The sequence below is a fragment of the Hyperolius riggenbachi genome, chromosome 6 (genome assembly GCF_040937935.1).
Source record: "Hyperolius riggenbachi isolate aHypRig1 chromosome 6, aHypRig1.pri, whole genome shotgun sequence".
NCBI classification, from domain to species: domain Eukaryota; kingdom Metazoa; phylum Chordata; class Amphibia; order Anura; family Hyperoliidae; genus Hyperolius; species Hyperolius riggenbachi.
In genome coordinates this window covers 209,056,108-209,200,286 of record NC_090651.1, presented here as the reverse complement: position 1 = coordinate 209,200,286, position 144,179 = coordinate 209,056,108, and the positions used below count along the sequence as shown (strand labels likewise).

At 46.6% G+C, this 144,179-nt stretch overlaps 1 long non-coding RNA gene across 1 annotated transcript; it reads left to right on the top strand.

Annotated features, from left to right (window-relative positions):
* Nucleotides 1-28,513: 28,513 nt before the first annotated feature.
* Nucleotides 28,514-90,324, top strand: LOC137522640 (uncharacterized). The gene is made up of 3 exons (XR_011022371.1): nucleotides 28,514-28,549; nucleotides 61,663-61,738; nucleotides 90,109-90,324. It is a non-coding gene; the product is annotated as an uncharacterized lncRNA (long non-coding RNA).
* Nucleotides 90,325-144,179: the final 53,855 nt, after the last annotated feature.

The following is a 144,179-nucleotide window of genomic DNA, read 5'->3' as shown; positions in this document are numbered from 1 at the left end:
CCAGACTACTCCTCACGGTTTAGGGCCCCTAAAATGCCAGTTCAGTATAGGAACCCCACAAATGACCCCATTTTAGAAAGAAGACACCCCAAGGTATTCCGTTAGGAGTATGGTGAGTTCATAGAAGATTTTATTTTTTGTCAAAAGTTAGTGGAAAATGACACTTTGTGAAAAAAACAATAAAAATCAATTTTCCGCTAACTTTTGACAAAAAATAAAATCTTCTATGAACTCACCATACTCCTAACGGAATACTTTTGGGTGTCTTCTTTCTAGAATGGGGTCATTTGTGGGGTTACTATACTGCCCTGGCATTTTAGGGGCCCTAAACCGTGAGGAGTAGTCTTCAAACCAAATGTCGCAAAATGACCTGTGAAATCCTAAAGGTACTCATTGGACTTTGGGCCCCTTAGCGTACTTAGGGTGTAAAAAAGTGCCACACATGTGGTACCGCCGTACTCAGGAGAAGTAGTATAATGTGTTTTGGGGTGTATTTTTACACATACCCATGCTAAGTGGGAGAAATATCTCTGTAAATGACAATTGTTTGATTTGTTTTACACACAATTGACCATTTACATAGAAATTTCTCCCACCCAGCATGGGTATGTGTAAAAATACACCCCAAAACACATTATACTACTTTTCCTGAGTACGGCGGTACCACATGTGTGACACTTTTTTGCAGCCTAGGTGCGCTAAGGGGCCCAACGTCCTATTCACGGGTCATTTTGAGGCATTTGTTTTCTAGACTACTCCTCGCGGTTTAGGGCCCCTAAAATGCCAGGGCAGTATAGGAACCCCACAAGTGACCCCATTTTAGATAGAAGACACCCCAAGGTATTCCGTTAGGTGTATGGCGAGTTCATAGAAGATTTTATTTTTTGTCACAAGTTAGTGAAAAATGACACTTTGTGAAAAAAACCCAATAAAAATCAATTTCCGCTAACTTTTGACAAAAAATAAAATCTTCTATGAACTCGTCATACACCTAACAGAATACCTTGGGGTGTCTTTTTTTCTAAAATGGTGTCACTTGTGGGGTTCCTATACCGCCCTGGCATTTTACGGGCCCAAAACCGTGAGTAGTCTGGAAACCAAATGTCTCAAAATGACTGTTCAAGGGTATAAGCATCTGCAAATTTTGATGACAGGTGGTCTATGAGGGGGCGAATTTTGTGGAACCGGTCATAAGCAGGGTGGCCTTTTAGATGACAGGTTGTATTGGGCCTTATCTGATGGATAGGAGTGCTAGGGGGGTGACAGGAGGTGATTGATGGGTGTCTCAGGGGGTGGTTAGAGGGGAAAATAGATGCAATCAATGCACTGGGGAGGTGATCGGAAGGGGGTCTGAGGGGGATCTGAGGGTTTGGCCGAGTGATCAGGAGCCCACACGGGGCAAATTAGGGCCTGATCTGATGGGTAGGTGTGCTAGGGGGTGACAGGAGGTGATTGATGGGTGTCTCAAGGTGTGATTAGAGGGGGGAATAGATGCAAGCAATGCACTGGCGAGGTGATCAGGGCTGGGGTCTGAGGGCATTCTGAGGGTGTGGGCGGGTGATTGAGTGCCCTAGGGGCAGATAGGGGTCTAATCTGATAGGTAGCAGTGACAGGGGGTGATTGATGGGTAATTAGTGGGTGTTTAGGGTAGAGAACAGATGTGAACACTGCACTTGGGAGGTGATCGGACGTCGGATCTGCGGGCGATCTATTGGTGTGGGTGGGTGATCAGATTGCGCGCAAGGGGCAGGTTAGGGGCTGATTGATGGGTGGCAGTGACAGCGGGTGATTGATGGGTGGCAGTGACAGGGGGTGATTGATGGGTGATTGACAGGTGATCAGTGGGTTATTACAGGGAAGGACAGATGTAAATAATGCCCTGGCGAATTGATAAGGGGGGGTCTGAGGGCAATCTGAGCGTGTAGGCGGGTGATTGGGTGCCCGCAAGGGGCAGATTAGGGTCTGATCTGATGGGTAACAGTGACAGGTGGTGATAGGGGGTGATTGATGGGTAATTAGTGGGTGTTTAGAGGAGAGAATAGATGGAAACACTGCGCTTGGGTGGTGATCTGATGTCGGATCTGCGGGCGATCTATTGGTGTGGGTGGGTGATCAGTTTGCCCGCAAGGGGCAGGTTAGGGGCTGATTGATGGGTGGCAGTGACAGGGGTGATTGATGGTTGGCAGTGACAGGGGGTGATTGACAGGTGATCAGTGGGTTATTACAGGGAAGGACAGATGTAAATAATGCCCTGGCGAATTGATAAGGGGGGGTCTGAGGGCAATCTGAGCGTGTAGGCGGCTGATTGGGTGCCCGCAAGGGGCAGATTAGGGTCTGATCTGATGGGTAACAGTGACAGGTGGTGATAGGGGGTGATTGATGGGTAATTAGTGGGTGTTTAGAGGAGAGAATAGATGGAAACACTGCGCTTGGGTAGTGATCTGATGTCGGATCTGCGGGCGATCTATTGGTGTGGGTGGGTGATCAGTTTGCCTGCAAGGGCGGGTTAGGGGCTGATTGTTGGGTGGTAGTGACAGGGGGTGATTGATGGGTGATAGGTGATTGGCAGGTGATTGACAGGTGATCAGTGGGTTATTACAGGGAAGGACAGATGTAATTAATGCACTGGTGAATTGATAAGGTGGGGGGGGGGTCTGAGGGCAATCTGAGCGTGTGGGCGGGTGATTGGGTGCCCGCAAGGGGCAGCTTAGGGTCTGATCTGATAGGTAACAGTGACAGGTGGTGATAGGGGGTGATTGATGGGTGATTGATGGGTAATTAGTGGGTGTTTAGAGAAGATAACAGATGTAAACAATACATTTGGGAGGTAATCTGACGGCGGGTTTGCGGGCGATCTAATGGTGTGGGTGGGTGATCAGATTGCCCGCAAGGGGCAGGTTAGGGGCTGATTGATGGGTGGCAGTGACAGGGGGTGATTGATGGGTGATAGGTGATTGGCAGGTGATTGACAGGTGATCAGTGGGTTATTACAGGGAAGAACAGATGTAATTAATGCACTGGCGAATTGATAAGGGGGGGTCAGAGGGCAATCTGAGCGTGTTGGCGGGTGATTGGGTGCCCGCAAGGGGCAGATTAGGGTCTGATCTGATAGGTAAAAGTGACAGGTGGTGATAGGGGGTGATTGATGGGTGATTGATGGGTAATTAGTGGGTGTTTAGAGGAGAGAATAGATGTAAACAATGGATTTGGGAGGTGATCTGATGTCGGATCTGCGGGCGATCTAATGGTGTGGGTGGGTGATCAGATTGCCCGCAAGGGGCAGGTTAGGGGCTGATTGTTGGGTGGCAGTGACAGGGGGTAATTGATGGGTGATTGATGGGTGATTGACGGGTGATTGACGGGTGATTGACAGGTTATCAGGGAAGATAGATGCATACAGTACACAGGGGGGGGGGTCTGGGGGGGGGGGTCTGGGGAGAATCTGAGGGGTGGGGGGGTGATCAGGAGGGGGCAGGGGGCAGGGGGGGGGATAAAAAAAAAATAGCGTTGACAGATAGTGACAGGGAGTGATTGATGGGTTATTAGGGGGGTGATTGGGTGCAAACAGGGGTCTGGGGGGTGGGCAGGGGGGGGTCTGAGGGGTGCTGTGGGCGATCAGTGGGCGGGGGGGGGGCAGATCAGTGTGTTTGGGTGCAGACTAGGGTGGCTGCAGCCTGCCCTGGTGGTCCCTCGGACACTGGGATCACCAGGGCAGGAGGCAGCCTGTATAATACACTTTGTATACATTACAAAGTGTATTATACACTTTGTAGCGGCGATCGCGGGGTTAACATCCCGCCGGCGCTTCCGTATGGCCGGCGGGATGTTACGGCGGGTGGGCGGAGCCAGTTGCCGGGGGAAGCGCGCGTCATCAATGACGCGATCGCTCCCCCGGCATGCCTAAAGGACGCGCCGCCTGAAGGCGTATTGCGGTCCTTTAGGCGTCCACTTTGCCGCCGCCCATGGGCTGTGGGCGGTCGGCAAGTGGTTAAAGGGAGTCTGAAGCGGTTGCAAAAATGAAAAAAAAAAAAAAAACAGGGTCGGAGACTGCTCTCTTCCACTGCTGGAGGGTTCGGCAGTCTTTGGGAGCCCGATTGCTCCTGAAGACAGGCTGCTCCTTACTGTGCAGGTTTGAGGCCTCTGCCATTAACAGTGTAAGAATGGCAGCAATTTAAACACTTGAGGACCACAGTCTTTTCGCCCCTTAAGGACCAGAGCCTTTTTTTCCATTCAGACCACTGCAGATTTCACGGTTTATTGCTCGGTCATACAACCTACCACCTAAATGAATTTTACCTCCTTTTCTTGTCACTAATACAGCTTTCTTTTGGTGCTATTTGATTGCTGCTGCGAGTTTTACTTTTTATTATATTCATCAAAAAAGACATGAATTTTGTCAAAAAAATGACTTTTTTAACTTTCTGTGCTGACATTTTTTAAATAAAGTAAAATTTCCTATACATTTGAGCGCGAAAGTTATTCTGCTACATGTCTTTGATAAAAAAAAAAACATTCAGTGTATATTTATTGGATTGGGTAAAAGTTATAGCGTTTACAAACTATGGTGCCAAAAGTGAATTTTCCCATTTTGAAGCATCTCTGACTTTTCTGACCACCTGTCATGTTTCATGAAGTGCTAAAATTCCAGGATAGTATAAATACCCCCCAAATGACCCCATTTTGGAAAGAAGACATCCCAAAGTATTCAGTTAGAGGCATGGTGAGTTCATAGAAGATTGTATTATTTGTCACAAGTTAGCGGAAAATGACACTTTGTGACAAAAAAAAAAGTTTCCATTTCTTCTAACTTGCGACAAAAAAAAATGAAATCTGCCACGGACTCACTATGCTCCTCTCTGAATACCTTGAAGTGTCTACTTTCCAAAATGGGGTCATTTGTGGGGTGTGTTCACTGTCCTGGCATTTTGGGGGGTGCCTAGTTGTAAGCACCCCTGTAAAGCCTAAAGATACTCATTGGACTTTGGGCCCCTTAGCGCAGTTAGGCTGCAAAAAAGTGCCACACATGTGGTACTGCCGTACTCAGGAGAAGTAGTATAATGTGTTTTGGGGTGTATTTTTACACATACCCATGCTGGGTGGGAGAAATATCTCCGTAAATGACAATTTTTTGATTTTTTTTTACACACAATTGTCTATTTACAGAGATATTTCTCCCACTCAGCATGGGTATGTGTAGAAATACACCCCAAAACACATTATACTACTTCTCCTGAGTACGAAGATACCACATGTGTTGCACTTTTTTGCACCCTAACTGCGCTAAGGGGCCCAAAGTCCAATGAGTACCTATAGGAACCCCACAAGTGACCCCATTTTTGAAAGAAGACACCCCAAGGTATTCCGTTAGGTGTATGGTGAGTTCATAGAAGATTTTATTTTTGTCACAAGTTAGTGAAAAATGACACTTTGTGAAAAAAAAAATAAAAATCAATTTCCGCTAACTTTTGACAAAAAATAAAATCTTCTATGAACTCGTCATACACCTAACAGAATACCTTGGGGTGTCTTTTTTCTAAAATGGGGTCACTTGTGGGGTTCCTATACTGCCCTGGCATTTTACGGGCCCAAAACCGTGAGTAGTCTTGAAACCAAATTTCTCAAAATTACTGTTCAGGGGTATAAGCATCTGCAAATTTTGATGACAGGTGGTCTATGAGGGGGCAAATTTTGTGGAACATAAGCATAACATAAGCAGAGTGGCCTCTTAGATGACAGGTTGTATTGGGCCTGATCTGATGGATAGGAGTGCTAGGTGGGTGACAGGAGGTGATTGATGGGTGTCTTAGGGGGTGGTTAGAGGGGAAAATAGATGCAATCAATGCACTGGGGAGGTGATCGGAAGGGGGTCTGAGGAGGATCTGAGGGTTTGGCCGAGTGATCAGGAGCCCACACGGGCAAATTAGGGCCTGATCTGATGGGTAGGTGTGCTAGGGGTGACAGGTGGTGACAGGAGGTGATTGATGGGTGTCTCAAGGTGTGATTAGAGGGGGGAAATAGATGCAAGCAATGCACTGGTGAGGGGATCAGGGCTGGGGTCTGAGGGCGTTCTGAGGGTGTGGGCGGGTGATTGGGTGCCCTAGGGGCAGATAGGGGTCTAATCTGATGGGTATCAGTGACAGGGGCTGATTGATGGGTGATTGATGGGTGATTAGATGGCAGAACAGATGTAAACAATGCACTTTGGAGGTGATCTGAGGGTAGGTCTGGGGCAATCTCATGGTGTGGGAGGGTGATCAGATGCCCGTAAGAGGCAGGTTAGGGTCTGATCTGATAAGTGGCAGTGACAGGTGGTGATTGACGGGTGATTGACGGGTGATTGACGGGTGAATGACGGGTGATTGACAGGTGATTACAGGGGAGAATAGATGTATACAGTACACAGGGGGGGGAGGTCTGGGGGGTCTGAGGTCGTTCTGAGGGTGTGGGTGGGTGATTGGGTGCCCTAGGGGCAGATAGGGGTCTAATCTGATGGGTAGCAGTGACAGGGGGTGATTGATGGGTGATTGATGGGTAATTAGTGGGTGTTTAGAGGAGAGAACAGATGTAAACACTGCACTTGGGAGGTGATCTGATGTCGGATCTTCGGGCGATCTGATGGTGTGGGTGGGTGATCAGATTGCCCGCAAGGGGCAGGTTAGGGGCTGATTGATGGGTGGCAGTGACAGGAGGTGATTGATGGGTGGCAGTGACAGGGGGTGATTGATGGGTGATTGATAGCTGATTGACAGGTGATTGACAAGTGATCAGTGGGTTATTACAGGGAAGAACAGATGTAAATATTGCACTGGCGAATTGATAAGGGGGGGTCTGAGGGCAATTTGAGCGTGTGGGCGGGTGATTGGGTGCCCGCAAGGGGCAGATTAGGGTCTAATCTGATGGGTAACAGGGACAGGTGGTGATAGGGGGTGATTGATGGGTGATTGATGGGTAATTAGTGGGTGTTTAGGGTAGAGAACAGATGCAAACACTGCACTTGGGAGGTGAAGTGACGTCGGATCTGCGGGCGATCTATTGGTGTGGGTGGGTGATCAGATTGCCCGCAAGGGGCAGGTAAGGGGCTGATTGATGGGTGGCAGTGACAGGGGGTGATTGATGGGTGATTGACAGGTGATCAGTGGGTTATTACAGGGAAGAACAGATGTAAATAATGCACTGGCAAATTGATAAGGGGGGTCTGAGGGCAATCTGAGCGTGTGGGTGGGTGGTTGGGTGCCCGCAAGGGGCAGATTAGGGTCTAATCTGATGGGTAACAGTGACAGGTGGTGATAGGGGGTGATTGATGGGTAATTAGTGGGTGTTTAGAGGAGAGAACAGATGTAAACACTGCACTTGGGAGGTGATCTGATGTCGGATCTGCGGGCGATCTATTGGTGTGGGTGGGTGATCAGATTGCCCGCAAGGGGCAGGTTAGGGGCTGATTGATGGGTGGCAGTGACAGGAGGTGATTGATGGGTGGCAGTGACAGGGGGTGATTGATGGGTGATTGATAGGTGATTGACAGGTTATCAGTGGGTTATTACAGGGAAGAACAGATGTAAATAATGCACTGGCGAATTGATAAGGGGGGGGGTCTGAGAGCAATCTGAGCGTGTGGGCGGGTAATTGGGTGCCCGCAAGAGGCAGATTAGGGTCTAATCTGATGGGTAACAGTGACAGGTGGTGATAGGGGGTGATTGATGGGTGATTGATGGGTAATTAGTCAGTGTTTAGAGGAGAGAACAGATGTAAACACTGCACTTGGGAGGTGATCTGATGTCGGATCTGCGGGCGATCTATTGGTGTGGGTGGGTGATCAGATTGTCCGCAAGGGGCAGGTTAGGGGCTGATTGATGGGTGGCAGTGACAGGGGGTGATTGATGGGTGATTGACAGGTGATTGACAGGTGATCAGTGGATTATTACAGTGGGGATAGAGGCATACAGTACACAGGGGGGGGGGGTGATCAGGAGGGAGCAGGGGGCAGTTTAGGGTTAAAAAAAATAGCGTTGACAGATAGTGACAGGGAGTGATTGATGGGTGATTAGAGGAGTGACTGGGTGCAAACAGTGGTCTGGGGGGTGGGCAGGGGGGGTCTGAGGGGTGCTGTGGGCGATCATGGGGCAGGGGGGGGGAATCAGTGTGCTTGGGTGCAGACTAGGGTGGCTGCAGCCTGCCCTGGTGGTCCCTCGGACACTGGGACCACCAGGGCAGGAGGCAGCCTGTATAATAGGCTTTGTATACATTACAAAGCCTATTATACATATTGCGTGTGGCGATCTGGGTGCTAGTAACCCGCTGGCGCTTCCGAACGGCCGCGGGTTACAGTGCGAGGGGGGCGGGGGGTGTCACGAATGACGCGATCGCCGCATAACCACGCCCGCCGCCGCCACCGCCGATGGGCGTATTGCGGTCGTTTGGGCCCAGCCCTTGCCGCCGCCCATCGGCTTAAGGCGGTCGGAAAGTGGTTAATATTCCCCTTAAAAATCAATAGGTGAATGCTGTTGTAGGCTCCACCGATTTTCCTGAATATTAATCCCAGTCACTCAGTGAGCACTTGTACCAAGTTTGAGTATCCTGCGATTAACAGTCTAAGAATGGCTGCAGTTTACATTTTCCAATTTGGTTACATACATAGTTACATAGTTATTTTGGTTGAAAAAAGACATACGTCCATCGAGTTCAACCAGTACAAGTACAACTCCAGCCCGTCCCCCACATACCCCTGTTGATCCAGAGGAAGGCGAAAAAAAACCCACCAGGCATGGTCCAATTAGCCCCAAATGGGAAAAATTCCTTCCTGACTCCAGATGGCAATCAGATAAAATCCCTGGATCAACATCATTAGGCATAACCTAGTAATTGTAGCCATGGATGTCTTTCAACGCAAGGAAAGCATCTAAGCCCCCTTTAAATGCAGGTATAGAGTTTGCCATAACGACTTCCTGTGGCAATGCATTCCACATCTTAACCACTCTTACTGTAAAGAACCCTTTCCTAAATAAATGGCTAAAACGTTTTTCCTCCATGCGCAGCTCATGTCCTCTAGTCCTTTGAGAAGGCCTAGGGACAAAAAGCTCATCCGCCAAGCTATTATATTGCCCTCTAATGTATTTATACATGTTAATTAGATCTCCTCTAAGGCGTCTTTTCTCTAGACTAAATAAACCCAGTTTATCTAACCTTTCTTGGTAAGCGAGACCTTCCATCCCACGTATCAATTTTGTAGCTCGTCTCTGCACCTGCTCTAAAACTGCAATATCTTTTTTGTAATGTGGTGCCCAGAACTGAATTCCATATTCCAGATGTGGCCTTACTAGAGAGTTAAACAGGGGCAATATTATGCTAGCATCTCGAGTTTTTATTTCCCTTTTAATGCATCCCAAAATTTTGTTCGCTTTAGCTGCAGCGGCTTGGCATTGAGTATGATTATTTAACTTGTTGTCGATGAGTACTCCTAAGTCCTTCTCCAAGTTTGATGTTCCCAACTGTATCCCATTTATTTTGTATGGTGCTAGACCATTGGTACGACCAAAATGCATGACTTTACATTTGTCAACATTGAATTTCATCTGCCATGTATGTGCCCATATAGCCATCCTATCCAGATCCTGTTGCAATATGACACTATCTTCCTGAGAGTTGATGATTCTGCACAATTTTGTATCATCTGCAAAAATAGCAACATTGCTCACTACTGCATCTACTAGGTCATTAATAAATAAATTGAAGAGCACTGGACCCAGTACAGACCCCTGTGGGACCCCACTGCTAACAGTCTCCCATTTTGAGTACGATCCATTGACCACAACTCTTTGTTTTCTGTCCATTAGCCAGTTCCCTATCCATGCACACAAACTCTTCCCCAGTCCTTGCATCCTCAACTTTTGCACCAGACTTCTGTGGGGAACAGTGTCGAAGGCCTTTGCAAAGTCCAAGTATATCACATCTACAGCATTCCCAATATCCATATTAGCATTCACTACCTCATAAAAGCTGAGCATGTTAGTCAAACAGGACCTGTCTTTAGTAAACCCATGTTGATGCTGAGAAATAAGATTATTTTCTACTATGAAGTCATGTATAGTATCTCTTAGTAACCCCTCAAATAGTTTGCATACAACTGATGTTAAGCTTACAGGTCTATAATTTCCTGGATCAGATTTTTTGCCCTTCTTAAATAATGGGAAAACGTGGGCTGTACGCCAATCCACTGGGACTCTGCTAGTTGCAAGAGAGTCACAAAAGATAAGATAAAGGGGCTTAGCTATAACTGAACTTAATTCTCTTAGGACCCGAGGATGCATGCCATCCGGGCCAGGTGCCTTGTCTATTTTTAATTTATTTAGTCTTGCCTTTACTTCTTCCTGCGTTAAGTATTTAATATTACAGTTAGAAGATTGAGACTCTTCTGCCTCTGTAATTTGCAACAGTGCTGTTTCCTTTGTGAAGACAGAAGCAAAGAAAGCATTTAATAACTCTGCCTTACCTTGGTCATCCACCATTGAGTTCCCACCCTCATCCTTTAGGATTCCTATACAGTCAACCTTTCTTTTTTTAGAGTTGATGTACTTGTAAAACTTTTTTGGGTTAGATTTGATATCCCTAGCGATTTGATTTTCAGCTTCGATCTTTGCCAGCCTAATTTCTTTTTTACAATTTTTATTGCACTCCTTATAATTGCTTAGTGCAGCCTCAGTCCCCTCCTGTTTTAGGACCTTATAGGCATTCTTTTTCCTCTTCATTTTATCCCTAACCTTTCTATTCATCCATAGAGGCCTTTTTTTATTCCTAGACATTTTGTTTCCATATGGGATATACATACTACAATATTGATTGATAATACGTTTAAAAGCTTGCCATTTCCCTTCAGTGTCGTCCCCTTGTAGTACATTATCCCAGTTCACCAAACTTAGTGCCTGCCTTATTTGATTGAACTTTGCTTTTCTAAAATTCATAGTTTTAGTGGTCCCGCTGCCCCGTGGCCTATCAGTCACCAGATCAAACGTTATCATGTTGTGATCACTATTTCCCAAATGTTCTTGAACCTGCACATTTGATACATTATCTGGTCTATTAGAAATGATCAGATCCAGTAACGCATTCCCCCTAGTTGGTTCCGTTACCATTTGAGTCAAGTAATTGTCCTGTAGTGCTGCCAGAAATCTGCTGCTTTTACCAGAATGGGTAGCCTCAATACCCCAGTCAATGTCTGGAAAGTTGAAGTCGCCCATAATTATGACCTCGTTTTTACTTGCAGCTTTTTCAATCTGCTGTAGTAATCGCAGTTCTGCAGCTTCATTAATAAGAGGTGGTCTGTAGCATACCCCAATAAGCAATTGGCAACTTTTATTTCCACCATGAATATTTACCCAAACGGACTCCACATCTTCGCAATCTTCCTCCATCTCATCGTTAAGGACAGCTGTAAAAGAATTCTTAACAAAGAGACAAACCCCTCCACCTTTTTTCCCTGTTCTATCCCTCCTAAACACATTGTATCCTTTTAAATTAGCTATCCAGTCATGGCTTTCATCCATCCATGTCTCGGTTATTCCCACAATGTCATAGCCTTTGTCATTCAGAATGAACTCTAGTTCGTCTATTTTATTTGCAAGGCTCCGAGCATTGGTTACCATGCACTTTATATTTTTACCAACACATTTACCAATTTTGTTTACACGAAATGGGCTACTTGAAGTTTTACCAACCTCCTTAATCTTTACACTGTCCCCACCCCCCTCTCCACCCCCCATAATGTTAGGCTCCCACTGTCTTTTTACCTTATCTTGTCTACATATTGAGACTTTATCCTCCCGCCTCCCCCCAGATCCTAGTTTAAAATCTCCTCCAACCGTTTAGCCATCTTCTCCCCCAATGCAGCTGCACCCTCCCCATTAAGGTGGTTGTTGTTGACTCTGCCCACTTTTCATAACCTTGACACACAGTCACTCAGTGATCAAGTTTGTGAGCTTTGGGGTCCTTGGCATCAATAATGTGAGAATGGAAGCAATTTATCACTCAACGATTGACTGTTTGTGGCTCCAACCTCTTTTCTGAAGTCACCCAATGACCAGTTGTACCAAGTTTAAGGCCTATGTCATTAACAGTGGATTCAAAACTTCTTGCATTAACAGTGTATGAATGGCAGCAATTTAAATTTTCCCCTTGAGAACCAATAGGTGAATTTTGATTAGCTAATGTAGGCTCCACACACTTTCCTGAATATTAATCCCTGTCACCCAGTGACCAACTGAGCCAAGTTTAAGAACACTACCACCAGGGATGTGCTCTGGTTGAAGTCCGAATGGGTTTCAACCCAGAATGGAAGAAGCGTGGTAGGCACGAAATTGCAAATTGGAACACAGCGTGAGACACGACGTGGAACGCATTAAAGAAGACGACCGCTGGGTATATTAACTCTCCCTTACCCACCTGCTCAGGTGCATTAATAACCTGGATGAAATCCAAATGAAACCCATTCGGATTTCATCCGGAGCTCATCCCTGCCTACCACTAACAGAATGGCTGAAATCAATCAAACAAATCAGATTGGCTGTTTGTGGCTCCACCCCCTTTAGTGAATTTGAATCCTAGTAACCCAAATACTGACAGTATCAGGTTTGAGGCCTCTGCCATTAACAGTGTAAGAATGGCAGCAATTTAAGTATTCCCCTTCAAAACCAATAGGTGCATTTTGATTGGCTGTTGTAGGCTCCACCAACTTTCCTGAATATTAATCCCAGTCACCCAGTGAGCAAGTATGCCAAGTTTGACAACCCTGACATTAGTAGTGTAAAGCTGGCCATACACTAGGCCGATTCCCCGCCGATCAACAGCAGATTTGATCACTGGGATCGAATCTGCTGTCACATCGTTCACGCCACACGCTAAATTTCGATCTATTTCGCCCTGAAATACATTGATCCCGTCGATCGCTCCATGCGGGAAATTATCGTCGATCGCTCGCGGGTAGGGAGCGCGTCGCTAGCGGCGTTCGAGTGCCCGACGACCGACGCAGTAGAGTGGCAATACATTACCTGCTCCGCCGGCGCGACTCACCCCGGTCACTGCTGCTCTGTCTCCGCTCTGGTCTGGTCTCCGGGTCCGGCATGCTTCACTTCTTCTAGCCCGGCAGGAAGTTTAAACAGGAGAGGGCGCTCTACTGTTCAAACTTCCTGCCGGGCAGGAAGAAGTGAACCAGACCAGAGCGGAGAAGACAGCGGAGACCTGGGGACTGGAGTCGCGCCGGCCGGAGCAGGTAATGTATGCGGGCGGGAGGAGCGGCGGCAGCACCACCACCACCACAGATTGTGAATGGTTTCAGGCTGAAATCGGTTCACAATCTGTTTGCAGTAAAGGCAGCCATACGATCCCTCTCTGATCAGATTTGATCAGAAAGGGATCTATCTGTTGGTCGAATCTGATGGCAAATCGACCAGTGTATGGCTACCTTAAGAATGGCTACAGCTTACATTTTGCTATGTAAAATGAATGGCTGTAATTTGATGTTTTATGCTCTGCCCACTTTCCCTAAGTTTTTAATCTCGATCTCCAAGTGACTAGCTGTGTCAAATTTGGGGACTCTGACAGTTGGAGTGACTTGAGCTGCATCTTATCAGTTGTTTAAACAATAGCAAACAACTTTTGTGGTTGTTTGAACTTGTTTCAACAACAGAAGTTGTTTGATATTTGTGCATTTAAAAGACATTTGTTGACCATGTGTATGAGCCCTAAGGTACATAAACACGTCTGATTTTTCCAAACGACCAGTCGTTCGGACCGGTCGTTTGGACGTCAAATCGGGCGTGTGTACAAACAAACCTTATCATATTATTTGTACACACGCCCAATTCGATGTACAAACGACCGGTTTCAATTTAATTAAAAAAAACTGTCTCTTGTAGCCATGATATAGTAATTCATATTCAATAGTCAATGTAGTAGTTCAAATTCAATGAATTATTTACAGTCGCATAACCTGTTGTAGACAGCCTGTGTAGCCACAATTTACTACGTATATATATATATATATATATATATATATATATATATATATATATATATATATATATATATATAACTTATTGTAGCCACAAACCTTATTTAGTGCAATGTAGGAGCAAAGATATTTCATAGGTCTAAGCGTTGTTTAGTTATTTATATTCAATGTTGATATTTTAGTGGCTCATAATCAACAATAATGGATAGCTCGGGTAGCTGCAATATATTTATTTAGAATGACTATAAATAATATCTTTAAATTTTGCAGCCAACATGTAGAAGCATATATATGGACATTATTTGTAAAATATGATATGACATGGCCGTAATAATGATATAGCTGTAAAAGAAAATAAGATCCTATAGTGTAGCCACAAATTAAATCAGGTCCTATAGTGTAGCCACAAAAATTTACATGATATAGCATAATAAAATTAAGGCAATATCGCTGCACCCTTTTTACTGTTATTAGCCGCTAATAGCGGCAAATAATAAATGTAAGTGTATGGCGGTGTCCTTTTTAACTAAGTGGAGGGTGTCTTTTTCTAATTATGGTTTTGTTAACTCTATATACATCTAGCAGACAATACTATCACTGTTATGTTTACTTATTCCTGGGGCGGTGCACAACAATTCCTACATATTATGCAGTGACATGTTTATTGTAGTAAAATACGAGGGGCTCGGGTCTTTCTTCCTCAGACATTTTCTTCCATCTGCTGTACATGTGCAGCTAACAGATAATAACTATGGATATTGTGAAAATTCAAGATGAAAGCAAAGCACAGAATCCTGCTGGGAATCACACCTGGAAATGGTGGTGCTGATGGCCAACAACTCCAAGAGACATCACTTAAAGTAAAATCCAAACTTTACAGTCCAATTCCACAATCCATTTTAAATATGTTATCACATTTTTGTCCACTCCACAGTTATGCATTTTTATGTGAACTGATCCTTTTCCTGTTTTGAAAATTTGTCACATAACTTGAAGCTGTCCAGGACCAGCAGAATGAAGGTATATGCACATGGTTAAGGACTGTCTTGAGCAATGGTCTAGCATGAACAGGAGCCCTCTTACATTGTTGAAAGATCTGACATGCCAGATCCTTAGTGATGCCCAACCAACACCCCCAAGGTGGTGAGCTGGGAAAGAGCCCCTTGTCCATGGATTGGACAAGGGCTCTGGGGGAGAGGGGGAGATTTGGCCATTTTTTCTTGTAGGAAGGCGTTGTTATACCATGTTTCTCAGAATCAAACAGTGGCATTCCCATTAGTAGTGGGCTAGTTTTCCTCCTCAGGTGCCCATCAGGTTCTCCTTGATGTGTGGTGGGCATGCCTGTCTCATTCATTGGCTTCTTCTGCTTGAAAATGAAGGTAGAAAAAAAATGAGAGTGCAATATATTGTAGTATTTAAAACAATACAGTAAATCCAAATAAAAACAGCAAGGGTTATAGGGTTACCGCACAGGTAGCCACTATCAGAGCAGGTGGGGAGAATTAGAACCTGACCACACTCAGGTTTAAGAAGTCGCTCGGACTGTGACCTGCGAAACTCATCGCACGTTGGAATATCTAATAAATGTTATTTTGTTTAAAATAACGGCTATCAGTCTGTTAATCTGCAAAGGAGGTAAGTCCACCTTAACTCCCCCTTTTAAACGTTTTTTAGACATTTTTATTCTTGTTGGCACCTCTGTTCAAAATTCTGCATTGGCCACTTCTGGGATTTGTATATGTATCTAAACACATAAATACCCTATAGGAGGAAAAAACACACTAAAATTTAACTTTTATTAGATACCATTAAAAAGGATCAAAGTTGCCAACCAAATATTAAAAGGTGATACAATGGGCTGGGGATTAGTTTTGTTGGACTAGGACAATCCTCCGAACTCACATTGAATGATGTTATAGCTCTACACAAAACTCAACATGTTTAATTTCCTCAATTGGAAACTTCGTCAGGAGTGATTAGTGCCCAGTGTCAGAGTGCCACAGTGCTCAAAATAACAAATACAGTACATTAAACACATCACATATCTAATACATTAGGTTACCCAATCGGCTGCCGCTTCTCCCCATGAGACGTTTTGTAAGCCGTCTGAGTAGGAGGGCTTCTTGAATAAAGGGACCAATTGGCAGCCATATGTGGCAATTCCTCCCACTGATGACACACCATCCGCCCTCTCAGTGTACACGTCTCCTAGGCAACCTTAGCCTGGCCAGAGCGCGTCACTCATTGTGGATGATGTGATTTAATTTATTCACTGCCTCGGAGCGGAAACGTCTCATGGGGAGAAGCGGCAGCCGATTGGCTGCAAAGGCAAAATGTCAGGCTCCCCTAGTGACGGTTAATCCCCCTCCCCCCCTCACGCTCACCCATCCACCAATCAGAAGGGGGGAAATATGAGTACATCGTTTTTTACCTTTTATACCCTGAAATTGATTAATCTGATTTTAGGAATGGGCAGTATGATTACTGGTGTTCACTGTCAGCAGAGATGGATCCAATATAGGTAATCCTTTATTCTTTTTGAGACATTATTTATTCCTATGGGTCTCACTTTTGATTGGTCATATTTCTGATGGAATATTACTTGGGCCAATCAGGTGAGATGAATACACCCCCTAAGGGGGCGCATCCAGCATTCTCCCTACCCATCAACCTCTGGGTATATCACTACACTATAAAAGGGAAGGCTGAATGGTCATACTCCAGCTGGCTGCTGGTAGTGGCCGCCCGTTACTCTGTTATTTTGCTAACCTAATGTATTAGATATGTGATGTTTATAATGTATTTGTTTTTTTGAGCAATGTGGCACTCTGACACTGGGCACTAATCACTCCTGATGAAATTTCCAATTGAGGAAATGAAACATGTTGAGTTTTGTGTAGAGCTATAATATCATTCAATGTGAGCTTGGAGGATGGTCCTAGACCAAAGATACTAATCCCCAGCCCATTGTATCACCTTTTAATATTTGGTTGGCAACTTTGATCCTTTTCAATGGTATCTAATAAAAGTTAAATATTTGTGTGTTTTTTCCTCCTATAGGGTATTTATGTGTTTAGCTCCGAAAATCAGGTGTGTTTTTTGTATGTGTATATGTATATAAGGAGATGTTATTGTTGGATTCATTTAGCGACTGCTAGACCTAAAGAAAGGTTGTTATTACCTGAAACAGTAGGGTTGTTGTCGTACAGCAGCCCTACCTGTCCTTTTAACCTTATTTTTAAGGAACAAGATATGTTTTACTTTAGAGCTTTAATACATTTCTACCTCAAAAGGTGCTGACCCATTTTTTACACTAAGCACAGTAGTGGTGAATAGCAAAAGAACATAACATCACACAAAGTCAGCTTTAGACTGAGTGCAGTTGCACTTACTGTAGCACTTTTTTAAACCCCCTAATGTTCCCCCCTCGTGTTGGATGAAACATGCCAGGATGAGGGTGGTAATGCTTTTGTTTATGGAGAGGTTACTAATGGGTTGAATGATTAAAGGATACCAGAGCCGAATGAAGTAGGAGAAACGGGGGAACGAGGGGGGGGGGGGGAGGGGGGGAGAGCAGGTATGTACTGGCAGCTGTCCTGATGCCCACCGCTTTCCCCATTCTCCTCTCTGCCCCTCTGATCCTACCTAATTGCCCCACGGCACCCCCTTCCACTTCCATATCTCCGGAGTTGGGCACAGGCACATCCTACAGCGCGGAGTGCTCAGTACAAGCGCATGACATAGTTGTGACATTATACACAGTGCACTCCTCTAATACTTGAGTCAGTTCCAGCTCAGGATCCATAGCACCTAGTGCGGACTTGCATGCACTATTTTTTGTTTTTGCTTTTTTCCTCATTATGTTCCCCTTTTTCTTTCCCCTTCTTCTATATGATTGTATGTTTGGGGGAGTAATCATAGGGGGTTAGCTCTAGTTTTAATTGTTTAATCTAGTTTAATCTGTGTACTCTAGTTTATTGCTTTTTCATGTAATTTTATATTTGTATGACTGCAGATTATTCCACTCCTCTCCCACCTGGGGTATTTTCAGCAATATCTCCAGTTTAGGTGTGGTGGCTAGGGAGAGTGGCCTCTAGGTATTCAAAGGGGCCCATACACTGGTCGATTTCAGCCATCGATCTATCGATCGATCCTATAGAATCGATTGATCGATCAGAAATCGATTCTATCAGATTTCCCATTCGATCAATTTGCAGACGATTTCGATCAATTTGATTTCTCTGACAGGATGGAAAATCTAGGTCGATCTGCTGCTGGCAGCAGATCGATGGCCCATAGAGTTGCATTGGATCTAATGGTCAAATAAGGCATTTAGATCGATTTCCAATAGATTTCATTCTGAAATCTATTGGCAATCTGTTCCTAGTGTGTGGCACACATCAGATAGATTCCTGTCAGATTCGATTTGACAGGCATCTGGCAGAAATCAAACTGATGGTTGAATCTGCTGCAAATCTATAAGTGTATGGCCACCTTAAACTGGCCCATACACCTAACGATTTTCCCGCCGATATACAGTGGGTTGCAAAAGTATTTGGCCCCTTTGAAGTTTTCCACATTTTGTCACAGAATTGCCACAAACATGCATCAATTTTATTGGAATTCACGTGAAAGACCAATACAAAGTGGTGTACATGTGAGAAGTGGATTGAAAATCATACATGATTCCAAACATTTTTTACAAATAAATAACTGCAAAGTGGGGGTGTGCGTAATTATTCGGCCCCCTGAGTCAATACTTTGTAGAACCACCTTTTGCTGCAATTACAGCTGCCAGTCTTTTAGGGTATGTCTTTACCAGCTTTGCACATCTAGAGACTGAAATCCTTGCCCATTCTTCTTTGCAAAACAGCTCCAGCTCAATCAGATTAAATGGATAGCGTTTGTGAACAGCAGTTTTCAGATCTTGTCACAGATTTTCGATTGGATTTAGATCTGGACTTTGGCTGGGCCATTCTAACACATGGATATGTTTTGTTTTAAACCATTCCATTGTTGCCCTGGCTTTATGTTTATGGTCATTGTCCTGCTGGAAGGTGAACCTCTGCCCCAGTCTCAAGTCTTTTGCAGTCTCCAAGAAGTTTTCTTTCAAGTTTGCCCTGTCTTTGGCTCCATCCATCTTCCCATCAACTCTGACCAGCTTCCCTGTCCCTGCTGAAGAGATGCAACCCCCGAGCATGATGCTGCCACCACCATATTTGACAGTGGGGATGGTGTGTTCAGAGTGATGTGCAGTGTTAGTTTTTCGCCACACATAGCGTTTTGCATTTTGGCCAAAAAGTTCCATTTTGGTCTCATCTGACCAGAGCACCATCTTCCAAATGGTTGCTGTGTCCCCCACATGGCTTGTGGCAAACTGCAAACTGGACTTCTTATGCTTTCTGTTAACAATGCCTTTCTTCTTGCCACTCTTTCATAAAGGCCAACTTTGTACAGTGCATGACTTATAGTTGTCCTATGGACAGAGTCTCCCACCTGAGCTGTAGATCTCTGCAGCTCGTCCAGAGTCACCATGGGCCTCTTGACTGCATTCCTCATCAGCGCTCTCCTTGTTCGGTCTGTGAGTTTAGGTGGATGGCCTTGTCTTGGTAGGTTTACAGTTGTGCCATACTCCTTCCATTTCTGAATGATCGCTTGAACAGTGCTCGGTGGGATGTTCAAGGCTTTGGAAATCTTTTTGTAGCCTAAGCCTGCTTTAAATTTCTCAATAACTTGATCCCTGACCTGTCTTGTGTGTTCTTTGGACTTCATGGTGTTGTTGCTCCCAATATTCTCTTAGGGGATCAGTTAAAAATGGCGCCAGAGCCTACAGTGTAAAAATGGCGCCGCATTAATTTGCAATATAAAAGAATATTTAGCGTTTTATGAGTTAAAAAATGGCACCGCACTAAAAACGATGTTTATCGTTTTATGATTTCCATAAAACTATAAATATTGTTTTGAAATGTAAGTCATAAAATGATAAATATCGTTTTGAAATATGTTGAATATGGGGTTTGCTCCCAGTGTGTGTGTGTGTATATATATATGTGTGTGTGTGTGTGTGTGTGTGTGTGTGTGTGTGTGTGTGTGTGTGTGTGTGTGTGTGTGTGTGTGTGTGTGTGTGTGTGTGTGTGTGTGTGTATATATATATATGTGTGTGTGTGTGTATATTTATTTATTGTATTTATAAAGCGCCAACATATTACGCAGCGCTGGACAATAAATAGGGAATATGTGTGTGTGTGTATGTATGTACAGTATGTGTGTGTGTGTGTATATATATATATATATATATATATATATATATATATATATATATATATATGAGTGTGTGTGTATATGTGTGTATATATATATGTGTGTGTATATATATTATTATTATTATTATTATTATTTAGTATTTATATAGCGCCGACATATTACGCAGCGCTGTACAGTGTATATATATATATCTTGTCACTAACTGTCCCTCAAAGGAGCTCACAATCTAATCCCTACCATTGCCATATGTCTATATTATGTATTGTAAGTACTGTAGTCTAGGGTCAATTTTTTATGGGGAGCCAATTAACTTATCCGTATGTTTTTGGAATGTGGGAGGAAACCGGAGTGCCCGGAGGAAACCCACGCAGACACGGAGAGAACATACAAACTCTTTGCAGATAGTGCCCTGGCTGGGATTCGAACCAGGGACCCAGCGCTGCAAGGCGAGAGAGCTAACCACTACGCCACCGTGCTGCCCATATATGTGTGTGTGTGTATATGTGTGTGTGTGTGTGTGTGTGTGTGTGTATATGTGTGTGTGTGTACAGTGGTGTGAAAAACTATTTGCCCCCTTCCTGATTTCTTATTCTTTTGCATGTTTGTCACACTTAAATGTTTCTGCTCATCAAAAACCGTTAACTATTAGTCAAAGATATCATAATTGAACACAAAATGCAGTTTTAAATAATGGTTTTTATTATTAAGTGAGAAAAAAACCTCAAAACCTACATGGCCCTGTGTGAAAAAGAAATTGCCCCCTGAACCTAATAACTGGTTGGGCCACCCTTAGCAGCAATAACTGCAATCAAGCGTTTGCGATAACTTGCAACGAGTCCTTTACAGCTCTCTGGAGGAATTGTGGCCCACGCATCTTTGCAGAATTGTTGTAATTCAGCTTTATTTGAGGGTTTTCTAGCATGAACCGCCGGTCATGCCACAACATCTCAATAGGATTCAGGTCAGGACTTTGACTAGGCCACTCCAAAGTCTTCATTTTGTTTTTCTTCAGCCATTCAGAGGTGGATTTGCTGGTGTGTTTTGGGTCATTGTCCTGCTGCAGCACCCAAGATCGCTTCAGCTTGAGTTGACGAACAGATGGCCGGACATTCTCCTTCAGGATTTTTTGGTAGACAGTAGAATTCATGGTTCCATCTATCACAGCAAGCCATCCAGGTCCTGAAGCAGCAAAACAACCCCAGACCATCACACTACCACCACCATATTTTTCTGTTGGTATGATGTTCTTTTGCTGAAGTGCTGTGTTACTTCTACGTCAGATGTAACAGGACCCGCACCTTCCAAAAAGTTCAACTTTTGTCTCGTCGGCCCACAAGGTATTTTCCCAAAAGTCTTGGCAATCATTGAGATTTTTTTTGCAAAATTGAGACGAGCCTTAATGTTCTTTTTGCTTAAAAGTGGTTTGCGCCTTGGATATCTGCCATGCAGGCCGTTTTTGCCCAGTCTCTTTCTTATGGTGGAGTCGTGAACACTGACCTTAATTGAGGCAAGTGAGGCCTGCAGTTCTTTAGATGTTGTCCTGGGGTCTTTTGTGGCCTCTCGGATGAGTTTTCTCGGCGCTCTTGAGGTAATTTTGGTCGGCCGGTCACTCCTGGGAAGGTTCATCACTGTTCCATGTTTTTGCCATTTGTGGATAATGGCTCTCACTGTGGTGCGCTGGAGTCCCAAAGCTTTAAAAATGGCTTTATAACCTTTACCAGACTGATAGATCTCAATTACAGTACTTTGTTCTCATTTATTCCTGAATTTCTTTGGATCTTGGCATGATGTCTAGCTTTTGAGGTGCTTTTGGTCTACTTCTCTGTGTCAGATAGCTCCTATTTAAGTGATTTCTTGATTGAAACAGGTGTGGCAGTAATCAGGCCTGGGGGTGACTACAGAAATTGAACTCAGGTGTGATAAACCACAGTTAAGTTATTTTTTAACAAGGGGGGGAATCACTTTTTCACACAGGGCCATGTAGGTTTTGAGTTTTTTTTCTCACTAAATAATAAAAACCATCATTTAAATCTGCATTTTGTGTTCAATTATGTTATCTCTGACTAATAGTTAACGGTTTTGGATGAGCAGAAACATTTAAGTGTGACACACATGCAAAAGAATAAGAAATCAGGAAGGGGGCAAATAGTTTTTCACACAACTGTATATATAAGGAATACTAAAGGTGGCCATAGACCTGACAATTATCGACAGATTCCACATAGGCTCAAATTTATCTCTAATTTAATCTGATTAGAGATATATTTGTCTATTCATCGAAGCTGCCCATGCACTACAGGCCGATTCCACGTCTGCACCACTGCTGCCCCCAATGTATAAATGTAACCACCCTTTTCACTCCCAGAATACTGTAGTTATAAATATGCCTTTTTCTTGTGAAGCAGAAAAAATGCAAGCAAAAGTGTATGCACTTTTATGTGCACATTTTACAGCAGTTTGATATATCTTTATTGTAAAAATGCATGAGCATAGACAGGCCCTTACTGTAATTTTTTAAATTTATTTTATTTCCTTTTTTCATCATTTTACACTGTAGATCCAAGTTTCTTTGCAGATTGCCCCCCCCCCCTTCTCCTTCTACTGCTGACCCAAACATGTATATTACAGTAGAGAGAAGCCAGAGGACTTACGCTAGATACACACATCAGATAAAAGTCTTTGGAAAATGAAAGATCACAGACCAATCTTCCCACCCTTTATGTAGTATGAGAGCCATACCTACACAGTCTTTTCTATGGAGCTGAACTCCCCATCAGATAAAAATCTTAGCAACATGCTGTACACAAAGATGCTGTACACATGCAACAGATCAGTATCGACAAAAGATCAGTTCCTGCAAATTGCATTCATCATCTATGATATCTGCAGATCTCATACACATCTTGTTTACTGTAACGGACATTCATCTGCAGATCAAATCCACCAGAATGGATTTTCAGATCTGCAGATGATTGTCTGATCTGCAGAAGAATGTCTGTGTGTATGGGATCTGCAGATATCTTAGACTATGAATACAATTTGCAGGAACAGATCATTTGCAGGAACTGATCTTTTGCATGTGTACCGCATCTTTGTGTACAGTAACTTGCACAGATTTTTATCTGATGGGGAGTTCAGCTCAATAGAATAGACTGTGTAGGTTTGGCTATCATACTACATGGTAGGGGGTAAAATTGGTCTGTGATCTTTCATTTCCCACAGACTTTTATCTTATGTGTGTACCCACCTTTACAGTAAAGACCTGGGTGGTGATGGGTTTCTTCAAAATCTAAAAATCCAGTTGCAATTGGACAACCACCCAGTGTAAGTAGTATCGATTTATGTGAAGTATTCACAAAAGGTTCCTACACACACTACTACACTGCTGACAGAAGATAGGTTCCCCCCTGTTCTCTTGACGAAGTGCGCAAACTACTGATGCCACTGTGTACCTGCTTAGGTTAGGCTGAACTCTTAGGGCCCATTCAGACTTTGCACGTTCCTAGTCGTTTTTACAGAACGCGTACGGGCAGACTTTGCACATAGAAACGGCTACTAATGTTTTGTAATGGTCTCGCTCACATGTATGTGTATGCTGCACGCAGTTCTGTGCGTCACGCACAGAAACGGACGCAATGAAAGTCTATGGACGTGTATCAAAAACGCATACTATTGCGTTTTTTGCGTACGTTTCACTCTGCGTTTCCCATAATTCTTTCCTGTTTCCTGTGTGAAAAACGCAATACAAAACGCATTTGAACGCAAGAAAAACAAATGCAAACGCATGCGTTTTCAACTTGCGTTTTCTTTGCATTTCTATGCATTCTGCAAACGCGCATAGTCTAAACAGGGCCTTAACCCAGCCTCCCTCATTGTAAGTCCATGGTTTATTACATGGTCCACAAGCGTAGTACGAATTTCATTCGAAAGATTTTGTTGCCTTCTTTGTCCACGTCTTATGCCTCCTCCGGGTCTTCCTCTCCCTCTTCCTCTCCATCTACCTGCACCTTGTTCTGTATGGATGCTTCCTCCCATCCACACTCTCCCTCTTGCTCTGACACCATCCATTTTTGTTGAAGATAGGCATCTTGTTGCCTTTTTATAGTGTTTAAAAACCTGATTGGTGTGTGTATAATTATGCACTTGTGTGTTTGCACACCTGGTGACTGTGTTTAACCAATTGGCTCATTTGAGTGTTCATTTGAGAGCCTTTGCTTTGATATTGCAAGGAAGTGTCTATATGAATGATTTTTGAGTCAAATGTACACAAATTGTGTTTAGTGTTTTGAAAATCACTGTGTGTAGAGTTTTGCAAAAAGTGTGAAGCTGACAATGTGCTTATAGTTGTGCCTATTTGGGAATGTATTTTGCTCTTTGAGTGTTAGGTTCTGTAAATTGTGGGAAAGTTGTAATTTTAGTGTGTAAGCATTCAAAAAAAACTGTAAACAGTAGAGCGCCCTCTACTGTTTAAACTTCCCCCGGGAGGAAGTACAGTAAAGCTACAGCCCTGGAGCCCAGAGCGGAGAAGAAGACAGCGGAGACCAGGGGACTCGCGCCGGCCGGATCAGGTAATGTATGCGGGGGGGGGGGGGGGGGGGGGGGTGAAGGCGGCAGCAGCAGCAGCTCCACAGATGGGATTTCATGCTGACATCGATTCACAATCTGTTTGGAGTAAGGCACCATATGATCCCTCTCTGATCAGATTCGATCAGAGAGGGATCTATCTGTTGGTCGATCTGATGGCAAATCGACCAGTGTATGGCCACATTAAGACAGACTTGTACATGCCATTGTAGCTACTACTAAGGACCCAGTTGGTCAGAAACATGTCAGCTTGCATGCTGCCATATTTTTGCTATTTTTCTAAGATGATTTAAATACATGGATCTATGCTTTTAATCTGTAGAATGAGTGCGGAGGACTTTTTTGAATACAGTGCACTCCCGGCCACGGGCGCTTGCTGTAGGACGCATGCAGCTGGGCCAGCGCCTGCGCACTAATGCCTGACTACGGCAACGTAGAAGAGGCTGCCGACGGGCATTTAGGGTGGATATTTATTTAAACAAGCAAAAGGCGAGCAAGCATGTTAATGCACAAAATATGCAAATAAATACACAAGTGTGTTTAATGGGGAGGGAAGGCAAGGTCCTCGACCTATTACATGACTATATTAGATAAAAAGGAGAAAAGGGCACCTCCCTGAATACAACAAAGTAATGAGGCCTGAGCAAGGAGACTAATGCATGAAACCAAGAGTAAATGCAAAACTTTACTTTATTAATGCCGATATCAAAAAAATATATAAAAACAATTAAAAACAGGGCAACACCATACCCAGTCCAAAAAGCCCCTTATATGTTTAAAATAATCATAATCGTAAGCCCACCTGAGTGAATATCTAGACTGCACAATATTATATTACATATGAGAGATTATCAAAACTTGCGTGTGTCTGATGTGGGTCAACAGAACGGTATGAGAAATCGTTGAATTTAAATTTTGAATATGTTAGAACTGTGACACCACATAGAAAGACGCTGTTGTAAAAGACAATGCAGTTATAACAATAAGTCTCCTATCTTATGCATACATGGTAAGTGCAATGCAAAACTGCTTGTGAGAACAATAAGACCTCATGGAGGATAGATAATGGTGTTTGATACAAACAATGTATTATGGAGAAACAAGTGCTGTAAAGGATCAAGTATAACATAAGTGATGGGTCCCCCAGCAGCTTCGGCGGAACTAGTCGGACGGGCGCAGGAGCGCCCATGCAGCCGTCCCCAGTCCAGTCACATCTTTTTACTTGGTAAGCCTTGCCGCTTTTCTCCTGGTCTTCCGCTTTTTTCACCATGTCTCACCTTTTCACCCATCACTTATGTTATACTTGATCCTTTACAGCACTTGTTTCTCCATAATACATTGTTTGTATCAAACACCATTATCTATCCTCCATGAGGTCTTATTGTTCTCACAAGCAGTTTTGCATTGCACTTACCATGTATGCATAAGATAGGAGACTTATTGTTATAACTGCATTGTCTTTTACAACAGCGTCTTTCTATGTGGTGTCACAGTTCTAACATATTCAAAATTTAAATTCAACGATTTCTCATACCGTTCTGTTGACCCACATCAGACACACGCAAGTTTTGATAATCTCTCATATGTAATATAATATTGTGCAGTCTAGATATTCACTCAGGTGGGCTTACGATTATGATTATTTTAAACATATAAGGGGCTTTTTGGACTGGGTATGGTGTTGCCCTGTTTTTAATTGTTTTTATATATTTTTTTGATATCGGCATTAATAAAGTAAAGTTTTGCATTTACTCTTGGTTTCATGCATTAGTCTCCTTGCTCAGGCCTCATTACTTTGTTGTATTCAGGGAGGTGCCCTTTTCTCCTTTTTATCTAATATGGGCATTTAGGGTGGATCGGAGGGGCAGAGAGGAGAACGGGGGAGCGGTGGGTATCAGGACAGCTGCCAGTATATGCCTGCTCCCCTCATTTCTCCTTCTTCATTCGGCTCTGGTACCCTCACCCTGTAAACATTGGTAATATTACTGTACACGCACAGCACACAGCAATATTACCATGACCCCCGGTACTCCAGTAGTGTGACCATTACTACAGTATGACTTCAGTGTGACTACTTAGATATTTATCTAGACCCTGCTCTTATGTTTTTTCACATTTTCACAGTTAGTCCTTGTGCTGTTTTTATTAGCCCTAATAAAAGTTACGTTTTATCGGTTGCTCCCAGGGATCAGTGGATCCAGTGTTTGTGCTCTATAAAGCAACTATTCAGATTATTTTTTGTGTTTTGGCATTAGAAACAAACCAAAGATTCACATTTGTGTGTGGACTTATACATCTTTTTAGTCAGTGTTATATATGTAAATGGTCTAGTAGCAATAGGTATACTTGTGGTGTCCTTCGCTTCCTTCTCTTTGAAATTCTATCAATTAAGTCATTTCTTCTTATGTAACTCTCTGAATAATATTCTTCTACTGTTTGTGAATGGAGTCATTGACCCTAGGTACAGTCTAGCTCGCTCTGTTTGTCATTGCTGGACATGGCTCGGTTTACAGGCTACATACCCCTGTGGTGACTGTGTTGTGCTGAGAGATCTGCAGCTATTCTTGAGCTTTGCGTGCTTGGGGTTTGTTTTCCTATATAAGAAGTTTCATATATACAGTATATATATCGTAGGACTGTGTATGCTTGATATTATCAGAGTTTCGTTTTCCACCCTGGAGTCCTCTTTGTGCATTCTTGATGTATAAGAGCACCTTGTGTCTGCACAACCAGGGAGAAAAAGGACCGTAACTGCTTCTTCCATCATGTAAATAACAAATCCCAGCAAGAGATGGAATACCACTCCCTGGAATGTGCATTAGTATGCTAATGTATTCCCTTGAAGAAAGGAAGCAGAATTTTTTTAGATTTTTTTTTATTACACGTAGGGATCAGGAAAGACCCAAAAAGAACACCAGTGAAGCACTTCAGTAAAAAAAATAAAAATGCAAGGCTGTATTCACATAGCATACCTCCCAACTTTTTAAGATGAGAAAGAGGGACATTTAAGCCACTCCCCTGCCACCCCCATGATCACTCCCCATTACACCCCTAGTCACGCATACCATAAAGACTTCATAAGAAAAATATGTTGTTTTATATTTCAAACCACACTGGTCCTTTCTATCCTGGTTCATTTTCCTTCATATCAATCTATGAAAGTAAGAAATAGATCCATTTAAAGGATCGGAATAAAGTTTAGTGTCAAACAAACACATTTTTTTAGTAGAGAAATATATATATTTACACAGAAAAAGGGACAAAGTCCTGAAAGAGGGACAAATGAGGAGGAAAGAAGGACAGAGGGACACTGCTCCCAAAGAGGGGCTGTCCCTCCAAAAAAGGGACAGTTGGGAGCTATGACATACGATTAGCTTGGCATCCCCTTCCCAAGGTATGTCTCTGCCATTTGAAAGGCATTCTAGGGAAGTGATGGGCAGCATATTCCCATAGTGAATGGCACTTTAGGTATGCAGCATTTTGTGGCGGTCCATATCTGCTGCCCAGCGCAGTAAATTGACATCCTATATAATAAAACCCCTGTGTCCCTGAGTCCTCCAGTGTCCCTGTGTCCAGGGCTTCCAGGCCTGACAGTTTGCTGTCTGTGAACCTCATTGCATGTGGGATGTAACAGCTTTTTCCAACTGCCAAGCAAGCAACACCTTCCTGTGTACATATACTTCAGACAGCAGTGGGGGACAGGTGAGTGGGATGCACCTCTGTGCACATCACCAGAGAACTAGCCGCCGTGGCCCAGCACCTGTTTAACTGGCTCGCCTTTTTACTAGTTTTGTATATTCGCTTAGTGTCCCTTTTAACTGCCAGCTAAACTAGCCCATTGGATAAGCATGGTATGTAAACCATTTGGGCTCCATACCAAAATGAGATGAAGATGAAGTCATTCAGTTCATTCCGGGCCAGTGCCTTTTCCGAGGATATTGGCGTGGGAACTTTTTCTTAAAGTTACAGGTACACTGTTAATTAAGATTCATAAAGGACATTTTTCGTGGTTGTGTTTTTATTTCATTTAACTCTTTGTGGAAGAGTTAAATGGGAGGGGGATGGGCATCTGGGGCCCCCTTCTTAAAGGGGACTCCCAGATGCCACCATGAAACCCCCCCAGGGAGTTATCGCCCCCACCTCCTCCTGGGGCACCGGAGGTGGGGAAGAGCCCCTTGTCCATGGATTGGACAAGGGCTCCAGGGGGAGGGGAAGGCTTGGCCACCCCTCCTCCTGGAGCCCCCTCATACCATGGACCATGCGGGCTGGTATAGCTCAGGGTGGGAAGCCCCACTCGGCCAGGGCTCCGCATTCTGGCTATCCCAGCCTGCATGGGCGACGAGGAGTTAAAGAGGCCCGGGAGGGGGGACACCACGTCGTTTTTTTTTTTAATTTCCCACCAAAAAAAAAAGATGTGGTGCCCCCCTCCTGAGCCTCTTAAGCCCCTCGTCACCCATGCAGGCTGGGATAGCCAGAATGCAGAGCCCCGTCCGAGTGGGGCTTCGCACCCTGAGCTATACAAGCCTGCATGGTCCATGGTATGCTGGGGCTCCGGGGGGAGGGGAGGCCAAGCCTTCGCACCCCCCCCCCCCCCCCCAGAGCCCCTGTCCAATCCATGGACCCTTGCTCTTTTACATCAAGAATGCACAAAGAGACAAGGGGCTCTTCCCCACCGGTGCCCCAGGAGGAGGTGGGCGCGACAACTCCCTGGGGGGGTTCATAGCGGCATCTGGCAGTCCCCTTTAAGAAGGGGACCCCCAGATGCCCACCCCCCCTCCCAGGAGAAATGAGTATAGGGGTACAAATTACCCCTTACACATTTCCACAAAGGGTTAAATGAAATAAAAATACAACCACAAGAAAAATAATTTAATAATCTTAATTAAATACTTACCTGTACCTTTAAGAAAATGTTCCCACTCCAATATCCTCGGAAAAGGTCCCACGCCAATATCCTCTATCTTGTGATCTTCTGAAGTTGATTGAAGATCTCTGCCGCCCGCCGCCACACACAGCTCTCAGCTATACAAAGTATAGCTGAGAGCGTGCCCTATGTGGACGCTATACCGCCGTCTCCCGCTGTCCTCCGTGCCTCCCACACCTATTACCCTCCCCAGTACAGCGCTGCTGCCGATCGCAGCGCTGTAGATGTAAATAGATGCCGATTATGCCATCTAACAGTCTACCGAGCGGCGATCGCCGCTCGGAGACTGAAGGCGGGGCGGAGCTCCGACCCCAAGCAGGAGATGCGCGCGCAAACTGCAGCCCCAGGACTTGACGCCAATCGGCATTAGGCAGTCCTGGGGCTTCCGCCGCGGCCACACCCATGGGCGTGAGCGGTCCTAAGGTAGTTAACATCTCCTGCAAATTTGGTATTGCTAGGATGTAAGGGGCCTTTGCTATTAACTACTAAAGTCAGCGGGAATTGTTTTCCTAAGAACTGTCATTTACGCATTTAAAAATTCTTTTTTTCCTCTTGTTACCACTGTTCTTCTTAACATAACCTGAAAATTTGGTGTTTCTAGCTTTTAAGGGGGCTTTGCTATTAAACGTTAAATTCGGCGGGAAGACATATTTTCAAATGGCAGCAAAGCAAGACTTAAAATGATAAATGATGTTCAGGCAGGACAAAAAAAAGCAGGATTTAAAATTTTATTTAAAAATGTATTTACCTACTAGTGTTTGGACACCAGATGGTGGCAATAAAATAAGTAGCACATACGTAGGCTTTATTAAATTTAACAAGTGACAGTGCAGACCTTTCTTTATTTTGGTGACTGGTTTACTTTCAGTGACAATTTTTGGTATTTTTGTAGTAGCAAAAAAGTTTCTGTACCATGTTTCTGTACCATGTTATGTGGAATTTTTGTAGAAACAAAACACTGTAACTCGTTAAAAAAATAAGTGATTATCATCAGCAGATCAATAAGAATTACCAGGAGGCTCAGGAACACATCCCTGGAGTTGTCACTCGGCAAGAAGTATTATAGTTACCATGACATACAACTGAGCCAAGGGATTGCACATATTACAGCTAGAGTTGGGCCGAACGGTTCGCCTGCGAACGGTTCCATGCGAACTTCAGTGGTTCGCGTTCGCGTCCCGCAGGCGAAGTTTTGCGGAAGTTCGGTTCGCCCCATAATGCACCATGAGGGTCAACTTTGACCCTCTACATCACAGTCAGCAGGCCCAATGTAGCCAATTAGGCTACACTAGCCCCTGGAGCCACTCCCCCCCTAATAAAAGGCAGGCAGCGGCGGCCATTAAGCTCACTCGTGTGCCTGCGTTAGTGAGAGTAGGGCGAGCTGCTGCAGACTGTCTCTCATAGGGAAAGATTAGTTAGGCTTAGCTTGTTCCTGGCTGCATACCTGTTCTGTGAACCCACCACTGCATACCTGTACTGTGAACCCACCACTGCATACCTGTTCAGTGAACCCACCACTGCATACCTGTTCTGTGAACCCACCACTGCATACCTGTACTGTGAACCCACCACTGCATACTTGTTCAGTGAACCCACCACTGCATACCTGTTCAGTGAACCCACCACTGCATACCTGTTCAGTGAACCCGCCACTGCATACCTGTTCTGTGAACCCACCACTGCATACCTGTTCAGTGAACCCACCACTGCATACCTGTTCAGTGAACCTGCCACTGCATACCTGTACTGTTCAGTGAACCCGCCACTGCATACCTGTTCTGTTCAGTGAACCCGCCACTGTATACCTGTTCTGTTCAGTGAACCTGCCACTGTATACCTGTTCTGTTCAGTGAACCCGCCACTGTATACCTGTTCAGTGAACCTGCCACTGCATACCTGTTCTGTTCAGTGAACCCGCCACTGTATACCTGTTCTGTTCAGTGAACCTGCCACTGTATACCTGTTCTGTTCAGTGAACCCGCCACTGTATACCTGTTCAGTGAACCTGCCACTGCATACCTGTTCTGTTCAGTGAACCCACCACTGTATACCTGTTCAGTGAACTTGCCACTGTATACCTGTTCTGTTCAGTGAACCCGCCACTGCATACCTGTTCTGTTCAGTGAACCCGCCACTGTATACCTGTTCAGTGAACCTGCCACTGCATACCTGTTCTGTTCAGTGAACCCACCACTGTATACCTGTTCAGTGAACTTGCCACTGTATACCTGTTCTGTTCAGTGAACCCGCCACTGCATACCTGTTCTGTTCAGTGAACCCGCCACTGTATACCTGTTCAGTTAACCCGCCACTGCATACCTCTTGCGTTCAGTGAACTCGCCACTGTATACCTGTTCTGTTCAGTGAACCTACCACTGTATACCTGTTCTGTTCAGTGAACCCGCCACTGCATACCTGTTCTGTTCAGAGAACCTGCCACTGTATACCTGTTCTGTTCAGTGAACCCGCCACTGTATACCTGTTCAGTTAACCTGCCACTGCATACCTGTTGTGTTCAGTGAACCCACCACTGCATACCTGTTCTGTTCAGTGAACCCGCCACTGCATACCTGTTCTGTTCAGTGAACCCGCCACTGCATACCTGTTCTGTTCAGTGAACCCGCCACTGTATACCTGTTCAGTTAACCCGCCACTGCATACCTGTTGTGTTCAGTGAACCCGCCACTGTATACCTGTTCTGTTCAGTGAACCCGCCACTGCATACCTGTACTGTTCAGTGAACCTGCCACTGTATACCTGTTCTGTTCAGTTAACCCGCCACTGCATACCTGTTGTGTTCAGTGAACCCACCACTGTATACCTGTTCTGTTCAGTGAACCTGCCACTGTATACCTGTTCTGTTCAGTGAACCCGCCACTGCATACCTGTTCTGTTCAGTGAACCTGCCACTGTATACCTGTTCTGTTCAGTGAACCCGCCACTGTATACCTGTTCAGTTAACCCGCCACTGCATACCTGTTGTGTTCAGTGAACCCACCACTGCATACCTGTTCTGTTCAGTGAACCCACCACTGCATACCTGTTCTGTTCAGTGAACCCGCCACTGCATACCTGTTCTGTTCAGTGAACCCGCCACTGTATACCTGTTCAGTTAACCCGCCACTGCATACCTGTTGTGTTCAGTGAACCCGCCACTGTATACCTGTTCTGTTCAGTGAACCCGACACTGCATACCTGTACTGTTCAGTGAACCCGCCACTGCATACCTGTTCTGTTCAGTTAACCCGCCACTGCATACCTGTTGTGTTCAGTGAACCCGCCACTGTATACCTGTTCTGTTCAGTGAACCCGCCACTGCATACCTGTTCTGTTCAGTGAACCCGCCACTGCATACCTGTACTGTTCAGTGAACCCGCCACTGCATACCTGTTCTGTGAACCCGCCACTGCATACCTGTTGTGTTCAGTGAACCCGCCACTGTATACCTGTTCAGTGAACCTGCCACTGCATACCTGTTCTGTGAACCCGCCACTGCATACCTGTTGTGTTCAGTGAACCCGCCACTGCATAGCTGTTCAGTGAACCCACCACTGCATACCTGTTCTGTTCAGTGAACCCGCCACTGCATACCTGTTCTGTTCAGTGAACCCACCGCATCAGTGCGCATACCTGTGCAGTTAAGTGAACCCACCTACCTACGTGAGTGCACGCAGTGTGATATACTACTCCGTGCATACCCCATATGGACAAAACAGGTAGAGGAAGAGGTAGTGCCAGAGCCAGAGGAAGGCCACCCGGCAGGTCTGTGCGAGGTCGTGTAAATGTAATTTCGTGTGGACCTGGCCCACAGTACAGTGCTCGGAAGAAGGCACGTCCCATCACCTCCCAAGATTGTCAGGATGTGGTTGAGTATTTAGCGACACAGAACACCTCATCTTGCTCAGCCACCAGCGCTACTACTAGCACCACTTACGCTGCATTTGACACTTCGCAAGAATTATTTAGTGGTGAAATCACTGATGCACAGCCATTGTTGTTACAGCCAGATGAATTTTCACCAGCTCATATGTCTGAGTTACGCAGCAACACTATGGATGTAACGTGTAAGGAGGATGAAGGACCTACTGATGGTGCATGTTTGGATTTTTCTGAGGCAAGCGAAGCTGGGCAGGATGATTACGATGATGACGATGATACGGATCCTCTGTATGTTCCCAATAGAGGAGATGAAGAGGGGGACAGTTCAGAGGGGGAGTCAGAGAGTAGTAGTAGGAGAGAAGTTTCTGAAAGAAGCTGGGGCAGCTCTTCGTCAGAAACAGCTGGTGGCAGTGTCCGGCACCATGTATCGCCACCTATGTACAGCCAGCCAAATTGCCCTTCAGCATCAGCAGCTGAGGCCCCCATAGTGCCCACATCCCAGGGCGGCTCAGCGGTGTGGAAATTTTTTAATGTGTGTGCCTCAGATCGGACCAAAGCCATCTGTTCGCTCTGCCAACAAAAATTGAGCCGTGGAAAGGCCAACACTCACGTAGGGACAAGTGCCTTACGAAGGCACCTGGAGAAAAGGCACAAACAGCAATGGGATGGCCACCTGAGCAAAAGCAGCAGCAGCACACAAAAGAAAAGTCACCCTCCTTCTCCTCTTCCTCATTCAGGTGCATCATCTGCTTCTGCCGTTTTCTCCCTTGCACCTTCACAGGCACCCTCCTCCACTCCGCCTCTGCCCTTGAGCGCTTCCTGCTCCTCTGCCCACAGCAGCAGTCAGGTGTCCGTGAAGGAAATGTTTGAGCGGAAGAAGCCAATTTCGGCCAGTCACCCCCTTGCCCGGTGTCTGACAGCTGGCGTGGCGGAACTGTTAGCTCGCCAGCTGTTACCATACCGGCTTGTGGACTCTAAGGCCTTCCGTAAATTTGTGGCCATCGGGACACCGCAGTGGAAGATTCCAGGCCGCACTTATTTTTCTAGAAAGGCCATACCCCAACTGCACCGTGAAGTTGAGAGGCAAGTGGTGTCATCTCTTGCGAAGAGCGTTGGGTCAAGGGTACACCTGACCACGGATGCCTGGTCTGCCAAGCACGGGCAGAGCCGCTACATTACATACACAGCCCATTGGGTCAACCTGGTGAACGATGGCAAGCAGGGCGCAGCGGACCAAATTGTGACACCTCCACGGCTTGCAGGCAGGCCTCCTGCCACCTCCTCTCCCCCTGCTACATGCTCTTCGCTGTCCTCCTCCTCCTTGGCTGAGTGGCAGTTCTCCTCTCCAGCTACACAGCCCCAGCTCCGCAGGGCCTATGCTGCATGCCAGGTACGACGGTGTCACGCCATCTTAGACATGTCTTGCCTCAAAGCGGAGAGTCACACTGGAGCAGCTCTCTTGGCTGCTCTTAAGAAACAGGTGGATGAGTGGCTGACCCCGCACCACCTGGAGATAGGCAACGGGGTGTGCGACAACGGCAGCAATCTGCTTGCCGCTTTGCATATGGGGAAGCTGACACACATACCCTGCATGGCACATGTCATGAATCTAGTTGTTCAAAGATTTGTGTCAAAGTACCCTGACTTAGCGGATGTCCTGAAGCAGGCCAGGAAGTTCTGTGGGCATTTGAGGCGGTCTTACACAGCCATGGCACGCTTTGCGGAAATTCAGCGGAAAAACAACTTGCTGGTGAGACGCCTGATTTGCGATAGCCCGACTCGCTGGAATTCGACCCTGCTCATGTTCTCCCGCCTGCTAGAACAGAAGAAAGCCGTCACCCAGTACCTCTACAACTACAGTAGAATGAAACAGTCTGGGAAGATGGGGATGTTCTGGCCCGACAACTGGACACTGATGAGAAATGCATGCAGGCTCATGCGGCCGTTTGAGGAGGTGACCAACCTGGTGAGCCGCAGTGAAGGCACCATCAGCGACTTGATTCCCTACGCTTACTTCTTGGAGCGTGCTGTGCGTAGAGTGGCGGATGAAGCTGCGAATGAGCGTGACCAGCAACAGTTACGGCAGGAACAGGCATGGGACCAATTTTCATCAGACCCAGCTGTTTCCTCAACACCTGCGGCAGCACAGAGGGGGGAGGAGGAGGAAGAAGAGAAGTCGTGTGCAGAAGATGAGTCAGACTCAGAGGATGATGAGCAAGGTGTTTCTTTGGGGGAGGAGGAGGAGGGGACGGCGGCAGGAGAACAACCGCAGCAGGCGTCGCAGGGGGCTTGTGCTGCTCAACCTTCCCGTGGTATTGTTCGCAGCTGGGGGGAGGAGGTTGACTTACGTGACGTCACTGAGGAAGAGCAAGAGGAGATGCATGGTACATCTGGATCCGACTTTGTGCAGATGTCGTCTTTTATGCTGTCATGCCTGTTGAGGGACCCCCGTATGAAAAACCTCAAGGGGAATGAGCTGTACTGGGTGGCCACACTACTAGACCCTCGGTACAGGCACAAAGTGACGGACCTGTTACCAACTCACCTGAAGGTGGAAAGGATGCAGCACATGCAGAACAAGCTGGCAACTATGCTTTACAATGCCTTTAAGGGTGATGTGACAGCACAACGCCAGCAAGGTACCACTGCCACTAATCCTCCTCCCGTGTCCACGCAGTCAAAGACAGGACGCTCCAGCGATCTCATGGTGATGTCGGACATGCAGAAGTTCTTTCGTCCAACGCCTCGCCGTAGCCCTTCCGGATCCACCCTCCACCAACGCCTGGAACGGCAGGTAGCTGACTACCTGGCCTTAAGTGTGGATGTAGACACTGCTGTGAACAGCGATGAGGAACCCTTGAACTACTGGGTGCGCAGGCTTGACCTGTGTCCAGAGCTGTCCCAATTTGCCATCCAACTTCTCTCCTGCCCTGCCGCAAGCGTCCTGTCAGAAAGGACCTTCAGCGCAGCTGGAGGCATTGTCACTGAGAAGAGAAGTCGCCTAAGTCACAAAACTGTTAAGTACCTCACCTTTATCAAAATAAATGAGGCATGGATCCCGGAGGGCTGCTGCCCGCCCCAAGACTAAGTCAGTCCCCGCACACACAGCATCTCTGCCTGCACGCCGTGTGACTGGCTGCCTGGCCTGCCCCAAGAAGACTAAGTCGCTCCCAGTCCCTCCACACAGCATGTCTGCCTGCAGGCCGCTTGACTACCTTCTCCGCCACCACCAACAGGGTCCGGGACTCCAGGCGGATTGCTGAATTTTTTAGGCCGCTGCTAGCAGCGGCCGCTGTAATAATTTTTCTGGTGCGTGTACATGACTGCCTAATTTTTCTGGCTGCACTGCGGGCAGCTGCAACAAGAAAAGAAAAGGCATGTACATGCGCCCATTCCCCTTCGTGATCATTACCTTGCCGTGGTGAAGGGGCTTGCGTATCACAATGAAGCAATGACCGGCGCCTAGATGAGTGTCTCGGGGGGCACACCCACGATAATAAGGTCGTTGCCTCATTGTGGTCAGACCAAATTTGATCAGCTGGACAGTCACTGTTCTGTCATTCACCTACATCAGCCAGGCGACCATATGGGCTGTAAAGCCACCAAAACCTGCACTCTCGCCATGGTGCGCACCAGTCCAGCACGGCCGTCACTACACAAACAGCTGTTTGCGGTGCGTTACCCGGTGAGTTTGGTGTGTCAGTGTGAAGCAGTACCTTAATTACACTCCCTGATTGATGTATACACATGCAAGATGTTTTAAAGCACTTTAGGCCTTTGACGCTGCTTTGCGTCAAATCCAGATTTTTCCCGGGGATTTTTGGCATGTATCCCACTCCTCCACCTGGGGGTCCAGGTGTTAGACCCCTTGAAACATCTTTTCCATCACTTTTGTGGCCAGCATAATTTTTTTTTTTTCAAAGTTCGCATCCCCATTGAAGTCTATTGCGGTTCGCGAACTTTTACGCGAACCGAACCTTCCGCGGAAATTCGCGAACCCGGTTCGCGAACCGAAAATCGGAGGTTCGGCCCCACTCTAATTACAGCTTCTCGGCTCAGTGCTGTCATGATTACCATGAAGTGGTAATGTAAGCTCAAATTCTGCAGGCTATAACACCTTTAGAGCTGCAGTCAGCTGCTACTGCAGCTACACATAGCTCCATTAAAGGGAAACAGCATTACTGGCCATCCAAAGGTCCCAATGAAAGCTTCTTCATACATACTGTATCCTACTAATATAATAAATGGGAAAGTTCGGATGTTTGGATGTTTGTTACTCGATCACGCAAAAACGGCTGAACGGATTTGAATGAAATTTGGCACACACATAGTACACTACCTGGAATAAAGTATAGGATACTTTTTATTCCCATAACCAAAAAGAGACAAATACAAATTTCACTGGAAAATGTAAACTGCAGCCATTCTTACACTATTACACTGGAGGTGTGTTTAGCTTCTAAGGGTAGAAAGGTTAATTTGCATATATTCAGCAGTGTTGCACTGGGAGACATCTCAAGCTCACTCCAACCTGAATTATCGCAAATTCTTTCTGTTTGAAGAAAGCAAACTTTTGTTTTTCTTAACATCTTAGTAAGGGGGCTTTTAGGACCATTGTAGTCCCTCACACACTCCAATGAGTTCTGGGTCACCATTAGTGATGGGCGAACAGTGTTCGCCACTGTTCGGGTTCGCCCGGATTTTGGCCTGTTCGGGTTCGGTTCGGCACCCCCCGAACACCTCATGGTGTTCGGGAACAGGCCTACTTTGTTCGGCCGAACACAGCCGTGTCCGGCCGAACATAGCCCCCTATAGGGTCCCAGCATAAAGGGAGAGCATGCCCCGAGCGCGGGGGGGGGGGGGGGGGGGGGTCGGAAATGCCCCCCCTCCCCTCCCCGCTAAGCTCTCCCTTTTGCCGGTTCCCTATACTGTTAAATTTAAGCCCCCCAAAAGTACCTGAGGAGGAGGGCAGGAAGCGGGCAGCCGGAGATGCTAGGCGCTAGTATCATCTGGTACTTCCGCCCTCTCTTGACGCACTTCCTGTTTACATTTGAAGTCGCGTCAAGAGAGCGCAGAAGTACCGCGATGACGCGTACGAGGGTACGTGTCATCATGTAGATGACGCGTACCCTCGTTCGCGTCATCGCGGTACTTCTGCGCTCTCTTGATGCGACTTCAAATGTAAACAGGAAGTGCGTCAAGAGAGGACGGAAGTACCAGATGGTACTAGCGCCTAGCATCTCTGGCTGCCCACTTCCTGCCCTCCTCCTCAGGTACTTTTGGGGGGCTTAAATTTAACATTATAGGGAAACGGCAAAAGGGAGAGCTTAGCGGGGAGGGGTGGGGGGCATTTCCGACCCCCCCCCCCCGCGCTCGGGGCATGCTCTCCCTTTATGCTGGGACCCTATAGGGGCCCCAAAGGGACATGTTCGGGTTGGGTTCGGGGTTCGGCTCGAACATGCCGAACATCAGGGGCATGTTCGGCCGAACCACCCCGAATCCGAACATCCAGATGTTCGCCCAACACTAGTCACCATGAGCTTGCTGGTTAGTATGTACCTCTCGGTGTTACAAGCCCTACTGCATAGAGCCAAATTAATCCATGTCGTGCACTGATGAGGATCAAACAATCCAAAACAGTCTGTATGCATGTTGGATTATTATGGCTCTGTACAAATTAACAAGCTGACACATCATTGCATTCCAGCGGTTCTGGAGGTGTGTTTAGCTTCTAAGGGGTAACGATGGTTAATTAGCATACATTCAGCAGTGATGCACTGGGAGACATCTCAAGCTCACTCCAACCTGAATTATTGCAAATTCTTTCTGTTTTAAGAAAGCAAACTTTTGTTTTTCTTACACTGTTAATGGTAGGGTTCTCAAACTTTGCACAGTTGGTCGTTGGGTGACTATGATTATTATTCAGAAAGGTGGGAGGAGCCTATAAAAGCCAATCAAAATTCACCAATTGATTTTCAAGGGGAATATTTACATTTCTGCCATTCTTGCACTGTTAATGGCACAAGCCTCAAACCTGGTATAGTTGATCATTGGGTGACTTGGGTTCAATTTCAGAAAGGGGGTGGAGCCACAAATAGCCAATCAGATTTGTTTCATTCCAATGCAAATTATTGTTGCCAAACACCGCAAAGCTCACAAACTTGGTAATTGAGTAATTGATTAATTGTGTGTTAGGGTTAGGAAAGTGGGCACAGCCAGCACCAGCCAAATACATAAGCGGGCAACGCAGGGTCATAAGTGGGCGGAGACAAATACAAATTTTACTGGGAAAATGTAAACAGCAGCCATTCTTACACTGTTAATGGTAGGGTTCTCAAACTTTGCACAGTTGGGTACTGGGTGACTGGCGTTAATATTCAGAAAAGTGGGTGGAGCCTACAAAAAAACAATCAAAAATTACCTATTGATTTTTCAGGGGAATATTTCTTTGCTGCCATTCTTGCACTGTTAATGGCACAAGCCTCAAACCTGGTACAGTTGATCATTGCGTGACTGGGGTTTAAATTTATATAAGGGGGTGGAGCCCCAAACAGCCAATCTGATTTGTTTCATTTTAATGCAGGTTATTGATGCCAAAGACCGCAAAGCTCACAAACTTGGTCATTGAGTAATTGAGTATTTGTGTGTTAGGGCAGTGGCGTCCCTACCATGGGGCGGCCAGGAGCGCTCCGCTCCGGGTGTCAGCTCCAGGGGGGGTGTCATCAAGGCCTCCCCAGAAGCCTTGATGACACAGGAGGGGAAGCAGCGCTGAAGGAGGGGTGGCAGCGTCGGCGGGGAGGGGGGAAATACCCCCCCCACATCTCCCTCACCTGGGTCCCCTCCTTCGGCGCTTCCCCTCCACGATTGCTGGCAACGGACACTGACAGGGCGGCTGATAGCCGCCCTCAGTTTACCCGAGCAGGGCTACGGGAAGATGGCCGCCGACGCCCGCACTGGAGACAAAAATAGACGGCAAGATGGCCGCAGACGCCATCCTGCCGTCTATTTTTGTCTCCAGTGCGGGCTTCGGCGGCCATCTTCCCATAGCCCTGCACTGATGACGCAGCAGGAGACGGCGCGGGACATTCAAGAGGAGCTGCGGAGAGAGAGGCTGCCTGGGATTCGGAAGAGAGGTTTCATCTGCAGGTAAGTGAATGTTTTTTTTTTCTTTTACAGGTGCACCGGCCACCCACCGCTGCTGCCCACCTACCCACCGCTGCTGCCCACCTACCCACCACTGCTGCCCACCTACCCAGCAGGCTACCCAGCAGGCTACCCATCACTGCTGCCCACCTACCCACCGCTGCTGCCCACCTACCCACCACTGCTGCCCACCTACCCACCAGGCTACCCAGCAGGCTATCCACCACTGCTGCCCACCTACCCACCGCTGCTGCCCACCTACCCACCGCTGCTGCCCACCCACCCACCACTGCTGCCCACCTACCCACCAGGCTACCTAGCAGGCTACCCACCACTGCTGCCCACCTACCCACCGCTGCTGCCCACCTACCCACCACTGCTGCCCACCTACCCAGCAGGCTACCCAGCAGGCTACCCACCACTGCTGCCCACCTACCCACCGCTGCTGCCCACCTACCCACCACTGCTGCCCACCTACCCACCAGGCTACCCAGCAGGCTACCCACCTCTGCTGCCCACCTACCCACCGCTGCTGCCCACCTACCCACCACTGCTGCCCACCTACCCACCACTGCTGCCCACCTACCCACCAGGCTACCCAGCAGGCTACCCACCGCTGCTGCCCACCTACCCACCGCTGCTGCCCACCTACCCACCACTGCTGCCCACCTACCCACCAGGCTACCCAGCAGGCTACCCACCACTGCTGCCCACCTACCCACCGCTGCTGCCCACCTACCCACCGCTGCTGCCCACCTACCCACCACTGCTGCCCAGATACCCAGCAGGCTACCCAGCAGGCTACCCACCACTGCTGCCCACCTACCCACCGCTGCTGCCCACCTACCCACCACTGCTGCCCACCTACCCACCAGGCTACCCAGCAGGCTAACCACCACTGCTGCCCACCTACCCACCGCTGCTGCCCACCTACCCACCACTGCTGCCCACCTACCCACCACTGCTGCCCACCTACCCACCAGGCTACCCAGCAGGCTACCCACCACTGCTGCCCACCTACCCACCGCTGCTGCCCACCTACCCACCGCTGCTGCCCACCTACCCACCACTGCTGCCCACCTACCCAGCAGGCTACCCAGCAGGCTACCCACCACTGCTGCCCACCTACCCACCACTGCTGCCCACCTACCCACCAGGCTACCCAGCAGGCTACCCACCACTGTTGCCCACCTACCCACCGCTGCTGCCCACCTACCCACCGCCGCTGCCCACCTACCCACCACTGCTGCCCACCTACCCAGCAGGCTACCCAGCAGGCTACCCACCACTGCTGCCCACCTACCCACCACTGCTACCCAGCAGGCTGCCACCTACCCACCAGGCTACCCACCACTGCTGCCCACCTACCCACCACTGCTGCCCACCTATGCACCACTGCTGCCCACCTACCCACCAGGCTACCCAGCAGACTGCCCACCTACCCACCAGGCTACCCAGCAGGCTGCCCACCTACCCACCACTGCTGCCCACCTACCCACCACTGCTACCCAGCAGGCTGCCCACCTACCCACCAGGCTACCCAGCAGGCTGGCCACCTACCCACCACTGCTGCCCCCCTACCCACCAGGCTACCCACCTACCCACCATGCTACCCACCTACCCACCACTGCTGCCCACCTACCCACCAGGCTGCCCACCTACCCACCAGGCTACCCAGCAGGCTGCCCACCTACCCACCACTGCTGCCCCCTACCCACCACTGCTACCCAGCAGGCTGCCCACCTACCCACTAGGCAATCAGGCTGCTCACCCTTCACCACCTACCCACCAGATTTCTGGTCAAATCTGCCGACATGATTGAATGTATTTTCTTGTGAAATCTGCTCACATAACGTGTAATGTCTGGTGAAATGTTCTCACATTACGTGTATTTTATGTTGAAAGCTTCTGACATTTTGTGTATTTTCTGGAGAAAAGCTGCGCAATGATGTGAATTTTCTGGAGAAAGGTTGACTAAAACTTGGGTGCACTTTTAAATTAGCTCCGCCCCATCCGGTCATAGCCACGCCCATTTTTTCGCCACGGCGCCCTTTGCGCGCCGCAGGTGGTGTACCGTTAGGGGGGTGTCTTTCAATAGCTAGCACCGGGTGTCAAATGCCCTAGGTACGCCACTGTGTTAGGGTTAGGAAAGTGGGCGCAGCCAACACCAGCCAAATACCTAATCGGAGACAAATACAAATTTCACTGAGAAAATGTAAACTGCAGCAATTCTTACACTATTAATGGTAGGGTTCTCAAACTGAGATTAATATTCAGAAAAGTGGGTGGAGCCTACAAAAGCCAATCAAAATCCACCTATTAATCTTTAAGGGGAATATTTAATTGATGCCATTCTTGCACTGTTAATCACCTGTACCTGGTACAGTTGGCCATTGGGTGATTGGGGTTCAAATTCAGAAAAGGGGTGGAGCCACAGCCAATCAGATTTATTTTATTTCAATGCAAATTATTGATGCCAAAGACCGCAAAGCTCACAAACTTGGTCATTAAGTAATTTTGTGTTAGGGTTAGAAAAAGTGGGCGGAGCCAGCACCAGCCAAATACATACCTGGGCAATATCGAGTCTTCAGTGGGCAGAGACAAACACAAATTTCACTGGGAAAATGTAAACTGCAGCCATTATTACACTATTAATTGTAGGGTTCTAAAACGTTGCACAGTTGGTCACTGGGTGACTGGGATTAATATTCATAAAAGTGGGTGGAGCCTACAAAAACCAATCACAATTCACCTATTGATTTTCTAGGCAAATATTTAATTGCTTCCATTTTTGCACTGTTAATGGCACAAGCCTCAAACCTGGTACAGTTGATCTTTGGGTGACTGGGGTTAAATATTTAGAAAAGGGGTGGGGCCACAAACAGCGAATCAGATGTGTTTCATTTCAAAGAAAATTATTCATGCCAAAGACCACAAATCTCACAAACTTGGTCATTGACTATTGACAATTGTGTGTTAGGGTTAGAAAAAGTGGCCACAGCCATCAGCAGCCAAATACATACCCAGGAAACATTAGGACATCAGTGGATGGAGAAAAATACAAATTTTACTGCCAGAATGTAAACTGCAGCCATTCTTACACTGTCTGTCAATGGCAGGGTTCTTAAACTTTGCACAGCTGGTCACTGGGTGACTGGGATTAATATTCAGAAAAATGGGTGGAGCCTACAAAAGCTAATCAAAATTCACCTATTGATTTTCAAAGGAGTGGAGCCACAGCCAATTAGATTTATTTCATTTCAATGCCAATTATTGATGCCAAAGACCGCAAAGCTCACAAACTAGGTCATCATTGAGTAATTGTGTGTTAGGATTAGTGTTGGGCGAACATCTAGATGTTCGGGTTCGGGCCGAACAGGCCGAACATGGCCGCGATGTTCGGGTGTTCGACCCGAACTCCGAACATAATGGAAGTCAATGGGGACCCGAACTTTTGTGGTTTGTAAAGCCTCCTTACATGCTACATACCCCAAATTTACAGGGTATGTGCACCTTGGGAGTGGGTACAAGAGGAAAAAAAAATTAGCAAAAAGAGCTTATAGTTTTTGAGAAAATCGATTTTAAAGTTTCAAAGGGAAAACTGTCTTTTAAATGCGGGAAATGTCTGTTTTCTTTGCACAGGTAACATGTTTTTTGCCGGCATGCAGTCATAAATGTAATACATATAAGAGGTTCCAGGAAAAGGGACCGGTAACGCTAACCCAGCAGCAGCACACGTGATGGAACAGGAGGAGGCGCAGGAGGAGAAGGCCACGCTTTGTGAGATACAACAACCCCGGCCTTGCATGAGGGCAAGAAGCGTGCGGATAGCATGCTTTGTACCGCCATGCAGTCATAAATGTAATAAAGATAAGAGGTTCCATAAACAGGGACCGGCAACGCTAACCCAGCAGCAGCAGCAGCAGCAGACGTGATGGAACAGGAGGAGGCGCAGGAGGAGAAGGCCACGCTTTGTGAGACACAACAACCCAGGCCTTGCATGAGGACAAAAAGCGTGCGGATAGCATGCTTTTTACCGCCATGCAGTCATAAATGTGATAAAGATAAGTGGTTCAATAAACAGGGACCACGCGGCAACGCTAACCCAGCAGCAGCAGACGTGATGGAACAGGAGGAGGCGCAGGAGGAGAAGGCCACGCTTTGTGAGACACAACAACCCAGGCCTTGCATGAGGGCAAGAAGCGTGCGGATAGCATGCTTTGTACCGCCATGCAGTCATAAATGTAATAAAGATAAGTGGTTCAATAAACAGGGACCACGCGGCAACGCTAACCCAGCAGCAGCAGACGTGATGGAACAGGAGGAGGCGCAGGAGGAGAAGGCCACGCTTTGTGAGACACAACAACCCAGGCCTTGCATGAGGGCAAGAAGCGTGCGGATAGCATGCTTTGTACCGCCATGCAGTCATAAATGTAATAAAGATAAGTGGTTCAATAAACAGGGACCACGCGGCAACGCTAACCCAGCAGCAGCAGACGTGATGGAGCAGGAGGAGGCGCAGGAGGAGAAGGCCACGCTTTGTGAGACACAACAACCCAGGCCTTGCATGAGGGCAAGAAGCGTGCGGATAGCATGCTTTGTACCGCCATGCAGTCATAAATGTAATAAAGATAAGTGGTTCAATAAACAGGGACCACGCGGCAACGCTAACCCAGCAGCAGCAGACGTGATGGAACAGGAGCAGGCGCAGGAGGAGAAGGCCACGGTTTTTGAGACACAACAACCCAGGCCTTGCATGAGGACAAAAAGCGTGCGGATAAAGCAGCAATGCTTTTTGACGCCATGCAGTCATAAATGTAATACAGATGAGAGGTTCAATAAACAGGGACCGGAAACGCTACACCATCCCAGATGTTCATTGGTCATGTTACTTGGTTGGGGTCCTGGAGTGTTGCGTAGTCATTTCCAATCCAGGATTGATTCATTTTAATTTGAGTCAGACGGTCTGCATTTTCTGTAGAGAGGCGGATACGCCGATCTGTGACGATGCCTCCGGCAGCACTGAAACAGCGTTCCGACATAACGCTGGCTGCCGGGCAAGCCAGCACCTCTATTGCGTACATTGCCAGTTCGTGCCAGGTGTCTAGCTTCGATACCCAATAGTTGAAGGGTGCAGATGGATTGTTCGACACAGCTACGTCATCTGACATGTAGTCCTTGACCATCTTCTCCAGGCGATCGGTGTTGGAGGTGGATCTGCACGCTTGCTGTTCAGTGGGCTGCTGCTGCATGGGTGTCAGAAAATTTTCCCACTCCAAGGACACTGCCGATACCGTTCCCTTTTGGGTACTAGCTGCGGCTTGCGTTGTTTGCTGCCCTCCTGGTCGTCCTGGGTTTGCGGAAGTCAGTCTGTCTGCGTACAACTGGCTAGAGGAGGGGGAGGATGTCAATCTCCTCTCTAAAGTCTCCACAAGGGCCTGCTGGTATTCTTCCATTTTGACCTGTCTGACTCTTTCTTCAAGCAGTTTTGGAACATTGTGTTTGTACCGTGGATCCAGAAGGGTATAAACCCAGTAATTGGTGTTGTCCAGAATGCGCACAATGCGTGGGTCACGTTCAATGCAGTCTAGCATGAATTGAGCCATGTGTGCCAGAGTCCTACCAGAATCCTCATCATCCTCTTGTGAGCGTTGTGATAGTTGTTGTGATGCATCATAGTCGTCACCTTCCTCCTGGTCTGCTTCTGCTGACCATTCGCGTTGAATTGTGGAAGTCCAACGTGCACCGCTCTGGCCCTCGTCAGTGGTGGCATGAAATTCCTGCTCCAACTCCAGCTGTTCCTCCTCCTCTTCTTCGTCATAGCTGCTGGGGCCAGCGTTCCCTGAGGCGGATGGCCTGATGTTGGTACCATCACGCTGATCGTTTTCTCCTTCAGATTCCCCCAGTTGCATCATGACAGCTGTTTCCTTGATTTTTAACATCGACCTCTTCAGTAAACACAGCAGTGGTATGGTAATGCTGACTGAAGAGTTGTCACTGCTCACAAGCAACGTGGATTGCTCAAAATTTTGGAGGACTTGGCAGAGGTCCAACATGTTGGCCCAATCGGATCCACAGAAGCTTGGCAGCTGGCCGGATGCGCCTCGGTACTGCGCCGTCATGTACTGGACCACTGCACTCTTCTGCTCGCAAAAGCGGGCTAGCATGTGCAGCGTAGAATTCCAGCGCGTAGGGACATCACACAGCAAGCGATGGTGGGGGAGATTGAAGCGCTCCTGCATCTTGGCGAATGCCCCCGAAGCAGTACTGGAATTTCTACAATGTTTGGCCACTCGACGCACCTTCAACAGAAGATCGGCCACGCCTGGGTATGTCCTCAGGAACCGCTGAACTACTAGGTTCATCACGTGCGCCAGGCAAGGGATGTGTGTCAGCTTAGCCAACCTTAAAGCGCGAATGAGATTACTCCCATTATCACACACAACCATGCCCGGTTTCAGGTCCAGCGGTGCCAGCCACAAATCCGTCTGTTCCTTTATTCCCCTCCAAATTTCCTCCCCTGTGTGCTGCTTATCCCCAAGGCAGATTAGCTTCAGCAACGCTTGCTGACGCATGCCAACAGCTGTGCTGCACTGCTTCCACGATCCTACTGCTGCTGGGTTAGCGTTTCCGGATGAGGTACAGCTTTGAGATGCGTTGGAGGAGAAGGAGTCAGAGAGGTAGGTGCTGCTGTTGTTATCCAGTGGGAGGGACGGCGGTGCAGCTGTTTGCGGCGTGGGCAACACCCGCGCCGTAGCAGGTGAGGAATCGCTGCCAGGCTCCACAAGGTTCACCCAGTGCGCGGTAAGGGAGATGTATCGACCCTGGCCGAACGCACTCGTCCAGGTGTCAGTGGTGAGGTGAACCTTGCAGGCAACGGCATTCTTCAAGCTTCGGGTTATTTTGCTGACCACGTGCTCATGCAACTCAGGCACTGCAGAGCGCGCAAAGTGGTAGCGGCTGGGAACCACGTAACGTGGGATGGCCACTGACATCATGCCCTTGAAGCTGTTTGTCTCCACCACTCGATATGGCAGCATTTCGCAGGCCAGAAGCTTGGCTATGCTGGCTGTTACTGCCACGGCCCGGGGGTCATTTGCTGGCAATTTCCTCTTGCGCTCAAACATCTCCGACACAGACAACTGAACCGTAGCGCTGCACACGGAAGGGCTGTTGGTTGTTGTGTTTGATGAACACTGGGAGACCTCAAGAGCACTACTCCGGAAAGTGACAGTGTCAGCGTCGTCTGATGTTTGTGAATGTTGTGAACCACGCAATGGCTGGGCTACTGCTGCTGCTGAGGCGGGTCTGGTGGTGAGTCTGGTGAACCCAAGGGAGGCAGTGTTGTTGCTGGTACCCTGTCCTGACGCGTTTGCCCACAGAGTGGGATGTTTGGATAGCATGTGACGGCTCATGCTGGTGGTGGAGAGGTTGTTAATACTTTTCCCCCTGCTCAGGCGGGTCTTGCACACCTTGCAAATCGCCATGGTAACATCCTAAGTGCAGTCTTCAAAGAAAGCCCAGACTTTGGAGCACCTGCCTCCTTGCTGGCGATTTCTGTTTGCTCCTCTTTTGCCTCTCACTTGAACTTCCACGCTTGTGGTGCCTGAAATAGCGCGCCGCCTACCTTGTGGCACAAGGCGAACTCGTGCAGCAGTGGGTTCTTCAACAGACTCATCTGTGCTGCTGCTACGACGGTGATGTTCTCGTTCACAAACAAAATCTGGGTCTCTGTCCACATTGTCCATACCCTCCTCTTCCATCTCCTCAAACTCGTCATATGTCATTGTGGGCCGCCGCCGTGGAGTAGAGCTCCCCACAACAACCTCTGCGCAGCACACTCCAACGTCGTCTTCCAGATCTTGTCGGCCGACCTCCTGCAATTGCAACCCCTCCTGCCCAAATTGCTCTGGGATTTGGGTTTCCGAGTCCTCCTCGGACTCGCCTTGTATTTCAGTGCGCGGTGCATTTCCCACAGTTAACGGTTGTGAATCCAGGCACAACATTTCTGGCTGTTCCTCCATTGACCTTTGAAAGGTGGAAGTTTGTTGGGCTGGGAATAGCTCCTGCGAATACCCCATTGTGTCCTGAGGTAATTCATCGGACTGGTTATCTGGCAGTTGTGTGCGTGGTGTCGCTGCCGGTTGTGTCAGCTTTGTGCCCACTGGCTCCTTGTAACTGGCTGAGGACTCGGACCTCGTGCGTGATGTGCTGGTGCTGCTTAACCCACTGCTGGACGCTTGAGAGGTCATCCAAGTAATTATCTGGTCCTGTTCTTTTGGATTTGTGAGGGTTGTTGTCCTGGACAACATGGGCGGTATTGAGTGGGTTTTCTTGGGTGCTCCCCTGTGGCCTGTACGTGAACCGTCAGGGGAAACACCTCTTCCCTTGCCCCTCCCTCTTTCACCGGATTTCTTCCTCATTTCACTTATCCTTACAGTACACGCTGACTGGCAGCAGTACAGTGGCAGTACAGAAATGCTATACAGTACCACTATTCCCAGCAGCGACACAGAGCACAATGCTATACAGTGACGGGTGAGCGGTGTACCACTATTCCCAGCAGCGACACAGAGCACAATGCTATACAGTGGCGGGTGAGCGGTGTACTACTATTACCAGCAGACACAGAACAGTAAACAGAATGCTATATAGTGTGGCTGAGCGAGCGGTGTACCACTATTCCCAGCAGACACAGAACAGTAAACAGAATGCTATATAGTGTGGCTGAGCGAGCGGTGTACCACTATTCCCAGCAGACACAGAACAGTAAACAGAATGCTATATAGTGTGGCTGAGCGAGCGGTGTACCACTATTCCCAGCAGACACAGAACAGTGAACAGAATGCTATATAATGTGGCTGAGCGAGGTACACAGAGTGGCAGTAAACAGAATGCTATATAGTGTGGCTGAGCGAGCGGTGTACTACTATTCCCAGCAGACACAGAACAGTAAACAGAATGCTATATAGTGTGGCTGAGCGAGCGGTGTACCACTATTCCCAGCAGACACAGAACAGTAAACAGAATGCTATATAGTGTGGCTGAGCGAGCGGTGTACCACTATTCCCAGCAGACACAGAACAGTGAACAGAATGCTATATAGTGTGGCTGAGCGAGCGGTGTACCACTATTCCCAGCAGACACAGAACAGTAAACAGAATGCTATATAGTGTGGCTGAGCGAGCGGTGTACCACTATTCCCAGCAGACACAGAACAGTGAACAGAATGCTATATAATGTGGCTGAGCGAGGTACACAGAGTGGCAGTAAACAGAATGCTATATAGTGTGGCTGAGCGAGCGGTGTACTACTGTTCCCAGCAGCGACACAATGACAGGGGGGACCCTGGCTAGCGTGGCTGGAGCGCGAACTACCCTGCCTGCCTACCCAAAGCTAAACCCACAGACAAATGGCGGAGATATGACGTGGTTCGGGTATTTATTTACCCGAACCACGTGACAGTTCGGCCAATCAGAGCGTGTTCGGGTCCGAACCACGTGACCCGTTCGGCCAATCACAGCGCTAGCCGAACGTTCGGGGAACGTTCGGCCATGCGCTCTTAGTTCGGCCATGTGGCCGAACGGTTTGGCCGAACACCATCAGGTGTTCGGCCGAACTCGAACATCACCCGAACAGGGTGATGTTCTGCAGAACCCGAACAGTGGCGAACACTGTTCGCCCAACACTAGTTAGGATTAGAAAAAGTGGACAGAGCTAACACTAGCCAATTACATACCTGGGCAACGCCGGGCGACCAGCTAGTATTAAATAAATATGCAATGACTGGGCAGTGTGATGTTAGGCAATGCTGCTGTTGAAAACACAGTGCCCATACATACATGTAGGCACACCTAGTTTGTCAAAAGTGCGACATACATTTTTTTATTAGCATTATTAAAACTTTTTAGGGCCTTAAAAAGTACTTGAAGGAAAAAAAGACATAACCTGTCATGTTAGGCTCTGTCTTAATGATACAGGACTGGTGCGGGTGGGTGGTCTCAAGGTTAAATACTTACCTGATCCACTGTAATTTATTCAGGTTTGTGATTTCTCCACCCTCTTGTAATAGTGGACGTGGCATGTTTTCCTCACATTTCTGCCGAGGCTCTGACCACCCCCATCCAGGTTGCTGTGGCCTAATCGGTGACTGCCAAGGTGGAGAGGGAAGGTGGCCTACGATCCTGCAGAATCAAGACCGCGTGGCATGACAGTCTGCTTGCTTAGAAACAGCACATTATCTCCCACAATGCAACATGGCCTGCTAAAAGTATTTATTATGGTCATAACTAGTACCCCTCCCAGTGCCTTCTGACTCTGACCAATTTTATCTATTCTTACAATTACACAGACTCAGAGCTGGGTCAAGGTCCTCCAGCACCCCTTCCACCCCAGCTGTCACACACTGCTATTGGAGTAAGAGGCTCCCCAGGGCCCTCAACACCTTAAACTCTAGTTATCTGGCTTGCAGTCACTGCCATGTATCCCCTTTTCTTATTTCTCTCTGCTTCAAAAACAATAGGGGAATGATAGCTGAGTGAGTTGTGCGCCCCCTCCTACGCTGCGCCCTGAGGCTGAAACCTCTCTTGCTTTTGCCTCGGCCCTGCCCTGCACGGATTGTTTTAACTGCCTTCTACCTCTGTATTGTGAACTCAATGGGCTCGATTCACAAAGCGGTGATAACCCAGTTAAAGACTTTAGGCGTGATAACCATTTTTATCATGCCTAAACTCAGTTTAGGCATGATAAGTTTAGGCATGATAAGTTTAGGCATGATAAGTTTAGATACGTTTATATCGCGCACAAAGTCCCGCACGCAAAGCAGCGCCATTAAACTCTATGCAAAGTGCACCAGACTTTGCTAGCGCAAAACTTTTGATCAGCTGTGCACTGCGGTGCTAACACCAGTTGGTGCTTAAACTTATCACGCCTAAAAACTTATCACACCTAAACTTATCATGCCTAAACTTATCACACCTAAACTTATCACACCTAAACTTATCATGCCTAAACAGAGTTTAGGCGTGATAAAGGGCTTTTCACTAGCGTGCTAACTGTTAGCACCGCTTTGTGAATCAGGCCCAATGTATTACTAATTTTAAAGGGTCTTCTGCCATGAGTTTTATGGCCTACCTTATTTATTCTTAGTACACTACAAGGCCCCCCTCTTACTATCTTCAACCTCTGCTCTACCTAATTTTTTAATTTTTTTCTTACAACTATGAGGATCTCTCCATAATTACTGTACCCCATCGTTTCCTAGTATTTACTAGACTGAAAGATTTTAAGTAATTAAAATAATACCAGGGGAGAAAGGGAGTGGATCAGATTTACTTACCTGGGGCTTCTTCTAGCCCATCAAACCCTTGCCCACCCGGAATTAGCAATGAATTCCGGTCCCTTGCTGTAGTTACAATTCTCTCCAGGGTGTCCACTACGAAGGATCCAGCTGCTGGGCATGGAAGACACTCAAATCTTTCGGAGCGGCTAATGGCACCATGGAGTAAACTACAGCAAGGGACCTGAAAGACTGCAGGTTCCTGGAAGAAGAATTTATACATTGGAAACCTGACCTAATATTAAGCGATGCAAGGTGGTAGACATGGAAGATTGAAAACAGAGAGATATTGATCAATTCCTTGATCTACTAGTGTCTGGTCAGTATATTGCTACAGGCATTGCATGGTGGTAGTGTGCAGAGCATGATCAAATCATTCTCTTTATATCTTTAAAATCTTAGCATTATTGTCTTTCATTGTCACTGGGAGATGGCAATCAAAGGCTTATTCAGCCAGACAAGTATGCATGTACCTAGGCTGCTAGGAACGGTAGGCAGTGTTTTTGCTCTAGGAAAAATATTTTCTGCAATGTACAGTATGACCATGCTAGGGAATTTGGACCCCTTGTGGCCAGTTAATCATTTGGGTGCCTTATAGCTAGTGATGGCTTCAACCTCCGATTTTCGGTTCGCAAACCTCAAACACGAACTTCCACAAAAGTTTGCGAACCTGCGAACCGCAATAGATTTCAATGTGCAGGCGAACTTTCAAAACTACAAACACTAATTCTGGCCACTAAAGTGATGGAAAAGATGTTTCAAGGGATCTAACACCTGGAGGGGGGAATAACGGAGTGGGATACACACCAAAAGACCTGGGGAAAATTATGGATTTGACGCACAGCAGGGTTTTAAAGGCAGAAATCACATTGCATTGCTAAATTGGAGGCATAAAGTGCTTGAAAACATCTTGCGTGTGTATACTGTACATCAATCAGGTAGTGTAATTAGTGTACTGCTTCACACTGACACACCAAACTCACTGTGTAATGCACCGCAAAAAGCTTTTTGTGTAGTGATGGCCGTGCTGGACTGGTGCGCACCATGGCGCGAGTGCAGGCGATGGCGGTTTTCAAGCCCATATGGTCGGGCTGAGGTAGCTCAATGACAGGACAACAGTGACTGAGTGTCCAACTGATCGAATTTGGTCTGTCCACAATGAAGCAACAACCTTATTATCTTGGGTCAGGTGTGCCCCCCAACACCCTCTGCACCATGGTGACCACGGGTAATGGCCAGGGAATCAGGGTTCGATTCTGGTCTGGAGTGGGAGCCTGAGAAACGGCTACCACCACACATCCAAGGAAGAACCCAATGTGCTGTATAAGTAATGTACCTGCCCTGACCGTGCTTTGCAGGCCAGGCATCTGTGGTCAGATGGACCCTTGACCTAACGCAGTGTGAGATGACACCACTAGCCTTTCAACATCACGGTACAGTTTGGGTATCGCCTTTTTAGAAAAATAATTGCGGCCTGGCTGACTGCATAATATAATTGTATAATACAATTTGCAAACACACAGGTGCAGTGAAAGGTATGCAGTGACTGGTACTATAATACAATGTGCAGCAGTCACACAGGTGCAGTGAAAAGGTTGCAGTGACTGCTGGTATAACAATGTGCAGTCACACAGGTGCAGTGAAAAGGTTGCAGTGACTGCTAGTATAACAATGTGCAGTCACACAGGTGCAGTGAAAGGTATGCAGTGACTGCTGGTTGTAACGATTGGGGAATTATTTCCGTGGTCAGCGCACAAGATGCGCGCTGACACTGCGGAAATCCTCCACAAGCGTATAAAATAACAGAACCCAGTTATGGTGCTATGCACCTGTAGAGGGAAATTCCCACCGGCAGATGGAGCTGTGGAGTGCAGAGGAATAAACTAGAGATGAGCGTAATGACGTAATTACGATTTCGCGAAATTTCGCGTAATTAGTGTAATTACGATTATGGCCGTAAGTACATAATCGTAATGAAGAAGGATTTCGCGAAATTTCGCGTAAGCGTAATTTTCACGTAATTTTCGCATTACATTGGGTATTTGTTCATGCCGTAATTTCGCGTTAAACCGTAACGCTCCGTATAATGTAAAAAAGCCGCCGACTTTAAGGGTTAATAGCAAAGCCCCCTTAAATGCCAAGAGCCTCAAATTTGGAGAGTATATTAAGGAGATCAGGAGGAATAAGAGGAAATTTTTTTTTTTCAAAAAGACCTTATAGTTTTTGAGAAAATCGATGTTAAAGTTTCAAAGTAAAAATGTATACATTTAAAAACCCGCCGACTTTAACGGTTAATAGCAAAGCCTGCTTAAAGTTTAGGAACACCAAATTCCCAGGGTATATTAAGGGGATCAGTGGGAATAAGAGGAACATTTTTTTTTCAAAAAGACCTTATAGTTTTTGAGAAAATCGATTTTTAAGTTTCAAGGGCAAAAATGTCTTTTAAATGCGGAAAATGTCAGTTTTTTCTGCACAGGTAACAATAGTGTTTTATTTTCATAGATTCCCCCAAGTGGGAAGAGTTTTACTTATTTCGTTCTGAGTGTGGGAAATATAAAAAAAAAACGACGTGGGGTCCCCCTCCCAGACCTCTTTAACCCCTTGTCCCCCATGCAGGCTGGGATAGCCAGAATGCGGAGCACCGGCCCCGTGGGGCTCCGCACCCTGACTATACCAGCCCGCATGGTCCATGGATTGGGGGGTCTCGGAAGGGGAGAGGCAGCCAAGCTTTCCCCTCCCCCTCCGAGCCCTTGTCCAATCCAAGGACAAGGGGCTCTTCTCCACCTCCGATGGGCGGTGGAGGTGGAGGCCGCGATTTCCTGGGGGGGGGGGGGTTCATGGTGGAATCTGGGAGTCCCCTTTAAAAAGGGGTCCCCCAGATGCCCACCCCCTCTCCCAGGAGAAATGAGTATAGAGGTACTTGTACCCCTTACCCATTTCCTTTAAGAGTTAAAAGTAAATAAACACACAAACACTTAGAAAAAGTATTTTAATTGAACAAAAAACATAACCACGAAAAAAGTCCTTTAATATTCTTAATTAACCATTAATACTTACCTGTCCCTTTAAATAAATGATCCCTCGAAATAGCCTCGGAAATGTTCTATCAGTTACAATGTAACAAAGTTATTACAATGTAACAACTTTGTTACATTGTAACTACGCCGCACCCGACGTCACTCGCCGCTCAGCCGCCGCATACGCGTCTGCGCTGCACAGACCCGACAGAGCTCTGAGCTATATAGCTCAGAGCTCTCTAAGCATCTTTGAATTTGGGCTCCAAGGAGCCCCATTGGTCCTTAGCACACCAATGGGGTTCCTTCTGATTTGAAGGAACCCCATTGGTCTGCTAAGGACCAATGGGGCTCCTTGGAGCCCAAATTCAAAGATGCTTCTCAGAGCTCTGAGCTATATAGCTCAGAGCTCTGTCGGGTCTGTGCAGCGCAGACGCATACGCGGCGGCTGAGCGGCGAGTGACGTCAGGTGCGGCGTAGTTACAATGTAACAAAGTTGTTACATTGTAATAACTTTGTTACATTGTAACTGATAGAACATTTCCGAGGCTATTTCCAGGGATCATTTATTTAAAGGGACATGTAAGTATTAATGGTTAATTAAGAATATTAAAGGACTTTTTTCGTGGTTATGTTTTTTGTTCAATTAAAATACTTTTTCTAAGTGTTTGTGTGTTTATTTACTTTTAACTCTTAAAGGAAATGGGTAAGGGGTACAAGTACCTCTATACTCATTTCTCCTGGGAGGGGGGGTGGGCATCTGGGGGACCCCTTTTTAAAGGGGACTCCCAGATTCCACCATGAACCACCCCCCAGGAAATCGCGGCCTCCACCTCCACCGCCCATCGGAGGTGGAGAAGAGCCCCTTGTCCTTGGATTGGACAAGGGCTCGGAGGGGGAGGGGAAAGCTTGGCTGCCCCTCCCCTTCCGAGACCCCCCAATCCATGGACCATGCGGGCTGGTATAGTCAGGGTGCGGAGCCCCACGCGGCCGGTGCTCCGCATTCTGGCTATCCCAGCCTGCATGGGGGACAAGGGGTTAAAGAGGTCTGGGAGGGGGGACCCCACGTCGGTTTTTTTTTTTATATTTCCCACACTCAGAACGAAGTAAGTAAAACTCTTCCCACTTGGGGGAATCTATGAAAATAAAACACTATTGTTACCTATGCAAAAAAAACTGACATTTTCCGCATTTAAAAGACATTTTTGCCCTTGAAACTTAAAAATCTATTTTCTCAAAAACTATAAGGTCTTTTTGAAAAAAATTTTTTTCCTCTTATTCCCACTGATCCCCTTAATATACCCTGGGAATTTGGTGTTCCTAAACTTTAAGCAGGCTTTGCTATTAACCGTTAAAGTCGGCGGGTTTTTAAATGTATACATTTTTACTTTGAAACTTTAACATCGATTTTCTCAAAAACTATAAGGTCTTTTTGAAAAAAAAAAATTTCCTCTTATTCCTCCTGATCTCCTTAATATACTCTCCAAATTTGAGGCTCTTGGCATTTAAGGGGGCTTTGCTATTAACCCTTAAAGTCGGCAGCTTTTTTACATTATACGGAGCGTTACGGTTTAACGCGAAATTACGGTAGCGTGTAATGCGAAATTACGGCATGAACGAAACGCGAAATTACGCGTTGAAAATTACGCTTACGGTATTTTCAATTACGATTTTAATGGCAATTACGCTACCGTAATTTCGCATCGTAATCGCAAATTTTGCATGCGTAATTATAGTAATGCGAAATTACGAAAATTTCGGCTCAACTCTAGAATAAACCCTCTGCACTGCCACAGATGCCAGATGGGAATTGTACGAGGTGAAGCAATATAGGGCAAGATAGCCCTTGGAGAGAGAGAGAGAGCACAGAGACAGAATGTATGTGTGTCCACCAATCTAGTCACCACCTGGCGATGGTGAACACACAACAACGAAAACCAAGTGGGAACGCAATCGCAAGAATGGCGATTGCTAATAGCGACACCAGACTGAGTAATACAGAGTAAAGGAACAGAATAAAGACAGAACTGATAACAAACAGTAATCCAACACACAGGAGCAGACAGGACTAACTACACGCGGTCACCACACGTTAAGCGCAATAGCGACAAAGCGTACCAACCCTGACTAACCAAAGAAGCACAAAAATGAAAGAGAACGCGGATGCTTGCTAAATGGTTACCTCACCGAGACGACAGCAAGCGTTCGTTCCAGACAGACAGACAGATGGAGCAGCCAGTAGCAACCGCTGCTCTGGCTACACTCCTAAGGCAGAATACAGAAGGAACCACCGCCTCTACCACTAGGGCGAATGCGATCCCAACAGACAGAACGATTTCCTGTCGACCGCCGCTGGCGACAAGAAAATCGCAACAGATAGACAGTACAAAGCAATACAGGTAACAAACAACCTGACTATGCTAACAGGAATGCTAGGGCACTCCCAAGGAACTACTCTAAGATAGCAATATTAGCAAACAGTAAGCAAAGGACTGAGACTCCAGGTAAGTTAGCAGGAACAAATCCTCATGACCAGCAAGGAATTCTGGGAGGAAATGGTATTTATACTGCAAGCCATCAGAGGAAGCAGCTAAGCAATGTGCATGACAAGTGGATGCAAATTCCCCACCAGAACAGCAACTCTGCAGCTTGCAGAGTGGAGACAGGTTTCTTTTCCAGGGACCTGCAGCACTCAGACCTAACAAATGGTCAAAAAGCTGTCTGCCTGTGCAGACAGCAGAGCAGATCATTACACTGGTATAACAATGTGCAGTCACACATGTGCAGTGAAAGGTATGCAGTGACTGCTGGTATAACAATGTGCAGTCACACAGGTGCAGTGAAAGGTATGTAGTGACTGCTGGTATAACAGTGTGCAGTCACACAGGTGCAGTGAAAAGGTTGCAGTGACTGCTGGTATAACGATGTGCAGTCACACAGGTGCAGTGAAAATGGATGCACTGACTGCTGGTATATAAAACAGCGTGCGGCCACACAGATGCAGTGAAAGGTATGTAGTGACTGGTATTTAAAACAGCGTGCGGTCACACAGATGCAGTGAAAGGTATGCAGTGATTGGTATATAAAACAGCGTGCGGTCACACAGGTGCAGTGAAAATGTATGCATGGACTGGTAAATAAAACAGCGTGCAGTCACACAGAAGCAGTGAAAGGTATGCAGTGACTGGTATATAAAACAGTGTGCGGTCACACAGATGCAGTAAAAGGTATGCAGTGACTGGTATATAAAACAGCGTGCGGTCACACAGATGCAGTGAAAGGTATGCAGTGGCTGGTATATAAAACAGCGTGCGGTCACACAGATGCAGTGAAAAAGTATGCATGTACTGGTATATAAAACAGCGTGCTGTCACACAGATGCAGTGAAAGGTATGCAGTGACTGGTATTATAATACAATGTGCAGCAGTCACTCTATTCACTGAATGTGCTGGGCCTGGCACAGTATAGCAATTAGCAAGGGCCAGCTGCGACAGACAGGGCTGTATATGCAGTTTTAGTGGGCCACAAAAAAAAAAACACATCACAAGAACATTAGCTCTCAAAAAAGCTGTTTTGGGGTGCTTTTCATCAACAAATATCAGCAAGGAGAAAGCTAACAGACCTCCTAACTATCGCTTTCCCTATATCTCTAATGTCTCTCCCTTCTCTCACTAATACAGCAGCACGCATAGTGAGAGAATCGCCAACGCTGTTGCCTTATATAAGGGGGGGGGGGGGGCTCCAGGAGGGAGTGCAGCCTGATTGGCTGCCATGCGTCTGCTGACTGTGATGTAGAGGGTCAAAGTTTAGCCCAATGATGTAGTATAGGGGGCGGGTCGAACACGCATAAAGGTCGCGTTTTGACAGTGAACCGGCGTTGTTCACGAGATATTCGGGCCATCTCTACTTATAGCCTGCAATGTTAATTGTAGCCGCTGTAGCATCCAGTGTATTATTTGGAGTTCATAGAGGTGTATTGAATTTAGCTACTATGTAGCCAAACTCCATAAAGCGGTGAAAATAGCAACAGTGGTGCACAAAGCTTGGCTACATGGTAGCCAAACTCTCAATAACAGAAAAGGGGGAGAATGGAGTGAGAAAGTGGCTCATGGAGTTCGTACTTCAGAGACTGGTGGGGCAAGTGATACAGCAATCGGTGTTTGGCTACTATATAGCTGAAACCCACATCTGTTAACGGTAGTGTTAGGTGTAGGTAGGGGGGGGAGGGGTTGGTTGTAGGGCGAAGGTAATGGGTGGATTAGTGTTAGACGTAAGTAGGAGTGAGGTCAGTATGAGAGGTAGGTTAGGTAAAAGGATAGAAGAAGATTGGTAAAATTGCCAGTATTCTACTATTGGCATTATCCAGAGGCCAAAAGTTTAATATCAGTAACATTACCAACGTTACTAGTGTCCAAATTTGTGGGTGCCTTTTATGAATGTATATGGCAGACAGGGGCTTGGCTGGTGCTGTCATTTCATGTGAAATGGGAATTTTAAGATGTTTGGTTCCACACATAACTGTTCCCTTTGAGCTGCAAGCAGGAGGTCTAGTATTGTCAGAGCCTGATAATATCACAGAATGCTTTACATTTGATCGAGGTGACTCTTTCATGACTCTATGTAACTATGGCGAATGGACTAGCTACAATATCCAGTCAGAGCTTGAACTAACAGCCTCCATCTTGTTCAGTTTATCAATTCAGGTGAAACCCAGTTGTGTATTTTCTGGCTATATTGTATGACTGGAAGTGCAGAATTTGGAGAGTGTGTGCCTCTCTAGCAGGGCTCAGTTCCCATTTCTTTTAATCTACAATGAATAAATGCACAGGTCCAAGGTGTGGGGGGGGGGGGGGGGTTGGCATTAATGTGCACAGATGTTTTTCATTCAGGAAAATGGATTCACAGGATTCTCAGATTCAGTGCAGCTGCAGCCAGGGAGACAGTTTGATGTTCATCTGGTCACACTTGTACAACGAGCGGCTCTATTGCTCCATAAAACTGTTCTGTGGATCACCGGCTAACACAAAGGCTTTTTACACAATGCCATTCTCAATGGCCATTTTCCTATCCCTTAGGAGCCCGCGCGTGTCACACCCTAGGGCACTGTAGTTACATTTCCATTCTCTCCTACTGTGATCATATTTTTACCATACTGGGCTATTTATGACCCCAGTATCATTACAGAGATTCTGGTTCTGCACTTATGTCACCATCATCTGGCCAACTACATACTGTACTGAGTACATGCTACAAATCCATCTATATGTAGATCACATTCTGGAACTTTTCTGGTTAAAGAGACTCTGGGTCTGATTTACAAAAGGATAAGCTGGGCTGGAAATCACTGGAAAACCTGAATTTGGCTGCATACCAGTCCGAGATTTGTTTAAAAAATAAATGTCAGTGCAGACATGTACATGATGACTACAAAAAGTCAACTGCCAATATTGCAAACCTTTCAACAGTGTTCACTATGATCCAATATTAACTAGGTGAGGGTGACATTTTTCACCACATTTTAAGGTAGATATTTTTTAATAAAGTCAGGCCAGGTTTTCAGGACATCTTATGTTCTCCAACTATCTTCAGCCTGGTATACCATAGAGCCTTCCCGGTCTTTGGTCCAGCCTGTCGTACCTGCGCCATGCCGCTAGAAGTTCTTTGACCTGCTAGGTGGTGGCTGGAAAGTGTAATGGTTAAGGGCTCCGCCTCTGACACAGGAGACCAGGGTTTGAACTCGGTTCTTCCTGTTCAGTAATCCAGCACCTATTCAGTAGGAGACCTTGGGCAAGTGTCCCCAACACTGCTACTGCCTGTTGAGCGCGTCTTATTGGCTGCAGCTCTGACGCTTTAAGTCCACCAGGAGAAAAGCACGATATACTGTAAATGCTATTTGTCTTGTCTCTTTGGTACTCCTTGGCAAAGTTCAGAATTACTTGCAACCCTAAAGTGATTCTGAAGAGGAGCTCATGCGCACGCACAAGCCTGGGCTTAAAGCGGTTTAAAACCCTGACATAATATTCAAAACATGTTTACCTACTTTTTATATGCCATACGATTATCATATTTGCATTTGTTCATAAGTATTATTATTCATTTAGAAGTTATAGGTTTCCAAAAGTACAGTTTTTTGCTTTGTTAGCTGACTTTGCATTTTATTAATAACTGGTTTTATTAATTGCTGTTTTACAAGGAGACAAGCTTTCAGTGTCTCTCTGTCTCCAGCAGCTTCTCAGCAGTCAGAGAATGTGTCACATTCCTCACTTGATACATTTAAGTAAACACAATATAACAATATCTGAAGTTCGAATGTGGCAGCATTTCACTGCACTCAACTTTCAAGCTCTGTGTGTAACCCTTCCAATGCTGGTCTAGGAAAAAAAATGCTGGTTACATATAATATGCTGTAAATAATGTTTTAGTGCAAATATGAAATGCAGGGTTATATTCCACTTTAAAATAAAAGAACTACAAATGGTAATTTTCCTTTATGCAACCTTTATTTTGATTGTATAGAAGAAACTCTGCTCAACCGCAAAGTTCATACAGTATTGGTGATGCTGGTCTGCGACAACAATGGATCCAGGCAAGGGTGAGAGATGCAGTCTGCAAAAAACTTACAGGTTAAGACAGCTAACGTGTTTAATACAAGTGTTAGACAACTTGTCCTTTCTTACTTTGTGCCGTAATTTGTTGCTACACTGGCAGGGCAGTTTCTCTAGGCTATGCAGCTCTTTAGTGGCCAGAGGTGCCCCCCCCAGTATAAGTTAGTCCCCAAAATAACTAGCCAGAGGTGGCCCGCGAGCATTAGTTAGCCCCCCCCCCACTCCCACCCACCTTGTATAGATAGCCAGAATCAGCCCCCTGTATATGTAGTCAGGGAGTCCACTGTGTAGGGCGTTCCTCATGTAGGTGGCCTGAGAGCCCCCATGTAGCCATAAAGCTCCCAGTTTAAGTAACCAGAGAGCCCCCCACTGTTAAGCCAGAGAATTCATCCTTATAGCCAGAGAGCCCCGCAAATAGCCAAAGAGCCCATGTATAGCCGTAGAACACCCTATTAAGACAGAGAGCCCCCATATAGCTAGAGAGCCCCCCATTAAACCATATAGCCTCGCTATAGCCAGTGAGCCCCCTCCATATAGCCAGAGAACCCCCCATTAAGCCATAGAGCACCCTATATAGCCATACAGCCCCCCATTAAGCCATAGTGCCTCCATTAAGCCAGAGCACCCCACGTTTAGCCATAGAGCCCCCTATAGCCAGAGGGCTCCCCCTTTTAGTTAGCCAGAGAGCGGTGGGGAGGGGTGCAGTGGGGGAGTATGCAGTGGAAGCAATTAAGTACCTTTCTGAGATCACATGAACACGTGCCGCCTGCATCTTCTTCCTTTCTTCCTGGTCCTCATTGTCCTGTCTCACTGCTTTTACCAGTGAGACAGAATTAGGACCAGAAAGAAGGTGCAGACGATGCATCTGAATCTCTGAATGGTTCTTAATTGCTTCCACTGTGTACTCTTCAGGTGCCTATACTTGTTATGGCTGTGACAATTATTATGTCCACACTTGTTTTATGATCCTTGCAAGATGAGCTCCTAGACCTAGACTGTGAGGATCAGCAGGGGTAAGCAAGGGAAAGGGTGTAAACATTAGGGAGCCCCATCAAAGTTTTGCTGGGGGCCCCATGATTTGTATTTACGCCCCTGTTCAGTATGCTGCATACAATGTTTGCTGTGATAGTACTGTATACAGCTTGTGCTGTGATTGATTGTGCTGCATACAGCCTGTCCCTGAATACAGTCAAGTGTCTTCTGTGTCCTGTCAGGCATGTCATGTGCTGACAGCACTTGTCCCCTGAATTCATTGGTTACAATGAGCAATCAGCTATTCACACCTGTTTAGGCTTTGTTCACACACACTTAAAGAGACACTGAAACGAGAATAAATCCCGCTTCAGTGCTTATATTCAGCAGGGGCATGTGTGCCCCTGCTAAAACGCCGCTATCCCGCAGCTGAACGGGGGTCCCTTCACCCCCAAACCTCCCCCTGCAAAATCAACGACCAACTTGGTCGCAGATTTTGCTGCTCTTCAGGCAGGGCTAACGGCTGCAGCCCTGCCTCTCAGCGCCGTCTATAAGCGGCGCATCGCCGCCTCTCCCCCGCCCCTCTCAGTGAAGGAAGACTGAGAGGGGCGGGGGAGAGGCGGAGATACGCGCTGACAGACGCGCGTGAGGCAGGGCTGCGGCCATTAGCCCTGCCTGAATGCGGAAGTAATCCCTAGCTGCACGGAGGGGATTTAGGAGGTAAGGGACCCCCATTTAGCCGCGCGACACGTGCCCCTGCTGAATATAAGCACTTTAGCTTTATTCTCGCTTCAGTGTCTCTTTAAGACTTTGCTCACACAAAAAAACACTCTCCCAGAGCTGACTGCAGAGGAGCAATGGACAAGTCACGTACATGAAAAAAGGATACCCGGAAATTTGGGCCCTTAGAAACAGCCAACAGTAGAATATCAGTAAATTTACTGATATTCTACACTTGCAGTGCAAATGACAGTAGTAAAATATTGGTAATAGATGCCAATACTTTACTACAGCTAAACCTAACCCTATTCTCACAATGAATCTTCCAACTACCGATGCCTAACCTTGTTTCCCTCCTCCCATGGCTAACCTTAAAGGGAACCAAGTGCATTTTTAAAACTGACTGGATATGGTTAAGAGTTCTGCCTCTGACGCAGGAGACCAGGGTTCGAATCTTGGCTCTGCCTGTTCAGTGAGCCAGAACCTATTCAGTAGGAGACCTTGAGCTAAACTGCCTGTAGAGCGAGTCCTAGTGGCTACAGCTCTGGTGCTTTTAGTCCGCCAGGAGAAAAGTTTGATATAAATGTTATTTGTCTTGTCTTAAGTTCTAGGGAGCGCAATAGCACATAAAAAATGCATACTAACAATGTAGCTCATTAATAAGAAAAAAAACTTCCATTTTACCTAATCTTTTTACATTTAAATGCGGACCTACACTCAGACCTTCCTCTCTGATCTACAACATACGCAACAACATGATAACCTTTTAAAGAAAAAGATTTCTTTGTTACAGCTGATACAAGTCTTGTAACACATTTGCAGTTTGTCTACTTACTGCTTTCATGGAAGCAGACATATTTTTAACATCCTTTTTTTTTTTTTTTTTACCAATTAGCTCTCTGCTGTGGCAGGAGCTGACACAGCTGAAGAGATTAAATTACACATTGTGATAAGTCACAGATGGGGGAATTAGACAGGCTAAACTCTCTAAATACATACAGGGTGCAGTTCTCTATTTTCCTTCTATCCTGTGCAAGAGTTCAGGACCACTTTAAGAGTTAAGTAAAGGCTCTATTCTTTTACTTCCTCTTATTGGCAGGGCCTCTAGAAGTTGCAGGCAGAGAGTGGGGTAGAGATAAGCTTAGAACAGTTAAGAGAAGTCATACATGTTGAACTTTACACCCTGACGCTGGCTAAGGTCAGAAGAAGGGGACGTTTCGACCATGGCAGCTTCTATAGCTACTTGCAAAGGTGCAAGAAGGAGATATGGAACAGTTAATGATAGCCACTATTTAAAGCATCTATAAAAGTGAGTATTACCAGCACAGGACTAACAAAGGGCTAATATCGTGTTTGAGGGAGGGCAACTTAGGGCCCCGGTGCAGTCGCAACCTCTGCATCCCCTATTGCTACGCTACTGGGGCTACTGTACACATGCCTGATTATACCAGCCAGGGGCACCAGCAGGGTACAAGCAAGCCAAGTCCCTGCTTGGGGCTTTCTTTTAGAAGGAGGCCTCTCCATCCTGGGCTGGCTGCCTTGTGCCCCCTCTGTGTCACCTCGTCTCCCCTCCCTCCCTGTGCTCTGTGGCCCCCTTTTGCAATAACTCACATGGCCCGAACTTCACCCCTCTCCTGCCAGCGGCTTGCCATCCCATCACCGTGGTTTCTTCCGGCCGGCGCCTCTCATGATGTCAAAGGCGCCAGCCGGAAGTAACCATGGTGACCGGAGCTGTAGCCAGCAGGAGGGTGATGAGGGTCGGCACAAGATTGGGGCCATGTGAGTTATTGCAGAAGGGGGCCACAGAGCACAGTGTGGGAGAGGGGACGAGGTGACACGAGGAGGGGCACAAGATGTGACACAGTGGGGAGCAAGAGGTCACACGGGGAAAAGAGGTGACACAGAGGAGGACAAAAGCCAGAGAGAAGGGGAACAGAGGAGATGAGGTGACATAGCGGGGGACAAGAGGTGACACGGGGGAACAGAGGTGACACAGAGGGGTGCAAGAGGTTGCACAGGGGGAAAGAGGTGAAAATAGCCGACACAAGGGAACAATAGGTGACACAGGTAACAAAGGTGACACAGAGAGGGACAAAAAGTGACAGAGAGGAGGACAAGAGATGACATGGGGAGGCAAAACAGGTACAGGGGGACATGAGGTGACACAGACAGGGACAAAATAGGCACAGGGGAACAGAGGTGACACAGTCAAACAAAATAGGCACAGGGCGACATGAGGTGACACAGAGGGGGACAAAAGAGACATTGGAACAGAGGTAACACAGGGGGAACAGAGATGACACATGACAGGAGGACAAAAGAGGTACAAAGGGAACAGAGGTAGCACAGAGGTGACAGTGTTCCGACTTAAGAACAGGTTCAGGTATGGACCTAAAATCCCTATCTCATTTGTTAACCAGGGACTACCTGTATTTTGTTACTCACTCACGTTATTAGTAATAGGTGTGTCTTGCTAGTACGAGTATGAAATATTTTAGATTTTTGGTCTATATTGACATGATAGCATCATGTACGTGGCTCTGCCCACATCATGTCATGGCGATGATCATTGTTCCCTGCTCTCTTTGGTGAGAAGCACAAATGATGTGCCGCTTGGAGCCACAAAAACCTTAGCTGCAACCCTGATCCCCGCCAGGGCACTATCTATACAAAGTTTGTATATTTTCCCAGTGTCTGCGTGGATTTCCTCTGGGCACTCTGATTTCCTCCCACACACCAAAAGCATGTAGATAAGCTAATTGGTTTCCCCCTAAAATTGGTTCTTGACTATGATGGTCACATGACAATGATAGGGACCCCATTGAGGGACAGTTAAGTGACAAGACTACATATTCTGTAAAGCACTGCGTAAGATGAGGGTGCTATATAAATACTAAAAAATAATTATTAAGATTGGGAGTACCTGATCCCCTTGACTTGAGTCAGATGAAGCCCTTCTGATTTGTCTGATCGCCTGGCCCCATCAAGTCCTTAATCAATTCGGCTCCTGTTTTACAGTGGCTGTCAATGCCTCTAACGTCACAGATTTGGAACCTCAGCTACATTCATTTTCTGGTAACCCACTGGATCAGACATCTAAATTATGAATTATACGACAGAAAAACAAGATAGGTATTGGGATCAGCTATCCTCTGTAATGACAGATATCTCAACTGCTGCCAACACTATCAAAAAAGTGCTAGTCAGTCACCACTTCCACAGCCTCACCCAACACATAGATTTTCCATCTTTACTTGGGATCACAATCTGTGCACCAGCAAGCTGAGAGCAGGTTAACAGACAACCGGGGCACATACGCATACAATAAACTTGCTCGTCATCACGTGTCTATGCAGGGACACAGCCTGAAAAGAACAGTTCTTCAAAATACCTTTTTTTTTTTAAATCATTTGCTCTATGCAAAATTTCTATGGTAGCACCCAGGGACATTTTCAATGCTGTGCATACTCGGAACAGGAGTAAGCCTAAACTTATTTTCTATAATTTATTTATGAAAGGCGAACATAGGGCATTAGATATGATAGAAGAAAATGAAAAAAATAACAAACAATATAGCCCACAGTAAATTTAAGGTAATAACATGAAAGATTGTACTTATGTTTCTGGCTGTTCCAGTCTTTGGGATTACCGTGGATGTTGTGGTCCTTTCAATTCACTGGAATTATATTCTTGCTTTAAACTTCAAGAGACTCACTCTGTCCAGTTCTACATGCTTGACATGTTCAATTGGAAGACCCATTGGCAAGAGCAAATAACTCTTTTAAATACTCCAGACTGTTAGGGAGGGGTTTCTAGTCTGAGGATAGGAGGTGACCTCTCAGCATTCATTGATTCAATTAGGCATTGAGATGCAGTGTCAAATATTTGTGTTATTTCCACTAAGCTACAAATAAGACATTTTATGTTAATGGGACCATTCTCTACTCATGTTCCTGCGCAATCAGATAGGAAATATTGAAATATCTTTTTGGATTCCTGAGAAATTGTTATTTATTTTTACACCACTTGCCATATTTGTCCGTATTCTTCGTACCATAAGATGCACCTAGCTTTAGAGGACAAACACCAGCATCTTGTTGATCTTCTCCCCTAAACTTTTATGTCCCCCTTGTACCTCATGTTCCCTAGTGTGCCCCTCTGCCCCCTTGTGCACCTCTGTGCCCCCCCCCCTTGTACCTTTTCTGTCCTCCTGGTGTTGTCCTCTGTCCCCTCATGTCCTCTTCTGTCCACTTGTCCCCTCCTCTCTCCCCTTGTGTCCTCCTCTGTCCCCTTTCCTCCTCTTTCTCCCTGTCTCTTCTACTGTCTCTATGTGTCCTCCTCTGTCCCCCTGTGTTCACCTCCTGTGTCTTTCTCCGTCCCTTTGTGCCCTGCTCATATGTCCTCCTTTGTCCCTATGTGTCCTCTTGCTGTGTCCTAAAACATGGATTCCACAATTAGGTCTCTTCCCCCGCATCGCAAATAGCGATTGCGAATGGCGATTGCCAATTGTGCACCTTACGTGCATTGGGCAGGCTGTGATCTTTAAACAGTGAGAGTGGAGGATGGAGGCTTTTAACATGGCTGCTGCTATGTATTGTCTTTTCAACGTAGTAGACTGAGGGTGGCATTGGGCAGTTTGAATTTCCTTAATGCTGAGTAGAGTTGTCTCGAACCTCCGATTTTAGGTTCGTGAACCTCAAACGCAAACTTCTGCAAAAGTTCGAGTTCACGTGAACTTCGCGAACCACCATAGACGTCAATGGGCAGGCGAACTTTCAAAACTATAAACACAAATTCTGCCCACTAATGTGATGTAAAAGGTGTTTCAAGGGGTCTAACACCTGGAGGGGGGCTTGGCGGAGTGGGGTACACTCCAAAAGTCTCAGGGGGAATTCCGGATTTGACGCACAGCAGAGTTTAAGAGCAGAAATCACATTGCATTGCTAAATTGGAGGCCTAAAGTGCTTTAAAATTCAGGAATCCTGGACCCTGTTGGTGGTGGCGGAGAAGGCAGTCAAGTGGCCTGCAGGCTGAGATGCTGTGTGGGGACTGACTTAGTCTTGGGGCAGGCAGTAGCTCTCCGGGATCCATGCCTCATTCATTTTGATAAATCACCTTTTGAGAAAGTAATTGCGGCCTGGTATCTTCCACTGTGGTATCCCAATCGCCACAAATTTTTGGAAGGCCTCAGAGTCCACCAGCCGGTATGGTAACAGCTGGCGAGATAACAGTTCCGCCAAGCCAGCTCTTAGACGCCGGGCAAGGGTGTGACTGGCAGGCTTCTTCTGCTCAAAGATTTCCTTCAGCTGGCTGCTGCTGTGGGCAGAGGAGCAGGAACCGCTCAAGGTGAGAAGCGGAGTGGAGGAGGGTGGCTGTGAAGGTGCAAGGGATAAAGCGGCTGAAGATGCTGCACCTGAAGGAGGAAGAGGAGATGGAGGGTGGTTTTGCTTTTGTGTGCTGCTTTTCATCAGGTGGTCATTGCACTGCAGTTTGTGCTTTTTCGTCATGTGCCTGCGTAAGGCAGTTGTCCCTACGTGGGTCTTGGTCTTTCCACGGCTCAATTTTTGATGGCAGAGAGTACAGATGGCATTGATCTCATCTGAGGCAGACACACAAAAAAATGTCCACACGGCTGAGCCCTGGGATGATGGCACTTTGGTGGTGGCGTCAGAAGCTGACGTTGAAGGGCATGTTGGCTGGCTGTCCATAGGTGGAGATACATTCCGCCAGACACTGCCACCAGCTGTTTCTGACAACGAGCTCCCCCTGCTTCTTTCAGCAACTCGTCTCCTTCTACTCCTCTCTGACTCCCCCTCTGAACTGTCCCCCTGTTCATCTCCTATGTTGGGAACCCACATGACATCCATGACAGTATCATCATAATGATCATCATAATCATACTCCACAGCTTCGCTTGTATCAGACACCTCCAAAACTGCACCAACAGCAGGTACTTCATCCTCCTCCTCACACCCTATGTCCATAGTGACGTCTAACTCAGACATATGAGGTGGTGTAATTTGTTTAGCACCTTCATCTTGTTGTAACAATAATGGCTGTGAATCAGTTACTTCCCCACCAAATAACTTCTGCGAAGTGTCAAATACAGTGGATGTGGTGCTTGTAGTAGCGCTGGTGGCTGCGGAAGATGAGGTTTTCTGTGTTAAATAGTCAAGTACATCCTGACAATCTTGGGAGTTGATAGCATGTGCCTTCTGAGCACTGTACTTTGGTCCAGGGTTGCAGGTGCAGTAAAAGGTATGCAGTGACTACTGGTAGAACAATGTGCAGTCACACAGGTGCAGTAAAGTAGCTTTGCGCGCACTAGCGGCAAAAAACGGCTTTTCACTCCGGCGCTAACACTTAGCACCGGTTAGTAAATCAAGCCCAATGTGTATAACAATGGTATAACTGGTATAACAATGTGCAGTCACACAGACAGGTGCAGTAAAAGGTATGCAGTGACTGCTGGTAGAACAATGTGCAGTCACATAGACAGGTGCAGTAAAAGGTATGCAGTGACTGCTGGTAGAACAATGTGCAGTCACACACGTGCAGTAAAAGGTATGCAGTCACTGCTGGTAGAACAATGTGCAGTCACACAGACAGGTGCAGTAAAAGGTATGCAGTGACTGCTGGTAGAACAATGTGCAGTCACACAGGTGCAGTAAAAGGTATGCAGTGACTGCTGGAAGAACAATGTGCAGTCACACAGGTGCAGTAAAAGGTATGCAGTGACTGCTGGTAGAACAATGTGCAGCTGTCACACAGGTGCAGTAAAAGGTATGCAGTGACTGCTGGTAGAACAATGTGCAGTCACGCAGGTGCAGTGAAAATGGATGCACTGACTGCTGGTATATAATACAATGTGCAGTCACAGGTGCAGTTAACAGGTATACACAGACTGGTATAACAATGTGTATAAAAATGGTATAACTGGTATAACAATGTGCAGTAACACAGATAGGTGCAGTAAAAGGTATGCAGTGACTGCTGGTAGAACAATGTGCAGTCACACAGACAGGTGCAGTAAAAGGTATGCAGTGACTGCTGGTAGAACAATGTACAGTCACACAGGTGCAGTAGAAGGTATGCAGTGACTGCTGGTAGAACAATGTGCAGCTGTCACACAGGTGCAGTAAAAGGTATGCAGTGACTGCTGGAAGAACAATGTGCAGCTGTCAGACAGGTGCAGTAAAAGGTATGCAGTGACTGCTGGTAGAACAATGTGCAGTCACGCAGGTGCAGTGAAAATGGATGCACTGACTGCTGGTATATAATACAATGTGCGGTCACAGGTGCAGTTAACAGGTATGCACGTACTGGTATAACAATGTGTATAGCAATAGTATAACTGGTATAACAATGTGCAGTCACACAGACAGGTGCAGTAAAAGGTATGCAGTGACTGCTGGTAGAACAATGTGCAGTCACACAGACAGGTGCAGTAAAAGGTATGCAGTGACTGCTGGTAGAACAATGTGCAGTCACACAGGTGCAGTAAAAGGTATGCAGCGACTGCTGGTATATAATACAATGTGCGGTCACAGGTGCAGTTACAGGTATGCACGGACTGGTATTACACAATACAATGTGCAACTGTCACACACAAAGGTCCAGTGAAAATTAATGCACTGACTGCTGGTATATAATACAATGTGCGGTCACAGGTGCAGTTACAGGTATGCACAGACTGGTATTACACAATACAATGTGCAGTTGTCACACACACAGGTCCAGTGAAAATGAATGCACTGACTGCTGGTATATATTACAATGTGCAGTCATAGGTGCAGTTACAGGTATGCACGGACTGGTATTACACAATACAATGTGCAGCTTTCACACACACAGGTCCTGTGCCAATGAAAGTTATACACTGAATGTGCTGGGCCTAGCACAGTATAGAAATTAGCAAGGGCCAGCTGCAACACACAGGGCTGTATAATGCAATGTCAGTGGCACACACACACACACACACACAAAACACTTCACAAGAACATTAACTCTGAAAAAAGCTCTTTTTGTGGTGCTTTTCAACAACAAATATCAGCTAGGAGCAAGCTACAAGAGCCTAACTAAGCTTTCCCTATCTCTGCAGCAGGTTCCTCTCCTTTCTCTCACTACAGCAGCAGACAGAATGAGATCATGGCTGACGCTGCTGCCTTATATAAGGGGGGGGGGGGGGGAGGGGGGTTCCAGGAGGTAGTGCAGCCTGATTGGCTGCCATGTGTCTGCTGACTGTGCTGTAGAGGGTCAAAGTTTAGCCCAATGATGTAGTATAGGGGGCATTTCGAACTCGCATAGAGTTCGTGTTCGCGAACCGGCAATGCTCGCGCAAATAAGTTTGTGTGCGAACCGTTCGAGACAACTCTAATGCTGAAAGCCAGAGGAGAGAGGCTCCCGACATGGCTGAAGCTGAGTGGTGCGCAGCCCTGTCAGTCATGGCTGCCCACTAAGTGACTGGCTCTGACGGTCTTGCTGGCAGGTCCACAGCGCCGTCATTGAGCCAATTACTGAACTTTCTGTTACTACAGCCTCCACCGCTCTCAATGTTTAAAGATCACAGCCTTCCCGGTGCAGGTAAGGCGATTTTTAAAACGGTACGCTATTTGCAATGTGGCGGGAGCATCCTAATTTTACCATCTGGAGCAAAAGACACACTGACTTCCTCCCCAGCAATTTTGAGGGAGAAACAGTGTGTCTAATGGTCCGAAAAATATGGTAATTTAACAATTATATAACCAGTACATTTTACAATAATTTATCTGTTAAGCATTTATTGGTAATTTTTTTTTAAACGATATTACTCTGAAAGTATGAATGGCTAATTCTAAAGTATTCTGTCTGAAGTGCCTGGCTGAATCTGCATACATGACAGAAGCATGTCACTTATTTAGGCTGCTTGATGTTGACGACGCCATGAGCTAGTCCCGTGTGTGTAAAGGACACTGTTGGTTGTAAGGGCAGATGCTGGGAAAATGAAGCCCCATCCCTGGCTGCCATAAGCTCTGCCCACTGCCACTGGGAAGCCCCACCCACCAATGTGGGAAGCCCCTCCCCTATCTGGGACACTTTGGAGTAAAGAGGTGCTATACAGGAATCCTAGTGTAACCATCCCCGCAGCTGTGTGCCGGGAGGTGGGTGAAGGTCACGTCACTGCAAGGCAAGGGGGTTGGAGGAAGATCCCTAACCACTTGTAGGGCAAGACCCCTTTTTTACATTTGAGCACCCACTTAAAGTGAACCAGAGATGAAGCACCCTCATGTAGTTTACCATATATATCAGTGGGAACATTAGAGAAAACACCTACTCTGCTTTCTGTTTCATTCTTCACTGCTCAGCCTGCATCTTATCAGCCCTGATAAAATCCCCAACTGAGCATTCAGTCTGGCTTTGCTCAGGAATCATTATAGCTGAGTCTGTCTTCTTTGATGTCTTTTCAAGCCCAAGCCTGCCCCCTTGTGGCTCTGCTATAATGACTCAGCTATGATGATTCCTGAGCAAAGCCAGACTGAATGCTCAGTCAGGGATTTTATCAGGTCTGATAAGATTCAGGCTGAACAGTGAAGAATGAAATAGAGGACAGGGTAGGTGTTTTCTCTAATGTTCCCACTGATATATATGGTAAAATACACGAAGGTGCTTCGTCTCTGGTTCACTTTAAGAAACCTACTGCACGGCCCTGACTCTAAGCGCTTATTTTCATATGTTAAAATGAAACTCTGTGCTGCTCAGGGTGAGTGAGGAACGTGCTGCCAACGCTGCGCACCACTGAGAGGGAGGGATCAGAGGATCAACAGGGGCCGTTACCATTGCCACTAGAGATGGGCTGTCATTGCAGAGCAGGTTGAGGGAGGAATGGATTGCCACTGCTACGCACCAGAGGGAGGGAGGGAGGGATCAGCGGATCACTGGGGGCCATTGCCGCGGTCACTGTAAACAGGCTGGTGCAGGGGCATTGACACTGATAGTGCTTTTCACTGGTCTTCCTGGGGCAAGCTGCTTTTATTCGCTGATGGGCTTCTCTGCATGTGGTGGTAATGTGGTTTCACAATTGTTTTTATGTTTGTACCTATGTGGGAGCACACTCTGTTTATAGCTGCTATTTATGCATATATCACTTTTTCAGTTGTTATCCACTGAGTATAACTGGTTTCTAATTATGTGCATTGACTGCACTTAGCACTTGATTATTATTATTTCAGCTGCCCTAATGTGTTATTGGTTGACATTTATTAATTGGTGAATTTGGCTGGTAAATACAGATTGTTGAGTCTGGTGTAGAGATGGCCCGAACTGTTCGCCAGCGAACGCTTCCCGGTGAATTTTGGTGGTTCGCGTTCACAGAGAACCGCAAACTTTTCCGGAAGTTCAATTCGCCCCCATAGTGCATCATTAGGGTCAACTTTGACCCTCTACTACATCACAGTCAGCAGGCACATTGTAGCCAATCAGGCTACACTCCCTCCTGGAGCCACTCCCCCCCCCCTTATAAAAGGCAGGCAGCATCAGGCATTGGACTCACTTGTGTGCCTGCAGTAATTAGAGAAGGGAAAGCTTATTTAGGCTCTTGTAGGCTTCTTAGCTTGCTCCTTGCTGATTCTTATTAGTAAAAAAGCACCCCCCCCCCCCCCCCCCCCAACGGCTCTTTTGAGAGCTAATCTTGTTCTTGTGATTTATTTTGTGTGTGTGTGTGTCCCACAGATACTTGTGTTGCATAAACACCCTTGGTAATTCCTACTGTGTGTGCCACTGCAAGGCCCAGCACATTCAGTGACTACCTGTGTGTGTGACAGGTGTACATTGTAATACCCATCACTGCATATACCTACCTGTTGTGTTCAGTGCACCCACCTACCTACGTGAGTGCACGCAGTGTGATATACCACTCCGTGCATACCTGTTAACTGCACCTGTGTGACTGCACATTGTATTAGTCAAGTCAGTGCATACCTTTCACTTCATCCCCCCCAATATGGACAAAACAAAAGGCAAAGGCAGGCCACCTGGCAGGTCTGTTCGAGGTCGCGCTGTTGTGATTTCCTGCGGCCCTTGACAAAAGTACGGTGTTCAGAAGAAGGCACGTGCCATCAACCCCCAATATTGTCAGGACGTAGTTGACTATTTAACACAGAATACCTCATCTTTCTCAGCTTCCGCACGGAAGCGTGGCATATCTTCCGCCTCCTGCTCTGATTCTGGCACCCCACTTAACACTCAGTCGGCCGCCACCACCAAAGTGCCATCACCCCAGGGCTCAGCAGTGTGGACATTGTTTTGTGTGTCTGCCTCAGATGAGAGCAATGCCATCTGTACTCTCTGCCCCCGAAAATTGAGCAGTGGAAAGACCAAGACCCGCGTAGGGACAACTACCTTACGAAGGCACATGATTACAAAGCACAGACTAATAATTTTTCTGGTGCGTGTACATGCCTGCCTATTTTTTCTGGCTGCACTGCAGCTGCAACAACAAAACAAAAGGCATGTACATGTGCCAATTCCCCTTCATGATCATTACCTTGCCGCGGTGAAAGGGCTTGCGTATCACAATGAAACAATGACCATTGGCTATATGAGCGTGTCGGGGGAGGGCACACCCACGATAATAAGGTCATTGCTTCATTGTGGACAGACCAAATTTGATCAGCTGGACAGTCACTGTTCTGTCATTCAGCTACCTCAGCCCGGCGACCATATGGGCTGGAAAGCCGCCATCACCTGCACTCTCCTCATGGTGCGCACCAGTCCAGCACGGCCGTCACTACACAAAAAGCTGTTTGCGGTGCGTTACACAGTGAGTTTGGTGTGTCAGTGGAAAACAGTACTCTAATTACACTCCCTGATTGATGTATACACATGCAAGATGTTTTAAAGCACTTTAGGCCTGTAATTTAGCATTCAATGGGATTTCTGCCCTTAAAACGCTGCTTTGCGTCAAATCCAGATTTTTCCCCGGGACTTTTGGTGGCTATCCCACTCATCTATGCAAAAACTCATATGTTAGACCCCTTGAAACGTTTTTTCTATCACTTTTGTGGCCAGCATAAGTGTTTCTAGTTTTCAAAGTTCACCTCCCCATTGAAGTCTATTGCGGTTCGCGGAAGTTCGTGCGACCCGAACTTTTGCAGAAGTTCGCGAACCCGGTTCGCAAACCAAAAATTGGAGGTTTGGGCCATCTCTATTGATCACTGATCAGTACAGCTGATGTTTTCCCCTTATTCAAGAAGGGGACAAAAAATCACAGCCAGGAAACAATAGACCTGTGAGCTTAACATCAGTTGTGTGTAAATTGTTTGAAGGTATCCTAAGGGATGCTATACAAAATGATGTAGTACACAATCATCTTATTTCAATTCGACAGCTTGGTTTTACTAAAGACAGGTCCTGTCTCACCAACATGCTCAGCTTTTATAAAGTGGTGAATGAAAATTTAGATCTTGGGAAAGCTATAGATGTAGTGTACTTGGACTTTGCAAAGGCTTTTGACATTGTTCTCCACAATAGCCTAGTGCAGAAGCTGAGGATACAGGGACTAAAATGTGTGTTTGTGAATAGAGAACTGGTTAAAGGATAGAACATAAAGAGTGGTGGTAAACGGAACATACTCAAAATGGGAAACTGTCAGCAGTGGGGTACTGCAGGGGCCAGTGCTTGGTCCAATTCTTTTCAATGTATTTATTAATGATTTAGTAGATGGAAAACAGAGTACTGTAGCCATCTTTTCAGATGATACAAAATTATGCAGAATTATCAACAATAAGACGGATAGTGACATATTATAACAAGACCTTGACAACATGGCCATATGGGCAGGCACGTGGCAGATGAAATTTACTGTTGATAAATGTAAAGTCATGCACCTGGGACGTACCAATGATAAATCATCAAATAAAATAAATGGCATACAGCTGGGAACATCAGACTAGTTACATAGTTATTTGGGTTGAAAAAAGACATACGTCCATCGAGTTCAACCAGAGAACAAAGTACAACACCAGCCTGTGCCCTCTCATATCCCTGTTGATCCAGAGGAAGGCAAAAAACTCTTACAAGGCATGGTCCAATTAGCCCCAAAATGGAAAAAATTCCTTCCCGACTCCAGATGGCAATCAGATAAAATCCCTGGATTAACATCACTGGGCATTACCTAGTAAATGTAGCCATGGATGTCTTTCAACGCAAAGAAAGCATCTAAGCCCCCTTTAAATGAAGGTATAGAATTTGCCATAACTACTTTCTGTGGCAATGCATTCCACATCTTAATCACTCTTACTGTAAAGAACCCTTTCCTAAATAAATGGCTAAAACATTTTTGAGAAGGCCTAGGGACAAAAAGTTCATCCGCCAAGCTTTTATATTGCCCTCTGTTGTATTTATACATGTTAATTAGATCCCCTCTAAGGTGTCTTTTCTCTAGACTAAATAAACCCAGTTTATCTAACCTTTCTTGGTAAGTGAGATTCCTTGTATCAATTTTGTTGCTTGTCTCTGCACCTGCTCTAAAACTGCAATATCTTTCCTGTAATGTGGTGCCCAGAATTGAATTCCATATTCCAGATGTGGCCTTACTAGAGAGTTAAACAGGGGCAATATTATGCTAGCATCTCAAGTTTTTATTTCCCTTTTAATGCATCCCAAAATGTTATTAGCTTTAGCTGCAGCAGCTTGGCATTGAATACGATTATTTAAATTGTTGTTGATGAGTACTCGTAAGTCCTTCTCCAAGTTTGATGTCCCCAACTGTATCCCATTTATTTTGTATGGTGCTTACATTGGTATTTGGTAAGTCCAAAATGCATGAATTTACATATTTCAACATTGAATTTCATCTGCCATTTATGTGCCCATATAGCCATCCTATCCAGATCATGTTGCAATATGTCACTATCTTTCTGAGAGTTAATGATTCTGCACAATTTTGTATCATCTGCAAATATAGCAACATTGCTTTCTACTGCATCTACTAGGTCATTAATAAATAAATTGAAGAGCACTGGACCCAGTACAGACCCATGTGGGACCCCACTGCTATCAGTCACCCATTTTGAGTATGATCCACTGACTAGGAGAAGGACTTAGGAATACTAGTTGATAACAAGTTAGGTAATCGCATACAATGCCAAGCAGCGGTAGCTAAAGCAAATACAATTCTGGCATGCATAAAAAGGGTAATAATATCTTGAGATGCTAGTATTCTACTCCCTCTGTATAAATCACTTGTGAGGCCACATCTGGAGTATGGGATACAGTTTGGGCACCACACTAAAGAAAGTACTTTGTACTTTGTACAGGTACAAAGACAGGCAACTCAATTCATCAGAGGGATGGAAGAGCTCACTTACGAAGAAAGGTTGGACAAACTGGGCTTATTTAGCTTGGACAAACGGTGACTGAGAGGTGCCCTTGTTAACATGTATAAATACATCAGAGAGAGGGCAATACAAAAGCTTGGCAGATTAGCTTTTTGTTCCTCTGGTTGTACAGCGGACAAGGGGACATGATTTGCATATGGAGAGAAAAGGTTTTTGCCATTTATTAGAAAGGGGTCCTCAATAGAGATGTAGCGAACATAGAATTTTCTGTTCACGAATGGCGAACGTGAATTTCCCCAAAAATTTGTGAACCGGCTGTTCGCAGTGGGCTCTATAGACTTATATGGCAGGCGAATGGGCGCCTACTTTAACAGTTAATAGCAAAGCCCCCTTATATGCTAGAAACGCCAAATTTGCAGGGTACAGTGGGTTGCAAAAGTATTCGGCCCCCTTGAAGTTTTCCACATTTTGTCACATTACTGCCACAAACATGCATCAATTTTATTGGAATTCCACGTGAAAGACCAATACAAAGTGGTGTACATGTGAGAAGTGGATCGAAAATCATACATCATTCAAAACATTTTTTTTACAAATAAATTACTGCAAAGTGGGGTGTGCGTAATTATTCGGCCCTCTGGGTCAATACTTTGTAGAACCACCTTTTGCTGCAATAACAGCTGCCAGTCTTTTAGGGTAAGTCTCTACCAGCTTTGCACATCTAGAGAATGAAATCCTTGCCCATTCTTCTTTGCAAAACAGCTCCAGCTCAGTCAGATTAGATGGACAGTGTTTGTGAACAGCAGTTTTCAGATCTTGCCACAGATTCTCGATTGGATTTAGATCTGGACTTTGACTGGGCCATTCTAACACATAGATATGTTTTGTTTTAAACCATTCCATTGTTGCCCTGGCTTTATGTTTAGGGTCATTGTCCTGCTGGAAGGTGAACCTCCGCCCCAGTCTCAAGTCTTTTGCAGTCTCCAAGAGGTTTTCTTCCAAGTTTGCCCTGTATTTGGCTCCATCCATCTTCCCATCAACTCTGACCAGCTTCCCTGTCCCTGCTGAAGAGATGCACCCCCCGAGCAAGATGCTGCCACCACCATATTTGACAGTGGGGATGGTGTGTTCAGAGTGATGTGCAGTGTTAGTTTTCTGCCACACATAGCGTTTTGCATTTTGGGCAAAAAGTTCCATTTTGGTCTCATCTGACCAGAGCACCTTCTTCCACATGGTTGCTGTGTCCCCCACATGGCTTGTGGCAAACTGCAAACGGGACTTCTTATGCTTTCTGTTAACAATGCCTTTCTTCTTCCCACTCTTCCATAAAGGCCAACTTTGTACAGTGCATGACTAATAGTTGTCCTATGGACAGAGTCTCCCACCTGAGCTGTAGATCTCTGCAGCTCGTCCAGAGTCACCATGGGCCTCTTGACTGCATTTCTGATCAGCGCTCTCCTTGTTTGGCCTGTTAGTTTAGGTGGATGGCCTTGTCTTGGTAGGTTTACAGTTGTGCCATAATCCTTCCAATTCTGCAGGGATGCTCGGATGTGCCTCATCCACGAATTCGGAAATCCGCGTGGTTGCAAAAAAAAATCCGCATACGGCACCGCCGCATGCGGATTTTCGTCCGCGTCCACGCAACCACGCGGATTTTTTCCCGTGAATGGCGTAATCACGCGCGGATTCACGCCCGGAGGCGGATTTTCTTTTAACGTTAATAACAAAGCCCCCATACATGCTACAGTCCCCCAAATAGCATGGATTATCGAGGTGATAAGGGGCAACATAACTTCAACATAAAAAATTCCCCCCAAAAATTTTTTTCTAGAGAAAATGGATTTTAAAGTGAAATCAACACTTTAAATGGGGCTATTAATTGGTAATAAGTGGTTTTAAAAAGGGATATACGCGTTAAGCAGTCAAAGAGGTGAAGGCGAGTTCCAATGACACTTGGCGGCGAAGGTACCGCTGGAGGAGGATGAGTGGCTGATGGCAAAAAGGCTCCAGAGAGGTTTTTGTAATTTTTTTTTTTTTTTGCAGCAGCAGCAATTAGCAATGACATCGCAGCAGAGTTGTCAGTGGACACGGGCAGTGTGAACGCAGAGTGCAGTGGTGGTAGCGACTGAGTCAGGAGAAGGACTATGCGGGCGGTCAGTTCAGCAGCACAGAAGGACCACGGCAACATACTGGTGGTAGTAGTAGCAGCACAGCGTCATAGTGCTGGCCAAAAAATTAAATGCACCCGGTGACCCGGGCAGTGTGAACGCAGAGTGTAGTAGCGACTGAGTCAGGAGGACAAAGCGGGCGGTCAGTTCAGCAGCAGCAGCACAGTAGTAGTAGCACAGCGTCATAGTGCTGGCCAAAAAATTAAATGCACCCGGCGACCCGGGCAGTGTGAACGCAGAGTGTAGTAGCGACTGAGTCAGGAGGACAAAGCGGGCGGTCAGTTCAGCAGCAGCAGCACAGTAGTAGTAGCACAGCGTCATAGTGCTGGCCAAAAAATTAAATGCACCCGGCGACCCGGGCAGTGTGAACGCAGAGTGTAGTAGCGACTGAGTCAGGAGGACAAAGCGGGCGGTCAGTTCAGCAGCAGCAGCACAGTAGTAGTAGCACAGCGTCATAGTGCTGGCCAAAAAATTAAATGCACCCGGCGACCCGGGCAGTGTGAACGCAGAGTGTAGTAGCGACTGAGTCAGGAGGACAAAGTAGGCGGTCAGTTCAGCAGCAGCAGCACAGTAGTAGTAGCACAGCGTCATAGTGCTGGCCAAAAAATTAAATGCACCCGGCGACCCGGGCAGTGTGAACGCAGAGTGTAGTAGCGACTGAGTCAGGAGGACAAAGCGGGCGGTCAGTTCAGCAGCAGCAGCACAGTAGTAGTAGCACAGCGTCATAGTGCTGGCCAAAAAATTAAATGCACCCGGCGACCCGGGCAGTGTGAACGCAGAGTGTAGTAGCGACTGAGTCAGGAGGACAAAGCGGGCGGTCAGTTCAGCAGCAGCAGCACAGTAGTAGTAGCACAGCGTCATAGTGCTGGCCAAAAAATTAAATGCACCCGGCGACCCGGGCAGTGTGAACGCAGAGTGTAGTAGCGACTGAGTCAGGAGGACAAAGCGGGCGGTCAGTTCAGCAGCAGCAGCACAGTAGTAGTAGCACAGCGTCATAGTGCTGGCCAAAAAATTAAATGCACCCGGCGACCCGGGCAGTGTGAACGCAGAGTGTAGTAGCGACTGAGTCAGGAGGACAAAGCGGGCGGTCAGTTCAGCAGCAGCAGCACAGTAGTAGTAGCACAGCGTCATAGTGCTGGCCAAAAAATTAAATGCACCCGGCGACCCGGGCAGTGTGAACGCAGAGTGTAGTAGCGACTGAGTCAGGAGGACAAAGCGGGCGGTCAGTTCAGCAGCAGCAGCACAGTAGTAGTAGCACAGCGTCATAGTGCTGGCCAAAAAATTAAATGCACCCGGCGACCCGGGCAGTGTGAACGCAGAGTGTAGTAGCGACTGAGTCAGGAGGACAAAGCGGGCGGTCAGTTCAGCAGCAGCAGCACAGTAGTAGTAGCACAGCGTCATAGTGCTGGCCAAAAAATTAAATGCACCCGGCGACCCGGGCAGTGTGAACGCAGAGTGTAGTAGCGACTGAGTCAGGAGGACAAAGCGGGCGGTCAGTTCAGCAGCTCAGAAGGAGGACCATGGCAACTTACTGGTAGTAGTACCATAACACCAAAAAATTAACCAAGGTAGGCACTAGGCAGGTAGTAAATGTCTTTATAAAGGCAGGCATAGTTAACAACAGCACATGCAGCAGCCACTTCATGTCCCCCTGTGTCCGACAATAGGGGCCAGGAACTCACCTTCCACCCAAGCCTGGTTGATTTTCAGGAAGGTGAGTTTGTCCACAGAGGCGTGGGAGAGCCGAGAGCGCTTCTCTGTGACCACGCCACCGGCCGCACTAAAGCATCTCTCTGAGAGGACACTGGAAGGAGGGCAGGATAGGAGTTCCAGGGCGTACTGGGAAAGCTCGCTCCAGATGTCCAGTCTCTTGACCCAGTACTCCAAGGGGTCCACGGGGCTGTCGGTGTCATTGAGCCCGCTGGATGACCCCATATAGTCAGACACCATGGTGGTCAGTCGTTGCTTGTGCTGGTTGGTGGTGGATGCTGTGGCGGGCACCTCTGTTCTGGGCTGCTGCACTGCATACAGGCTCTTGCTTAGGCTCTTCAGGTCTCCGGGGCGCCAGTTGCTGCTGCTGCTGCTGGTGGTTGTTGTTGTGCTGCTAGTGGCAATGGCAGGCACCTCTTGCTGGCTTGGCAGAGCAGTTACAGTGGGGGTGGAATGCTGGGGGAATGCTTCCAGTAGTCTGCGCACAAGGGCCTCCTTCAACTCCCTTGTGCGTTGCTCGGTGGTGGATGGCGTCATTAAGTCTCCCAGCTTCCCCTTCAGACGGGGATCAAGCATCAAGGTAATCCAGATGTCCTCCCTTGAACGCATCTGGATCACCCGGGGGTCCCTGCGAAGGCAGCGCAACATGTGCACAGCCATGGGAAACAAGTGGGCCCTGCCAGCAAGATCTTCCTCGTCCTCGCCATTGTCCCATAACGCATGCCTGTCCTCTTCCTGTGCCATGTCGTTGTCCTCCTCAAACCGCCATCCACGTACAACGCCTGCTGCACTCTGCTGTTCCTCCTCCTCCTCATTCAGGTTAGGGACCTCCAACTCTTCCACTACCTGCTGTGAGCCCTCCTCTGAGCTGGACTGTGCTGCCATCTGCTCCTGTTCTTCCAACTGCCTCAGGGCTTCATCCTCACGCTCAATTAAATTGTCCATTGCCTGCTCCAGTAGACAAACCAAGGGCACCCACTGGCACACAGAGGCTCGCTCCTCACTGACCATCTTGGTTGCCTCCAGGAAGGGACTCAGCACCAGGCATACTTGCTGCATCAGTGTCCACTGAGTGGCAGTAATCATGGGGACTTGCTGGTTGCTGGGGACACTTGGGTCTAGCATGTAGGCCCTAAGAGCCAGCCTGTGCTGACACAGCCGCTCCAACATGGCCAGAGTCGAATTCCAGCGAACTGGCATGTCGATGATCATCCGGTGTTGTGGCCTTCCATACTGCTGCTGTAAGGTGGACAAGAGTGCAGAGGCAGTGGCTGACAGGCGGAAAAAGCGTACCACCGCCCGGGCATCCTGCAGCAGCTCGCTCATCCCCTGGTAGGTGCGCAAGAAGCGCTGCACCACAAGATTGAGCACGTGGGCCAAGCAGGGGATGTGCTGGAGGTTTCCCTGCTACACTGCTGCCACCAGGTTGGCCCCGTTATCGGCTGCCACATACCCCACTTCCAGGCCTCTGGGGGTCAGCCACCTCCGCTCCTGCTTCCTGAGGGCGGCCAGGACGTTGGTGGCCGTAAGCCTCTCCTTCCCCAGGGTCACCAATTTTAAAAGGGCTTGGCAGTGCCGAGGCTTGGCGCTGCTGCTGCCGAGGCGGGCTTGCTTTCCGGGTGCTGAGGGAGTGTCGTGACAGGACCCTTCTGCATCCCCCCTGATCCCGCGTGGTGGCACCACTAGCTGGGCTGATGTGCTCTTGTCCTCCCTCCCTTCCATCAGTGTCACCCAGTGGGCCGTAAAGGACAGGTAGCGACCTGTCCCAAATCTGCTACTCCACGAGTCCATGGTCACGTGGACCCGCTTGCCCACAGAGTAGTCCAAGGAACGGGCCACGTTTTCCACCGCAAACTTGTGGAGTGCTGGGATCGCGCTCCTGCTGAAATAGTGGCGACTGGGGACTTGCCACTCGGGGATGCCAAATTGGAGCAGCGTCCGCATGGCGCTCCCCTCCTGCACCAGGGAGTAGGGAAGCAGCTGTGATGCCATGGCCCGGGCCAGCAAGCCATTTAGTTTGCGGATCCGCCTGTGGCTTGGAGGCAGAGGCTTGGTCAGACCCTGAAAGGTGTCGCTCAGCAGGGTCTGACGACGCTGGGATGCAGGGGAGACAGAGGAGAGAGACGAACACTGGCTGCCAGCCTCAATGTCTGTGTCCTGAGCAGCCGAGGTGGAAGAGCGCTTGCGTGCAGGGCCGGATTTGTACTCTTTACCGCCCAAGGCCACTGTCAGCAGTCGCCCCCCCCCCCCTTAGTATAGGCAGCGAGATGACCTCTCCCCCCTTCCCCCCAGTATAGGGAGCCTGATGACCCCTCCTCTGCAGTATAGGTAGCCTGATGACCCCTTAGTATAGGTAGCCAGATGATCCCTCCCCCGCAGTATAGGTAGCCTGATGACCCCCCAGTATAGGTAGCCAGATGACTCTTTTATTCCTTCCTTTTCCCACCCCCCTTTCAGTATAGGTTGCCAGCTCGCCTTCACACCGCAGCAGCCATCAGTGTCACTCATTTTTCCGCTAATCTCCAGTGCAGAAGCTTCCTCTTCCTTTCCATCTCCAATGCTGCCCAAGTCCATAGCCACCGGCCACAATACAAACGTGCACAGAGAGCAAGGTGGCCGCTGCACAGGCAGCTAGCAGCAGAGTACCGCAGTCAGGCGCTCACCTGCTCTCCCTGCATTGCACCATTTGCATGCTTGCAAATGCTGCACAAATTTAGCCTGCTGCTTTGGTGCCCTTGCTCCTGTGGTGCCCTAGGCCATGGCCTATGTGGCCTTGGCCTAAATCCGGCCCTGCTTGCGTGCTACTACTGCTGCTGCTGTGGGGGACTCACGACCCTGAGGGAGGGAGGATGCTGCTGCGCTGGTGGGCCTTCTGCTCTCAGGAACCCCTGCCAGCAGTGCCTGCTTCCTCTTAAAGTCCGCATACTCGCGGCAGTGGCGGCTTCTCAGGTGGCCCTGGAGAGATGAGGTACCCATCTTGCTCAGACTTTTCCCACGGCTCAATCTTTTGCTGCATAACCTGCACACCGCATACCTTTTGTCATCAGTACATTCCTCAAAGCAATCCCACACTGGTGACTTTAATTTACTGCGGCCCCCACTAGCAGAGGGTGCAGCGGAGCAATGTGTGGTAGTAGTTGCCGGGGGTTGCATGGTGGTGGTGCCGGCTGAAGCAGTGTCCTGTCTACTTCCTCCACGCCCACTGCTGCCGATGCCCCTGCCCCTGCCTGACATATGGCGATATCCTTGCCTAGGCCGAGGTGACTCGTCATCCTGCTCTGACCATTCTTCCACGGACTCAGCAGGCTGCACATAGTTAGGGTCCACAACGTCATCATCAGCAGCATCATCATAATCCAGCTCTTCCTCTGACTCCCCCGCCTCCTCTTCTGTCCCTACATCCCCAGACACAGACCCCTCTTCTTCATCACCAGAACTCAACAACGCTTGTGATTGTGGCCCGATCTCAATCTCTGCCACATCAGTCCTCAGTAAGTCCTGTGCTTCTTGCATCAGCAGGTTCCCAGATGCCAGACTGAGGGACAGAACGCTGTCATCCTGGGAGGGCTGCTGACCAGTGGGTGCTGGGGTGGATGTCACAACAAGCGTGGGATGTTGGCTGCTGCTGCTACTGCTTGGAGTGGTACTCACAGTAGAGGTCTGCGAGGAAGTCATGATGTCCATGAGTACGTCAGGTTCCATTTGCTCAACCACCACACGGGGACCAGAAACTTTAAAATATTTGGACAATGGCGTCCGCTGACTCGGCCCAGGCTTTGCTGCCCCCTTTTCTGCTGCATCACGACCACGTACAGCTGGGCGTCCTCTCCCTGGACGTGGAGCAGTCCCAGAAGTGGCTGAGGCAATTGAACTCCCTTTCCTCTCACCCCGCGAAACCCTGCCAGACATGTTGCTAGTAATGAATCACTGGATGCAGTGGGCACAGTACAAGGTCACTGAAGGATGCAGTGGGCACAGCACAAGGTCACTGAAGGATGCAGTGGCCACAGTACAAGGTCACTGAAGGATGCAGTGGGCACAGCAGTGGGCACTGGATATACAACTAGGTCACTGAAGGATGCAGTGGCCACAGTACAAGGTCACTGAAGGATGCAGTGGGCACAGCAGTGGGCACTGGATATACAACTAGGTCACTGAAGGATGCAGTGGCCACAGTACAAGGTCACTGAAGGATGCAGTGGGCACAGTACAAGGTCACTGAAGGATGCAGTGGCCACAGTACAAGGTCACTGAAGGATGCAGTGGGCACAGCAGTGGGCACTGGATATACAACTAGGTCACTGAAGGATGCAGTGGCCACAGTACAAGGTCACTGAAGGATGCAGTGGGCACAGCAGTGGGCACTGGATATACAACTAGGTCACTGAAGGATGCAGTGGGCACAGTACAAGGTCACTGAAGGATGCAGTGGGCACAGTACAAGGTCACTGAAGGATGCAGTGGCCACAGTACAAGGTCACTGAAGGATGCAGTGGGCACAGTACAAGGTCACTGAAGGATGCAGTGGGCACAGTACAAGGTCACTGAAGGATGCAGTGGGCACAGCAGTGGGCACTGGATATACAACTAGGTCACTGAAGGATGCAGTGGCCACAGTACAAGGTCACTGAAGGATGCAGTGGGCACAGCAGTGGGCACTGGATATACAACTAGGTCACTGAAGGATGCAGTGGGCACAGTACAAGGTCACTGAAGGATGCAGTGGGCACAGTACAAGGTCACTGAAGGATGCAGTGGGCACAGTACAAGGTCACTGAAGGATGCAGTGGGCACAGCAGTGGGCACTGGATATACAACTAGGTCACTGAAGGATGCAGTGGCCACAGTACAAGGTCACTGAAGGATGCAGTGGGCACAGCATTGGGCACTGGATATACAACTAGGTCACTGAAGGATGCAGTGGGCACAGTACAAGGTCACTGAAGGATGCAGTGGGCACAGTACAAGGTCACTGAAGGATGCAGTGGGCACAGTACAAGGTCACTGAAGGATGCAGTGGGCACAGCAGTGGGCACTGGATATACAACTAGGTCACTGAAGGATGCAGTGGCCACAGTACAAGGTCACTGAAGGATGCAGTGGGCACAGCAGTGGGCACTGGATATACAACTAGGTCACTGAAGGATGCAGTGGGCACAGTACAAGGTCACTGAAGGATGCAGTGGGCACAGTACAAGGTCACTGAAGGATGCAGTGGGCACAGTACAAGGTCACTGAAGGATGCAGTGGGCACAGCAGTGGGCACTGGATATACAACTAGGTCACTGAAGGATGCAGTGGCCACAGTACAAGGTCACTGAAGGATGCAGTGGGCACAGCAGTGGGCACTGGATATACAACTAGGTCACTGAAGGATGCAGTGGGCACAGTACAAGGTCACTGAAGGATGCAGTGGGCACAGCAGTGGGCACTGGATATACAACTAGGTCACTGAAGGATGCAGTGGGCACACAAGGATGTCACACTGTGTAATGAGATGCTCATATGCCAGCGAGCGAGCAGTGGGCACTGGGCACGGCACAAGGTCACTGACAGAATGAATGAACAGCGCTGGCAGAGAGTGGCGGCGCCGGCGGTGTGACTGGCTGCCTGCAATTAGTACAAGTGTATAACTGTCACTGGAATATACAAGTGAACACTGAAGCTGCACTAACCTGCCTGCCTGCACTCTACACACAGATAATCCCCACTCCCACTACACTGCAGCACTGAACCTGCCTGCACAGCACTACACACAGTTAAATAATCACTAGACTCCCACACTCCCACTACACTACACTGACTACAACTAACTACAGCAATCACTCACTGACTAGCTAACTGTGTACAGTATAAGAGCAGTGTTAGCAAAAAAAAACGCTTTGTTTTTAACACAATAAATGCACTTGCTCAAACAACAATGGCCTGGAGATAATCCTCTCAGCACCACAGTCTAGTAGCAAGGACAGAGCTTTTCCATCATGGCCGCTGCTTTATATTCAGGAGGGGAGGGCATAGCTCCCCTCCTGTGATTGGTTGCTAGGGCCTGGCTGGGGCACTCTGATTGGCCTGCAATGTGTCACTTCCGCATAGTTTGACGCATTTCCGCAAACCACGACAGCCCCGGGTTTCACGAGCGTGAATGCGGATTTCTGTCCGCATTCACGCGAAGCCGAAGTAGATTTTCGTGGTTGAAAATCTATTCACGGATTTTCGTGTCCGAGGCGGAATGCGTCAAAATGGTCGTGAATCCACGCGTAAGCGTGATCACGATCTGGCGGTGAGCACCACTGCAATTCTGAATGATCGCTTGAACAGTGCTCCTTGGGATTTTCAACGTTTTGGAAATCTTTTTGTAGCCTAAGCCTGCTTTAAATTTCTCAATAACTTGATTCCTGACCTGTCATGGACCTGTCTTGTATGTTCTTTGGACTTCACGGGGTGGTTGCTCCCAATATTCTCTTAGACAACCTCTGAGGCCCTCACAGAGCAGCTGTATTTGTACTGACATTAGATTACACACAGGTGCACTCTATTTAGTCATTAGCACTCATCAGGCAATGTCTATAGGCAACTGACTGCACTCAGATCAAAGGGGGCCGAATAATTATGCACACACCACTTTGCAGTTATTTATTTGTAAAACATGTTTGGAATCATGTATGATTTTCATTCCACTTCTCACGTGTACACCACTTTGTGTTGGTCTTTCATGTGGAATTCCAATAAAATTGATTCATGTTTGTGGCAGTAATGTGACAAAATGTGGAAAACTTCAAGGGGGCCGAATACTTTTGCAAGCCACTGTATGTGAATAGGGACAGTGAGTGCAAGAGGAAAAAATTGAATTTAAAGATTTATAGGAAAAAAGTATACATTTAAATGCGGTAAATGACAAATAATGTAGCAAACCTAACAGTAGTGTAAATATACATATATCAAATGAAAGAGCAATTAATTTCATGATGGGTTTTCCAGTACGCACTGCATACGGACCCCCTGGGGCCGCAACGCTTTGGCCAGGGATCGCTATAGAGCCGCAATATGGCTGTATAAAGATCCCTGGTAACTTTTCCTATTTTTTTTTTAAATTTTTATGTTCAGAGTGTGGGAAATTGAAAAAAAAATGACGTGGGGTCCCCCCTCCCGAGCCTATTTAACCCCTTGTCCCCCATGCAGGCTGGGATAGCCAGAATGCGGAGCCCCGGCTGAGTGGCGCTTCGCACCCTGAGCTATACCAGCCCGCATGGTTCATGGTATGGGGGGGGCTTCCGGGGGGAGGCACGGCCAAACCTTTCCCCGCCCCCAGCCATTGTCCCATCCATGGAGAAAACCACGACTGACACGACAGAGCCAGTTACCGGGGCTGATTGTGGAAGAACTGTGAACAGCCCCTTAAAATTGTATGGGCAGTGAGTTCACATGCAAAATTACTGATCACTGTGAACAGGGCCTCAATGTTGGTGGACTAGTTCTGCACATATACATGAAACCAAGCCTAACCTTTTATCAGTAGGTTAACACAAGCATCCCATAGATGCCTTCATATCATCATATCTTGAAAGTCTAAAAACAGGATGTGTCATCATTGCATTAGCCATGTTTTCCTCCAGTGTTATGGCTTAGCTTCTGTATGGTCAGCAAGCCACTGCCTATTTACAGTATCACAATGAAAGGAAGCTGCTCTAAACAGGTCACTTTACAATCTGCCTTCATTGTATATTGTTCTGTTTTCCTAAACATCCTCCTATGCCATAAATTACTATACCAGAATTGGACTTTTCAAAGCAGAACTAGCCTTTCATTGTTTTTTCTTTTTCTTTTTTTTCCTTCTTCTCTTCTGATTGCCAGCAAACAGCAAAGCACTGTGACCAATGTATCCCTATGGGATCATTCTCACGGCAGCATTTGCAGTTTGCATGTACCGCAAACTCACTGTATGCAGCATTTTGGGGGCAATTGCATTGTGATTCTCATTCTATTGAATGTGAAATGCAAATCACAGTGAAAAATAAAAATCAATTGTGATTGCGATTTGCGATCCAAGTGTGGACTAGCCCTTAAAGTCCTTTTGATTGCTATTTAGGTAGTAATATGTAACTACCTCCCCTGTGTGATCCAGGCAAACCTTTTTTGTACATCAGATGGGAGCAATCATTGGTGAATTTTCATGGTTTTCTATATTTCATTCCAGGACCTTCCTATCTTTATATTTAGATATTTCTCATATTTATTTAAATGTTTAAGGTCATGTTGGAAAGTTCATCTTCCATTGAGTTTTAATCTTCTGAAAAATGGTTTTGCATTCTCCTCAAATCTATTTGGTCTAATGAAGAATTCAGAGTGGATGATATGATGTTGAGCTACCTTCAGGCCTTGATGCAACAAAGCAGCCTGAAATCTTATGTTTCCACCACATTATTTTGCAGTTGCTACCAGGTTCTTCTTCTGAAATGCTTTCTTTGCTTTCAGGCCTGGTCCGCCCATGATGCCAAGTGAGGCGACTTCCTCGGGCGGCAGAAGTCTGGGGGCAGCACCAGGCAGAAACAGGAAGTGAAGAGAGTGCCTGGCCAACCTATACTGGGGGCAACTGTACCTGGCTAACCTGGACTGGGGGCAACTGTACCTAGCTACCAACACTGGGGGCACCTATAATTGGCTACCTACCTATACTGAGGGTGTTTTTTGGGTGCTCACCAATGTGCGGTGCAAATTGGGTGTTGTGCGATCATTTCAATTGGGGGGGGGGGGGGGCACATCCTCACAAGTTTGCCTCAGGCAGCAAAAAGTCTAGAACCAGCCCTGTTTGCTTTTTGCCAAAGTGTCTTTTAATACTGTAGTCAAATAACTACCTTTGTTGCATCTGTCTTAAGCACCTTATTGAATGAGTCTTGGTTTTTAAAAGCAAACATTAATATTGCAAGAAGGAAGAGGAAAGAAAGTCACTGCTCCCATAAAAGCCCTTTATTTCGGAATGGGTATATACAAAAACAGTGGTGGAGGGTTGAAAAAGTGCCTGACAGCTGTTTCAAGAAGTAGTTGCTTCTTCAGAGGCAGTAAACACAGTGAGCAAAAAAACACCACCTTATATACAGAGAAAGAAGCCATTACACTTACCGAGTCCGGCTGATCGGCATGGAAAGCATAACTGTCTCCTCCAATTCTGGAAAGTAACTTCTCTGGGCTACCCAATTGTGTCAGCGAGCCAGGGGGTCACTTACAAAGCCTCTCTCCAAATATATGGACCATGTGTTGATGCCGTTTCTCAAGGTTGTCACCACCCACCTGGCTGACACCTTCAACATCCTGAACAGACCAGAAGAATCTTGGGGAGAATACCCATTTGGCATGTATTGATATGGCCAATTTGTATACATGCATTCCCCAAAAATGTGGTACTAAAGTGGTGAGTGATATCAACCAAGGCAAGGATGATGTGTGGGTTAACTACATATGTGAATGTTTGTTCTTTGTGATTTCTCACAATGCTTTTTCGTTTCAAAGAGTTTTATTGGAATAAATGCAAAGAATTAACAATCAAAAATTGCAATGTGTATCCCACTCATCGGAAGTCATAAAACAAACAAATAGGAAAACAGTGACAAAATAAAGTGCCACAAACTGAGAAATATATAACCAATATTACAGAGAATAGGGAAAATGCATCGGCTGTAACCTTTTACCAACTCTTAGCGAGACATAACAATTGTAAGTTTGAAAATGACATTTAGAATATATGGAGGACATAGCTTAAGCCATTGTTATCAGACCCTTATGCTAGGTATACACGATACAATTTTCAGACAGAATTACTGTCAGATCAACTATTTCCAAAACGTATGATCTGATTTCCCATCGATTTTCTGATTGATTTTCTATTCACTTCAATGGAAAAATCGATTGGAAAATCAATCGGAAATCAGATTGGACCTGTTGGAATTAATTGTATAGTGTGTACCTAGCATTGGATCCAAGAATCTCAGGTATTGTAGAAACCTTGCATATTGTCCTGAAATGTTGCTGATAGGTGTTCTGCCAACAGAGTATCATTAAAGAGAACCAGAGATGAAGCACCCTCTTGTATTTTACCTTATAAATCAGTGGGAACATGACAGTAAACACCTAATCTGCCCTTTGTTTCATTGTTCTCTGTGTAATCTGACTGTTATCACGTCTGATAAGAATCCCCGACTGAGAAGTCAGGCTGCTCCGTCTAGCTTTGCTACAGAAAGATTATAGCTAAGTCTGTATTCTGTGGTGTTATTTCAAGCCCAAGCCTGCCCCCTTGTGGCTTTGCTATAATGACTCAGCAATAATCATTCCCAGCAAAGCCAGATTTAATTGCTCAGTCTGGGATTCTTGTGACTGCTGTTAACAGACACTTTTAGCAGTGAGGAGGAAACAGAGAGCATGGTAAGTGTTTTCTCTAATGTTCTTACTGATATACATGGTGAAATACACAAGGGTGCTTCCTCTCTGGTTCCCTTTAAGGATCTCAAAAACAATTTCAGGACCAAGATGCTAGTACCAGTTTCTAGCAAGAACCCATTTGGCTGTGGAGACAACGTGTTGTATAATTATGTATATAGGATATTTAACCTTTTTGGGTTTGTCACCCAGTAGAAATATGCAAAGATCAAACGGGAAGCCAAATGATATGACCAGATATATTTTAGACCAGATGTTGCGACAATAGACTTGCGCTCTGGGGCATGTCCACCAAATGTGCCACAAGGTGCCCATGCTGTTACATCCTCTATAGCAAGTAGATTCTTTCTCACAATGCTTTTTGGTTCAATGATTTGTGGTATAGCCAGAACTCAGGTGTTGCTATGAGGACACCTGTAGCCCCAACTTTATCCAACCTCTTCCTTTGGGGGTGGGAAACTGAGACCATCCTAACAAAAAATCCAATTCCTTTAAATCACTTATTGGTACTTGGTACCAATACGTGGAGGATGTTCTCCTCACATAGAATGGCATAGACTCAGAATTCAATAAGTTCTTAAATTTTCAGAGTGTTAACAGTTTTAACATGCCATTTACAGGGATTATCTACATTTTTGGATTTGGAGATTTATATCAAACAAGGCCATTTAAAAACCTATGTCAGGCTAAAAGAAACAACTCCAAAAGAGTGCATTTTCTTAAAGGGAAGGTCTGAGCATAATAAAAAAAAATCTACTTACCTGGGGTTTCTTCCAGCCCCTGGCAGCCATCCTGTGCCCTCGCCCCAGCTCCGTTCCCAGCTTGGTGGCCCAGGGTCTCTTCCATTGCAGATGCTGACCTTGCCTGGTTGGCATCTTCTGCACCTTCAATCGCATTTACGTGGTCTAGAGTGTTCTGCGCAGATGCTGTAATTCTGCACCTGTGCAGAATGCTCTAGGCTACGTGAGCGCGGGCGGCAGTGCTGCACACTCATGCATGCGCAGTAGATGGTGCTTGCCATCTGTAACAGAGGGGACTAGGGGCCACCGACTGGGAGCGGAGCTGCCGTGAGGGCACAGGATGGGTGCCAGGGGCTGGAGGAAGCCCCAGGTAAGTAGATCTTTTTTTTATTATGCTCGGATCTTCCCTTTAAGCAGAGCCAGGCGTTGACTGCCAGACTGACCTCGGGGGGATATACACTGTCTGAGATGAAGAGCTGATTCCCTAAACAGGACTGATCTACTTCAGAATAGAAAAGGTACGAAAGGACAGTATGGAAAGGTTGCAAGTTTACATGTGTGTTTTAAAACTCCCCCATGGCCAATTAAATTGATAATTTACAGACATTGGTATGTCCTGCAGAGCGACCTCCATCTGGCGAATGAGGTTGGTGTTTGGCTGCTCATTTCCTTCAGACGGGCTCGGACTGCAAAGATTTATTCTGACGGTCAACCACAGATGTGGCAGTTGTGGACATTGCAACCAGTTCAGATCTGGACACAGCATCCGAGTCGGTGGCCATTTTGCCATCAAGGACTTCATACATTGTTGATTGAAATTTGTTGTGTACTCCATTGTATGGCCTTGTCATCGTTTTTGCATAGGCCAAACTACGAGGATGCTGTGCACCCATTTTTAAGAACAAGTGAAATACATTGAGGCAAGAATAGGGACAGGTAGACTCATCAAACACTTTCGAGACAGCCCCAATGGAGATGGAGGTTGCCTCATTTTATGGGGATTTGAAATTTGACCTGAACTCTTGCACAGGACAGAAGAAAAACATAGAGAAATGCATTCTGTATGTATTTAGAGAGTTTAGCCTGTCTAATTCCCCCTCATCTGTGACTAATCACAACTTTTAATTTTATCTCTTCTGCCAGGGCAGAGAGCTCACTGATAAACACATTAACACTATGTCTGCTTCCATGAAAGCAGGAATTAGACAAACTGCAGATTTATTGCAGGATTTATATCAGCTGTAACAAAGAAATGTTTTTCTTTAAAGGTTATTGTGCTTGTGCTTATGTTTTAGAGCAGAGAGGAAGTTCTGAGTTCAAGTCTGCTTAAAGGAAACCTGTAAGGTCTTAACTTACTTGGGGCTTCTACCAGTCTTCTGCAGACCTCCTGTGCTCATGCTGTCCTGGAATGATCCTCCGGTTCCCTGCCATTGCTCACTTTGGTTATCACCGACTGGCAAGTGGAAGGGAACTGTGCCTGAGTGGTCTTGGCCGTGCACATCCTCGTTCACACTCCCGTCGACGGGAGCGTCCAGCACAGATGGAGTATGAGAAAAGCGATGGAAGCGCGAACGAGGGGCGCAGTTGCCGGTGACAGGCTCAGTCGCTGAAAATGAAAGTGAGCAGCAGTGGAGCACCTGAGGATCATTTTGTCTCGGCATGGGCACAGAACGTCTGCAGGGGGCCGGCAGAAGCCCCAGGTAAGTTAAACGCTTTTTCTTTTTAAGACCTTAAACGGGCACTATAGTGTATTCCCTGCTTTTTGCAATGTTATTGAATTTTATTGTGGCTGATCAAAAGGAATTTTTACACTGCCACTAAGTATTTATAACTAGTGAGTTACGCCAGAAGATTTACCTTTCTGACACGAATCAGCATAATCCATTATGCAGTAGGAGGCATCTGTATTTGTAGTTTGTGCTGCCGTTAGATTCCCCTCTCTTGTAAGCTCAGCTTGGTTTGTTCCAACTTGTAACTGCACTATCGTGACCTTGGCTGATATTGAAATCCCATCCCTGCTGCATTTGGTGCCAATTTTTTGCTACCCCTCCAAACTTTAATATTGGCCTGTAATTTCTGGACTACAATGGCTTCCTCTTTGCACATTTCATTTTTGTGACTGCTCTCCCCTCCCTGTTCGAGTGTGGCTACACTACGCAGGCGCCCGTAAAGTTTGCACCTGTGCAGAAGCATAGAGCAGCTCCGTGCTGCACCTGCTGTCCTTTGCGCCTGTGTAGTGCGGTCAGGCTTGCACACAGAGGGGAGCTTGACCTCAGAAATAATTCAACATTAACATTCAATTCTATAAAAAGGGTTCCCCAGGAGAGGAACGGAGAGGCAAGGAAGACTGGGAAGCTGCTGGACTATCTACACGCTTCTCTCTACTGAGTTAAGTATTTGTTTTTTTCCTGGCTACAGGGACACTTTAAGGTAATGATAAATGGAAGGGTGCACTTCATCTTTCAATTTTTAGTATGCATTTAAGTTGGTAAAATTACACAATGGGCTATGACATATAAATAGTGCATTGTACATGTTAAATTAAAACACATTTATTTATAAATACAGCTGACATTAAGTTCATATACCTGCATGGTGAAGGACGCTGAAACGTAAAAAAAGTGTAGTGTGATGACTTGTTCATGATGTATTAGTCTGTCAAATCCATTTTTACAAGTCATCAGTGGGATAACCCCCTGTGTTCCCTGCAGTCACAGAGTACCCAGAGATGGGACCACCATCATTCCCATTTCTAAGGGTGGGCAGGGCATTGCCCAGGGCGCAGTGGAGGAGGGAGCTCTCTGGCTACCTAAAGGGGGGCTCTCTGGCTACCTAAATAAGGGTCTCTCTGGATACCTAAAGGTGGGGGGAGTCTCTGGCTATCTAAGGGGGGGGGGCTCTTTGGCCACCTAAAGGAAGGCTCTCTTGCTACCTAAAAGGGGGGCTCTCTAGCTATATAAAGGGTGGGGGCTTTCTGGATTCCTAAACAGGGAGGCTCTCTGGATAACTAAATGTAAAATGTATCGCCCTAAAATCAGGGCCCTTGTTTCAAATCTCATAATTTTGGGTGCCGCCTTAACCTTTTCAGATGAACACGATGAAAAATGTTTTTCTGTGGAGGGGCATGTATGGTGGTGTGGTGGAACTTCAGACCTGCAGATACTTTGAAGTGCTCTACAACCTCTACTTGTTATGCCCTCCTTCTCTGGCGATGAGCTAGCTACAACTTATTTCCATAATACCAGTCCATGACATCTGTCCTTGACCTGAACACTCTACAAATTACTGGCCCTGCCATACTAACTGATAAACCTTGCCCACCAGTCTAACTAAACTGTTCAAACAAAAGTCTTGTGTTGCTGCTGAATGACATTGGCAAAAGAGCTAAAGATTTCCAAAACTTAATATTTACCCTGCTCAGGAATATGATATTGGCAGCAAAACAGTCATACTTATCTCACAATTCCATAACCTGAAACAGGTGTTCATTACAGTTTATTCCCTACTCCATTCTCTTCCAACATACTGCATTACTGCCGACAACTTCACCACACTTTAAAGCAAAAATTCACAACATGAGAAACACCTTCATTGTACTACCTTGTCTTTCTATTCAGACTCATCTCTTCATCATCTTTTTAGTTTGCCTCAGTTAAGCAAATATTGCCTTCTCGTATCTCCAAGACACTGATTGCTCCTTGGGTACTATTCCTTCTATTCTCCTTCTGCATCTCTCCTCCTCTCTCATACCTGCCTTAACTTCTCTATTCAAACTATCGTTTCCACTGGGATTTTTCCCATCTCACGCAAGCACACTGTATTAACTCCAGTATAAGAAATGTCTATGGTCCTTTAATAAATCTCTCACTAATGGCCTGTCGCACTTTTTCCATTCTCAACCATTCTCAACTGCTTGGGCGACATATTTACTCACATGTATTTAACAACCTTTAGTCCACCCTAGCCATTCCACTGAAACTGCCTTTGAAAAAGTGTGTGCATTTAAAATGCCCATGGGCAAATTTGGGAACAGGGAGAAGCTGAAGGACTGCTCACCCTGCTCCCGCTGAAACTAGGGGCTATGTTAAAGGGACCCTAAACAGAGGGGTACAATTAAAATCTGGACTTACCTGGGGCTTCCTCCAGCCCCCCAATAGCCCGTGAGGTCCTCCCGGAATTCTCTTGGTCCCTTCCATGGTCCTGCTGGCGGCTCCAGTAACCTGGGGACTTTGGCTGAAGTTTCTGGATTACCATAGGTAAAGAGGATGCTGGGGAACCTTGTGGGCTACGGGGGGCTGAAGGAAACCTCAGGTTACGGGGGCTCTCGATTGTTCTTTTCTTCTCTCCTAATTACATACCAATTCATTTTACTTGATCTCTCTCCAGATTTTTATACTTTCACCGGTCCTTTGCTACAAATTTGCTCCTTTGTAGGCAGAGAGGTTTGTGCTTTGTTTTGACTTTACTCTTATCTCAGTGGAAGGACTTTTAGCAGTGCCCACTCCAGGTTAAAAAATAAAAGAGAGATCAAGAAATTATTGATATTCGCCATGTTATTTGTTCATATTTTTTGATCCACGATCAGCCTGCAGGTAATTATCTTTACTACTAGCAGACATGAAAAAAAATGGACAGCACCTACTGCGATTATCTATTTATGTGTTAGGCTGAAATGTTGTTGGTTTTTTTATAGATATATATATGCACAGAGAGAGATACTGGTTGCTTGCCCTTGGTCGTTATTTCCCACAATGCAATGAGGTTCACAGTCTGGAAACTGTCAGGACCTAGATCCTGACATCACACCATGGGAGGAGTTTCACCACAATATTAGCCATACAGAGGTTCCTGGTGATCTATTTGAGAAAAGTTAATGATTTTTCACAGGAATGCGGGTATCAGCTACTGATTGGGATGAAGTTCAGTCCTTGGTTACAGTTCCTCTTCTCTACCGTGTTCAGTCCTTGGACCTCTTCACTTCTCCATCCTCTCTCTACTAGCTTATTTTTTTATTTTTTTTTTTGCTTCTAATAAACAGTAACTTACTGAATATGAGGATGAAAACCAAATATGTGTCTGAACAAACAAAGTGTAATCTTTCCATCTTCTGAATCAGCTTTCCATCTAGCATATCTATTTAAATTGACACACACAATAACTCCACTAGCTTGATGCCTAAGGGTATCGTGAGCATTCTCATTCAAAAATCACATTAATAATTTGACTTCCTGCCACCTAAACCTAAAAAGTCTTCATTAAACTGTTCCTTCCTGACACAGGATGTAACAAAAATGTTAGTACGCTTCCCATCATATCCTGACTAGACTACTAACACCCTTTACTGTTGTCCATCAATGAATTAGCTGGCACCTCTCCAGTACATTGTGAAACTGCTACTAAACTCATCCATCTCTCTCCTCACTCCTTCCATGTTTCTGCTTTGTGTTATTCCCTCCACTGGTAGCTCATTAAATATAGGATCCAGTGCAAACGTCTAACTCTTTCTACAATCTGGCTACATCATATATTGATATATTTGTTTCCAGACACCATACTAAATGCAACCAGCACTATGCTCTCATCCTTTAACCCATCAACTCTTCTTAGTCTTTCATGCAGTGTTACAAGCTTGTTCAGTTTTCTGGAACTCCTTCCCTGTATCTATTTAACACTCCAACCTTTGAAATAATTAGTGTTCAACTAAATCCAAAACTGTGCATAATCTGAAAGTTTATATTATGAGTATTACTTGTAAAATTCATATTTTCACATTGAAAAATCATTTGTGTAGCTGTTTTTGTAACTGCTGGTCACTACTCCATACAGACTTAAAGGGGTTCTGTGGGGGAACCCGAGGATAAAAACCGCCACTTACCTGCCCCATGTAGAAGTAATGTCCCACGCCGTCCTTCTCCAATCCGCTGTTCCCAGCTGCCGGCACCAGGCATTATTCGCCTGGCATAGCCGAATAATGTGCGCTGCCGTTCCCATCCTCGGAAGCTTACTGCGCAGGCACAGTACAAAGTTTTGTTGTACTGCGCCTGCGCAGTAAGCTTCCGATGACACGGGCGGGAGCGAGCAGGCTGCAGCCACAGTTGGACGGCGTGACACGCTACACCGGGGCCGGCGGCGGAGAATGGCGGTTCGGAGGAGGATGGCGTGGGACATTACTGCTACATGGGGCAGATAGAAGCCCCAGGTAAGTGGCGGTTTTTATCCTCAGGTTCCCCCACAGAACCCCTTTACGGCTTTCCAGCCTGTTATTTCCTGTTAAAAGAGTTGGGTTCTTGCAGATGTTCACACCTACTTTCCCACCTCCTCATGTAGACATAGAGCTTTGACTGTAATGCAGAGGTTCTGGGAAATGTATTAGGCAGGATACACACTTGTCTTTCAGTTTTCAGTGCGTGTTTTTCTGCATGCATTTTCTGCGCACCATGGGCTTGATTCACAAAGCAGTGCTAACTGTTAGCACGCCTGTGAAAACCCCCTTAGCACGTCTAAACAAGCTTTTCGCGCATAAAACTTTACGCGCGCAAAACTTTATGTGCGTAAAACTTTACGCGCGTACTGCACAGAGCACAGGGCGCACCACGCGAAGTGCCCATTAAAGTCTATGGGACTTAGCGCGCGTAAAACTTTGCGTGCGTAAAACTTTACGCGCGCAAAGTTAGCGCTTGATCTGATTGAGAAATCCGGTGCTAACCGACTTAGCACCCTGGTTAGCGCGTCTAAAGACTTTAGACGTGCTAAGTAGGTTAGCACCGCTTTGTGAATCAAGCCCCATGTGTGTTTGTATGCAGAAAAATGCACACTTTTTTCACAGCAGCTAATGTAATCGATAGAGAATCCTGACAAAATGTGCAGAATTATATTGCAGGATGTCCGTTTTCTTTTTCTGCGCATGAAAAACGCATTAATTGTGAGCTAGCTCATTGATTAACATGAGTTCTCAGTTTAAACCAGTTTTTCTGAGCAGAAAATGTGCATGAAAACAGTCACGTGTGTCCCCTGCCTTAAAGAGAATCTGTATTGTTAAAATCGCACAAACGTAAACATACCAGTGCGTTAGGGGACATCTCCTATTACCCTCTGACACAATTTCGCCGCTCCTCGCCGCATTAAAAGTGGTTAAAAACAGTTTTTAAAAGTTTGTTTATAAACAAACAAAATGGCCACCAAAACAGGAAGTAGGTTGATGTACAGTATGTCCACACATAGAAAATACATCCATACACAAGCAGGCTGTATACAGCCTTCCTTTTGAGTCTCAAGAGATTATTTGTGTGTTTCTTTCCCCCTGTTCTCATGCACTGAAGTTTCCGGCTGCTCGTTTCTTCCTGCAAACAGCTTTGCCCTTGTCTGTAATTCTTCAGTATGTGAAAGACCAGCCAGCTCAGAGGACGATTTATCCAGCTTGTAAAAGATAAGAGAGAAGAGAGAAGCTGCTCTAATCTAAATAATACACAGGCAGTGTGCATAGAGGGGCTTGGAAGGGGGAGTTCATAGCAGAACCACAACACTGAAGAACTTGGCAGCCTTCCAGACACAGGCCGACAAGTCTGACAGGGGAAAGATACATTGATTTATTACAGAGACTGTGATAGTAGAAAGTGCTGCAGTAAGCTAGAACACATTAGAATAGCTTTTGGAACTTGTAGGATGATAAAAAACAGGATGCAATTTTTGTTACGGAGTCTCTTTAAGGTTCCAATTGTTGTTCCTACTTTGTGTGTCACATGATCTCACCTGACTTAGGGCTGGTTCAGACGGACGTCTGCGGAGCGTTTTTAAACGCCGCGTTCAAACGCCCGCGTTTTTTTTCAAGAACGCTAGCGTTTAACTGCTAAGCGTTTAAAGGCTTTTATTAGCTTTCATGTAGTAGCGTTTGCTAGCGTTGCGTTTTCTTGGCTTTTGCTGGCTTTTACAGGAAGTGGGCGTTTTTAAAGTGAAAGGGCTTGGTAATGTGTCTGCAGGAAGTGGAAATACCTTTGTACTTCCTGTACTCCGAGTGCTGGTGACATACTTTGCCCAGAGCTCTGGTTTGTATTGTGTATTGCGTTTTTCTTGCTGGAGATATGGATGAGATTCAAGCTTGCCTTGTTCAGCTGAAGCTTGTGACTCTCAGGGCGCTTCTGTCGAGGCCTCCGACGGGTCACAGGGTGAGTGCTGGGAGGCTGTGGGTTCATCCTATTGTTGCAGAGAGATCCAGTAGAGGTGCATTTATGTCCCTTTACCACAATCTCAGAAGACATCTTGCTCGTTTCTTTAGCTACGTGCGGATGACCGTGGATTCCTTTGACGAGCTGTTGGTCCTGCTATCTCCTTCCCTTCAGAGGCAGCATACCAACATGCGTTCACCAGTGAGTCCTGCTGAGCGTCTCCTGGTGACACTGCGGTGAGTACACCTAATGTATGTAGTTTATTCGCTGTGTGTTACAAGTGTTTTTTTGTGTTTGTGAAGGCTAATTTTTTTTTCCCATTTTTCTAGATTCCTTGCTACGGGTGAGACTTTTGCCTCTTTACACTACCAGTTTCGTTTGGGTAGATCAACTGTGCAAGGGATTGTTCACGACACGTGCCAGAAGATATGGGAAGTCTTGCAGCCAATCTTCATGCCTTCACCGACTGAGCAGTTGTGGAAGGATGCTGCAGACTCCTTCCTTAAAAAGGCCAAGTTTCCAAATTGTGTTGGTGCCGTGGATGGAAAACATATTCGGATACAACTTCCAAGTGGTTCTGGATCACGGTACTACAACTATAAGAAGTACTTTTCAGTGGTGCTCATGGCAGTTGTCGATGCCAACTATAAGTTTCTGACGATTGATGTAGGATCCTATGGCAGTACTGCAGATTCCAACATCTTCCGATCGTCTATCATTGGCAGCCGGTTGTACAATGGTACTTTGAACCTTCCGGGGCCTAAACCAATCCAGGAACATGGGGAACCAATGCCACGTGTGATGGTCGGAGATGAAGCCTTTGCACTTCATGTCAATTTGATGAAGCCATACCCAAAGAGAGATCTGGACACAAAGAAGAAGGTGTTTAATTACCGTCTCACCAAAGCCCGCCGTTTTGTGGAGTGTGTGTTTGGAGTGTTGTCTAACAAATGGCGTGTTTTCCACAGCACTCTGGTGATGACCCCTGACCATGTAGACAATGTTGTAAAAGCAGCATGTGTACTGCACAACTTTGTGCGTGAAAAGGAAGGTGTGAATTACGATGAAATTGTGGATGTGGCCTTCACTGATCACACTGGCAGCTTCGTACGTCACACCTCAGCAGCTGGAACTGTCCGTGACAAATTTGCGAACTATTTTGTATCTTCTGTGGGAGAAGACCCCTTTCAATATAGCCAGATTTAATTTAAAAAAAAAAATTTTTTTTTTTTTTTTTTCCCTGTGAATTGTATGGTTGTATGTTTTCTTACTGCATGTTGCCTGTAATAGCCGCATGCCACTTCCTGAAAAAATCCTTGGGAACAAGCATGTGGTTATAGTGACCCTTGGGGAAGCAGAAAAATATGGCATGCTGGTCCATATTGTGATGCTTACTTACTCGCTTTGTAAAGGGTGGTGGGGCGGGTAGCATTGGGAAGCAATAGCCACTTGCCACTTCCCGGAAAAATCCTTGGGAACAAGCATGCGGTTATAGTGACCCTTGGGGAAGCAGCAAAATATGGCATGCTGGTCCATATTGTGATGCTTACTTACTCGCTTTGTAAAGGGTGGTGGGGCGGGTAGCATTGGGAAGCAATAGCCACTTGCCACTTCCCGGAAAAATCCTTGGGAACAAGCATGCGGTTATAGTGACCCTTGGGGAAGCAGCAAAATATGGCATGCTGGTCCATATTGTGATGCTTACTTACTCGCTTTGTAAAGGGTGGTGGGGCGAGTAGCATTGGGAAGCAATAGCCACTTGCCACTTCCCGGAAAAATCCTTGGGAACAAGCATGCGGTTATAGTGACCCTTGGGGAAGCAGCAAAATATGGCATGCTGGTCCATATTGTGATGCTTACTTACTCGCTTTGTAAAGGGTGGTGGGGCGGGTAGCATTGGGAAGCAATAGCCACTTGCCACTTCCCGGAAAAATCCTTGGGAACAAGCATGCGGTTATAGTGACCCTTGGGGAAGCAATACACATTGAATAAAGTAAAAACTGACATTGTTTTTCTGAATTATTTCTTTTTAATAAAAAAAAAATTAACAGAAAACATTCTCCGTTTCAATATTATTCATATATGAACTATATGTAACTGTATGTACAAAAAATATTTACAAAGCCTTGATGTGCTAACAACAGGCACAGGAGGAGAGCCTGAGAGGGCCAAGGTTTGTGGCTGATGGAGAGAAAGTCCATCACCTCATGGGGGACCCTCTGCCTGTTGCCTGGGGGGAAGCTAAGCAGCCTACCAAAGCCACAGACAGATGGTCCTACCATGAGGGGATGGACCATCTCCCCCTCAACCACACATGGTGTTTACAGTGGGAGCAAATAAATGTGTATGTTGTGCTACAACAGTAGTTCACACAGTAGGAGGCACAGGAGGAGAGCCTGAGAGGGCCAAGGTTTGTGGCTGATGGAGAGAAAGCCCATCACCTCATGGGGGACCCTCTGCCTGTGGCCTGGGGGGAAGCTAAGCAGCCTACCAAAGCAACAGACAGATGGTCCTACCATGAGGAGATGGACCATCTCCCCCTCAACCACACATGGTGTTTACAGTGGGAGCACATAAATGTGTATGCTGTGCTACAACAGTAGCTCACACAGTAGGAGGCACAGGAGGAGAGCCTGAGAGGAGGCACAGGAGGATAGCCTGAGAGGAGGCACAGGAGGAGAGCCTGAGAGGGCCAAGGTTTGTGGCTGATGGAGAGAAAGTCCATCACCTCATGGGGGACCCTCTGCCTGTGGCCTGGGGGGAAGCTAAGCAGCCTACCAAAGCCACAGACAGATGGTCCTACCATGAGGGGATGGACCATCTCCCCCTCAACCACATATGCTGTAAACAAAAATAGCACACACCTTACTAGGCACCAGGGGATAGCCTCACAAGAAGGAGGTCAGTGGCTGATGAAGAGACAGTCCATCACCTCATGGGGGACCCTCTGCCTGTGGCCTGGGGGGAAGCTAAGCAGCCTACCAAAGCCACAGACAGATGGTCCTACCATGAGGAGATGGACTATCTCCCCCTCAACCACACAAGGCACGTACACATAGTAACAAACAACTTAGCAAAGCAGTGTAATTATATGTCGTCTATTATTGGTGAATCACTCCTGGACTGCATCCGTAGAGAGGCAGATACAGCCTCTGCAGTGCTTTCTAAACTGGTAACAGTTGATGTTGGTGCACGCGCTGGAAGATTGGACTGTCCTTGGTCGTAAGTGCTTGGCTGTTGACTATACGGATACCAGCTTGCTTGGTAAGGGTGCAACATATGTGTGTAAGTGCCGGGGGGTGGGCCATAGTAAGGTGGTCCTGCTTCTTGTGTTGCTTGAGTTTGCCAAGGTTGCGTTGTTTGAGTTGAGGTGGGTGCACTAGTGGTTTTCATTTGCATAACCATAGTAAACAGTTTCTGTTTCATGTCGTCCCATTTGCTTTTTGGAACCTCCCGTGCCTCCTTTTCCAGAGCCCTAAAAAATGTCCCCAAACTATCCTGTGGCTCCATTATTTTGGCAACATTCTTCTCCACATCTTTAACCTCCCTGGCGTTCTATTGAGATCGCCAGGGAGGCTGCGGGAGGGTTTTTTTTTAATGAAAAAAAAACGATTTCATGCAGCCAACTGAAAGTTGGCTGCATGAAAGCCCACTAGAGGGCGCTCCGGAGGCGTTCTTCCGATCGCCTCCGGCGCCCAGAATAAACAAGGAAGGCCGCAATGAGCAGCCTTCCTTGTTTGGCTTTCCTCGTCGCCATGGCGACGAGCGGAGTGACGTCATGGATGTCAGCCGACGTCCTGACGTCAGCCGCCTCCGATCCAGCCCTTAGCGCTGGCCGGAACTGATTGGTCCGGCTACGCAGGGCTCGGGCGGCTGGGGGGACCCTCTTTCGCCGGTGCTAGCGGCGGATCGCCGCAGAGCGGCGGCGATCAGGCAGCACACGCGGCTGGCAAAGTGCCGGCTGCGTCTGCTGCTTTTTATTTGAAGAAAATCGGCCCAGCAGGGCCTGAGCGGCAGCCTCCGGCGGTGATGGACGAGCTCTCCATACCGCTCAGGAGGTTAATTAAAGAAACGACATCCGCATTAGCAGCTTCCGGGACGGTTCTGGGCCTATTCCGTCTAGAGACAGTTACCACAGGTGATGTGGGTCGTTGCGCACTAGTCGGTGTGGATGTTGACTGTGTGCTCACATTTGCATTGTCGTCCTCCTCCTCTGTCTCTCTGTTCTCAGATGATGACATCAAGGATTGACTGAGAGATGCAATACTGCCGTCATCTTCCTCCTCAGGTTCCTCCTGTGCCTCACTTCTAGCTGCATTTGTCGTTGTTCTGGAATTATAAGAAAAGATATACAAAAAATATATATATTATTTTGCAGTATTAGCTGAAAAAGCAGAAAACTACTAACTTTGGATAGTATAGTTTTCCAAACAAGAATGGTTATTTTTTTACCTTCTCCTCTCCTGTGTGTTGCGGAGAAAACCTAGCTGATCGAAAAGTGGGTGGTAGCGGTATCGACTAGGAGCTTGCCCACTCCTGCTTTCCCTGCTGTGGCGGAGGTCTTTCCCGTAGCGGTCCCTTATGGACTTCCATTTTTTTTTAAGCATTTTTACTGGAAAACAAAGGCAGAGAAACTTGATCAAATATGTGTAACTCTCACATCGGTTCCGTACAAAAAATCAATATGCTTTCAATTACTTATCCTGATTGTAAGGTGGGGAGGTACAATGCATTGGGTGGGCCCGGGGGGAGGTACAATGCATTCAGTGGGCCCGTGGGGAGGTACAATGCATGCGGTGGGCCCGTGGGGAGGTACAATGCATTCGGTGGGCTCGTGGGGAGGTACAATGCATTCAGTGGGCCCGTGGGGAGGTACAATGCATTCAGTGGGCCCGTGGGGAGGTACAATGCATTCGGTGGGCCCGTGGGGAGGTACAATGCATTTGGTGGGCCCGTGGGGAGGTACAATGCATTCAGTGGGAGGTACAATGTATTATAAGATCATACAGTGAGCCGCATCATGTACTTAGAAATGTTGTCTCTAGTAGATGCACTATACTCCGGATACAGCTCGAAAAAATGTTTGCAAACTTCCTCCCAAGCGCGTGCCTTCCGTACATTGTTGCTGTATTCCCTGCAGCTACTGTCCCAAATGGCAGGGCGGCCATGAACCTGCTCAACCAGCTCTCCCAGCTCCACATTGCGCTCTGCTGCTGTCGCCATCGCTCTAGCCTGTCTCATCACTTCCTTTCACATCATCACTTCCTTTCGCATGGAATTATGGTTCTCCTTCCTGTTCTGTCCCCTCCTCCAGACGCCTTTGCAGACTTTCACTAGCTTTCACTGGTGTTCGAGCACGTTCAAACGCTACGCGGCCAGACGCAACCGCCTTCCAGAAGCTGCATGTTGCTTTCGGGACTAGACGCGACGCCGGGATCAACCGCCAGGGGTTTATGAAAGCTTGCAAAAGCCAGCCATAAACGCTCCCATTCACTTGAATGAGACGGCGGTAGATCCAAAAAAACGTCGCGTTTGAAAGCCCGCGTTTAACGCCGCAAAAACGTCCGTCTGAACCAGGCCTTAGGGCCCTATTACACTTAATGCATTGGTATGCGTTAGTGTGAGTTAGTACACGTTTTTCCCATAGCAGTGCATTGTGAAAAAGATTTCAGTTAAAATGTGTATAGTGGGAACTGTTCCATAGGAAAACATGGGCATTACTGTGAAAATCAGTTTTCTTTCAGTTTTAACTGAGAGCAACTGATTAAGTGTGAAAGGGGCCTTAAAGAGACTCTGTAACAAAATTTTCAGCCTTATTTCTTCTATCCTATAAGTTCCTATACCTGTTCTAATGTGGTCTGTGTTACTGCAGCCTTTTCTAGTTGCACAGTGGCTGTGTTATCTCTGTTATATGATCTAATCTTCTCTCTTCTGTCGGCTGAGGCTGGAATGTGTGGAATGTGCTGCACTGCTTGCCATTGGCAGAGGCTATACACACCCTCTCCAAGCTCTGTATGAGTCAAAGACTGAGCTACTCTCAAGCCTATCACACTCTAGTTAGAAGCCATGTCTTTTGTTTGTAAACACTGCCTAAAAATGGCAATTACAAGCCAGGATTGCAGCAGGGAGTGGCAGAAACAGCACAGAGGGGCCCAGGAGAACATAATGAATAGAATGGTATGCTTTTTATTGTAAGAATTTTAGAGTACAGATTCTCTTTAACTGCTAAATTCACAGAGTAGCTATAGCAAACTGTACTGCATTTCCAAGCGAGCTTAGCAATTTGCTTCAGCACACTGTTAATAAGTATATATCATTCTTCTGACTATTATAATTTGTCTTGTTCCGTTTTCTGGTTTAGTTTGGCTTTAACAGGATCTAAAAACTCAAATTTTCAGGCAAAGATAAAATCTGGCCTAAGCCGTTACAGTCTGTTGATGGGCACCTGATTTTTTTCTGCTAACTTATTCACTATATAAAGATGTTTGTGTGTATGTCCTTTTGTATTTTTATGAGTTGTAAAGATCAGTGGTTGCCAAGGGGTAACCAGAGAAGCAATGCAATAACGGATAAGGCTTTACTTTACAAAAAGGCAAAACAGCAACACAAAAAATAAAGTTTTTTCTTCCACACAAAATAAAGAAGTTAGTTTATCTTTAGTTTTTTCTTCCACACAAAATAAAGAAGTTAGTTTATCTTTAGCTCAAGCACACAAGTAATGTCCTACCAAGTCGGGATGAGTATCACAGTCCAGGAGTAGACACATCCTTACAAGTTTGCTTCAGGCAGCAAAAAGTCTAGAATCAGCCGTGACTCTCAGTGACACTCTGACACTTTGTACAGTATACAGGTGTAGTATACAGTATAACATTGTTTTATCTGTATTACCTTTGCTTTGGTCTAGTCACTTGATTGTAAATTATTTACTGTACAGTGAGTGCAACAGAATATTTTATAATAATAAATCATTTTTGGAGCTTGCATACTAAACTTTTGTAGGAGGAAGTTATTTGTAGGACATACTACCAAATTTTGTTTATTGGAAGACATAATGCCTAGTTTACTTGTTTTGGGGAGATGCTGCCTTATCTTATTTTTGGGGGAGGTGCTGTCTAATTTTCATATTTAGAGAATATGAATGTCTAATTTTTGGGGTCAACCCGGAAGCAGGAAATTTGGGCGTATGAGGCAGGTGGACAAAAGGGCGCCCCCATTCACTCCTATAATAAATATCATTTAATGGGCGCCCAACAGGAAAAAAGGGCGCCGGAGAAAAATAATGTTTTACAAGCGGCGCCCGGAGACTTTTAATGTTTTATAACTGCTTCTCATGATTACAGGTTTAGGCACCACCAGAGGGGTCTTAGGTTTAGGCACCACCAGGGGGGGTCTTAGGTTTAGGCACCACAAGGAGGGTCTTAGGTTTAGGCACCACCAGGGGGGTCTTAGGTTTAGGCACCACCAGGGGGGGTCTAGGGGTTAGGGGTAGGTACAGGAAGGGTTCTGTGTGAGAGTAGGGTTAAGTATAGTTTTAGTAGCATTCTTATTAATCTTTTATAAAACGTTATTATACATTTCACTTTTTAAACAGGGAAGATTAACGTTTTTACAATTCCCGATTTCATACACATTATTTAATGATTTATAACTTTATAAAACATTATTTTTAAACGAAATATAGCACAATTTTTTTTAACGTTATTCATGCTTATCGTTTAAAACCCTGCGCCCTTTTTTCCCGGCGCCCTTTTTTAACGTACGCGGTCAACCCACCTATTTATTTTATTTGGGGGACATGTCACTCTAATTATCTAAAGTGGTTGTGGATATCAGTAAATATAGTGTCTTCAGTACCTAGCTTATTACAAATTAATATTTATGTTTGTATGAGTCTGGATGGCAGGGGAGGGGGTTCTTATTGTCATCGTTTTTTTGTGAAGGAGTGGAAGGGATAACACTGATTTCTAATGATGGCTCTAAAAATCTTGTTTTCTGTTATAATAGCATTTTAAGCAGTAGTGGTTCTTTTTTTTCTACTGATGTAGTGATTTTATAATGATGTAATATGTGTTTATTTTGTAGAGCAGAATACAGGCACAGGCAAGTCTGGGGTCACAGTGTAGAATATCATTGAGTGTCACTGGCTGTGAGGTGACAGAGTATAGAGTGCAGCATTCCCCAGTCTGCACACACACACCTGTCCACTGCTGACCTGATATAGTAAACTCTACAGACCCCTCTTATTGGTATTTAATGCACATGCTGTTTTTATGATGTGTTCTGCTGCGTTGTGTGTATTGGGAGCAATATGGGCCATCACTCTGAACAGTGTCACCAACACCCAGAAGCCTTTGCAGGAAAAAAAATCGCTCTGAGGATCAATGCTATTATCCTGTGAGCCAGGATAAACATTGAAGCAGCTTGCTACAATCCAATACCAAAATACATTTAAAAAAGATACAGTCATATAATAATTATGTGCAGCTCAATAAAAATACATAGCTATTTTGATAATCTAGGAGAGGCAACTTGCTTGAGTATAGACAGTATAGACAGGTACACTTTATGGTGATGGACAGCTGTGTGAAGTCCTTAAATTGTACCTGAACTCTACTAATCTACAGGCCGGAAGTGGAAATATCCAAAGAATGACATTTGAAAGACAAAGTACATGTGTGTAGCTAATCAAGCATCTGAGAGCGGAGTGAAGCATCGGTACAGGACTCTGTATCCAAACTGTCCCCTGAGGGATCAAGTCCCAATACTTTCTGATGACAACAATTTTGCATGTATACAGTACATATACTGTGCATGCAAAATTGTTGTCACCAGAATGTATTGGCATAACTACAATTCATGGGGCTACCCAGCGCAACTTTGGTAGGGTCCCCCAATGTTGACACTCCTTCCCTTGCCTCCCCTTGGTGTTCATCATGGCCTTGGAGCCCATCCTACAAGGGTCATAAAACCATTAGAGATGACAAGAACCTCCGATTTTAGGTTCGCGAACCTTCGCCAAACGTTCAATTCACACGAGCTTCCACGAACCGCAATAGACTTCAATGGGGAGGCGAACTTTGAAAACTAGAAACACTTATGCTGGCCACAAAAGTGATGGAAAAAATGTTTCAAGGGGTCTAACATATGAGTTTTTGCATGGATGAGTGGGATAGATGCCAAAAGTCCAGGGGAAAAATCTGGATTTGACGCAAAGCAGCGTTTTAAGGGCAGAAATCACATTGAATGCTAAATTGCAGGCCTAAAGTGCTTTAAAACATCTTGCATGTGTATACATCAATCAGGGAGTGTAATTAGAGTACTGCTTCACACTGACACACCAAACTCACTGTGTAACACACAGCAAACAGCTTTTTGCGTAGTGATGGCCGTGCTGGACTGGTGCACACCATGGTGAGATTGCTTTTCCTCAATCAGTGATGTCAGGTAATCAGGGCCGGATTTGTATGCTTTACCGCCCAAGGCCACAGTCAGCAGCCGCCCCCTTCAGTATAGGTAGCCAGATGACCCCTCCAGTTTAGGTAGCCTGATAACCCCTTCCAGCTATTATAAGAAGCCAAATGACCCTCACCCCTTCCGTATAAATAGCCTGATTACCCCCCTTCCTCCAGTCTAGGTAGCCAGGGGATACTTCCCCTCCAATATAGCTTGCTGCCTTCCCGCCCTTGATCCTGTGGTGCCCTAGGCCATGTCCTTTGTGGCCTTGCCTTAAATCCGGCTCTGCAGGTAATGTCTGACTGCCTTGTCAACTTTCGATGGTTCTTTCTCTACCATTGTTAAAGCTTACATCTATTTTTTTTAAATACTTGTTCTGCTTGCTGTTCAGTACCTGCAACGAGAATCTTTTATGGAGGGCAAGTCTGCCATTGTGAGGGACCACGGGTAATGGCCGGGGAATCAGGGTTCGATTCCGGTCCGGAGTGGGAGCCTGAGAACTGGCTACCACCACCGCACATCCAAGCAAGGACCCATTTGCTGTATAAGTAATGTACCTGCCCTGACCGTGCTTTGCAGACAAGGCATCTGTGGTCAGATGGACCCTTGACCCAGCACAAGACGAACCAAATCGAAAGCATTTGCCAAGAATGTGTTATGGAGGGCTAGTCTGCCATTCATTCAACTGTGTGAAACTTTCTATGGTACTTTCTCAGTAGCATTGTGACCACGGGTAATGGCCAGGGAATCCTGGTTCGATTCCGGGCCGAAGTGGGAGCCTAAGAAACGCCTACCACCACCACACATCTAAGGCAGGCAGTGTTATAATTTAAGTAGGCCTCAGTTACTTGGCCTGAGTTTTATGTAAAAGGCTTGTCCGCAGTGTATGCCTTTAAAATAAATAGAGGTTTTGTGATGCAGGCAGAGGCATCTCAGGGTCTGCGTGTAGCGGAGGATACACGCAGATACTGAGAACATGTTCCTAAAAGAAAGCCATCGGACTACTCTGACCTTAACACTACACCACAGGAACAGAAAACATTGGCCATATTTACTAAACATCCACGTTCCTGCATATGGGTCAAATGCCTCATTGATTATTAATCAAGTAGGTGTGTATGATGACACCACGAGTGGGTCCACCAATAATCTGGTCTAGGGGGTGGCGAAGATGATGTCATATTTAACTCTTTCCTAGTCGGTATTAAAGGCTGAGGGAGCTATGAGAGCTCACTTCTGCTTCTTCCTTCCGCACTAGCTCGCAAGGCCGACTGGGACCTCTAAGTATGTTCTTCCTTTCTGTAATCTGATATAATGTATGCTGTACATAGGTAGTTTAGTGTAACGTAGTTAGGAAGAAGGTGCCTGATAGACTTCAGCAGGGAGTCTCATCACGAGCTTGTAACGCAACATGAAGATTGGCATAGCTAGGATATGATGACTGTATCTATCTGTCTTTCTGTGACTTGAATAAATAACGTAAACATTGAAGAAGCCTGAGAAAGTCTATCTCCTGTTTGCTGTGTGGAGAGTCAAGTGACCTCACAGTCTGTGAGACGATGGTGTCGAAGCAAGGTGATAAGAACAGTTTATAACAGTGGTGCCGTGAACCCAGCTGCGCTGTCTAGCAGAAAAGGCAGGCAAGGACCGGGCCAGATGTCAGTCTGTTATCTAGTTTTCAAGATATTCCACAGCGACACAAGCGGAGTTGACGCGGACTGGAAAGCTTATCAAGAGGATAAGTGGTGTGTGGGAGGCCGCTGGAGAGGCCAACACATGGACTGCAATCCGAGTGATGATCAGCGGCGAGTCATGGACCTGTTTTATTTGGATTGCAATGTACACGCAATCTAGCCGAACAAAGGATTCCGTGGTGAGGTATCCCAGGCAGAGGTTTTGAGCAAGTTACCTTCGGGACCGGAGAATCCACTGGGAGAATGCTCAGTAAACGCTCACCGAGGTCCATCGACTCGTGGAAAAAACTTGCCGTCAGCTGATCGGATTGGAAGTCGGTACAAGTCTGTAGAGCCAGGCAAGTATAGTGTTTCATTTGTTTAATTCTAATGCAAGTGTGTGGTATTACATGTTGACAGTTTGTTCCAGCAGTGTTTTCTCTCTAAGGTTTCCAGTGTGTGTTCTTACTGGTTTTCCTGTATTGTTTTTTTTCTTCTCTCTCTCGGGTTGTGCTAGTGGCTGCTGTGTGCAGTTTTTGTTTGTTCTTTCTCTTTCTCCCGTGTGTCCAGCGTGAGTTTGGGAGGTTTGCCAGATATGGGTGTCCCCCGCAGGAGAGATAAGGGGGGGCTAAGGCTTTCGAGTAGTAGAGGAGAAGGAGAGAGAGGGAAGAGAGAGGAGACTGGTAATGAGAAAAGTGAAAGAGAGACAGCATGTTTTTTTTCTCCTGTCCATAGGGGTGTTTCTGAGATGTTCTGCAAGCTGGTTCCAGTTCAGTGCTATTAGTTAGTGCTATGTGATGTTTCTGTAATTTCAGCTTGATTCAGTGTCATGGGTTTTCTTGTTTTTTTCTTGCGGATCGCAGAGCGTAGGTTTAGTGGGAAGGGGGGCCAATACAGGGCATCCTCCCACCCCCTCTCTCTACAGATTGGGGGAAGCACGGTTAAGGTTTGTGTCCGCGGATATCTGCTAGCAGCTGGAAGTTTTGTTCAGCTTCTGTCACTCCGCATTCCAGGCAAAGGTTTATGATATGAGTAAAGTTTCGGTGTAGTTGTGGAGAATTCCTTCTGTTCAGGATGTTTTTTCAGAGGGTGCATGTTTTTTTTCCTCCATCTACATGTCCAAGATGATTTGCGGGTTTTTTTTCTGGGAAGAAGATAGGAAATTTCACACGCTGTTGTGTCTGTTTTGCAGGTATCCGAGAAATATATATGCTGAAATGTTTAGTGTGCATACTATGCCTTGTATGTTCTATGTATGTTCTAACTGTTTTTTTCTGAAGGTGCATAGGATTAAGAGGTTGCTATGGGAGATTGATTGCAGCCATCTTGGTTGGCATGCCATGACTCAACATGGCGTCGGGTTTCTGAGAAAGCCACTCCCATCTGCATGATGTATCAGGAGGGGAGGGGGCGGGAAGCGCCCACTGATACGCACGCCCCGATGGCAGGGGGAAGGATGTGCTGGGGGGGATCCCACGTCCCATGTCACAGCTGTGCACAAGGCGCCGTGCACGGAAGCAGCTGGTGGGAGGGGGGTCCAGAGTGGGGACAGTAGAGTGATTCTACTGAGTTTCTTGGCTTCCAGATGATTTCCTCAGAAGAAGTCTGGACACAGGGAGTGTCCGCATACGTGAGCCAAGCAAGTTTCAGGATCACGGATAGAAAGTGTGTCCCAGCTAGGTGCAGGGACACACGTAGCAGTGCAGGTCAGGAAAGTGTCTGTACTGAGTTGCTTACGGGATTATTCCTGTAAGTGGGGCACCTTAATGGGTGGTGCAGCATGAGTTCCCAATAGAGTATAGGGGGGGACGGTGCATCAGGGGGGTGCCGGAGGTTGGAAAAAAGGGAGTTGACCAATCCGGGTTTCCGTCGCCGCTGCTTCAGAGCGGTAACGTTTTTTTCCGGTTTTTGTCGTGGACAGGGCCAGAGCTTGACTAAGAGGTCTATGCTGGGCTGGGGCTGTTTTTTTGTGCGTTTTTTTTTCGTCCACTGATTGGTCAAATATGTTTTTTTCCAGCTCCTATCAATTGTAGCACAAAGAACAAGAACTGACAGCAGTTCATGGGGCAATTATGCAAATGAAAGAATTGCCATGTACAGAGTGACAGTGTATCAGTACGGTGTTTGCCATGTGACTACCTACCACGTGGGCAGTCAGGGATCTGCATACAGGCATGTGACGCTGGTATGCTTAGCCCTGGACCCTGGGTAGTTTAAGTGTTAAATGCTCCTTCCTACAGGGAGGCAGCCATTTTTTAGAACCTGCTCTTTTTTTTTGTTTTCCGGTTTAGATAGTGGCACGGCAAACATTGATCAGAGGGTACAACACATAGAATTTCTAGCAGAGTGGGTATCGCGATGAAGTTCTAGATAAGTTAATGCGAAAATGAGTAAGAGCATTGCAGGCTCACCTGCAAAGCAGCAACAGGTGTGGCATCCGTAATCTGTGCATGCGACGGCCGCGCATGGACAGATGGGGGGGATGTTGAGTGAGCTGCAATGAGGTGAGAGCTTCCAGAGGTGAAGTCCGCGGGAGCATATTTTAAACAGGTAAGTACTGAGGATAGTACTGAGGTAGGGGGGTGAAGTTTAACTCCAATCTACCAATAAGAGTAAACAGAGTTCATGAGAACCATAAAGCAACGAGATCAATTACGGTATATATTGATCAATTTAAAGTGTAAAGAGTACAAGCCGCAGGGCGAATCCCAAATCATTAATAAGAATTGATTTGTTTGTATTTTGATTTCAGGAGTTGGGCAATATGGACTCGAGACAGCTGCAGTGCTGGCAGCAAAGCTGGAGATGTCAGTCGGATAAGCGAAAGGTTCCAGATGCCAATCTAAGTTTGGAGAAACACAAGATTCCTAAAATTGGAAAGAGACTAAAACACGAGATTCCTGAAATTGGAAAGAGACTAAAAACCGAGGTTCCTGAGATCGGAAAACGTCTAAAAAAACTGACTGAGCAAAGCATAGTGCAAATTGCTAATGTTTTTCTTTCCCAAGGTGGTGCTTTTATAATGAAGAGTACCGTGCTGATGGTGATCCTAGGTTGCCATTTCGTCCTAGGAGAACGAAGAGAGGACATTCTCATGTATAATAAGGGGTTAATGAGAATGCAAGGCCCAAACATGTTGATGTTGGGTGACAGAGGTACTGATCCTTTCACACCTCCCTCTGATTGGCACAGATGGACCAAGCAGGGATGGAGGAAAAGAGCACTTGTGCCAGGAGAAAATAAATTTCATGGCACAATGTGGGTGAAAGGTCTGAAAGGTCAGGTGTGCTGGCAGGGTGACTGAAAGGCAGTGTAAATCTGCTATTGAAGGTCACACTCCCAGAATCGACGCACTGATCCAAAGGTTTGTTAAAAGGTACATTGCAGTACTATGGGTACGTGCAAAAGGTGGAGTGTGTGATTCAGGGGTACCTTGTCTTGGTTATGCAGAGTGAGATGGTTCCAGATTGGAGAGGAACAAGTAGGAGGCGTCAATTCTCCTGCCGGAGAGACGCGGAGGACAAGATCACACTCTGGAGCTACCAACAGAGAGTGCCTCTGAAACAACTATACACACGTAAAGGCTGGAAAGCCGAGGGTGGGTGGTTCTCGAAACAAGAAGTAAAAATCGAGATCAAGCCACATTTCCAGGTGACAAAGAGGGTGGGGAGAGCGGTCCCGGGGGAGGGAAAGCCAACACAGGGAACCCCATTCACACCACACGGGTCACCACAGGGGACGATATTACACAGTCCATATGCAGCCGCTTATCCTCATGCTAGGTGGGTAAGTGAAGAGGTACTCTTAATTGAAAGATTGCAGAGAGTACTGTCTTCCCGACCTCAGGTACATATTGTGCCTCAGGACGTAAGGGGGGAAGAGGTCCAATCAGGACAGTTGGGGGCATATTTTGTCAGGGAGATGCTTAAAGATCCTGTCCAACTGAGATTGGACAAGGGGAGATATATTAATTTTTCTGGAGAAGGATCTTTTGCATGGCAGCTTCGAGATGTTTGGGTGAACAAAGGGAAACGGTGCAAGATTCCTTTAGGCACCGCCACTTCTTTGGTTCCCACCTCAACCCGTGTCTCACACCAGGACCTGAGAGGTCAACCTTTTTTGGTGCTAGACGGGGAGGTGAAGCAAGTAGAGTTGTCCTCATGCGGGCAATTCTTGCAGAAGTACCTGCGTTGGCCGGGGCAAGTCAAATTTAGTGAAGAAGCCTGCAGGCTCAAGAACGCAGAATGCGAGGATACCATTCAAAAGATCCACCCTGAAGCCCAACCGATAGTTCCGGTGGTTTTTAACATAAGGTCTAATGATACATTCAAGGTATATTCTCATAATTGTTCCGATAAGGGAGATTTTCCAAGGGGAACATATTGTGGGAGCGGAGATCCCATATGGATCCAGTCATCCAGGTTGGATGACGTTGTTTCTCAAATTGTTAAGAGAACTCTAAAGTGCAAAGTTTCACGGGTAGTTCCCGTCCTGAAAGAGAACACGACATGGGACAAAGGGGAACAGGGTTTGATCCAAGACGACCACATTTTGTTACACAGGTTAAACAAACAGTACACTAAGTTAGAGGTAAGATTTCACCATGATACAGGTGATCTTAACGAGGTAGAACACAAAAATGAGCAGGTGAGTGCCAGTCTGACCTGGTGGACAAAGGTTCCGGTGATGTTCCAGGGACACTCGGACTGGGCCTCTGCAGTTCCAAAGTTCTTTCTACACCCACTGGTCGTCTGGATGGGGATGACAACTTTAGGCATCATTATCCAGGTGAGGTTGCGTGTTAAAATTACGTAAAACAAATTAACCTGGTCCAGAGATTGGTGCCTCATAAACAATCTCCTGAACCGATATTTTCAAATTAAAGGATATACAGGGTTACGGGTATAGGTTTAGTAGTACCTGTGATGGAGCTGATTGTATAAAGGCGTTCTTTTAGAAGGCACCTGGCACTGCTCCCTTGAGTAACAACCAAACGAGTTTCACTTTTCTGTGGTCATGCAAGTTTGTGAGTGATACGTAAGTGACGCAAATGCTGAGCATGTGGTATAGAGGGACTTAGAAGTAGGGCCTCCCCAGAGAGCCTGGTTACAGGAAGACCAAGAGGTCTTGCTCTCTCTCTTCCAGGGGTAATCGCCTAGAGCAGAGAAGTTGTGTGAGCACGAACATCGAAAAGTGAAACATAAAAGAAAAGAAACCAGGTACTGGGAGGTTCAGACGCTGGGATCTGCGGGTCAAGCCATTTTAGGGGGGATTGTTATAATTTAAGTAGGCCTCAGTTACTTGGCCTGAGTTTTATGTAAAAGGCTTGTCCGCAGTGTATGCCTTTAAAATAAAGAGAGGTTTTGTGATGCAGGCAGAGGCATCTCAGGGTCTGCGTGTAGCGGAGGATACACGCAGATACTGAGAACATGTTCCTAAAAGAAGGCCATCGGACTACTCTGACCTTAACACTACACCACAGGAACAGAAAACATTGGCCATATTTACTAAACATCCACGTTCCTGCATATGGGTCAAATGCCTCATTGATTATTAATCAAGTAGGTGTGTATGATGACACCACGAGTGGGTCCACCAATAATCTGGTCTAGGGGGTGGCGAAGATGATGTCATATTTAACTCTTTCCTAGTCGGTATTAAAGGCTGAGGGAGCTATGAGAGCTCACTTCTGCTTCTTCCTTCCGCACTAGCTCGCAAGGCCGACTGGGACCTCTAAGCATGTTCTTCCTTTCTGTAATCTGATATAATGTATGCTGTACATAGGTAGTTTAGTGTAACGTAGTTAGGAAGAAGGTACCTGATACACTTCAGCAGGGAGTCTCATCACGAGCTTGTAATGCAACATGAAGATTGGCATAGCTAGGATATGATGACTGTATCTATCTGTCTTTCTGTGACTTGAATAAATAACGTAAACATTGAAGAAGCCTGAGAAAGTCTATCTCCTGTTTGCTGTGTGGAGAGTCAAGTGATCTCACAGTCTGTGAGATGATGGTGTCGAAGCAAGGTGATAAGAACAGTTTATAACAGGCAGCAGGCACGCTGTGGGCAAAGGAGCAGGAATGGCTACCACATCCAAGGAAGGCAGCAGGCATGGCATGCAAGTCCTTAGGTAGTGACCAAAAATAACAATACAGGAGGACTTTCGAGGCCCTGTTGTATATGAGATGAATCAACTTTAAATCCTTTAACGAGAATGTGTTATGGAGGGCAAGTCTGCCATTCATTCAACTGTGTGAAACGTTAGATGGTACTTTCTCAGTAGCATGGTGACCACGGGTAATTGCCGGGGAATCCTGGTTCGATTCCAGTCCGGAGTGGGAGCCTAAGAAACGGCTACCACCACTACACCTCCAAGGAAGGCAGCAGGCACGCTGTGGGAAAAGGAGCAGGAACGGCTACCACACATCCAAGGAAGGCAGCAGGCATGGCATGCACGTCCCGAGGTAGTGACCAAAAATAACAATACAGGAGGACTTTCGAGCCCCTGCTGTATATGACACTGATAGACTGTACAACCTTTAATGAGAATCTGTTATGGAGGGCAAGTCTGCCATCTATTCAAGTGAAAGGTATGCACTGACTGCCAGGTATAATACAATGTGCAGTCAAAGATGCAGTGAAAGGTATGCAGTGAGTCAGTGACTGCAAAAAGCTGTTTGTGTAGTGACGGCCAAGCTGGATTGGTGCGCACCATGACGAGAGTGCAGGTAATGGCGGCTTTCCAGCCCATATGGTCGCCGGTAGCTGAATGACAGAACAGTGACTGTCCAGCTGATCAAATTTGGTCTGTCCACAATGAAGCAACAACCTTATTATCTTGCGTGTGCCACCCCCCGAGATACTCATAGCCGGCAGTCATTGCTTCATTGTGATACGCAATCCCCTTCACCGTGGCAAGGTAAAGATCACGAAGGGGAATTGGTACATGTACATGCCTTTTGTTTTGTTGTTGCAGCTGCAGTGCAGCCAGAAAAATTAGGCAGGCATGTACACGCACCAGAAAAATTATTATAGCGGCCGCTGCTAGCAGCGGCCTTAAAAATTCAGCTATCCACCTGGAGTCCTGGAACCTGTTGGTGATGGCGGAGAAGGCAGTCAATCGGCCTGTGGGCAGAGGTGCTGTTTGGGGAGCGACTTAGTCTTGGGGCAGGCAGCCAGTCACACGGCGTGCAGGCAGAGATGCTGTGTGTGGGTAGTGACTTAGTCTTGGGGCGGGCAGTAGCCCTCCGGGATCCATGTCTCATTCATTTTGATAAAGGTGAGGTACTAAACACTTTTGTGACTTAAGCGACTTCTCTTCTCAGTGACAATGTGGCAAGTCAGGAGTTGGATGGCAAATTGGGACTGACATAATATAGCAGCTGTTTGTGATATTGGGATAATACAGAAGCATATTTTTCATTTTTCTGTCTATGTCATATGTGTATGTCTGCTAAAAGCCAGTCTGGCTTTGGGGGGGGGGGGGGTATAATTGTCACCTGGCTGAAGGAAGCTGCTACTTTAAGTTTCTGTATGTCAATGTAAATTACATTTGCATTCAGTTCCTCTGGAAGCAGGGAGCTGCTGATTAGCAGCCATTTGGCGAAGGATAGTCTGTGTCTGCATGGATTTTGAACTCTGTGTATATGTAGACAGCCCCATTGTCCCAATATACAAATCAGGACCGACTGAGTCTGGGAACTTCAAAGGCTAACAGGAAACTCCAAAATTTGCATCACAGCAAGCAAGGATTTTACAGAGGGCTCTGCAGATGGTTATGTCACAATCTGGGAAATTGCATTAGATTTGGGACTGAACATTAAATGCCCCAGGCCACAAATCAGCCTATAAGAACCAGCATAGGACCTTCACAACTTGTAGTTCCCAGGAGATAGCAATGACGTTAGAACTGCCCCGGCTACTGGTCAGAACCACGTTCTCCTCGCAAACAACGCTCAGATCTGTATACTTGTAACGTTTGATTCCCGTTTTTATTTTTGCAAACTGTCTTGTGTGTCTTTGGATTTTTACTTTGTTTTTGTAAATCTTTTGTATATATTACTTTCTGCACTGTTCCACTTTTTTCTGGAATATTAAATATTTATTTAATAAGTTTGACTTCTGCTGTACTAGCCAAAACTCATAGCCTAGAGAGAGACTGCAGTGTAATTTGCATTACAAGTTCAGTTCCAGATTGTGCCTTGCTACTGTGTGATTACATCGTGTGTGTGTGGCGTTCTCGTATTCTAGCCTAAAGCGCAAAGCTGACCCCAATACGAAAACGCTGGACTGAGTGCAGGCCACTCGACAGTAGAGTGGGAATTGTTGGAGTGTCTAGCAGCAGCTAGTGGTGGCAGTGAGAAGTGTTTTGAGGGGTGACAGCCTTGTGTTAGCTTGAATAAGGCTGCTCCCCTCGTGATGTAATCTAACCCCTAGTTGGGAACCGTATCTGCAGGCGTGCCGTGGGGCCGGCTCCTGACAGGGACAGCTCTGGCCACAGGTCAAGCCTGCACACCCAGTAGTCCAAGGGTTCATCGCTGCTCACAGTATCTACATCCACACTTAAGGCCAGGTAGTCGGCTACCTGCCAGTCCAGGCATTGGTGGAGGGTGGATCCGAAATGGCTAAGGCGAGGCGTTGGACTAAAGAATGTCCACATGTCTGACATCACCATGGGATCGCTGGAGCCTTCTGTCCATGCTTGTGTGGACATGGGAGAAGGATTACTGGCAGTGGTACCTTTATTGCGTTGTGCTGTGACATCACCCTTATACGCATTGTAAAGCATAGTTGCCAGCTTGTTCTGCAAGTGCTGCATCCTTTCTGCCTTCTGGTGATTTGGAAACATCTCTGCCACTTTGTGCCTATACCGAGGGTCTAGTAGCGTGGCCACCCAGTACAGCTCATTCCCCTTGAGTTTTCAGGCTGGACAGCTTGAAAGATGCCATCTGCACGAAGTTGGATCCAGACGTACTATCCATCTCCTCTTGCTCTTCCTCATTGACGTCAGGTAAGTCCTCCTCCTCCCCCCAGCCACGAACAATACCACGGGAACGTCGAGCAGCACAAGCCCCCTTCGACGCCTGCTGCGGTTGTTCTTCTACCGCCCCCGCCTCCTCCTCCTCCTCCAAAGAAACACCTTCCTCATCATCCGAGTCTGACTCCTCTTCCCCACACGACTCTTCCTCCTCCTCCCCCCTCTTTGCTGCCACAGGTGTTGAGGAAACATCTGGTTCTAATCAAAATTGCTCCCACAACTGTTCCTCCCATAACTGTTCCTGTTCACACACCTCCACAGCTTGATCCACCACTCTAAGCACAGCGCGCTCCAGGAAGTCAGCGTACGGGATCAAGTCGCTGATGGTGCCTTCACTGCAACTCACCAGGTTGGTCACCTCCTCAAACGACCGCATGAGCCTGCATGCATTTCGCATAAGTGTCCAGTTTGGGGGCCAGAACATCCCCATCTCCTCATATTGTGTCCTTTTACTGTAATTGTACAGGTACAGGGTGACGGCTTTCTCCTGTTCTAGCAGGCGAGAGAACATGACCAGGGTCGAATTCCAGCGAGTCGGGCTATTACATATCAAGCATCTCACCGGCAAGTTGTTTCTCCGCTGAATGTCCTGCAAAGCATGCCATGGGCGTGTAAGACCGCCTGAAATGCCCACACAACTTCCTGGCCTGCTTCAGGACATCCTCTAAGCCTGGGTACTTTGACACAAATCTTTGCATGACTAGATTCAGCACATGTGCCATGCAGGGTACATGTGTCAGCTTTCCCAAATTCAAAGCGGAAAGGAGATTACTGCCGTTGTCACACACCACGTTGCCGATCTCCAGCTGGTGCGGGGTCAGCCACTGATCCACCTGTTTGTTAAGAGCAGCCGGAAGAGCTGCTCCTGTGTGACTCTCCGCTTTGAGGCAAGACATGTCTAAGATGGCATGTCGCACCTGGCATGCAGCATAGGCCCTGGGGAGATGGGGCTGTGTAGCTGGAGAGGAGATTGCAGCACCAGTAGAGCTGAACTGCCACTCAGCCAAGGAGGAGGAGGACGACGATAGCGAAGAGGCTGTAGCAGGAGGAGTAGGAGGCGAAGGAGAGGAGGTGGCAGGAGGCCGGCCTGCAAGCCATGTAGGTGTCACAAGTTGGTCCACTGCACAGCCACGTACTCCCTGCTTGTCAGCGGTCACCAGGTTGACCCAACGGGCTGTGTAAGTAATGTACCTGCCCTAACCGTGCTTGATAGACCAAGCATCCGTGGTCAGGTGGACCCTTGACCCAACGCTGTGTGACACCACTTGCCTCTCAACTTCACGGTACAGTTTGGATATCACCTTTTTAGTGAAATAATTGCGGCCTGGAATCCTCCACTGTGGTGTCCCAATGGCCACAAATTTACGGAAGGCCTCAGAGTTCACCAGCTGGTATGGTAACAGCTGGCGAGCTAACAGTTCCACCAAGCCAGCTGTCAGACGCCGGGCAAGGGGGTGACTGGCAGAAATTGGCTTCTTCCGCTCAAAGATTTCCTTCATGGACACCTGGCTGCTGTGGGCAGAGGAGCAGGAACCTCTCAAGGGCAGAGGCGGAGTGGAGGAGGGTGGCTGTGAAGGTGCAAGGGAGAAAGAGGCTGAAGATGCTGCACCTAAAGGAGGAAGAGGAGAAAGAGGGTGGCTTTGCTTCTGTGGACTGTTTTTGCTCAGGTGCTCTTCCCATTGCAGTTTGTGCCTTTTCTGCAGGTGCCTTCATAAGGCTGTTGTCCCTACCTGGGTGTTTGCCTTTCCACAGCTCAATTTTTTGGAGGCAGAGAGAACAGATGGCATTGCTCTGATCTACGGACGACACACTAAAAAATGTCCAAACCGCTGAGCCCCCCTGGGGTGATGGCACTATGGTGGCATCAGCAGCTGACGTTGAAGGGCATGTTGGCTGGCGCTGGAAACTGCCACCAGCTGTTTCTGATGACAAGCTCCCCCTGCTTCTTTCAGCAACTCATCTCCTCCTACTCTGGCTCCCCCTCTGAACTGTCCCCTTGGTCATCTTGGCTCTTAGCATCCCACGTAGTATACGTATCATCGTCATCATCATAACCATCCTGCCCAGCTTCGCTTGCCTCAGACACCTCCGAAACTGCACCAACAGCAGGTACTTCATCATCCTCATCCTCACACGTTACATCCATAGTGTCGCCGCCTAACTCAGACATATGAGGTGGTGTAACTTACTTAGCGCCTTCATCTGGTTGTAACAATAATGGCTGTGAATCAGTTAATTCCCCACCAATTAACTCCTGCGAAGTGTCAAATGCAGCAGCTATGGTGCTTGTAATAGCGCTGGTGGCTGCGGAAGATGAGGTGTTCTGTGTTAAATAGTCAACCATGTCCTGACAATCTTGGGAGTTGATGGGACGTGCCTTCTTCTGAGCACTGTACTTTGGGCCATCAACATGACATCACATCAACACGACCTCGCACAGACCTGGCTGGTGGCTTTCCTCTGGGTCTGCCTCTACCTCTGCCTCTACCTGTTTTGTCCGTTTTGTCCATATCGGGGGGGATGAAGTGAAAGGTATGCACTGACTTGACTAATACAATGTTCAGTCACACAGGTGCAGTTAACAGGTATGCATGGAGTGATATATCACACTGCGTGCGCTCACATAGGTGGGTGGATGCACAGTGAACAACAGGTAGGTATATGCAGTGGGTATTACAATGTGCACCTGTCACACACAGACAGGTACCGGACTGGCACAGTGACACTGCGTGCGCTCACGTAGGTGGGTGGGTGCACAGTGAGCAACAGGTAGCTATATGCAGTGGGTATTACAATGTGCACCTGTCACACACAGACAGATACCGGACAGGCACAGTGACACTGCGTGCGCTCACATAGGTGGGTGGGTGCACAGTGAACAACAGGTAGGTAGGTATATGCAGTAATGGGTATTACAATGTGCACCTGTCACACACAAACAGGTACCGGACAGGCACAGTGACACTGCGTGCGCTCACATAGGTGGGTAGGTGCACAGTGAACAACAGGTAGGTAGGTATATGCAGTGATGGGTATTACAATGTGCACCTGTCACACACTCAGGTAGAAGTCACTGAATGTGCTGGGCCTGGCAGTGGCACACACAGTAGGAATTACCAAGGCTGTCTATGCAACACAAGTGTCAGTGGGACACACACACAAAAAAATATTAATATAAGAGTGAACAGAGGCGCCAGAAGGATAAACGGTACGAAAAAGTTAAAAAATGTAAGATTATCTCGCAAAAGAGCTGTTGAGGGGTGCTTTTTTAGCAATTAGAATCAACAAGGAGCAAGAAGCCTACAAGAGCCTAACTAATCTTTCCCTATGAGAGTCTGTAGCAGCTTTCCCTTCTCTAATTACTGCAGGCACACGAGTGAGTCCAATGCCTGATGCTGCCTGCCTTTTATAAGGGGGGGGGAGGGCCTCCAGGAGGGAGTGTAGCCTGATTGGCTACAATGTGCCTGCTGACTGTGATGTAGAGGGTTAAAGTTGACCCTCATGATGCACTATGGGGGCGAATAGAACTTCCGGTAAAGTTTGCGGTTCTCCTCGATCACGAAGCCCAGAAGTTCACCGGGAACCATGATCTTCACACCCATAACAAGCGTAGCCACAAAAACACCTGATCTAAAATATAGTCCCCTATATCAAAGGAAGGCCTGGGACTCACTAGCAGCACTCTTCTAAGAGCTTGCAGTTTGAAAAACTCTTGACAATGCTATGTGTGCATAAGGCTGTGTGCACAATGCTATGTGTGCATAAGACTGATAAGGCTGTTTCTGAACGCTCAGCGGAACATTCAGAAATAGCCTTATCAGTCTGCCGACAGCGCGTACACACTTGCTACTGTTGGCTGAACGTCCGCCCAGCGGGAGGGTCTGAGAGACCTGTCGTTTGGCGGAAGTAGCTTAGTAGTAGCCTATCTGGACGAGTATTCTCTTTCAAACCCCCTCTCACCCCCACCCCAGTTACCAAGCAAACAAATTAGGAAAAAAAAAAACAGTAAAAAAAATCCATAAATAGTTGCCTTAGGTACTTAGCTTTTTATTTTTTAATATGTATGTCATGAGGGTATATTGCTGTTATTTTAGTACATGAGGGCTTACAGTTGATGGGTCACACAAAAAAAAAAAAAGAAAAGAAAAAATACACCTTAATTTCCACATAATATATTGATGCAATACATCACGGTGGACAGCATGGTGGCGTAGTGGTTAGCTCTCTCGCCTTGCAGCGCTGGGTCCCTGGTTCGAATCCCAGCCAGGGCAAAATCCCAGCCAAAACAGCTTGAAACAGCTGCCTTTAAACTGTATGGCATGGTCCTGTGAAATTAATAATAAGTTACAGATGAGTTATAAACCTGCAGTTTTGGATATATTTCTAGTGTTTAATGACATAAAAGAATAATTTACATATGCCATCTGCTCCTTAGTGATATATTATATGTTTTGTTTCTTGCCTATATGAGGGTGAAAATATTAAGAACGCAGTCTAGTACTTTGCAGCTGGTAGAAAATCATAGTAGTTCCCTGATTATGCACAGCAGAAAGGACACAGCCACACACAAACACAAGACCATAACTGTGCTGCTGGATGCAAGAGGCTTCCTGTGATAAATAATATTTGTTGTTTCTCCAGACGCCGTGCTGTAATAAGAGAGATTTTACTTGCAAGGCCAGGAGAGTTATGTATGGGAGTGTCACAACATTTTGGGAATGGGGAGTCTTGGAAAGATGGGGCCCCCTCTGCTGTCTGCCATGGTTCTTCCCGGGATCCCAACATATTGAAACATTTTGTTTCTTAATAAGAGTGTTTAAGAGGAGAGGGTCAGAGGTCATCCACAGCGCCTCCAGCCCGCTTCTATCCGCAAGGCAAAACTACCAGCGGAGGGGGAAAGAAAACATTTTGCATTCCAAGAGATTTCTGGGCAGAGGTATTAACCCCTTCCCTAGTCTGGAAAAGCCACAGCTAGTGGTCTCAGGATTTTACTGTAAAGAAAAAAAATCAAGTTGATACATAATTAGTCTTTTTTTTTTTTATATTAAACACTGTAGTCAGAATTTAATATTTTTTTCTTTGGGGGGGGGGGGGGGGGGGGGGGTTGACTTTCATATATGTGCAGCCTTTCTTTTCCATAAATTTGTTGTTATTTTATATACACATCAGTAGGTTATTTCTCTTCTATATAGACACTGTAGTCAACATTCATGCAGAACGCTGAGCAAAGATAAGGTGATTACTTTCCAAATAACATTCAACTTGCAATAAAGGCAGGAAATTAAGTAAAAATGACCATCTAATTGATTATCTTTGCGGCTCAGACTACAAGGTAACAACACAGAGGGCTTGATTTACTGAGCTGAAGCATTGCCAAAAGCGACTTGGTGGCAATTGCAATCCTGCCCCTCCAATGATGTGCATTTTGTGCAGAGAACCACAGACTATTGCAGAGGGGCGTAACTTAAAACTCGCAGGCTGCCCAGCTAAACTCTGCCTCCCAACAACTCACCCCCAAACCACCACAACACACACACACATGGCAGTATATTACTCCATTAGTGTGTCTTGAATTAAGGCCCTGACAGATGAAACCCCCATTCTATAATTATAAAGCAGCCCAGAGCAGGGGCAACATCATACTTTCAATTGATCCAGCAACATGTCCTCGCACAATCCCCTGTGAAGTCTAGCTCCCAGGCAGAGACAGGAGCTACAGTGGCTACTAGAGATGGCTCCAACCTCCGATTTTAAGTTCGCGAACCTCGAACGCGAACCTCTGCAAAATGTTTGGTTCAGGCGAACTTTTCGAACCGCAATAGACTTCAATGGGGAGGCGAATTTTGAAAACTAGAAGCATTTATGCCGGCCACAAAAGTGATGGAAAAGATGTGTCAAGGGGTCTAACATCTGAGTTTTTGCATGGCGGTGTGGGATACATGCCAAAAGTCCCGGGGAAAAATATGGATTTGACACACAGCAGTGTTTTAAGGGTAGAAATCACATTTCATGCTAAAGTGCTTTAAAACATCTTGCATGTGTATACATCAATCAGGGAGAGTAATTAGTGTACTGGTTCACACTGACAGACCAAACTCACTGTGTAATGCACCGCAAACAGCTGTTTGTGTAGTGACAGCCGTGCTGGACTGGTGCGCACCATGGCGAGATTGCTCTTCCTCAGTGATATCAGGTAATGTCTGACTGCCTTATCAATTTTCGATGGTTCTTTCTCTACCATTGTTAAAGCTTACATCTATTTTTTTTAATTACTTTTTCTGCCTGCTGGCTATTCAGTACAGTTTAACGAGAATCTGTTATGGAGGGCAAGTCTGCCATTCATTCAACTGTGTGAAACTTTCGATGGTACTTTCTCAGTACCATGGTGACCACGGGTAATGGCCAGGGAATCAGGGTTCGAATCCGGCCTGGAGTGGGAGCCTGAGAAATGGGTACCACCACACATCCAAGGAAGGACCCGTTGGGCTGTATAAGTAATGTACCTGCCCTGACCGTGCTTTCCAGACCAGGCATCTGTGGTCAGATGGACCCAGTGGCGTAGCAATAGGGGTTGCAGCGGTAGCCACCGCATTGGGGCCCTTGGGCTAGAGGGGCCCCGTAGGGCCCTTCCTCAACTGCAGTATTAGCTCTTTATTGGTCCTGTGCTTGTAATAATCACTTCTATAGATGCTTTTAATGATAATAATCATTAAAAAGCTGCTCCCAATGCCCTTCTTGCACCTTTAGCACTGTGGTTGCCCTTGGCAGGTTTTGGTGCGCCGTAGCAATTGTTATGTATAAAGTGCTGGGGGTCCCCATGTATAACTTGCACCGGGACCCCTAGCTCCTAAGCTAGGGGATGGACCCTTGACCGAACGCTGTGTGCCAGAGATGACACCACTTGCCTTTAACCAGAATCTGTTATGGAGGGCAAGTCTGCCATTCATTCAACTGTGTGACTGATAAACAAGTTTCCATATTACTTTCTCAGTACCATGGTGACCAAGCAGTAGCGTAGCTAAGGAGTTATGGGCCCCGATGCAAGTTTTACAATGGGCCCCCCCAAGCACTTTATACATAACAATTGATACGGCGCACCAAAGCCTGCCAATGGCAACTACAGTGTCTGAGGTGCAAGACGGGCATGGGGAACAGTGTGCTAATGATTACCACTATTCAAAGTACCTATGAGGCCTCTTGCACACTGCAAGCAATTCATATTCAGATTCCGCTTTTTAATCTGTTTTTACTTCCGATTCAGATTCAGATTTGCAGTTTGCTCCTTGCACACTGCAAATCTGAATCTGAATCGGAGGTAAAAACTGATTAAAAAGCGGAATCTGAATCGGAATCGCGTGCAGTGTGCAAGAGGCCTGAAAGTGATTATTATGAGCACAGGACCAATAGAAAGCTAATACTGTAGTTGAGGAAGGGCCCTTCAGTGCCCCTCTGTCCCAAGGGCCCTGATGCCGTGACTACCTCTGCAACCCCTATTGCTACCCCTGTGACCACGGGTAATGGCCGGGGAATCAGGGTTCGAATTCCGGTCCAGAGTGGGAGCCTAAGAAAAGGCTACCACCACGCATCTAAGGAAGGCAGCAGGCATGCTTTGGGCAAAGGAGCAGGAATGGCTACCACCACACATCCAAGGAAGGCAGCAGGCATGGCATGCATGTCCCAACTCAGGGAGATAGTGACAAAAAATAACAATACAGGAGGACTTTCGAGGCCCTGCTGTATATGAGATGAATCAACTTTAAATCCTTTAATGAGAATTTGTTATGGTGGGCAAGTCTGCCATTCATTCAACTGTGTGACTGATAAACAAGGTTCCATATTACTTTCTCAGTACCATGGTGACCACGGTAATGTCCCGGGAATCAGGGTTCGATTGCGGTCCGGAGTGGGAGCCTGAGAAACGGCGATCACCACACATCCAAGGAAGGCAGCAGGCACGCTGTGGGCAAAGGAGCAGGAACAGCAACCACCATACATCCAAGGAAGGCAGCAGGCATGGCATGCAAGTCCCGACTCGGAGGTAGTGACAAAAAACAACAATACAGGAGGACTTTCGAGGCCCTGCTGTATATGAAACTTTAAATCCTTTCACGAGAATCTGTTATGGAGGGCAAGTCTGCCATTCATTCAAGTGAAAGGTATGCACTGCCTGCCAGGTATAATACAATGTGCAGTCACAGATGCAGTGAAAGGTATGCAGTGACTGTAAACAGCTGTTTGTGTAGTGACGGCAGTGCTGGACTGGTGCGCACCATGACGAGAGTGCAGGTGATGGCGGCTTTCCAGCCCATATGGTCGCCTGGCTGAGGTAGCTCAATAACTGAACAGTGACTGTCCAGCTGATCGAATTTGGTCTGTCCACAATGAAGCAACAACCATATTATCTTGGGTGTGCCCCCCCCCAGCCACTCATATAGCCGTCGATCATTGGTTCATTGTGATAAGCAAGCCCCTTCACCACGGCAAGGTAATGATCACGAAAGGGAATTGACACATGTGCAGCCAGAAAAATTAGGCAGGCATATACATGCACCAGAAAAATTATTATAGCGGCCGCTGCTAGCAGCGGCCTTAAAAATTCAGGAATACGTCTGGAGTCCTGGACCCTGTTGGTGGTGGCGGAGAAGGCAGTCAATCGGCCTGCAGGCAGAGATGTTGTGTGGGGACTGACTTAGTCTTGGGGCAGGCAGTCACATGACGTGCAGGCAGAGATGCTGTGCGTGGGGACTGACTTAGTCTTCGGGCAGGCCTAACCGTGCTTTGCAGACCACATGGTCAGATGGACCCTTGACCCAACGCTGTGTGCCAGAGATGACACAACTTGCCTTTCAACATCACAGTACCATTTGGGTATCACCTTTTTTGAGAAATAATAGCGACCTGGTATCTTACACTGTGGTGTGTGGCTCTGCTTTTGTGTGCTGCTTTTTCTCAGGTGGTCATCCCATTGCAGTTTGTGCTTTGTCATCATGTGCCTTCATAAGGAAGTTGTCCCTACGCGGGTCTTGGTCTTTCCACGGCTCAATTTTCAGTGGGAGAGAGTACAAATGGCATTTCTCTTATCTGAGGCAGATACACAAAAAAAATTCCACACCACTGAGCCCTGGGGTGATGGCACTTTGGTGGTGGCGGCCGACTGAGTGTTAAGTAGAGTGCCAGAATCAGAGCAGGAGGAGGAACATATGTCATGCTTCCATGTGGAAGCTGAGGAGGATGAGGTGTTCTGTGTTAAATAGTCAACGACGTCCTGACAATCTTGGGGGTTGATGGCATGTGCCTTCTGAACACTGTACAGGGCCGCACGAAATCACAACAGCATGACCTCGAACAGACCTGCCGGGTGGCCTGCCTATGCCTCTTCCTGTTTTGCCCATATTGGGGGGATGAAGTGAAAGGTATGCACTGATTTGACTAATACAATGAGCAGTCACACAGGTGCAGTGAACAGGTATGCAGTGACTTGTATCAATACAATGTGCAGCTGTCACACACACACAGGTACCATGAACAGGTGCAGCGACTGACTGGTATATAACACTGCCTGCGCTCACGTAGGTAGGTAAATGCACTGAACAGGTGGGTATGCAGTGATTGGTATTACAAATGTGCAGCTGTCACACACACAGATACCGTGAACAGGTGCAGCGACTGACTGGTATATAACACTGCGTGTGCTCACGTACGTAGGTAGGTGCACTGAACAGGTGGATATGCAGTGATTGGTATTACAAATGTGCAGCTGTCACACACACAGGTAGTCACTGAATATGCTGGGCCTAGCAGTGGCACAGTAGGAATTACCAAGGGGTCAAGATCCAGCAGCCGTGACTGACTGACAGGGTTGTATATGCAACACAAGTGTCTGTGGGACACACACACACACACACACACACACAAAAATAGATCACAAGAACATCATAAGCTCTCAAAAGACCTGTTGAGGATGATGAGTGCTTTTTAGCAATAAGTATCAGCAAGAAGGAGCAACCTAACAAGCCTAACACAAGAGCCTAACTAAGCTTTCCCTATGCCAGCAGGTCCTCTCCCTTCTCTCATTACTGCAGCCACACTGAGTGAAAATGCTGACGCTGCCTGTGTTTTATAAGGGGGGGGGGGGGGGGAGCTCCAGGAGGAAGTGTAGCCTGATTGGCTACCCTGTGTCTGTTGACTGTGATGTAGAGGGTCAAAGTTGACCCTAATGATGTAGTATAGGGGGCGGGTCGAACTAGCATATAGTTCGAGGTTCACCGCGAACGCGAACCACCGAAGTTCGTGCGAATACGTTCTTGGCCGAACCGTTCTGGCCATCTCTAGTGGCTACAGTGAAGAGAACAGTGAGGACATTACGCTCCATTGGGTAAAGGTAAAGTATGACGTTGACGCTGCTCTGCACCTTGCTACAGGACCGAGCCCGTGGAGATGATTACCAGATTGTGCAAGGGGTGAACTGTTCACCCCTTGTTGGCACTGCAGTTTGAATGCACATACTGTGCTTTTAATTTGCTGACGGACTTCTGCAGAATATGTATAAGGTAGGCAGGGCCGGCCCGCCCATGAGGCGGGGTGAAACTTTTGCCTCAGGCGGCACTTCTGGAGGGGCGGCACCCGCCCGTCTGTGTGTGTGGGGGGCCGCCCGAGCTGGAGGGGGTAGCGGGCAGGAAGGGGGTATTGGGCCTAGCGGCGGGGAGGGGGGTCGGACCCCCCCCCTCCCTCGCCTGGGTCCCCCGTCCTCCGCTCCCCTCCAGCTTTAAAAGTGAGGTCGCTGGCTGCAGCTATATTGTAAGAGGCAACGGGCGGGGATCACTCACCTCTTCCTCGTTCCAGCCCGAGCCTGCGCTCCACTGACGTCACTTCCTGCTACGCCGCAGGAAGTGACGTCAGTGGAGCGCAGGCTCGGGCTGGAACGAGGAAGAGGTGAGTGATCCCCGCCCGTTGCCTCTTACAATATAGCTGCAGCCAGCGACCTCACTTTTAAAGCTGGAGGGGAGCGGAGGACGGGGGACCCAGGCGAGGGAGGGGGGGGTCCGACCCCCCTCCCCGCCGCTAGGCCCAATACCCCCTTCCTGCCCGCTATCCCCTCCAGCTCGGGCGGCCCCCCCCACACACACACAGCTTGGGGGGGGGAGGGGCGGCGATTTTTTTGAATTTTGCCTCAGGCGGCAAAAAGTCTAGGGCCAGGCCTGAAGGTAGGTGCTGTTTTGAAGTCAGTTCGTACCTGTCCAGTGTTTTTGTATGCTTGAGAGCAGTTTTTGGGGGTCTTTCTGCACAGCTCCTACCCCCTTCCCCTCCTCGAGGTGAAGCTTGCAGAGCGTGATCCTGGGTGGTGTGAGCACCTGAGAACCTGCCTGTTTTCCCCATGCACTGCCTCCATTACCCATAATTCCTAACACACACTACTGCAAGAAGTCAGAGGTTGTCAGTCTACCCAGAATGTCAGCTCTTGGATCTGCTTGATTCATTAGCAGTCACAAGAGTGTTTAATGTTCAGTGTCAAGTTTGTTAGACAAGTGGTTATTTATTGAGGCCTTTGAGCTATTGGAGCTCCTCAGAGTCATTTATCATGGCCTCTGAAAGGGAGAATTTGAGGCATGGACTCTGCTGAAAACTGCAGAGTTTAAAGGGGGCATATCAATTGTCTTGTGCCACATTTGTCTGCCATCTGGTGACTATGCCGTTCATAGATGAAACTATGGCAAGCTACAGTACATTTCACACAATTCTCTCTAATGCTCATACTGTATATTCCCAGCAGTTCCTTATGCAGTATTGATAGTGTTATCTCATGAATGACTCCAACAAAAAGGGAATTTATTCAGAAATCTGCTAATGCTACTCAGGAAACATTACCATTGAAGCAAGAACTTGTCAGGATGAAAATAGTAAGTTAGCACTTTTGCTTCGCAGCTTTTGAGTCCTATGTTGGATTCCTGACATGGATGCAATCAGCATGGAGTTTGTATAGTCTCTGTGTTTGTGTGTGCTTGCTGTCACAGTTCTAAAACACACTAATACCAGGTAAAATGCCTTATCACTAATTAGTACTAGAATGTGTTAGGGACATTCCATTATGGTCTACGCTGAGGGACGATGAGTGATCTGCTGTCACAGCCTTTGAAACCCATTGATACCAGGTTTAATTGCTTACCTCTAACTGGTCCTAGAATGTGTCAGGGACAAAGTTGCCACTTGGCCCAGGAGAACAACTTGGCCAGGACCACCCTGTCTGTATTGGCCACCACTGCGTCCCTGTCTCTGACACGAAGTGGATGGGGTGTGTGAGCACCCAGGAGCAAATTATACAAGAGAGAAAACGGGATCCCAATGGTGCAGTATGTCAAAGTAACACAATTTGTGGAAAGAATTAAGCAAAAGGTCTACTCACAAAGGAGGGTTGCTAAGGGCAACCGACCACTGGCAGCAGGTGGAGACAATGAACCCGACTCCTCTCAGAGTGGTCCGTCAGGACCTCGGCTGGTCGCTCTCCTTGGTGAAAAAAGCACTAGGCTTGTGTAAAAACACTGTGGCTAATGCGAGGAACCCTTCAACTGGGGATGTTGAGGGGTGGATTTAGCATATATAGGGGATAAAGAGGCGCCTCTTTATGCCCTATATGTGCTGTCTCTGACACACAGACCTCAGATCAGCACCAATATGAACAGAGGGGAGAACAGCACAGTGACCTTGGAGTACATTTCAGATGCGTGACTTCATTGCTCACTTTCTGCATTCTTTGCTGCATTGTTACTTTGTGCTGCTCTCTTTTCTTGGGTTCTTTGCTGATCTTCATGTCTATGAGTGTTGGGGATGGAGAGGCAGCAGGAAGCTTCACCAATGCCCTATACAGGAGAGTGGGGACTACACCTTTGGCTGCACTGAGGGTGAGTACCTATACTGAGGTTAGTATTATGCTGTGACTATTGCCTTATCCAAGCTTAAAAATGCTCTAACAGCCAGTGTACCAGCCGGGTCCCCACTCCACCAAGGTCAATGATGGAGGCACTCAATTGGTTTTAAACTTGCGTTTATAGATTGATATCACATACACAACATGTTTCGGGGTTACCCTCTTCCTCAGGTATACACTTAAGGAAGGGGCAACCCCCAAAACATGTCATGCACAATGAAATTCTTATTAGCTCAAAACCATTAGTATTTTATTAACCATTTTTAGTTTACTACACAATAACATTGTGGACATTCTTACCTTCCTGAATAATCCAGTCTCCAGTGTGCTTTGCACATTTCTGCTTCCACTTGTCTTTCCTTCTTAGCACTCTACTGTAACCTCACAAATGGCTGTTTGTTATCTTACCGACAGCTCCAGACTGGAGATAAAATTTTGAACATTTCCCTTGTTTTTGTAATGGATTGCGGAGATGCCGCCGCGCGGTCTGGCAGCGGGGCGGCTGTCTCCGCGTTCATACCGGTGGTTTCCGCACAGCAGCTTGCGTCTGGTTTGCCTGGGCCTACTAGTGCACACAGATGGAGAGCTACGCGCGTGCGCTAGAAGGCATGCCCTTTATGCCAGTAGGAAAGGGATCAGCTGATCAGGTCGATCAGCTGATCCCAGCGCGGTTACTGATTGGCTGAGTGGCGCAGGGCGGCGCGGAGGAGCGCTGCAGTATATATAGATCTTGCTGGTCAGTCTCTGGTTGTCTGCCGTTGCGAATACTTACGTGTGAGCACTCAGACCTCAGTCAGATCCCACAGTGTGTTAGAACCAGGTGGACCTGGGAATTCACACTTAGCCAGATTACTGCTGTGTTATACTTTAGACCAGTTCCGGGGTGTTGAGACCAAGGACCTCACACCCAAGCTTAGGATCACTGTGTCATTGCTGTGTTATACTTTAGACCAGTTCCGGGGTGTTGAGACCAAGGACCTCACACCCAAGCTTAGGATCACTGTGTCATTGCTGTGTTATACTTTAGAACAGTTCCGGGGTGTTGAGACCAAGGACCTCACACCCAAGCTTAGGATCACTGTGTCATTACTGTGTTATACTTTAGACCAGTTCCGGGGTGTTGAGACCAAGGACCTCACACCCAAGCTTAGGATTACTGTGTCATTGCTGAGTTATTCTCTAGACTAGTTCCTGGGTGTCGAGACCAAGGACCTCACACCTCGGACTAGGACTGTGCTTTATATCTGTTATGACTATTTGCTCTGTCAACCTCTCTCTTGCTTTCTCTTACCTCTGCATATCTGCTTACCTGTTGCCAAACCCTGCCTGTACCTGGTTACCGAATAAGCCTTCTGTCTCTGTACCTTATCTGCTCGTGTGTTGCCGACCTGGCCTGCCTGACCCTCCAGGCTGTCACTCATCCCTTGAGTGCTCAGTCTATCTGTACTACCTGTGACACTATTCCACCAAGTGTCAGTTAGCTATTAGGACTCCTGCTCCTCAGAGAGTCCGGCCTGCTAGCAGCCAGTGGCCTCTACTCCTCTGGAGTCCCCTGGCTGCAGTACAGTCTATTATCTGATCACCAAGTGTCACTGGTTGCCAGGTTCTCTCTATTCCCTCTCTCAAGGAGATAGTCCCTGCACAGCCGAGGGCCACCTGCCCCTCAGGTGGTTCCTGGCCGAGCTGCCTGTGTCTCCCGCCTCACGAGAGATAGCCTACAGTTACACCAAACACTTACACTTCATTAGGTGTCCAGAGGTTAGTCATACTTGTATTATTGGTGATTCTGCAGATCATCCATAATCAAGTATACATCTGTATTATTGATGATTCTGCAGATCATCAATAATCAGATTCTCTCTGTGTGCTGACACCAATCGTTACAGTTTTACTGCATTTGTTATGCTGGGAACACACAATGCAATTTCTCATCCGATGGGTAATTAATTTTCCGATGATAACTTAGCAAAATCAATACCTTTCTCGATCGGAATCAGATCGGACATGTCAGAAATAATCTCCAGATTCCAGTTGATCCGACGGGAAATGGCATCACGTGTTCCCAACATTAGCTAGAACACCCAACTGGTTTTATCAATTCAACTTGATCAAGACCCTTGATAAAGTCATATTGATGAAACTGGTTAGGTGTTCTAGCGACAGCGAGTGTGAGGACTGAGGAGATGGAGCTGCCGAAAGAGGCAGTACTGTGGATGTGAGTGTATAAAGTGGAGAATTAGTGAGATCTTTCCCTATTCCTTAATCATTCCCTATTCAAACACGTGACTGAGTGTCAGGTTTTTAGACAAATAAACCATTTTCAAACAGTAATACACTGCTTTGAGCCCTTTTGTTTAAAAGACAATACTGAAGGAAAATTGTGATTTATTGTTACTCCCACAAGCCCATTAGGGCCCATTTATACTGAAAATCTGTAAATCTGTATTTATTCTGTAAAATCAATTTTTGCTGCGATTTTCAGGGATTTTTACACATTTGTGATTCTCATGCTAGTGTGAATCGCTGCAGAAAAGTTGCATTATGCGCTTTTCAAAACACAAATGCAGTGCAAACTCAGCCAGTGTGCACCAGGTCTTAGACCACAGGGGTATGGATTAGCCAACACATGCACATGACTACTTGGTATGGTTTGGTATGGTATGGCTCCCTGTCTAACTATTGCCCTTTGGGGGTTGACTCTGCCTAATTATTTCTGGGGATGTGAGGTTAGAGACACACTTCCAAAATATGACAACTTAGAGGAGGACTAATTGTTTTGGGAGTTTTGAGGGGGACTATGCCTTATTATGTTTGAGGACTTCTGGAGAGGCGGGGCCTAATGAGGGTGGGCTTCTTGGTGCAAGCTGCGTAGCGCCTGAGTTTGGCATGGCGGTAGCAGCAATGCAATAGTCCTCTGCCCACGCACGGGTGATTTGGGAATTAGGCGATTAGTGGACCTCAAATTACTTCTCTCTCTGAATTGCTATGACTCAGAGGGGAAATAGTAATTAACACTGCCCAGAATTCCACCGGCATCAGGGTGAGCCATCATTCGACTCACCCTGCGCCAAAGTGACCAGGTGGCAAAAGTGCCATGTAAGCATGCCTATTCATGTTTGGGGATTAACATGGGCACTCTGCTTAATTATGCTTTAAAATTTTAGGGTGGAACCCTACCTAATTGTGATTTTTGAGGGACTCTGGCTAAGTATGTATAGGGTAAAGTGTGCCTATTTCTGTGAAATGCTATGTAATTATGTTTGAGAGTATAGGTTGCCTAATCACATTTTTTTTGTGGGGGATATGCTGCCTCCTTATGTATTTTGTGGGTAGGAAGCGCTGCCTAACCATGTTTTTTTATTTTTTTGGGAGATACTTTGCCTAGTTGTGTTTGTAAATGAAATGCTGCCTAATTATGTTGATTGGACCCAACATTCTACCTAATTATGTGTTTTTTTTTGTTGGAAATGCTGCTATTTGTGATGTTTGGTGCACAAACTGCTGCATTATATGTTTCAAAGTAACCTGCAGGCTATCCACTAAAGGGTGATACAAATGTGCTGTCCTGTCTTGCAACTACTGTGCACTACACAAGAGAACACAGCATGTCGAGTCACTTACAAATGGCCACAGGTCACCTATGAAGCACCTTATCAATTGTAATACCAAGAACGTTATCTATTTGGTGACATGTGGCGTTTGTGCCCTACAATATGTGGGCTGCACCTCAAGGCCATTAAAGGCCCGCATCTCAGAACATTTTTTGGAAGCAGGCTGGGCCATATCTAATGTGGCTAAACACTACCGTGCAGTTCACAAGGGTGATATGTCTGGGTTTTCATTTCAGGGCATAGAGAGGGTCCTTTTACCTAAAAGAGGTGGAGGCATGCAAGCGATGATTCGCAAAAGAGAGGCTTTATGGATTTTTCGCCTAGGAATGAGGGCCCCCCATGGACAAATACAAGGTGGGATTTGGCGTTTGTAACAGATTAACCCCTGGAGCTTCAATTATACTTCTGCATGTTGATTTGCACAATCACAATCATTCTTTTATCCATTCAAATAAGACATTCTGCATATACCTATCCATTCTGGACAGATCTTAGACAATTTATTGCTATTTTGTGAATTGATGCCTTTTAAACTACTGTTTTGTTACATCTATTGCTCCTCATATTTTACTTTCAAAAAACAAACAAATGTTGCAGGATACAGTGGGTTGCAAAAGTATTCGGCCCCCTTGAAGTTTTCCACATTTTTTGTCATATTACTGCCACAAACATGAATCAATTTTATTCCACATGAAAGACCAACACAAAGTGGTGTACACATGAGAAGTGGATTGAAAATCATACATGATTCCAAACATTTTTTACAAATAAATAACTGCAAAGTGGTGTGTGCATAATTATTCGGCCCCCTTTGATCTGAGTGCAGTCATTTGCCTATAGACATTACCTGATGAGTGCTAATGACTAAATAGAGTGCATCTGTGTGTAATCTAATGTCAGTACAAATACAGCTGCTCTGTGAGGGCCTCAGAGGTTGTCTAAAAGAATATTGGGAGCAAAAACTCCGTGAAGTCCAAAGAATACACAAGACAGGTCAGGGATCAAGTTATTGAGAAATTTAAAGCAGGCTTAGGCTACAAAAAGATTTCCAAAGCCTTGAACATCCCAAGGAGCACTGTTCAAGCAATCATTCAGAAATGGAAGGAGTATGGCACAACTGTAAACCTACCAAGACAAGGCCATCCACCTAAACTCACAGGCCGAACAAGGAGAGCGCTGATCAGAAATGCAGTCAAGAGGCCCATGGTTACTCTGGATGAGCTGCAGAGATCTACAGCTCAGGTGGGGGAATCTGTCCATAGGACAACTATTAGTCATGCACTGTACAAAGTTGGCCTTTATGGAAGAGTGGCAAGAAGAAAGGCATTGTTAACAGAAAGCATAAGAAGTCCCGTTTGCAGTTTGCCACAAGCCATGTGGGGGACACAGCAACCATGTGGAAGAAGGTGCTCTGGTCAGATGAGACCAAAATGGAACATTTTGGGCAAAATGCAAAACGCTATGTGTGGCGGAAAACTAACACTGCACATCACTCTGAACACACCATCCCCACTGTCAAATATGGTGGTGGCAGCATCATGCTCGGGGGTTGCATCTCTTCAGCAGGGACACAGGGAAGCTGGTCAGAGTTGATTAGAAGATGGATGGAGCCAAATACAGGGCAAACTTGGAAGAAAACCTCTTGGAGACTGCAAAAGACTTGACACTGGGGCGGAGGTTCACCTTCCAGCAGGACAATGACCCTAAACATAAAGCCAGGGCAACAATGGAATGGTTTAAAACAAAACATATCCTTGTGTTAGAATGGCCCAGTCAAAGTCCAGATCTAAATCCAATCGAAAATTTGTGGCAAGATCTGAAAACTGCTGTTCACAAACGCTGTCCATCTAATCTGACTGAGCTGGAGCTGTTTCGCAAAGAAGAATGGGCAAGGATTTCAGTCTCTAGATGTGCAAAGCTGGTAGAGACTAACCAGCAAGCTCATGGTGACCCAGAACTCATTGGAGTGTGTAAGGGACTACAATGGTCCTAAAAGCCCCCTTACTAAGATGTTAAGAAAAACAAAAGTTTGCTTTCCTAAAACAGAAAGAATTTGCGATAATTCAGGTTGGAGTGAGCTTGAGATGTCTCCCAGAGCAACACTGCTGAATATATGCAAATTAACCATTGTACCCTTAGAAGCTAAACACACCTCCAGAACCGCTGGAATGCAATGATGTGTCAGCTTGTTAATTTGTACAGAGCCATAATAATCCAACATGCATACAGACTGTTTCGGATTGTTTGATCCTCATCAGTGCATGGCATGGATTAATTTGGCTCTATGGAGTAGGGCTTGTGAATCCGAGAGGCACAGACTAACCAGCAAGCTCATGGTCAAAGCTGGTAGAGACATACCCTAAAAGACTGGCAGCTGTAATTGCAGCAAAAGGTGGTTCTACAAAGTATTGACTCAGGGGGCCGAATAATTACGCACACCCCACTTTGCAGTTATTTATTTGTAAAAAATGTTTGGAATGATGTATGATTTTCAATCCAATTCTAACGTGTACACCACTTTGTATTAGTCATTCACGTGGAATTCCAATAAAATTGATGCATGTTTGTGGCAGTAATGTGACAAAATGTGGAAAACTTCAAGGGGGCCGAATACTTTTGCAACCCACTGTATCTACCTAATCATAGTTTTCAAATCCCTGTCTCACCTATTACACTTGTATGAGTAAACAATCATTCATTATAGGGAGCCTGAGATATATCAAGAATACCAATTTATTAACTCATATCAAAAAAGACCACATTTAATATCCACAAGAGTTAAAAACATATTAAAACTCGCATAACTATAGCTCCAACCTTAAACAGGATAAATACATTGGGCATATTAGCTCATAGGTGCACCTATTCCCTTAATCATACCAGAATAATAACGAGCATGCATAAATCTTCGGGCCCCTTTAACCACTTCCCAACTGAGGGGTTTTACCCCCTGACCACCAGAGCAATTTTCACCTTTCAGCGCTCCTTCCATTCATTCGTCTATAATTTTATCATTACTTATCGCAATGAAATGAACTATATCTTGTTTTTTTCGCCACCAATTAGGCTTTCTTTAGGTGGGACATTATGCCAAGAATAATTTTATTCTAAATGTGTTTTAATGGGAAAATAGGAAAAAATGTGGGAAAAAATGTGTTATTTTTCAGTTTTCGGCCTTTATAGTTTTTAAATAATGCATGCTACTGTAATTAAAACCCATTAAATGTATATGCCTATTTATCCTGGTTATAAAACCGTTTAAATTATGTCCCTATCACAGTGTTTGCCGCCAATATTTTAATTGGAAATAAAGGTGCATTTTTTTCAGTTTTGCGTCCATCCCTAATTACAAGCCCATAGTTTATAAAGTAACAGTGTTATACCCTCTTGACATAAATATTTAAAAAGTTCAGTCCCTAAGGTAACTATTTATGTTTTTTTTTTAAATTGTAAATTTTTTTTTTTTTTTTTAATTACAAAAAAAAAAATTTGGGGAGTGTGGGAGGTAAGGAGTTATTTTTTTGTGTAAAACTAGTTTATTTGTGTCTAAAAAATGCTTAGGGTGTAGTTTTACTATTTGGCCACAAGATGGCAACAGTAACTTTTTGTTTCATGCGACCTGCAAGCGTCCTTCCGGACGCTTGCAGGAAGTAGAAAGAGGCTGGGAGTTTGTTATTGCTCACAATGATCGCGCTGCTCAGCCGAGCGGCAGCGGATCATTGCGGGGCTTAGATCAACGAACGGGAATGGATTTTCCCGTTCGTTGATCTCTGGGCGAGCGGGCGGTGGCGTGTTTACTAGCGGCGGGCGGCATGTTTACGAGCGGGAGCGCGGGCAGCGGCGGGAGTGCGCAAAGTACGGATTTCTCTGTCCCTGGGGGTTAAAGGATGGAAAAGGGGACGGAGAAATCCGTACGGGCGGGGGTAAAGTGGTTAATCCTGTATAGCTTGCTATAGATCGTCATCCACTAAAAGCAATATCTTCAATCCACCCTGTATTCATTGCAAAGACCCTCTTATTCCTACATTTCGTCCAATAAAAACACCCCCATTACATGTAGCATTAAAAGACAAACACTTTAACTTTTTTTTACGGACTCAAAGTGCCAGAGCTGCAGCCACTAGGACATGCTCTATAGGCAGTAGCAGTGTTAGGGACACTTGCCTAAGGTCTCCTACCGAATAGGTGCTGGCTTACTGAACAGGCAGAGCCAAGATTCGAACCCTGGTCTCCTGTGTCAGAAGCAGAGCCCATAACCATTACACTATCCAGCCAGCTGCATCCAGCATTAAGCTACACAACCCTGCTTGCCAAACCTCAAACCGGAGTAACCTTAATGTGGAGTCCAGCAAAGGCAATAGACTCAGCAAGCAGCCTTACAACTTTGTGTCATCTGCGTTTGCTTTATTGTAAACCAAGTCTACCAGCATACCAGGTACTCACGTGCCCTGTCAAGTTAGCAGGGACATGTCACCACCTTAACTTCATCCACGCTAGTAGGTTTTGGATGCGGCGGCTCTATTCCAGAGATCGCGCTGACGGCATTCCCCGGGAGTAAGGCGAGCTAGGGAAGAGGGGCAGAGGCACAGGGTGGATCGCTGCGGACGGCGTTGCCGGCGGGATGACGTCACCAAACATGTGATGCGTTTCACCAATAGGCTTCCTCATACGTTTGTGTGCATGGAAGGGCACGTATCGTTCTTATATCCATTTTGATACCCCCCCCCCCCCCACATACAAGTTATATGGATATCGTTTGCAGTGACTCAATGACGAGCATACTTCCTCTAGTGTCCATTTCTGAAGTAACAGGCAGAATAGTTAGCTTAGAGGACGCTGCTCACGGGCACATTCCGCAAGGAGACTGCCGGTAACACTTTCCTGGCTGCAAAAAGTGCACATCTGCTGTCGCAAAAGATATTGCTTTTAGGGGATGGCGATCTATAGCAGGCTATACAGGATTAAAGGGGCCCGAACATTTATGCATGCTCGTTATTATTCTGGTATGATTAAGGGAATAGGTGCACCTATGAGCTAATATGCCCAATGTATTTATCCTGTTAATGGCTGAAGCTATAGTTATGCGAGTTTTAATATGTTTTTAACTCTTGTGGATATTAATTGTGGTCTTTTTTGATAAGTGTTAATAAATTGGTATTCTTGATATATCTCAGGCTCCCTATAATATATTTTACTGTGTTGTCATCTTTGATTTTATATGTGTTTGTAAACATGTACTTAGGAGGGACTAGCCTTAGGTGAGGTTGGACACCAATCTCGGTGATCCCTCCCCTTTGTGTGTAGTTTGTGCCCCGCCTATGATTGCTCTTCCCTCCTCTTTTTAAACCTGACACTGAGAGCTGTAAACTAGCTATGATTAAGGATCTGTGGTCCGAAATATGTCAGCTATGCGGTTTTAGCTGTATTGGGTAGTGATGCTCAAATACCCCTTTTCAAAATTCGAGTTAGGTCGAATTCGAATAGTAAATTATTCGAGGTCAGTCGAATATTCGAGTCGAATAATTTTTACTATTCGATTCGACCTCGGACTTCGAGCTCACTATTCGAGTCGGTATTCGAGCTCACTATTCGAGCTGACTATTCGAATTGGCCTTAAATAGCTTCCAACACTTGTTTTGAGGGTGAATGATGCAAGAAACATCTTTTTTTCCAAGTAACAACAGCAAGTGATTATGTGGGGATGTTCCTTTAAAAAAAAATGTGGAAAGATAAGTTGTGTCCTTAATTTTGTTCAGTAGTGTTACTGTATATACTTGTTCTTCTTCTTCTTTATCTTTCTTCTTCTTCTTCTAGATCTTCTTCTTCTATATCATCTTCTTCTTCTTCTATATTGTCTTCTTCTTCTTCTTCTTCTTCTTCTTCATCATCTTCTTCTTCTTCTTCATCATCTTCTTCTTCTTCTTCATCATCTTCTTCTTCTTCTTCATCATCTTCTTCTTCATCTTCATCTTCTTCATCTTCTTCTTCTTCTTCATCTTTATCTTCTTCATCTTCTTCTTCTTCATCTTCTTCTTCTTCTTCATCTTCTTCTTCTTCTTCTTCTTCATCTTCTTCTTCTTCTTCTTCTTCTTCTTCTTCTTCTTCTTCTTCATCTTCTTCATCATCTTCTTCATCTTCTTCATCATCTTCTTCATCTTCTTCTTCTTCATCTTCTTCTTCTTCATCTTCTTCTTCTTCATCTTCTTCATCTTCTTCATCTTCTTCTTCTTTTTCATCTTCTTCTTCATCATCTTCTTCATCTTCTTCTTCATCTTCTTCTTCATCTTCATCTTCTCCTTCTCCTTCTTTTTCAATATCGTCTTCTTCTTCTTCACGTATTTCTCTTTTCAATTTTTTTTTAAAGAAATGCAGCTATTTTTGAGCGTAACAAATAGCTGGTGGGCGCACGCATGTTGGAAGCGCCATTGTATGTGCTCCCTGGCAGTGGAAACACAAAGACAGCAGGAGGTAAATTCAGCAGCAGGAGGAGGAGGATGAGTGTGTGGCAGCAGGC